At 42.8% G+C, this 127,918-nt stretch overlaps 1 non-coding gene and 2 pseudogenes across 1 annotated transcript; all 3 read left to right on the top strand.

Moving 5' to 3' along the window:
• The first annotated feature begins 6,426 nt into the window (after positions 1-6,426).
• LOC142436587 (E3 ubiquitin-protein ligase RBX1-like) lies at positions 6,427-6,774 on the top strand (annotated as a pseudogene).
• A 1,696-nt stretch (positions 6,775-8,470) lies between these two features.
• LOC142436586 (ninein-like protein) lies at positions 8,471-99,611 on the top strand (annotated as a pseudogene).
• Positions 36,983-37,114, top strand: LOC142436588 (small nucleolar RNA SNORA84). The gene has a single exon (XR_012782015.1). It is a non-coding gene; the product is annotated as a small nucleolar RNA SNORA84 (small nucleolar RNA).
• Positions 99,612-127,918: the final 28,307 nt, after the last annotated feature.

Here is a 127,918-nt window from a genome sequence, read left to right as displayed (position 1 = left end):
GCTCTGGTTCTAGAAAATCCCACAGAAATAATTTTACCAACCTGGGCCTTCAGCCCTCACGCCAAACTTAACACGTTTCTAATCCACACAGTGTTTACAGCTTTGGGTTCTCATCCCTCTCCTTCTTCCAAGAGACCAAGGAGAATGGAGTGTTTGAGCAATATCCAGGCCACATGACCATCTTTCTCAGTTCTTAACTCACCTTTTCCTCTCTCAAGCACAACTTTAATGTTTCCATGAGTGTCCGTGGCTATGATAAAGAATACGTGTTATGGGAGGTAATCAGGGCCTGCGTCTTCCATAAACCAGTTGCCAAAGACTCTTTACAGATAGGTAATGGTAGGCCCATATGTTTTACTTACCTATTGCTGCTTAGTGACTTTCAATCCCACTCGGTGTATTATTTGCTCATAATTTTGTAATTTGAGGAAGGTTTGGCTGGGGCAGCACATCTCCACTCCATGTGGCATTGGCCAAACCAGCTCAAGCAGCGAGACCCGGCAAGATGGGTTTGCTTTGGTTTATAGGTCTAGGGCCTGGGTTCTTGCTGTTGCGTTGGCTCCCCAAATTCCCTCCATGTGATCGTATCATGTGCTTGCCTTTAGCTTCCTCACAGCAGGGTGATTTTCAAGATAAATTTTTTTGTCAGGATAGTTGGGCTGTAGGCCCAGTGACAAAATCCCTTAAAGGGATTAAATTGAATGCACAATTTAATACGTGACTGCCAAATATCCCCCAGAGCACACAAGTTGAAACCACAAGACTTCTCCCTAGGAGAGGTTCCTTGTAGCTTTTGATTGTCTTCTAAGTCCCTTTTCCTTTTCCACAATAATGTCTGGGTTGCTTTATCAATCATCTTCTTTCTTTTTATGTAGCACTATCTCTGGCTGTTTAGTCCAAGCCAATGCAGTTCCTTCCCAAAGTTACTGGGTTTCCCTTGCACTGGATTACATGATGCATTCAATTTTATGAAAGCCATGTCCCCACATCTCTTTGAAATGGGTCCCTCTCTGTTTTAGGCTGCAGTTCAGCCTATTTAAGCTGTAGCACAGCCTTCTGGAGACTCTTAGAAAACCTTTTGTGTACACGAGACTGTCTACAAGGCACTGGATTACATTCTTTTGTGATCTTAGTACAGGGCATGAAAGCTATCTTCTTGATCTGATCCAACGCAGAAGCCCTGCTCATGCCATTCCTATTATGGGACATTATTTTTTGGCAAGAAAGACTTGGGGTTGAAAAATAGGTTTTGTTAGGCAGATAGGCAGGAATGAGATGTCCATTGACGCATGCCCAGGAGAACCAAGCATAGAACAAAAGCCTAGGTTTTCCCGCTGGTGGGTACGGATGGGCGTTAAACCTGCATCAGCCCACCTGGGCCAGGTGATTGCAATTCAGCCAATGGGATCGACCTGGGGTCATTCACCATGCCTCCCCCCGGGAATCCTTGAAAAGGCAGGAGCGAGGGGGAGAAAGGAAAAACTGGGGACAGGAACTGGGGAGGGAACTTGAGAAAGAACATGAGACAGGTGTTTTTTGGAGGAAAACTTAGGAGAGAGATCTTTGCGTGACCTCGAGCAGTCTCTGCCAGGCTACATGGTGGGGAGGAATCCTAGGGGTGGCGCGTAAAACCTGAAACTTCTTTTAACTTTCATTAAACTCACTTGGATCACGAGCCAGGCTTTGGCGTGAATTCTTTCTCATGCAGAGCCAAGAACTGAGCTGTAACTCTAGCCCGGAGAGAGATCTTACAGTTCATATTTAAGTCCAGCAAGTCCCTGCTCCTTCATAGTTCATATTTTCTGCTAAAAAAAAGCACACAACTAAACCCCAAACAGAAGTAACTTCTTTAGCTTTTCTTTACCCTTCTGTAGTTTATAATTATTTGTCTGTTGCCTCCATTGTTAATGACGCTGAGAGTTCAGATTCTAGATAAAGCAGAAGAATGTCACTGCCACCCAAAATAGTTGTTCTTAGTGTTAGTTGGTGCCCAATCAATCTCTGCCCATCCACTCACTTGCTGCCATTGAGTCAATTCTGACTCATGGCAGCAGAGTATACTTGCCCTGGTAGGTTTCTGAGACTATACATCTGTACAGTAGAAAGCTTCAGCTTTCTCTCTCAGAGCAGCTGGTAGGATTGAACTGCTGACCTTATGGCTAGCAGGACAATATGTTACCAGGGATCCTTTTCAAGACTGTGCCCTTTCAGAAACAGATCACCAGGCCTGCTTTCCTAGGAACCGGTGGGTGGGTTTGAAGCATCAACCTTTTGGTTAATATGCAAGTGCTTAACAAATGGGCTTTATCCTGGTTTGGAAAACCTAAGTCACTGGTCTTTTGCCTAAAGAGTCACTTTCAATGGCCCTGGCTTGTTTCATGGGAAGGGCCAGTTCAGGGGCTCCCGGACAGATGGTGGGGTAGGATCCTTATTTAGTAGGGCCATATTGGGTGGGGTGGCAGGGAAGTGTGTGTGTGCTGTATGTGTGTGTAATCTGCATCTTTAACAAATGCCCCCCCCACTCAAATGAGAAACACTGGCCCCAATTGTCCTCTGCCTCTCTTGTTGCTGCCTTTTTTGGGATTTTTCTGGCTTTTAGCAGCCCTGGAGGCCCCTCCTATCTAGGCAGGAAAAGGAGCCAATAAATAAGTTCACACTAAGGTGCTAGAGAGTGATAACAGCTAATCCCTTCCAAGGGCAATTGCTCTCAGAAAGAAAGAAAAAAAAGAGAGAGCGAGAGCTCAGGGGGTTGGGGGGAGCAATTTAACTCCAATGAATAGTGTCTCCTGGAAGAGTCCTACACTTTGTCGCTGCAATGGGAGTCATATATGAACATGTGTGTGTGTGAAACCCCTCGCATCAGTCTCTTCTTCTGCTTTTGTGTAAATTGGACTTTAAACACATTCTCTAGGAAGTGTTTGAATGCCTCTGTTTATGGAAGCTTCTTGACAGAAGGGGGATTTTTGTCTCTTTTGTTCAGTGAGAGAGCCCCAAGGTCTGGCATTTAATAAGTAAGTAGCAAGCTGGTTGAATGAATGAGTGAATGAGTGAGTGAGGTAAAGAAGCCTTCAGCAGCCTTCCAGGTCGAGACTGGCCCCCTCTGAAGCCTGGCTCTTGTCTACAGTGAGGTACACCTCTCCTCCTTCCCATTTCATGCTTCCCCGTGGTCTGCCTGGGATTGAGCTGAAAAATGATTTTTCATGCATGTCATCCTCATTATATCATTATCCCTCACAGCAAAGCTCTCTGACCACCCTGAAGACCTGTATTTAATGTGAGGAAAGGTGATTTAATGGAGTGGAGAGCGCAGCATAAAACAGAAAACCCTTTCAGAATAGCAGAGCAGGCTGTCCCTCCAAGGGGAAAGGGACAAAAAGGGAAAAGAAAAGAAAAATGGCGAGGGAGGGGGGGCAACTCTCACTCTCCTAATAGGTTGAAATAAGAAGTCATTTTGGTCAACTTCATCAGAAGACAAACCTGAAAGGGGCCCCTTGCCCTCCCCGCCAGCGCATAACTGACTTACCATGCATTTTACCGTGGAGCTGATTATGCGCTGAGTTGTGGCAGACGGGGAGAGTTTATTGACATATGGTCTCCCTTCACACCTTTTGTTAAAGCCAGACATCAGGGACTGAGCTGCAGGATATTAAAGGATTTGGAAGCGTTATCAAGGAATGGTACATATTTATCAAAACCAGGGTGATATTACAAAGCTGGGTTGCTGCTACACCTGGGTGTGTTATGTGATTAAAAATAATGACAATGCATCCTCTTGATGGATTTTGCAACTGGGCGAATACTGAGCAGGTCTGCTGGACCACCCTTGGTCGAGAATTCACACCTAACAACCCCTTTGGTCTCAGAAGAAAATTGTGGCTGCTAGCTCACACTTGGAATCCAGGTAGGGCAATGTTTAAGCACTTCACTGTTAACCGAAAGAGCAACAGTTGGAATTCACCAGCTATCCCGAGTGAGAAAGATGTGACCATGTGCTGCCACAAAGATTACAGCCTTGGAAACCTTCCGGGAGGTTCTTTCCTGGCCTACAGGTTTGCTCGAGTCAGAATTGACTTGACTTCCATGGCATTGAGCTGTTTTGAGTTTTGGATGGCTGAATTGGAGACTTCAGGATTGCAGGAAGATTTGAGAACAGCCTGAAATATGCAGGCGACCAGCCTTGCTTGCTGCAAGGGAAGAGGAGTTGAAGCACTTACTGATGAAGTTCAAAGATGATAGTCTTCAGTATGGATTACAACTCGAGGTTAAAAGAACAAGAATCCTCACCACTGAACCAATAAGCAACATGATAAACAGAGAAAAGATTTAAATGATGAAGCATTTCATCTTACTTGGACCCATCCACAACCAACGCTCATAGAAATATCTGTAAAGAAAGCCCACTGGGAGGACAGGGTTCCCCTAGGTAGGGGTCTGTGAACCAGCAGTGAAAGGAGTGAGAGGGCGAAGTGAGAATCATACAAGCAGAGAGAGAAGTGAAGAGAACAAAGAAAGAAAGAGGAAAAAGAGAATATAGAGAGAAGGGGGGAAAACCCCAATTGTGTTCACTAATATTGGCAGTGATGGTAAAGAGGGAGGAGAGAGAAGGAGGAGACCGAGAATAAATAGATAGCTGATCCCTAATTGCTTGACTGTGTGTCCAGAGGGGCTTAGACCCTGCGCCACAATGGCAGGTTGGTGTTACTTTCAATGCCGGGACCCAGTGGTGCTGAGCAGAATTGCTCTAGTTGACAAGATCACCTTAGAGCCCCAACTGAGTTTTCCTCAGCAGCGTGTTGTAGATGTTTGTCCCAGGTGCCCTGTGTGATGTACAGCACTCCCACGGTGGGCAGGCTGGAGTTCCTCCTGCTATTTGGGTTGATTTGCCCTAAGTGGAGGATAGTGACCTGGAAGCCAGTAGGGATATATGATAGGAGAGAGTGGGAGAGAAGAGGAGAAAGAGGGAAAAGGAAGAAAGGAAAAACCCAACACAAACCTGAGCTCTTTGAGACTGACTGCAGTGGCAAATATGGGATAGTGAATAGAGAGAGAAGAAATAGAGTAGTAGGTAAGGAGGTAACTGGGACTTGATCACCTGTCCTTGAGGCTGGAGGAGTTCCAACTCTTCCTCAAGGTAGCGGGGTGGTGTACTTGTTTGATGTAGGGTTCCACAGATGCTGTGTGGGTTTACTTCAAAGACAAGATCGCACCCGTGGCCAGGCGTCAGTTGAGTGCTGGAGTTCACTGGTGTACCTGCCTTGTGCTGTGTGTAGCTGAGGGGCTGGAGTGTTCCACCGCCCTGTCAAGGGCCCCAGGACAGGCAGGGCCTCCCCAGCTATGTGTAGAATCACTAAGAGGGAAGTTGGGCTTATTGTCCTATCTAGTCTACTGGTGCCTACTAGATCAATGGATTTTATTTTTTCTGTTATTTTATTTTATTACCCTGGCCAGCTAGAATAAAATCAAATTGAATTGTCTCCCAAAGTCTCTGGGCTGTACTTATGTGCTGTTTGAAGCTGACACTTGCTACAGCATGTCTTTGATATGCAAAAAGCCACCCAGCTCTTAGCTGAGTTCTGGCATTCCTTAGCTAGGTTTCTTCTTATGCTGATTTATGTTAAGCCCCCCAATCCCCCACTGCCCATGTGCTCCTTGGAGCTGAGCAACCAGACTTGGGTTTGAGTTTTAAACCAAAAATATATATTTGACTCTTTTGTTATTATTATGCTTGTGATGTACTCCGATTTGGGGGCTGTCAGGCTGACCCCCAGACGGGGAGATCCAGCTTATCAGGGGGGATGTTTCCTTCTCTGCCAATTGGAACTAAATTTGCTCCCTGGACTCCGACTATCTGCCTATTTTCTTCCACACCACAATCTATCTACCTGGGGTAAATACCTGTTTTTTCTTCTACTTTAAATTCTGGCTACCTGCCATTGCCGCTCCTGCATGGGGTTCTCGTGTTTGGGATTCTGTCCCCTTTAGGACTCAGCCCTGGAGAAATCACTGCTCCCAGCAAGGGCGCAGCTGGTACCCGTGGGCTCGCCAAAGCTAGAGCACTTTAAAGCATCCTTGGTTTGCTTTGTGAGTGGAAATCACATGCAAAAAAGGGGGTTTAGGAGAGACCCTAGTGCCCTGGTTTTAGTTTCAGGATTCCACCTGCCCATTTCCTTCACCTTACCTCCCAATTTTCTGGTCTGGCAGCAGGAGCTCTAGCTGAATGAGTCCTGTCGGGTCAACATTATTTTACTTCTCTCTTGGAGTTAATTACTTTCATTAAGTGCCCAGATGTCCTGAATTTTTAAGAACAACCCTGATCCCCTGCCTTTTTCTCTTTCCATTAAAGACCAGTATTAAATACATAATGTCAATATATTTTTATCATTACCCTTGGTAAATCTTTTCCTGTCAAACCAAGCCAGTAGACCGTGCGTTTCCAAAATGGCAGCAGTGATGGATGTGGATACCCGAGCAGCACCACCGGTGGTGCGAGCAAGAACCGCTTCGAAGTAAAAAAGTGGAATGCAGTAGCCCTCTGGGTCTGGGATATTGTGATTGATAACTGTGCCATCTGTAGGAACCACATGATGGATCTCTTTAGAGAATGACAAGATAACCAGGCATTTGCCACGTCAGAAGAGTGTACTGTTATCTGGGAGTCTAAGCATGCTTTTTATTTCCACTGCCTCTCTCTCTGACTCAAAACATGGCAGGTGTGTCCATTGAACAACAGAGTGGGAATTCCAAAAGTATGATGTGTTAGTCTGGGTAGACTAGAGAAACACATCCAAGGAGACTCATATGTGTGTAAGAGAGAACTTTATATCAAAGAGCAATTGTACATTAAGAAAACATCCCAGCCCAGTCCAGATCAAGTTCATAAGTCCAATGTTACCCCATACGTCAATACTAGCCCATAAATTCCTCTTTAGATTCACACAGCCATGCAATGATGCTGAATAATGGGATATCACAGGCCAGTGGCGGTAAGTCTTGTGGATCCAATAGTGGTGGAAGCATTAAGCGCTGGCATGGGCTCCACGTGCCTCCTCCAGCTCTGGGGCTCTGTCTCCTTCAGTGTAGCTCCATGTGGCTTGTCAGCAGTAAGATGAAGCAGAAAGAATGTGTCTGGCCTCCAGTGCACTATTTATTTCCTTCGGGCCTCTGAATGAGGTCATCAGGCTGTGACCTGGTTGACAGTATAGACTCCATCTCTTCGCAAGTTGACAGGAAGTTATGTAACTGCCACATATGGGCATTAGAAAAAATGAATTCTTCTATCAAGCTTAAATGTTTTATTATTCATTAAAAGACTTGCTAGAACCACGTCTTTGTTCCTTTGGCTTTTCAGTTTGTTGTGCTCATGCAACTGTATTATGTTCTGTGTCAAATAAAAGTCCAGTTGTGTTCTGAACAACAACAACAAAAAGAAAGCAAACCAGTGTCTCAATGTCAAAGCACCATTACCTGAACTCTTGGTATTCTCGTGTGTGTAGCAAAAGGAAAGCCACTGCTCAGACTCAAAAAAAAAAAAAGTACTTGGTGCAATAGCTTATGGTCCTTCCAAACCTGAGAGTTTGAGTCTCATAATATCACATACTGGGAAGCTGACACATTTATTTGTATTTTGATCACTCATTTGCTACTCTTGTTTCTTCCTGGCCTGTGTGGATATTATTTTTGTATTTCTTCTTCTTGGAGGTGGTAAGTTCCTAGGATGTTCATTTTCTTTTTAGTTGGCATTTAATACATATATCATTCCAAATTTCAATCACATTAAGTAGAATTGTACAATTGTTACCACAATCAGTTTCCAAGCATTCTTTTTCTATGGACTCCTTGACATCATCTCTTTTTTACCCCATATCTACCACTGTACTCCCTCCCCCCAAACTCCTTATCCTACATGCTCTCCCTCTAGGTTCATTGATCCTAGGTTTCAAGTACTGAAAAACAGAAACGCATATAACACAGCTTCAAGAAGGTGACCTCCATTGAATAACTCCTCTGAGATATACTCTAATATGAGCAAACAAAAACTGAAGAAAACAATATAAACTGAAAATTTTGGGAATCAGATCAGGTCCAGCCTGCATCAAAAGGGGTGGGTGTTGGGGGCGGGGCGGAGAACCTACTAACGAAGTTTTAACTGTTGAGGTCAGATTTATGCCTTTGGTTTTCTATCTCCTCTCTTCAAGCACCTTGTTTAGTGACCACTCTCCTCTCTTCCCTCAATTTTAGATAGGGGAGGTCTCTGGAGGCTTACTTCCTACGGAGTTCCACCAGTGGATCTTGGATTTCCACTATCTCCCATTGCCTGCTACACACAGGATTCTCGCAATTTAGGCTCTGATGCTTATCCCACCGTCAAGTTCGGATTATATGGATTCCATCCTAGGATGTTCTTCTGAGAACATTAGAAAGGCTTGTGAAAAAAGCATGTTTTTCTGGACAGCTTACTATTCTAAGGAAAATGCTGGCTGGCAGCAACTATAAAGGAAGGAATGATGTTGTGGAGCCAGCACTGAAGGAGCAAATGGAAATTCTCACAGGCAGGCGGTGCAGCAGTGGGCTGGGCTCTCGGAGCAGGATGTTGGCAGATGGTCTGTTCCGGTGGTGGGTTTGATGAGTCCAGGGAGAAATGTATTTTCTGTCACCAGCTTTCTTTTTCCCTCCCTGACAATGCCCTTCTTCTTACACACCCTGAAGGGGTCCTTGAATTAAAGAAGTCCTGTTTGTTTCATGACAGTCTTTTTGCTCTAGCTTATTTTAATATTGCCGGTAGACTTTTCTTTCTTCCCTTTTTAATGTGCACTGTTTTATTCTTGGGGTGTTTTTTTTTAGTATGTGTCCCAGTTATGAAGCCCAGAAGGGGCAGATGTATAGAGACAACAAATGATGTAATCGTTAAAGGGGATACAGGTGTGTCGAGGGGAATTGGGAAGCAAATCATGAATATGGGAGTGGGGAGATTGCACCAGAACTGATTGTGCTGATGTGTATACAACTCTTCTTTTAAACTATGACTGAACTATGAAAGTGTGTGCTAAGTGAATTATATCTCAATAAAACTATTGTGGGGGGGAGCCAGTTGCTGTCTATTGGATTGGGAGTCACGGTGGCCCACGGGTGTCAGACTGGACTGCGGTCCACAGGATCTCCGGTGGCAGGGGTTTCTGTTTGCATAGTCACTAAACTTTTCTTCTGAAACTCCTCTGGGTGGACTCAAATCTCCAGCCTTTTGGTAAATAGCCACGCACATAAATGATTTGTACCACCAAGGGATCCCTGTCTGGATACTAGAAAAAATCGATGCTTCCCCACTCACACAAACCCACTTTAGAGCCCTTCGTAGGGAGTCAGACGTGTTCTATCACGCACCCTTTGGGCAGCGCTTTACTCGTGGTCTCTCTCTCGGAAGGTATGGTTCTCCTGTCTACTTCTCCTTGAAGGGAGCTACTGACTTGGAAACTTTTCTCTCTTGCTTGGTATTTCCTATAAGCTGTAGTCACATTTCCTTAGAATTTCCCAAGCCATTCCTTATTGATACCTGTCATCCAATCATGCTTATTAACAATATCTTTTTACTTCAAAAGTCTCTTGTGGTATGATAGGTTATATCACCACCACACACACTGTCGGAAGCCCTGGATGTCACACGCACTCACTGCCATCGAGTGGATTTCAACTCATAGCGGCCCCATAAGACAGAGGAGAACGGCCCCTGTGGGTTTCCGAGAATGGAGTCGAAAGCCCCATCTTTGTCCTGTGTAGTTGTGCAAGTGTTTCTTACTGCTGTTTGCAGTCCAATTCATAACTCACCACACCAGCATAGTGCCATGCCTAATACGTTCACACATGAGAACTCGAACGTAACACCTTACTCCTATCTGCTGTGGTATCACTATTCTACCAGCAGTCAGATTTAACCAGATTCCTGCTCTGCATAACCCCAAGGTCAATGTCCGCAGAAAACAAGTGAGGTGGCGCATGACCCTATGAAGCAAGACTTCTGTGTAGGGAGACAAAAGACACATGTGCACCGTAATATGCATCTGGTTTTGTTGCCCCGTCCCTACCTCATGAAAGTCTCTTTGCCTTCTCTTCAACTGGCTCTGCTCTGAAGCCATGGCCTGTTCGATCAGGCTTCCATGCCACCCCAGTCCCCATTTCTTTTTCCTAGCTTCCACTTTCAATTTTCATGAGAATTCAGCATCAATTTCTTCTCTGGCTGAGAGGTCCCAGCTACTCTTTGTAGATATAGAGAAGAAAGGATTTCAAAAGGAAGCAGAGAGCTGTTAAAAGCCTCTTTCTGTCCCAGACTCACCAGACATGCTCTGAATTTCAGAGGTACCTGCCTGCCTGTATCCTGGCCCCACATCCACAGATCCCACGCACCACTCTCTCTTCCTCTGTTGGTGGCTAAGATGTACTCCGAGGACATTTAGGTTTGGAAGATGATCTTCAGCTTCCAGAGCCCTAGATTGTTAGACTACTGGAGAACCTACTGTTTGCATAAAAAGTTAGGGCTTCAGGTTTAGAGGGTTTGGGGGTGTTTTTTTTCCCCTCAGCCTTTTATTGCATAAACAAAAGCAAAAATAGACTCTGAAAACTTCAAGCAGTGCATAAAGTTGAGCCACTATTACTAGCCTTCAGACCCAATTCACACCTAACAGAGAAGCAGCTTCTTGTGTTCTTTTTAATGCTTTCTGATGGGTAAAAATGTTCATCCATGATAACGTAGACACATTCAAATCTCAGAGAGCTCATTTAAAGGGCTCCTCACCAAATTTCCCTCTTCCTTTCTCTCTCTCTCACAAGCTGTCCTACCGAAGCATGTGAGTGGTCCTAAGTGGTATGGTCGTCGGACCCTGCCTGAGTTGTGCTCACTGGAGACTGAAGTCAGGCATGCAGCAGATAAGCAAGGACAGAGCAGCCTGAGCAGCCAGCTCCACCGAGCAACATCTCTGCAAAGTGTGGAGGTGGGTCAGAATTTCCTTCTCCAACTTGAGTGCCTAATATCAGGTAAATATCTTAGTTCACATGGTTGTGAGAGAATGTAAGTAGAGAGAGTCTCATTCCCTGGAATTTTAAGTAGACAGGTGCTAGGGTTACCATTGGGGAATAAGATCTCATTTTAAATAAGATCTGGGTCTAGTTGTCTCCATGTGACCCTGGACAAAGAGTGCTCTCCTTCAGACATTGCACCAGCAGAAATGTTTTCATTTGTTTCTCACTCCTTTCTGACGCTAGTACTGTAGTGCTTCGAAACTGTAAGACAGGAAATACTTACTACTCCCCTGCCGCTTTGGGGGCTAGCTTCAGCTCCCTTCTCCCAGTTCATTAAGTTACTCACTTCAAGTACCTGGAGTGAATCCCAGACACCTGCTAAGGGCCAGGTCCTCACTGTACTCCATGTCAAGAAGCATATTCATGATGATGCATCACATGTCCTAAGTAAATCACATACTTGTTAGATCTGTATTCAAGGATTCCAGAATGTTACTGGTTCCTCCTTTATGTGCTGTCAGATTGAAAGACGAGACCATATCAAGAACCTATCTTTAGTAAGGTAACTTGGAGTCCTGAATTGATTTTAATCTTAAACATTTGTAAGGCAGGGGGAAACAAATAAGCACACGTTTAAATCCTAAATTTTCTTTCATGGATGCATGTGCTATGTTGGGCTACACCATAAACCCAGGACATTTGCTTTCTGTTCTCTTTACATTTGGATCTGAAGTATGGTGTGGGTTGAATTATCATTTCCTGGGCTAATGAGACTCTGTCTTCATCGGGGCTCTTCTGATTTTTGAGGCCTTTTTGGTACTCAAAACTGGGTATGGAAAGGGTATTTTTAGTTTTTCAGTGAGTGGAAGGCATTAGGGAAGTGGGACTGAATTTACTGGTGTTGCTCTGACTTGTCATTTAAATTCAAGGGTGTGAGAGCATTGGAGGGTCGGCCCTAGACCTCTGGTAGACAAGACACCTAAGCACTGTAGACCTCAGTTACCCCAGAGAGACAGTGGACAGGGTGTGAGCTGAAGGCGCTACCTTGTCCATTTGTCGCATGCTGGACTCCATCGGTAGCACGATGCTTCTTTCTTTCATCGCTTCCGTAGACTCTTCCTGTTGTCTGCTCTCAGCTTTCAGTCCTCAAGATTGCTCCTGCTTAGAATGCTGAGTCTTGGTCCAACCCAAACCCAAACCCACTACCATTTAACCTACTTGGGTTCTTAGCAACCCCATCGTCCTTAGTAGAACAGCTTCAAAGGGTCTCCAAGGCTGGTGCGTTCAAACCAACTGACTTCCAGTTAGTAGCCTTGTGCTCAAGCACTATGTCACCAGGACTCCACCGATTCCATATGTGGGTATTCACTTGGTCACTACATACACCATAAGATTTTGGCAGAATCAGATGCTTCTGGGTGTCCTCGTCTTTTCTCTTGGTGTAAGGTAACCAAGACAGTTGACTGCATGTGCCCACTTAAAGTGCTGATGACTTAGGGGGTAGGAACACCAAGTATGATTTCACAAAGTACGACATGCTCCCTATTGCCACTTCTGGCATTCTCATTTTCAATAAGGAATTTATGATCCACGTGCTGCTGGTGTACAGATAGCATGTCCACTTCAGTTACACAAAAGAGCTTTCCAGTGCTACATGTTTGTTTGGTGTTCTGCAACTGCTTTTGATATTCTCCAAGGGATTTATGTATCCTTTCCATTTTTCCACAGAGTTTCAAGTCAGATGAAGAACCTGATGGTGCCAAAGAGCCTCAGAATGAGTTATTTGAGGCACAAGGTAAAACCATGACCTCATGCTTGGTACTTTGAAAGATCCAGGACCTGGATTGTCAGAAGTGTTGCTGTGACAAGAATAGTTTCCTGGAGAGTGCAGTGTGGGTAATCTCCCTGGACAGCCTGTTCTCCGGATATACTTATATAGAGAGCGTTTCATCAAGAAAATAGCTCACACAGATGTAGAAGAAGGCAAATTCCAAGTTGAGCAAGTTCTAGGCCCATGATGCTGATGTTAGGGTGCAGGGTTATCATGACTGTCATAGCTTTGGGAGTTGATGGGCCCAAAAGGAGCTGAAAGACAAAGGTCTATGACTACAGAGGAAAATGAATTCAAGGTTGGCAGATCAAGCCTGTGGCTAAAGAGACGAATAAGTCCAAGCTTGGTAAGTCAGGTGACAAGCTACTGATAACTCCCAAGGACAGCAAGCAATACAGGAGACCACTGACTCAAGTCTTAACCTGTGTACAACTGAATCTGGGCTAACCCCATTTACATATTTATTATTTTAAAATAGTTTTATTGGAAGATACAAGGAGTTACCAAAAATGGATTTTTTTTCAAAGTTATGTATTTAAATTTTTTTACAAAACAACCATGTCACCGTCAAAGTACTCTCCATTACACTTCATACATTTGTCACACCTGTGATTCCATTCTTGGAAACATTTTTCAAACTCATCTGTTTGGAAGGCTGACAGTACCTCTCCAATTTTTTTCTTCATCTCTGCTTTTGTCTTCAAATCTCTGTTCTTTCATTTCCCTCTTCATTCAAAGAAACAAAAAGAAGTCACACAAAGTGAGGTCAGGTGAATAAGGTGTGTGGGGCAAAAGAGGCATGCTGGTTTTTACCAAAAACTGGCACACTGAGATGGCTGTGTGAGCAGGGGCATTGTCGTGGTGGCAGAACCAGTCCCCTGTCTGCCACAAATCAGACCATTTTCATCACACACTATTATGCAATCTTTTCGGATCCTCTAAATAGAAAGCTTGATTAACAGTCTTGCCTGGTGGAGCAAACTCCAAATGCATGATGAGTTGACGTTTTCGTTCATTCAGGAAGTTGACAAACATCCAGAATGAGGTTTGTCATCAATCAATATTTTACCTTTTTTGAAATGAGAAAAACACTTGAGTTTTTCCCATAGCACTGCCCTTGTAAGCTGTTTTCAACATCACAACAGTTTCTGCAGTGTTTTTCCTTGAGTAGGAAACAAAATTTCACCACTGCACACTGTTTTCTTAAATTGGCCATCTCAAAAAGCAAGGTTTCAAGCAAAACTGCTTTTATGAAAAAATTCACCGTGACCAGAGAAAACCTTCCCAGTGCCACGGGGTGCACTAACTCAGAGCAAGTTGCTCGATGCATACTTAGCAGGAAACATGGGTACTATGAAAGCTCCACTCTGCCCAGCGCAATTCTGGTCTGGGGTTGGTGGGGGGGGGTACTCCCTCATATTTCACCTATCATACAATTCAATTGTTCTATCCTATTAAGAACGTTTCTGCAGTTATCACCACAATGAATTTCAGCGCATTTTCTCATGAACTCGTTGTTAGTTCCTAATTTGCCACCAATCACTCCTACCATGCTCTACACAATTATCAAGCCGGTTACTACCTCTGTGAATCTACATAGCCTGGACTTTACATACAGAAAATCATTGAAAAGACAAACTGGAAAACAATGATTAGAACACAGAGAAAAACTTCATAGGAAAAAAAGCAAAATATTAAAAACTGAAACAACTTTAAAATGAGTCAAAAGGGAGATCAAATAGCAAGATATTAAAATGTAACCTAAGTACAACGGACTTAATCAACTTTGCAGTGTTCTGTCTCTAACAAGGCTCTTAATATCCCAGGACTTTGGTCCAAGAAGATTCCCCAGAGGCTTAATCCATCCAAGCGACCCTGCAATTGGATTTTTGGCTTTCACTGTCTTCCATAGCCTTCTGTAAACCACATGTCCAGAATTCAAGCTCTGATACTATTTTCTCCTGAGATTTGGATGTTATTTACAATCCTTGGATTATAAAGGCAGGTGTGTTTCCTCATGTGGGCTTAGTTGATGCTTCACTCACATAGCTACCTGTTTGAAGACGAGCTTTTAAAACCTCAGCCACTATTCTGTCTGATAGTCGGGCACCAACTGGTTTTTTTATCACATGCTGTTACAGCCCTCATATTAGCAGTGACCTCTTCATGAGGGCAAGCATTGAGCGGGGCCAGGCTAGGATGCATTGGGCTACAATTAAGTGCGAACCCCAAATCCATTCATATATCTATAGTTTATATGTCTCTGGTTAACTTCAGAGATTATTATGATTTTATGATAGAGAACTTTATAAATCATCCCCCTAGGGCATAAGGTAATGTCTTTTATTTAGCCAATTATATAGCATTTTAAAATGCTGAAGAAAAATTATTTAAGTATAGATAGGCTTCAGACTGTAAAATATGAATTAATGACATGTACATAACAAGACACTATTTATAAACAAGCAGTGGGATCAGTGATAAGACAAAATTTGCAGTAATTCACAGAAGCAGAATCATCCCTATCAGATGAATACATTTCATAAGAAAAAAGAAGGGCATTAAGTAGTAAATATATGGTAATCCCGGGCCACATTGAATGGGCATCATTAATAGAGCACCCTGAGAGCAAGAGAGCTGAACCACAGTCCAAAGACCACCAATTCCATAACCTTGGGATAGCAGTCATCTGCTTCTTCTCACACTAAGTCATATAAATATTAAGTCCAAGAAAGTCTGTCTGTTCCTTAAAACGGCTACAGGTGAGTGTGAACAGTTCGAGCAGTAGGACAGATGTGTGCCTTGAAAACACAGTTCAAGGTCCCAGTAGTCTACAGCGCATAGCCTGGTTCACCAAGGTCTGGATGGAAACTAGATGAATAGAAACCAAGTAGGAACATAATACCGGGCATTTTCTCCCATTGGATTCTTTACGAGTATTGTTCATTGTTTTTCTCCAGCCAGTTTAACCATTGATAGAAATGTAGTCGCCTTCTTCAAGACATACATTCCCCTGACCCCACCTCCCATCTTTTTTCTGTAACTGCCCTCAGGATTCTATCCTTTTTTTTCAAATTGGAGAATTTGGCTCTGATATTTCATGGTGGTTTTCTTTTAGCTTCTATCTCATTTTGGTTTTCTTAACTTTTTGAATAATTATGTACTCCTGTGTTGTTGGTCAAATTTTCTTTTATAGTTTGTCAAAACTATTTTCTTTGTATGTATTTTTGTTACTTCCTTTTCAGGGTTTTTAATGAGACATAGATTATTTCTCTTGATTCTTTTGTTGTTTTTTGGTGGTGGTTTTTCTTGTCAGTTATAGTCAGAGTGATCGTCTTTGAGCTCACTGATTTGATTTTCCTTTTCAGAAGGAAAATCTATTCCTCAAGTCATTTACTGTGTTGCCTAATTCTGTTATCTCATTGTTTATATTCTTAGATTCCCTTTGATTTAAGATTTCTTCTATTGTTTTCCTGAGTATTCCCTACATGTCTAAATCATTCTTCGGAATCCTGTTTCTTATAGTTCCAGGGCCTCTTTTTCAGAATTCTCTATTGGATCTGGGCAATTTCCATTTGTTTACATTTGTTTTTCTTGATGTTTTGGGTTTTCTGTGGTTGATTGCTGTTTCCTCAGAATCCTAGTAGTAGTGCCAGTGATATGAACACTTAGTTGGCTTTGTCTAGTGATGTGGGAGAGGTCTAATAGAAGGTGGAAAATATGGTGAAATGAAGGAAAGGGGAGAGAGATGAGTAAGTGGTGAAAGTGTGGGGGAAGATACAATAATGTTTTTAGCTTACCATTTTCCTAGACAGTTTAAATGGCGTCTTCTTGGCATTTGGTTTTTCCTACCATTTTAGCCTTATTCCCCACCTCAGGGACCCAATGTGGATGTTCTGCTAGCTGCTGAGTATTCCAGTTATGTAAATCTGACTTACACAAAATGGATTCTGGAACTGGTTCATTTGCTACAGGGTGGGTTTGGAGAGCCACCAGCCCACCTGAAGATGAACTTGAAGTAAGAGACTCCGTTACAATATTGACCTCCATGTGCCCCCACACCAAATGGTGGGTCACAGTGATGTTTTAGGCCTTCTAGAATTGGTCTCAGTTAGAGCCAGTGTCCAATAATCCCTAAAAAAATCTAATTATTTCTTTTCCCACAGTGAACACTCACTCTTGTAAAATGCTGATGATCCATTTGAGGAAGGCTGACAAAAAAATAACAGAAAATTTTGTCATTATAGTGGGGGTCCTTCCACAGGGAAACATAGCCCCTGCTCTTTTTAATGGGTTATGGGTCTGTAAACTATCTCACCTCAGGGAATGATTGAACAATTATGACTCTTCTAATCATTTGAGTTTCACTGCTGTTCACTTGACCCAGATTTTTTTTTCTGCTTAGACAGATCAAGTAAATATTCATTAGGTTTCCTATGTTTTTCACTCCCAAGGACTTCCTGCCTGAGTAGACAATACCATGAGTCCATGACAGTCAAGCTGTTCTGATTCCCACTTTGACTCAGCTGTCCATTACAGTAGCCACATCCACCTGTCTCTGTCAATTAAGTGCTGCCATTTGGCCCCTACTTCCCTGCAACCCAATCAGCCCAAGTGTAGTTAGGTGTCACTATTCCAATAAGTCCATTTCCACAGTGAAATGTGACTTACATAAAATAGCAATCTTCAGAGATGCTGGGACTACATTTGCAATTGGGCTCCCTCCTCTTGCAGTAAAGGTGTGAGTTCTACTCCATGTGCGTCTGTAGACCCATCCTGATTAATCCATTATAGCATGCCCAACTCCTTAATCTTGTGGATACCTTCTGCTACAATATACTTTGACTGGACTTGTCATTGAGCATGATTTATTTATGCCATCATACAACCCACGAATCAGCTTCACTGAATCAACCAAAAAGTGTCTTAGATTGAAACATTAAATTTATATTCTGCACTTAGTGGGCCCATATCAGTAAACTAAGACTGATCCAACTTTATGTTCTACACACCATTATTAGCCATTCTTATATCTATATTCTCTATGTTTCTGGAAATTCTTTTGGAGTATAGTGTACCTCTGCCTGGGTCACCATGTATATGTCATCTTTTAGAGCTTGCTGGAACATAAGTCTAGTCTTAGGTCTAGAAGCAATAATGGGTGGTGAATTCATTAACTGGAAACATTTATCAGTATCTTTTAAAGCATCTCCTCAAGCAAGGCTCCAGTAAATGCCCAGGATTCATATCAGCATGCACTATTGAGTTAATCTTTTCATGTGGTGGGAAGGGATAATAGTTTTTTTTACTGATCATGAATTAAGATGGAGCAATCTCTTCAGATGGAAACAATCTGCTCTTAGCTAAAGTAACATTATGGAAATTGGGGGCTCAATCCACCCGTCTTCTTAATTATCTGCCTGTATCTCCCCATCCCAAGGCGTAAGAGTCCGTTTTGTTCCCAATCAATATTCTCAATTTAACAGCATTTGAGGTTGAGAATTGAGTTGGCACTATAATTCATCATTCTTAGGATATTACTCTTGAGTTTATTTTTTCAGTAATATCACCTCTGTTACCACAAAAAGAAAACCTTTTTTTTAAAGAATAAATGTAAACTTTGAAGTCTTTTATGCATTTTTTGATCTTTGACTCTGAAGTCCTGAGTTCATGTCTTTCCTTCTACCAATTTATCTTTTGTAAGTAGGATAAATAATCAGCTTCTCCATACTGCTTACCCCGAAACAATTGCAGAAGAATATCAAACATGCTATCACTTAGAGCATCAATTTCCACCAATTCCTGATGTGCGGGTGGTGATACACTGCGTGCATCGAGTAGTGACTGTCAGACAGGGTAGAACTGCCCTCTGTGGATTTCTGAGACTAGTTATGGGAGTAGAAAGCTTCATCTTTCTCTTCCTGGTGGTTTTGAACTGCTGACACTGAGGTGAGCCCAATGCGTAACCACTACAGCACACCGCACACCACGATTTCACAGTGCCCTTTATACTCATGGGGGCAGTTATTAGTACCTTCAAACCTGATCAGACTTGGGAACCAATTGAGAAAATTGATCTGTACAACTTTGTTTCTCTAGAATCACTCTTGGAACCAAATGTTTTACACCGGGTTCTCCAGAGAAGCAAAAATTGTGGTGTGTGTGTGTGTGTGTGTGTACTGCTATACTGAACCCAGATCTGGATTCTCTCCTCTGGAACACCAGTTTCCTGTGAGCTCTTTTCCTATAGTTACACCAGAGTAGGGTTTTTGTGCTTGGTGAAGTATAGGGTAAACAGAAAAGATGACTCGCATTGAGATTAATTGACACAGTGGCTGTAAAATGAGTTTTAGGATGGTGCAGGACCAGGCAGTGTTTCCTTATGTTGTACAAAGTGTCACTATGAGTCAAAACTGACTTGATGACATTTAGCAATGTAATCTATATGTGTTTTTTATTTATTTTCTTTTTTAATGTCAGTGATTGTTTATTTATTTACTTATTTGTTTTAAAAGATCATTTTATTAGGGGCTCATACAACTCCAATCACAATCCATACATACATCAATTGTGTAAAGCACATTTGTACATTCAATGCCCTCATCATTCTCAAAACATTTGCTCTCCACCCAAGCCCCTGGCATCAGGTCCTCATTTTTAACCCTCTCTCCCCCCTCCCCCCTCCCTCATGAACCTTTGATAATTTATAAGTTATTATTTTCTCATATCTTGCTCTGTCCCACATCTCCCTACCCCCACTTTTCTGTTGTATGTCCCCCAGGGAGGAGGTCACATGTAGATCCTTGAAGTTCCCCCTTTCTAACCCACTCTCTCTCTATGCTCCCAGCAGCGCCACTCACACCACTGGTCCTGAGGGGATCATCTGCCCTGGATTCCCTGTGTTTCCAGTTCCCATCTGTACCAGTGTACCTCCTCTGGTCTAGTCAGGCTTGCAAGGTAGGATTCAGATCTTGACAGTGGGGTGGGGGGAGGAAGCATTTAGGAACTAGAGGAAAGTTGTATTTTTTCACGTTGCTACATCGCACCCTGACTGTTTCGTCTCCTCCCCAAGACCCTTCTTTAAGGGTATGTCCAGTGACCTACAAATGGGCTTTGGGTCTCCACTCCGCACTCCCCTGCTCATTCACTATGGTAAGATTTTTGTTCTGATAATGCCTTAAACCTGATCCCTTGAAACTTTGTAATCGCACAGGCTGGTGTGCTTCTTCCATGTGGGCTTTATTGCTTCTGAACCAGATGGCCGCTTGTTTACCTTCAAACCTTTTAGACCCCAGATGCTATATTTTTTGATAGCCAGGCACCATCAGCTTTCTTCACCACATTTGGTTGTTCACCCTTTTTGTCTTCAACGGTTGTGTCGGGAAGGTGAGCATCATAAAATGCCAATTTAAAAGAAGAAAGTATTCTTACATTGAGGGAGTACTTCAGTGGAGTCCCAATGTCCTTCTACTACCTTAATACTAAACCTATAAATACATGCATATAGATCTATTTCCCTAGTCTCATGTACAAATATATTTGCATATGTACATGTCTTTATCTAGACCTCTATGAAAACCCTTTGCCTCCCAGCTCTTTCCTCTATTTCCTTTGACTTCCCTCCTGTCCCACTCTCATGCTCAGTCCCCACCAGTGTTTCGGCAATTCCTCTTAGTCACATTACCCTTGATCATGCCCAACCAGGCCTCCTACACCCTCCTCACCAGCAATTTGGATCCCTTGTTGTTCCCTTGTCCCTGGGTTTGTTAACACCACTTCCTTACCTCCCCCTCTCCCATGTCCCACGGAACTATTGGTCCCGTTGTTTTCTCCTATTGTTCATCCAGCCTATCTTATTTAGACAGACCTGTGGAGATAATAACATGCACAAAAACAAGACAGAGCAAAACCAAGCAACAATATACAACAAAATAACAACATACTAATGAGAAAAAACAAAACACAACAAGAAAGAAAACTTGTAATTAGTTCAAGGATTGTTTGTTGGTCTTTAAAAGTGTTTTCCAGTCCAGTCTGTTGGGGCATCATGCCCTGGCCCCAAAGTCTACCTTCAGCATTCACTGGGGACCTCGCCGCTCTATTCCCTTGCTGTTCTGTTACACCCCTTAATTATTTTGCCTCGATGTGGTGGGATCCGATTGGGTGCAATACCCACACTGTGTCTCTGGTGTTGTCCTCTGTAGAGATATGGGTCAGTGAGGGACGTCATGTCTCATAGTGGGGCTGGCCATGTGATCCTCTCTGTCGACTGACTGCTCTAATTGGGAATATCAACCTCATGGCCTGGTGGTCCATGATGTGCTCTACTCTCTCCTCCTCCCCCTTCATATGCTCCCATATGCTCTGATCAGATATGTCCCTTTTCCAGAGCTGTAGATTCAGTGCTGTCCGTTGAAATAAATTCTTCTGAGGGGAGGGGCAGGTGTCCATTTGGTTGGTGTTGGGGCCAGCCCCCCAGACCTCTCCACTGATTCACTACTCCGCACCGGCATGTTGCATTCACATCTTGGAGCACCGGGTTGAAATCTGGTCCCTCTTTCCCTATGGAGACAAAAATAGTACCCTCCCATTGGGTGGGTTAGTGTCCTGTGCCCCCGCTACCCTTTTCTTTATTATTATTTTTTTTCTTACCCCACCTCCGTTTTAGTTGTGTACCATGTGTACCCCTGTGTTTGGTCTGGTCCCTGCCATATTATGTGGTCCTTGCCCCAGGAATGTTTGTATACCGTAGCTTTTTCCCTATGCCTCTTTTGCCTTTTTTTTTTAAAGATTACCTCAGCAGCCTTTGAAGTCTTTCCATATTTAAGTCAGTGCTATCTGAGGTCTGTTTTCTTTTTGCCCTCTGGGTGAGGTTGTTCTATGTGGTGGGCTCTTATTTATGCTTGGTGGGTGTTGTTCTTCTGCCCATACTGGGTTTGCAAGGATCTTTTGTAGGCTGGATATCTTCTAACGTATTCTTTGAGTTTTTCCTTGTCTGGGAAGACTCTTACTTCTCCATCTATATTGATAGATAATTTGACTGGGTAAGGTATTCTTGAGTTTGCATTGTTTTCCGTCAATTTTGGGAATATGTTATTCCACTCTCTCCTCTTCTTCATAGATTCTGCTGATAGGTCTGAGCATATTCTTATTTGGGAACCTTTGTATGTGATTGCTTGCTTGTTTTTCCCTAGCCGCACTCATGATTTTCTCCTTTTCCTCTAAATTGCATAATTTAATTCTTTTGTGCCTTGGTGACTTCTTCTTGTGATGCAGTCTTGCTGGGGTTCTTTCAGCCTCCTAAATGGTTGCCTGGTTCTCATTCACTAAGCTGGGGAAGCTTTCCTCCAAGAATTCTCTCACTATTGTTGCATATGACTTCTTTGTTGTCTTCCTCCGGTAAGCCAATAGTTCTCATGTTGTTCCGCTTCATAACATCAGACATCACTCTTAAGTTTTCTTCAACTTCTCTGATGATCTTATTAGATTTTTGTTTGCATTTGTTAAAGTCTGCCTGGCTGCCCTCCAAGTCACTGATGCAGTTCTCTGATTCCTCCAGTCGATTCTTGAGTTACGTGAGTCTGCTACTGGTTTTTGTTATCTCCTCCCTAAGTTCCTGTATTTCTCTTTTATTTATGGCTTTTACCTCTTCTATCATTTCATCCTTTTTCTGTATTGTTGCCCCATATCCTCTATGAATCCAAGTAGCATTCTGAAAATTCCTTTCTGTGACTGTTCAATGTCTCCTTCCTCTATGCATGTCATTATGTTCAGGCCATCTTCAGGCATTGCCTTTTGTTTTTCCCGTTGTTTCGTTGAGGTCGTTTGGGCTGATGGCTGTTTGCCTTGTGTTGGTTTAGATGAGCCAGGTGCCATTTTCCTGTGAGTTGTATAGCACTGGCTCTCTCTGGGAGACTTGCAGGAGAACTTCTTCGAACTGCCTATAGCTTATTTCACTATGGAATTAACCTACCACTTTATCCTCCTATAGCTTCCCTCTCAGGGAAGTGACCCAGAAGGCTGGTGGGTTGCCTGCTTCGGTGTTGCTGAGGTTGGGCAGAGGTTCCTACAACAGCTTGAAAGGTTGAGGAGTGTTGGCTGAGCTACCTTAGGACTCCAGGCACACATGTAGGAATTCCCCTGTTAGATGTTTTAGCAGAGTATCCCCTGGTGGAGGTTGGCAGGCCCTTTCCCAGCCTCCCTAGCTACACAGGGTGGAGTTCACCTAGCTGGGTGTGGCCCAGGCATACATGCCCTAGGCTAAGGGGAGTGGTCTGGAGAGACCAAGAAAGAGAAAGAGGAGGGAAAAAAATCAAGCCCGCTGAGCCTGTGGGGGGCAGGGGAGGGGAGGATATAGTGAAGACATGGAAACAAAGTAACAAATGTAGCTGAGTCCCGATCCCCCGCCAGTGGAGCTGCAAGGGTTTAGTCCCTGCTCTGAGGCGGCAGCAGCAAGCTGTGGCTGTGTTGAGAAAAGGCCCCTGTGCAGCCCTCCAAGACTGAGGGGGAACAGAGAGGAGCTGCAAGGGTCCAGTCCTTGCCCCGAGGTGGGTGGTGGCAAACTGTGGCTGTGTTGAGACCAAGCCGCTGTACAGGCTCCAAATGGTCCCAGGCTCCAGCAGAGACAGTGGCAGGGCCAAGGTCAAATCCAGCCGTCCTCCACTGAGGTAAGCCAAAAGCCCCCAGCCCCTCAAAACCATGTGGGTCTGAGCCTACTTATCATTATGATGCTCCTCCTGCATTCCAGCAGTGTTGAAATTCCCTCTAAGCAACTCTCCTGGGCTGAAATCTGCAGAGTTCCTCTGGTATGTATTACTCCATCACCATCTTGCCGGAAATCTCTGTTGTTGCTTTTTTTTTTTAATCTCCCCCCCTCCCCAATCTTCTCTTAGGAGCTAATGCAGACATCATACCATTTCATAGTTCAATCTCATTAAACAGCATTGTGGTATTGTGACCAAAATCCACTTCAGAGTCTTTTCTTCCTCCTTGATATCAGTTCCCCCTACTAATGCACCCCACCCACCACTTCCCCCACTGCACCCCCAGGAACCCTTATTCTAATTGTTGTTTCTCTAGCTTCATTTATCCTGTGTTTCATATACCAAAAAACATTGAAAAACACATAAAAAGCGCCAAGAAGGCTACCCACAATGACAAAATACAACAGATATAAAACCCAATATTAAAAAAAACCACAGAAAATATTAAAAACCAAATCAAGGTCAAATGTATCAAGTGGCAAAGTTTTAACCAATCAGGTCAGGTTTATCATTTTAATCTACAACAGTCATCTCTCCAATATTCTCTGTCTGATAACCAGCTTATTCTCATCTCTCAATTATGGTCAGAAGGAAATCACCAAAGGCTTATTTCCTATGTAGATCCTGCAAATATATTTTGGCCTTCTGATGTCATCCATTGCCTTCTACACACCAGAATCTCACAATATAAGCTCTGATAGTATTCCATCCTTAATATCTGGATTATATAATTTATAATCCTTAGGTCATAGATGTTGGTGTGCTTCTTCCATGTGGGCTTAGTTGACATATCACTTAAATTGCTGCTTATTTGAAAACAACCCTTTAAGAACCAGATGATGATAGCCTGGCACTATCTAATTTCTTCCCTGCACTTCGCTATGCAACCGTATCTTCTGTGTTTCATTTGTGAAGGTGAGTAATGAGTAGGGCCATGTCATCAGAAATAATTGTTCTTAGCCTGGAGCTAAAATTAAGTGCGAGCCCCAAATCCATTCCCAGATCTATGTTTTTAATTTGCCTCTGGCTCACCTTAGAGATATCCTTGTTAGTTTATGGTAGCAAATGATATCAATCTTCTCCATGGATCATAGGACCTTTTGTTTATAGTGTCATTAATTAAGCTATGGTACTAATTTTTTGAACACTAGTGAGAGAGGGAGATTAAATAAGGGTAGGCTAACTATATCTCAATATCTAGATTATTCATTTTTATAGAATAAATCCTTACCTGACTGGATGCTATTTACTTAAAGAAGTAGAGTTGGTTATCAGGCAAAACTTGCAATAATATTCACTGATAATGCCATTCAGGTCTGCCAGAATAAAACATATCTTAATACAGCAAGTAAGGCATTAAAGTATTAAGTCAATGTTGGTCTACCTACTGAGCTAGGTGTTTATATAAATGCATGTATGTGATCATGAGGTGTCAATAGGATCAGGTATCAGGCATCAAAGAACAAAATATCATATTGTGAATGAGGAGGAGGAGTGAGGAGGACCCAAAGCCCATATGTAGGCAACTGAACATCCCCTTACAGAATGGCCACAGGGAGGAGATGAGTCAGTCAGGGTGCAGTATAGCAATGATGAAACATGCAACTTTCCTCTAGTTCTTTAGGCTTCCCTCCCCCACCCCCATCATGATCCCTTGTACAAATCCAGCTAGACCAGAGGATGTACACTGGTACAGATAGAAACTGGAAACACTGGGAATCTAGGACAGATGAACTCCACAGGACCAATAATGAGAGTAGTGATACCAGGAGGGTAAGTGGAAGGTAGGGTAGAAAGGGGGAACTGATCTCAAGGTACATATAACCCCTTCCCTGGGGAGTGAACAACAGAAAAGTGGGTGGAAGAGACATTGGACAGTGTAACACATGACAAAATAATAATAATTTATAAATTATGAAGAGTTCTTGAGGGAGGATGGGTGGGGAGGGAGGGGACAAAATAAGCTGACACCAAGGGCTCAAGTAGAAAGCAAATGCTTTGAGAATAATGATGGCAACAAATGTATAAATGTGCATGACACAATGGATGCATGACACAATGGATTGTGATAAGAGTTGTACGAACCCCCAGTAAAATTATTTTTAAAAATTAAAATAAATGCAAGTATTTGATTGTATGTGTGTAATAAAACACATAGACACAAGTATGGATATTTCTTATATATAACCCAATAACTCATTATTAAGATTTGGGGTTTTCAGGGACAAGGGAATAACACATGATCTAAAATCGATGGTAAGGAGGCTGTAGAATGCCTGGTGGGTTGATCAAGTGCAATGTAGTCAAGAAGAATTACTGAAAGCCAAATGAAGGTCAAACATGATAGTGGGACAAGAGGAAAGTAAAAGGAAATAGAGGAAATAACTGAGGCAAAAGATATTTTAGATGCATAAATACAGGCATGTACATGTGTAAATATATTTATATATAACAATAGGGACATAGATCTATGTGCATATATTTATATGTTAAATAATAAGGTAGCAGACGGACATTACTCAACATGGCTCAAGTCCTCCCTCAATGCAAGAACACTTTGTTCTAATAACCTGGCATTCTGTGATGCTCAGCATCCCGACAACAATCGCTGAAGACAAAATGGGTGCATATGCTAATGTGGTGAAGAAAGCTGATGGTGCCCAGCTATTAAAATATATTAGTGCCTAGAGTCTTAAAGACTTGAAGATAAAAAAGCGGCCATCTAGCTGGGAAGCGACAAAAGTCCACATGGAAGAAGCACACCAGCCTGTGTGATCATGAGATGTAGACAGTATCAGGTATCCAGCATCAGAAAGGCCCAAACAAACAATCATATTGATTCAAACACTGGGGTAGGGATGGGAGACCCAAAGCCCATCTGTAGACAATTGGACATTCCCTCACCATAGATTCACAGGGAAGGAACAAGCCAGCAAGGGTGCAGTATAGCACTGATAAAACATGCAACATTCCTGTAGTTCTTTAATGCTTCCCTCCCCCAGCCCCACTATCATGACCCCAGTTCTACCTACAAATCTGGCTAGAACAATAATGAGAGTAGCGATACCAGGAGGGTTGGGGACAGTAGAGGGAGAAAGGGGGAACTGATCCAAATGATCAATGTAAACACACACACACACACACACACACACACACACACACCCTAGGGTGAGGAACAACAGAAATTAGTGAAGGGAGACAGCAGACAGTGTAAGATATGAAAATAGCAATAATTTATCATTTGTCAAGGGTTTATGAGGATAGGAGGGTGGAAGAGGGAGGGGGGAAAAAAAGGAGGATCTGATACCGAGGGCTCAAGTAGAAAGAAACTGTTTTCAAAAGGATGAAGACAACATATGTGCTAAAATGTGCTTGAACTAATGGTTGTATGGATTGTTGCAAGAGTTGTAAAAGCCCCCAATAGAATGATAAATAAATTTTAGATTTGAAGGATTAAAGCCATAGTCTTTTGGGACATCTCATTCATTCAGTATAATTTAGTTTATGAAGTTATGTTCTACTTTTTAGTTTGTTGAATTTTTTCTGGAGTTTCAAAAGCTTATGACTGGTCACCTAAGGTACAACTTAAAGTTCTACTTAAAGTGAACCAAAGAGTAAGATGGAAACTAAAGACCCGAAGAAGAATCCAATCCAAAAATCACATCCACATTTACCTGAGACCAGAACTAGATGGCTACCATTACCTAATTAGTTCCATTGTAGATGGCTCCTGATAATAAAACCATAAATTCCTATTATATAAAAACAATAAAAGATAGATCTGATCTGGAAGACTTAACATTATTGATATGAAATAATCTTTAAACCTTGAACCAAAACTCACCCTGAAGTCTCTTTATAGCTAAATAACACATTAGCCCCCAAACTAATAAATACCACCCATAAGTACTGTGTCTTTTTAAAGAGATCACCCATATGTGACCCTGATAGACATTGAAGCCAGATTTAAATGAGGATGTGGAACAAGGGATACCATTGCTGATGTCAGTGGATCTTGGCTGAAAGCAGAGTACACCAGAGGTTGCTTGTGTTTTATTCACTAGGCTAAACTATCTCATGTGTGAATCATAACAGTTTGGATAGCCATGAGAAGAATGGGAATTCCAGACCACTTCATTGTGCTCATGTAAAACTTGTGCATGGACCATGAGACAGTTGTGGGTACAAACAAGGATATCCTACTCAGTTTAAAATCAGGAAAGGTGTGCATCAGGGCTGTGTCCTCTCACCACACTTCTTCACTCTGTGTGCTGAGCACATCATCAGAAAAGCTGCATTTCATGAAGAAGAATGGCAATGATTAGAAAAACATAATAACAATTTGTGATGTGCAGATGACATGATCTTACTTGATGAAAATCAGGAGGACTTGAAGTAATTTCTGATGAAGATCGAGGATTAAAGCCTTTAGTATAGATTACATCCCAATATAAAATAGATCAAAATCCCCACAACTGGACCAATAGGTAACTTGATAAATCGAGTAGAGATTGAAGTTATCAAGGATTTCGCCTTGCTTGGATCTGCAATCAGTGCTCATGAAAGCAGCAGTCAGGAGATTAAATGATGCGATACATTAGATAAATATGCACAAGATCTCTTTAAACTGTTAAAAAGTAAGGATGTTACTTTGAGGACTAATATGTGCCTGACCCAAGCCATGATACCATTTTGACTGTATCATTTCAGTTCCCTCATGAACCTTTTCACTTCCCTTGCGTACACATGGAAATTGGATATTGAATAAGGAAGACTGAAGAATAATTTATGCATTTGAGCTATGGTGCTAGCAAAGGATATTGAAAGTACCACAAACTACAAAAAACAAATCTGTCTTGGAAGAAGTAGAGCAGGGAAGCTCATTAGAGGCAAGGATGCCAAGACTTCATCTTCTTTCCCTGTGCATGTTATCACGAGAGACCAGTAACTATGAAAAGAGGAAGCCCTCGGAAAGATGAATTGACACAGTGGCTGCAACAAGGGCCTTGAACATATGAACAATTGTGAGCATGGCACAGGGCCAGGCAGTGTTTCGTTGTGTTGTACTTAGGGTCACTATGAGTTGGAAATGACTCAGTAGCACTGAACAACAACTAAAATAAGTTTAGAGTCTTTCTACCTAATATATATATGTCCATCATGTCCTGTCGTGTATCTATCCATCCCTCTATCCAGTTGTTCCTCCTTAATTTAGAAAACCTTACTGGTGTTGGTACACTTCTCCTAAATTCTTCAAGTGGTACCACGTTTAACTATCTTCCCTTTATTTCAGGCCAACTTCAAGTCTGGAGCCCTCTGGAGCTCAGCAGCCCCTCCTTTCATACCCCTGAGATCCAAGCCCAGATAATCTGGGAAGAGCTTGGCGTTGGCAGCAGTGGTTTCCTCAGTATGCAAGAGCTGACTCTGGTCTGTCAAACCATTGGGCTACAAGACCTTGAGAAAGAGGTGAGAGAAAGCCTGAGACTGACCTGTCTCAACCACTTTTCTTTGAAATGTTTGGTCTGAAAACTCTCACCCTCTTTTAGACTATGATTCAGACATATCAATTTCTCATTAAAACTCTTGACTGGCTTCAAAACTCCTGTCAAAGAATATATCTCAGACCCCCCCCCCATTGTGATAAACTCTCACCACTGTAGGGCAGTTGTGCCAGGCACTCTTAGACACAGTCACTCAAGATCACCGTTCCCTGCCTGCCAGGCTGATTGTACTACGGCCAAGTAAGGCCTCTTTAGAACCTGTCTGTAGTCTCATCAGATGGGAATAGAGGTGGAGTGTTATATTGCAGTCCTCACTCTTCATTAAAGCGCTCTTGGCCTAGCTGCTGTTATCCTGTGACCCACTGGAGCCAGGCTGGTTTTTGTGGGTACATCTTCCACCAACATACTGCAAGTTCCCAGCCACAGCAGATAGGAAATAAGTTATTTATGGAGTTCAGGCAGTTTGAATGACTCAGCTACTGATTATGGAACTAAAACAGACATGGTAGTATAGATTTCCCTTGAGACTGATAAGGAAAAATATTTTGGAAATACAGCCAGTTGGGACCTAGACAATTTTGAATGTGGATGAAGATGAGCAAGCTGCCCTTGTTGAATGCTTGATCCAAAAGTTTGGAGAAGCAGGAGGCCCAATGGTGACATCTGGGTTGAGCTGCCTGTTTGTGGAACCTCTGCATCAAGCAAAACATGTGTTCTGATCCAGGTGTATGACTTTTGTTTAGGAAATGGAAGATTTGTTTAACAAATTGGATCAAGATGGAGATGGCAGAGTAAGTCTTGAGGAATTCCAGCTTAGCCTGTTCAGTCATAGACCCAATTCACTTCCGAAATCTTCTACTCCCATCGAACTGAGTGATCCTTGGACTCATTACCAGGTAAAATAGGACAAATAAATTATGAACCACATTAAGTATTATCTTTCTGATGACTGCAACCATAACCGTCAGCATCTTTCACAAACCTGTCCTCTCTGAGTCACCTGACTGTTGTCCAGGGGTTCAAGAGGGATAAGAAACAGAGATATGTGTTTGAGATTCTGGGGTCACACAGACCTCCATAACTGTATGTCCCTGGATGGCATGCTCATCTCTGAGCCTCATGCTCCTCATCTATAAAATGGGGCAATTGTGATGCCTGCCTCCCAGGTGTTGTTCTATAAGACCAAGTAGTGTCTGACATGACAGCTTCAGCCATTCTTAATTGTGGGATAGAGAACATTTCAGTAGGGAAATCCCTTTTCCCTCATACCATGATGCAGCAGGAGAGCAATGTCAAAGAGCATTCTGCAACATCTCCCTCGGGCAGCCCTTTTGATTTAGGTCCTGAGTCTGGATTCCTCCCTCCTATCCCTGGGTTTTATGTCTTGCAGAAGTACCAGGTCTCCGTGCAGCTTTAAACAGAACAGATTTAGGCAGTTTCCTTAAATCATAGCATTGCTCAGTGACTGCTGGGTTAGCACTTTCCGAACAGAAGAAATTCCTTCTCCCACCACAGAGCAGACTGCTCTAAGGAATTCTTGCTTTCTGCACAAGGATGTGGCTGACTCCCATGTTGTGTGGGAGGCAGAGTAAAACCAGTGTGATATTCTTCACCACTGAGTAGGTACTTCTGAGAGCATAAGTTTTTCATTCTAAAATCAACAAGAATGCAGGAAGAAGATATTCAAGAGCATTAAGGAGAGATTTCAGGCCATATAAGGTAAAAAAAAAAAATCAGAGTATGGCCCTTATATGTCACTGATTGGGTTAATTGGCAGATATGACTTCCTTGAAGCAGAAGCAGCCCCATGTTCCCTTTGTATTCATCTGAAGTATAGACTAATGTGGACACTGAACTAGGGATGGATGTGCGCATAGTTGGCATTAAAGAATCAAGATAGTGGCTATAGAGCCGTACCGCTTCTTGTGCCATGCACACCTTCCTGAACAGATGCTCTCTGGCCAGAGGTGTGAGTTTGTAAGGAGGAATCTTGGGGAAATGACCTAGGCAGGCAGGTATGTCTTCCAGGAGACACCCACATCAAGTGAAGTGTGATCCCTGTTTGTGGATTAAGATTTGAACATGGAAATGGGTTTCTCTTCTTTGTCAAGGATTTTCTCCAGGGTAAGTTGCACTGAGGCTAAGAACTAGGGAAGATACAGAAACAAGGGTAACTCATGTCCAAATGTGGAGACCTAGGTGTTGCTGGAAGCTAGTGTAGGATAAGGATCTCAAAGTGGCACCCCTGAGCCTGCAAGGGCAGGATCCCTAAGAGTTCTGTAACCTCGAATACCACTGAAGTATGGGTCCTATGGTAGTTACACAATCTGGTGTCAACTTGTGGAGGGGTAGAGTCTAGCCTATCAATCAGGTCATAGCTTGATGACCTCATTTGGACCCACCACGAAGATAAATAGCTCACTGGAGGCCAGATAGACACAGTCTCTGCATCGTCTTCCTTCGGACAAGTCACATGGAGCTAGGCTGATGAAAGCCAGAGCCTTAGAGCTGGAGGAGCCACGTGGAGACCCACACCAGCACTGAGATGCTTAGACTGCCACTGGATCCACAAGATATTTTACTCTCTGATCTTCCTGCATTCAGTATCATTGCATATGTTTTGTGAGTTTGAAGAGGACTTTATAGATTGATGTCAGACATATGTGCTAATATCAGACTTAGGGACTTGATTTGAACTAGGGTGGGATGTTTTTGTGATATTCAACTGCTCTTGTATATAGAGCTCTTTCTACACACAGATGGGTGTCTATGAATTTGTTTCTCTAGTCTACTCAGACTAACACATTATGGTCCCTTGGGAGTGGAGTACTAGATAAAAGAATCATAAAGATGGAGAGTGGATGTTTGTTTGATCTCTGCTTCATGATAGTGCTTCTTTGGCTAGCCAGAAGTCAGATATGGCCATGCAGTTTACTGGATAGTTTTCTGGAAAGAATATGGGAAGTTAAAGTTTGGATTCTTTTCATTGGTTGTAGTCTTTGGTTATTCTTGTGTGAAATGGTGAAAATGTGATTAATGTATATTTTGAGCTCAGGGGACAAAATCACCCCTTGAATTTCTCAGAGTTGCTTAGTGAAAATGGCTGACAGAAGGTCAAAATGGCTGAGAGAAAGCTGGCTGGAGGGGCAGGGAGCACTTCAGGCAAGACGGCAACTGAGTAACACATAGCAGAGGGACTCTGCAGAAATTAGCGCAGGAGAGTCACTAAGGGGGATGTTGTGCACTGCCTGGTTGCAGGAGGAGCGTCATAAAGATAAACAGGCAAATATCCACTCGGTTTTGAGGAGCTGGGGGCTTTGTCTTACCACAGTGAAGGCTGGCTAAGGTCTAACCTTAGCCCCACCACTGTCTCAGCCAGAGACGGGATCATCTGGAGCTGGCACAAAGGCTTTATCTTAACACAGCCACACTTCAACTCCGAATTGTGGAAGGGTTTAAACCCCTCCAGCCCCAGGGTCAGGGATGGGGTTAAGCTATATTGTTACTTTTGTTTCTCACTCTTCCTTCTTTCCCACTACAGTTTCAACAGGCTCTTCTTTTTTTTCCTCTCTCTTTCTCTTCCTTTTAATCTCACACACCACTGCCAACCTCCAGGCATCTCCTCTTATCCTAGGGCTTTTACTCAACAAAGAGGCTAGAGATCTTAATATTACAATTAGACAATTTGACCTGATAGATGTGCACAAAGCTATTCACCCAAATACAAAAGAATTTACATTCTTTTCAAGCCCACATGACACATATTCAAAGATAGAGGTGCTGGGGCATTAGATGAATCTGCATAAGTTTAAGCACATTGATATATGTACCTCTCTCTCTGACCACTGTGCCATAAGACTGGAAAACCAACAAAAGGAAGATGAAGAAAACAAGGACAAACAATTGGAAGATGATAACTCTCTTGCAAAAGGAGTGTGTGCTGGCCCAGATCAGAGATGAAATTAGGGAATTTCTGGAAATCAACAAGAATGAGCACATGATGTACCAAAACTTATGGGACACAGCAAAGGCAGTTATCAGAGGAAGTCTCATAGCAATACATGAACACATGAAAGAGGAAGAGAGACTTATGATTGATATGCTGGCACAAAATTTACAGCAACTAAAGCTGAGTCAACAGGACAAACCTATTAATAGATTAAGAAAATAAATAATAAAAATCATGGCTGAGATTCAGAAGAGGGAAAATAAGAAAACTATGGTAAAATTAGTGCTGCTAAAAGTTGTTTCTTTGAACAGATAAATAATTGACAGGTTTTTCTTTTCTAATTTGTCATTTGTTTTTTTGTTGTTGTTTTCTTTTGTTGCTTTGTTTTGGTCCGTCATGTTTTTGGTGCATATTATTATCTCTGTAGGTCTATCTAGATAAGATAGGCAGGATAAACCATCTGGAAGACAAAACGGGACATACAGTATTGCAGGGACATGGGTGAGGGACAGGTGGGGGAAAGGACATGTGTGTTAAAAGCCCAGGGACAAGTGAACAACAAGTGATCCAAAAATGATGGCAACGAATATGTAGGAGGCCTGGTAGGGCTTGATCAAGGGCAATGTAACCAAGAGGAATTACTGAAACCCAAATGAAGACTGAACATGATAGTGGGACAAGAGGGAAGGCAGAAATGATCACAATGATCTGCATATAACCCCCTACCTGGGGGACGTACAATAGACATGTGGGGGATGGGAGACATTGAACAGTGTAAGATATGAGAAAATAATAATAATTTATAAATAATACTTTATAAATTATCGTGAAGGCAGGAGTGTGGGGGAGGAAGGGAGAAAATGCTTAGCTGATACCAAGGGTTCAAGTAGAAAGAAAATATCTTGAGAATGATGATGATGGCAACAAATGTACAAATGTGCCCGACACAATGGATGTATGAATGGATTGTGATAAGAGTTGTATGAGCCCCAATGAAATTATTTTAAAAAATAAAAATAAATAATGAACCCTGGCTCTGGCTTGATGCTGTCAGAGGCCTAATGCCATATTTTCTATCAATAGAAGCGTTTAGATAATGAGTAAGATAACTAAATAAGCATCGAATTTGACTGTTTTACGAATAGAGCTTAGGATCTGATGCTACTCTGTTTATACTGATTTTTTTTCTGTTTATTATTATTGATATATGATTGATAGAAATGATTATTGGGAAATTTGAAAATAGAGAGCTTGTAAGCCCACTTGTTTCTCGTCATTAAAACTGGATTGTTAGATGGGTTTAGGACACACCCGCAAAGAAGGCTTTGAAAAAATAAGCTCTGAAAAGAAAAGTGTCTTCAGTGTTGAGGACATTTAAGGGTGAAGAGACTTGCCAAGGGCTGTTGACAGATTGACAGGGGGAAAAAAGGGAACTCTTTGGATATTTAAATTTTGAACTCGTGGTTTTGTCAGAAGCTGGGAAAAAATCTGGAACCATGAAGAAAACTACTCTCTGGGGCTGAATATTACAGGGAGCCTGTGGGCAGGCTGAACTGCTTGCTAGGCGACCACCCAGATCCACTTGTTGAGTGGAAGTGGGCGAAATGCAGCAATAAAGAGACTGATTGAGTCTGGCCACTGACACTCATGGACCTTGTTTCAGGAACGTGAAGAGAAAACGAGAGTGGGTTGACTGGTCTGAAATTCATGATCTAGCGCAAGGGGGCTAGGCTTGTTGAAAATTTGTGACAGTGCCCATGGTCTAGAAGCGAGGTGACCAATGGGCACCATGTGGACGCTGAGTGAAGCAGCCCACATTGAGTTGACCAGAATCCGACCAGATGAAGAGATGTTTGAGCCTGTGAAGTAGAGATATTGCTGCAGACTTCATGGATAGCCTGTCCTGATTTGACTTTACTATGGATGGGGAGTTCACAAGGTTCTAACTGGGATGAAGGTTCCTCAGAACACGGCTGATGTAAGTGGGCAGTATAGAAATTTTATACCTAAAATGGAGATGATAAAGGCATGAAGTGGTTGGCTACAAACTTTCATAGGTGCTGGAATATGTACATAGGATTATAGGTTTAAGTGTGTGTTCCTTAACTGCGATGCTTAGGCATAGAATATTGTTTTGTCACTTATATAATATGTTTAAATGAGGATGGCACATACTGAATGGTACACTTATTAGTTTTATCTTGTTAGTTACAGATATGATTTTATTATTTTTTTGTTAAGAATTATGTATGGGTAAAAAGTTGTGTAAAAGTGTCAACTTGACAAAGGTTGGTCTGTGGTAGTTACATATTCTGGTGTCAACTTGTTGAGGGGTGTTGTCTAGCATGTCAATCAGGTCACAGCTTGATAACCTCATTTAGGCGTGCCACTGAGATAAATAGCTTACTGGAGGCCAGATAGATACAGAGGCCAGATAGATACAGATAGGTGCTTCATCCTCCTCCGGACAAGCCACATGAAGCTAGACTGATGGCAGATAGAGCCATGGAGCCACATGGAGACTCATGCCAGCCCTGAGATGTTTATAATGCCACTGGATCCACAAGACTTTCCATCCACTGGCCTGTGATCTTCCTGCATTTGGCATATTGCATGTGTTTCGTGAGTCTGAGGAGGATTTTATAGATTGGGATTGGACATATGTGCTAATATTGGATTTATGGACTTAATCTGGACTTGGGGTGAAATTTTTTCTCAATATTCAATTGCTCTTGTGTATAAAGCTTTCTCTTAACACCTATGAGTGTCTATGAATTTGTTTTTCTAATCTACCCAGACTAACAGGTCTTTCAGCACAGCAACTTGACCCATTATCCTGCTGTCATAGCCATCTACTCTTCCTGTCACGTGTATTTCTACATACAGCACACACTTGTACACATATCCACACAGTTTGGACCCATCCACTGTATACATGTACACCCACTATATATACACACCTGATACATGTAGTCAATGCTACATGTATACACCCAAACTATAGATGCGTCTGTCATACACACACACACACACTTAACTATACACACACACTATATATGCACATGATACAAGGTGGTACCCTCCCAGAACTGGAATTGTGCTGGGCAGAGTAGACCTTTCATAATATGACTTTTTCTCCCTCTTTGAGAGCTCCGAGTTGCAGCGCCACCTGAGAAGGTTCTCTCTGGTCACAGTGAATTTTTTGTAAAAGCGGTTTCACTGGAACCTTGTTTTTCATGATGGCGAATTTAAGAGAACAGCATGCAGCTATGAAACTTTGTTTCCTCCTCAGGAAAAATGCCAAAGCAACTGTTGTGATGTTGAATACAGTTTAGAAAGACAGTGCTATGGGAAAAACTCTAAGTGTATGAGTAGTTTTCTCATTTCAAAAGAGGTGAAATGTTGATTGATGGCAAACCTCATTCTGGACGTCCATCATCTTATCGAACAGATAAAAATGTCGATTTGTAGTGCATTTGGAATTCGTTCCACCAGGTTAGACTGTTAGTCAAGCTTTCTATTAGAGGATCTGAAAAGATTTCGTAACAGTGTGCGGCAAAAACAGGCCTGATTTATGGCAGACAGGGGACTGGTTTTGCCACCATGATAATGCACCTGCTCACACAGCCATCTCAGTGTGCCAGGTTCTGGCAAAAAGCAGAATGTCTCTCTTGCCCCATGCACCTTACTCACCTGACCTTGCATTGTGTGACTTTTTTTTGTTTCCTCGAAGAAGAGGGACATGGAAGGATAACTATTTGAGGACATAGAAGAGTGAAGAAAAACACTAGGGAGGTGCTGTCAGCCATCCAAACAGATGAGTTTGAAAAATGTTTCCAAGAATTAAATTGCAGATTTTACAAATGTATCAAGTGTAATTGAGAGTACTTTGTAGGTGACAAGTTTGTTTTGTAAAAGAATTTAAATGCATGCCCCATGGTTGCTGGGCACTGTTGGGCAGATACAGCTTTCCAGCGATGGCAATGGGCCAGAGCGATCCTGGGATGCATGCATGGGGCTGTTCCTTTTCAGCAGCCTCCATAGCCCGGTCACTGGTACATGGAAAAAAATTAAATACATAGCTTTGAAAAAAATTCCAGGGTTTTTTTGAGGGGGTACCACCTACTATATGCACACAAATTGTAAGGCACACAAACTCATGCCCACCACACACACTGCTAGTGTACGTAAACATCATAAACACAGTGCCTACACATCCCTTCACTATACATTCTGTATGCATTCATGCACAGTATATTCATATACATGCACTCTCTACACACCCACACTAAATTCACTGCAGAGATATGAGTGTATACACAGTATATAATACCTTTGGGGCATAGAATGTCAAACTGAGGAGTGGGCGGATTCAGTCTTTCGTTTGTGGAGCACAAAGTCCTACCCCTCTCTTGATAGCTCTCACCTGAGAATTGCCCATTTGCACTGTCATTTTAGGGCAGAAACTGGAAGGAGGCCAGGGTGGTAGAGTCTCCTGTATTATTTCAAAGTAGAGTGTGCCATATCTTGTGTGTGTCTCCACAGTTTGGCTATAGAGTGTGATGTTTGACCATGTCATGTGGTATACCTGTTAGATAGATAGATAGATAGATAGATAGATAGATAGATAGATAGATAGATAGATAGATAGATAACCTACTTACTAACAGGTATACTAGCTCTGTACTGATGTCATATATATATATATATATATGACAGCAGGAGAATCAGGTGGACATGGTATAGGGGAAACCCATTCTGAGCCTCATATTTTCTAGAGTAAGTGGCTAGAGGGTTCATAGCAGTTCCAGATGCATTTGAGTATCAGGGACTCTCCATTGATAGCCATGGTGCCCTCTTCCACCTGCAAACAGAGTAAAATACCTGCTCTAGAGTGTTGTCCAGTTGGCACGCAGAGCACCCAGCGTAGCTTAGTAAGCTCGGTGAACAAGCTCCTTCATTAGAGAATTGGTGACTCAGTGAGTACAGGCAGAGGAGGTTTCTGCTCCCTTGAGCCTGACTCAGGAAGTGTACTGCTGGGAGAAGATGAGGGATGAAGGGTGGAGAGTATAGCTAGGACAAGCCTGGTGGTCATCAGAGAAGGGACCGGAAAGAGTCCAGGATGAGCCAGAAAGAGCAAGAGGAGCATGATTTAAGCTGTGGGGCTGGACTTGAAAGGGCTAAAAAATAGCTAGGTATCCTTCTATCTGGAGGCCAGCGAGCCGGTGTGTCAGAAAAGAGGAGTTAAGGGTGATTGAGCAAGGTATTGAGGGTCCCAGATCCAGATCCCAGCCAGCAAGGCAGTGAGGAGAGGGTAGCTGAAGAGCCATGAGCAGGTTGGAGCAAGGTGGTTTTTACTCTGAGGGAGGCAGGAGCACTGGATGCCTGGAGCAGAAATGTGATGACCTGAAGGCGTGGAGAACACTCATTCTTATTCCCAGGGATTCCTGACAACACATATTTACTGGAAAGGGCTCTGAGGTAGAAAAAATTTAAGGGAAATATTTCTTGCCCTTGTGGATTCATAGAATATCTGAACGTAGCAGGTCAGCTTTCCGCTTGAGAGACTTTACCATCATCGTAAGACTCCCCTAGCTTGCTTAGCTGAAAGCTGCTTGCTTCTGTATTCCCAGTAATGTGCAGTTTCACACACAGGGAAGCCCACTCTGCTTTTGGAGCCTCTTAGGAATTTCTCCATGATGGCAAGCCCCTCTTTAGGCTCTTCCTTTGTGAGGCCCTGTGTACCTTGTTCGTCATGCCAGAGAGATGCGGATAGTTCACGGGCTGCACTTACACACCCAACTCACACTCATCCTCACTGCCATTGACTCAGTGTGGACTCATAGCGACCATACAGGACACAGTAGGCCTGCCCTGGCAGTTTGCAAGCCTGTAGCTCTCTGTGGGAGTAGAAAGCCCTGTCTGCTGCCTTCTGGCTCCAGAGCAGTCATGGCTGCTTTGATGAATCACATCACTGTGCCCAGCCCTCTCACCTTTGCTAGAAAGTGAAGAGAGCGATAACTGGTGAGGTTGTTCTTGTTAGGCAGCGTGCAGGTTTGTGCAGTGGGGGACACGAGAAACAAGAGATTGGGCTGAACAGACGTGCGTGCTCACAGCACTTTCTTGGTCCCTGGTGTACAGACCACAGAGGAGAGCAGCTGCCACACGACCACTTCGTCCCTCGTGTCCATCTGCTCAGACCGGCACCTCTTCTCCGGCATCGATGACGGCACTGGGTTTGCATGCCCTGAGCAGGTGGTGGCTCTGTGGGCCCAGGAGGGCATTCAAAATGGCAAGGAGATTTTGCAGGTTTGGAAATGGATGGCCACAGCTGCTCCGCTGAGAATGGGCTGAGGGTGGGGTGGGAGCCCGAGAGGGTTACTGTGCTTGGCCTCTGCTCTCTGGCTTCCTTACTCCTGCTGCAACAGAGAATCCCAGACAGGGAAATTCTCGGGAAACTTTTCTTTTTGGCTATTAATATATAAAAATTTTAATTTTGAAAGAGCATAAATAAAATACAGAGAAAACAACAGTGATAAAAACACTCTGAAGGTAGGTTTTCATGTATTAGATACTTCCCCCTTTGCCATGCTAACCTTTCAGGCTTGTTGCTTGGACAAGGCAGCACTCCGACGGGCGTTGGAACAAGCACACTTTTGTGGTGGCATCAGAGTCAGAGAAGGTGCATGTATATAGTCAGCACTGACCACTACATAAGGGCATGCATTCTGCCAAGTCCTTTGATCAAAAAAGACCTAGGTGGGAACTGTGCCACTTGGCTCCACAGGCCAGCCTCGCATTCCTGGAAGCCATGGGGGTTTCCTGCCCATGCTCCTCCATTTCTTCTGCAACTGGCCCAGGAGACTAGCCTGGTGTAGCTCTTGCTCTTGGACTTAGTGTCACACTGTGCAGTAGTCAATTTAAAATAAATATAGCAAAGATTCATTTTTAAACATTCATTGTTTCATTCTGTATATGTGGGTGGTAAGATGCACATAACATCTCTTTTTAAGTTTATTTTTCAAAATTCTGAGAGAGAAGGAAGATTTCATTTTCTGTAATACTTTTGACCATGGCTCATGTCCTCTGATACATAATTTTTCTACCAATACAAATCATCAGTGTGTGTGTGTGTAGATAGATAAATAGATAGATAGATAGATAGATATTATGGAGATATGAAATATGTGTCAGGATTCTTTACATATATTACGTTAGGAGTCTCTCCCAGAATTCTTTTAGTTTGAAATGGTAAAAACTCAACTCCAAGTGGCATAAGAAAAAAGGAGAATGTAAAATAAAATAATAATTTATAAATTATTAAGGGTTCATGAGGAAGGGGGCAATGGGGAGGGAAGGGGAGGGAAAAAAGGAAAATGAGCTGATTCCAGGAACCCAAGCGGAAGGCGAATTTTGAGAATGACGAGGGCAACGAATGTATAAGGGTGCTTTACTCAATTGATGTATGTATGGATTGTGATAAGAGTTGTATGAGCCAAATAAAATGATTTTTTTTTTTAAGAAAGAATGTTAGTGGCTTACAGTGGTGGGCAGTTGGCAGAGTTAATTTAGCCACTGCTCTCTGTAAGTGCCTGTATCAGTACCCTTTCATCTCTAACTGCTTCCAAATTTTCCTTTGCTATCAAGTTAATTTCAACTCATCATGATGCTAGGGGGCAGAATGGACTTACCCCTTTGGGTTTCCAAGAATTTAAATCTTTATGGGAATAGATAGCCTCTACTTTATTCCTCAGGGAAATGGGGTGGTTCAAACTGTTGACCTTGAAGTTAACATCTTATTGCATTACCCACCACACCACCAGAGCTCCTTCCAGTGCCCTTAGCCTTGGGCAAAGTCTCCTCTCTATAGCTCCATACAGCCTTTATAATTATTGGGTTTAGGTGGGGGGAAGGGCCCCTCTCTTGCTATTAATCCCCATGAAGTACTATGCATGGAGTCATATTCTTCCTCATGTGTCCCTGGCTCAGGCACAGTGGGATCTCCTATTGACAGCCTAGGAGTTGGAGTGGGGGCGGCCCCAAGAGGAAAAGTCTCAGGCAAATGGGAGAGCCAAGGAAAATGGAGTCTGGAGTCAAATTGTTGAGAGACTTAAACTCATCTTGAATGTCCCTTGGGATTTATTTCTAGAGCCTCGAATTCAGTGTGGATGAGAAGGTGAACCTTCTGGATCTGGCCTGGGCTATCGACAACAAGCTCCTGATGGTCACTGGTGTCATTCAGCAAGCGGCCCTGGCCTCCTACCACCAGGAGCTGAGCTACCTCCAGTAAGAGGCTGGGAGAGGTTGTTTCAAGGCTAGGGGTGTGGTTTGTTCTCAGGGGTCCGGGACTGGCAAGGGTCTGGGCTGCTGCCTTGCCTGCCCCCACCACCCTCTATAGGCAACTTGTGATGGGACAAGGAAAAGGGTCTCTGGTGTAGGGAGAGACGCTTTGCCTCTTCCTAATAGGGCCTAATGAGCAAGGGGCCGCCTATGGTTATTCTTGCCACAGGTCTTGCATACTTGGTGAGAGGCTTAGAAAGCCAGATCTCAAAATCCTAACCTAATCCCCTTAATAATATCCCAAGCAGCTGAATCCAACTTAAAACTTATGTGACTGACATTTTTCTTGCTATTATGGAGGTGCAAATGTTCTCCAGACCAGCCCACGGGGCCCCCAGGCTTAAGCCAATTGACTGAAAGCGCACAAAAAAAAAATTGCTTCTTAGACCTTTTCACTGAGCACAACGTGGCAGTTGTCACCGTGTTCCATTACAACAGAGCTCTGCTTTCACTCAACGGGTTATTCATGTTGTTCTGCTAAATAGATTCACAGGGACAAAAGTTGATAGTATTTTATAGAAAGATAACTTTTCCAACAGTTTTGTTGGCATATAAGTCATGTATCATACAATTCAGTGGTTTAGACATATTTTAAAAGAATTGTGTAGGCGTCACCACAATGAGTTTTAGAATATTTTCTTCATTCTGGTACCCGTTATTATTAACTCCCCATAGCCCCCAGTCTCCCCTGCCACAACCGGAAGGAGCTATTAATCTAATTGCTGTTTCTATAGATCACCTATCCCGGATTTCATATACAGAAAATCCTACAAAACAAAATAAACACCAAAAAACCTCAATTCAAAAGCAAGTCGACAATAATATAAACCAAAACGAATAAAGTCATTTAATGTCAGGATACACCATTAGAGAACCATTCTTCAAAGACTCAAAGACAAGGCTAGCCCGCACTCAACACCATCATGTTGGCTGTTTTTTGTCGTTTATGCAGACCCAGAGTTTGAGGGCCCTGCAACGGTATGTGCTTCTGTGGGAAGCTGACAGAGTAGTAGCTACATTTGACAGTGTCTCCTTCCTGTGGGCAGGGGGCAAATGAAGCAAATGGTGCAGGAGCGAGACAAGGCAAGACAGGACCTGGAGAAGGCTGAGAAGAGGAACCTGGAGTTTGTGACAGAGATGGATGACTGCCACTCTGCCATGGAACAGCTCACGGAACGCAGGATCAAGTAGGTGCCACCGAGACAGCTTCTGGGTCAGAGCCTGGCACAGTAGCCCTCTAGAATCACAGCAGCTGTCCCCAATCTGGTCCCTACACCCTGGCCAGAGGGTGGGTGAAGGACAAATAGCTGCTACCCAAGTGGCAGTGCTATAGTTCTGGTTCATTGAAGGCCTTACTTGAGCCAGTAGAAACCAGAAAATGTGACTTTTTGTTTTGTACCATCAGTCAGGGGCCTCCAGAGTAACACGGTCAGTACGATAGATGGGTGTTCATATGGGTGGAAACATGGAGGGATACACGTGATTCATTTATTTTAGAAAACTGCCTCCTGGTTGTGAGGCTTGGCAATTCTAAAATCCATCGGTCAGATGGCAGGTTGGAGACTGTCTGCAGGATGGCTACGGTCTTAAAACATCCTTCTCCTTCCAGAAACCTTAACGTCTGCTCGGAAAACCTTCAACTTATTGCATAACCCCCCCCCCCCACACACACACACACACACACATCATGGATCATGACCTGTTTTACTGAGGACTGACAGGCTTAAATGCTAATCATATGTAATGCCCTCATAGCAATACTAAGCCAATATGTTAATAAGCAGTGGAGCCCCATGGCCTACCCAACGGCACACATGAAATTAGCTATCACAAGACTCCTTGAAAGATGAGGGTACAATAGAAGCATCAACTGAACTCTGGGTGGGGCTGGTGCAGTATGCACTGGCTTCTCATTCTATATGCCTATGGGCTGCAGACATTCGTCTCTACCCTACCTCTACTCTCTTTGCTCAGTCCGTTGGACCTGCCCTCAGCTCAAGGAAGACCTTTAACTATTGTTTGTGCTTGTGATGGGTGTTATGTAAGATATTTTTTGCAAACAGCTTCAGGAGTTCAGCAGGTAGCACTCAACACAGCGAAGGTACCCCAACACCTCAGTCTTACCTCTCATCATCCTTCATACTGAACAGTCTTAGGGGGAACTCTGTATGGTATGTTTGGTGATGGCTTCAAGGCCAGAGAAAAGGATGTAAGAAAACCTAGCCACATATATATCCACACTGCATCAGGGAGAAGGTTTTTTTCACCCCTATTGAGAGAAAAGTCTTGGCCAGAGGTGGCTAAACTCAGCTAGTGATTCACCTTCCTGAATCTTTTGTTTACTGAAGGTGCTCTGCTGGAAACAGCTGAGGCTACATGAAATGATCTTCTACATTTCTCTTTCTCTCATACTGGCTCATGCCAGAAGTCAGAACACTGGCTGCCTGCTCCCTGGTCTGTCTTCCTTCACTGGTGGGCAAGATGTCTGTGGGGCATGCCCTTTTAGAATCCTGCTTCCTTGCCCCTAGCCCCTTGCCCTTTGGGTAAGCTGAGTCCTTTGGTCTCCTCATCTCTAACCTGAGAATGGTAATGAGCCCTGTCTAGCATGGAGGGATGACCAACACAATATGTCGAGCTTCCTAATTCTGATGACTGTGCATAGGCCCAATCATGTGCCTCAGGAAACAGAGAGAGTGAGAGAGACGTCATAAATGATGCAGAGTCCTGGCGTGGTGAAAAGGTTGGCCCCTTGGCACCTTGCCTCTGTGTGGGGTCATGTTCTCCTGGAAGGACCAGCAGTGAATGTGGTGTCCAGTGTCTGGTCCCTGCCTTCAGAACACTCATACTTTCTATCAAACAGGCGGCTATAAAGCCTAAAACTGTCAGTAGATATACAATCTTCCAGAAGGCCAGGCCATGTGTGACACTGGGGAGGTAGTTTAAGGAGGTGTCCCAAAAGGTACCCTCAGTCTCTCCTTTGTGGGTATTGTAGACACCTGGAGCAGGGATACTGTGGACAATTGGCCCTGCTTCGCTCAGAGTTGGAGATGGAACAAGAGCTGCTCTGGCAGCAGACCAGCATGCAGAGGGCTAGGCTGGAGGAGGACCTTGAAGCCCTGCACAGGGAGGAAGCCTGCTTGCAAGAGAGGCTATCATTGGTGCTAAAGGTATGAGGGTGCTATACAAAGAAAATGCATGTGCACAAAGCTGGGAGTACATAAAGCTTGATTTTCTCCTCACAACTGTGTTCCCTGACAATTGCCCCAGCCAGCTCTAGGGTAGTATAGCTACTTCGTGGCTATTGCCTGCAGCTCTGAGCTGGTAGATAGGGGCCAGGGAAGGTCTGCAACAGCATCTGGCACGCCTGCATCCCCAGAGACCAGGAACATATTGTGGCTTTAGCAAAAAAAAAAAAAAAGCCAGGACCTGAAGCTCACCTAGCAGGAGCCCCACTGTATTTCCAGGAGCTGAGAGGTTCATGGGTGTGTGCCACCCAGTCCTTACCACAGCCGGCACTTGATCCCCAGGGATTACTTCTCAGGAGAGACAGGAAGGCCCTGAATCCCTGTCTTAGTTGTGAGGCCTCTGGGGAGAGGATGGCATAGCAGGTGAGAGGCAGAAGTAGCTGAGCTGACTGTCTCGGTGGACTTTCTTCCCAGTCCTTTTTGCACTCCAGCCTGCCTGCCTTCTCCGTTTTCATCTTGGCTCCTTTTTTCTCTCCCTTTCTACCTGTCCTCCCTCCCTTGATGTCTGTCTCCCTTACTCCAGCTCCTGGCTTTTCAACCCTGCGGAGCACTCAGCAGAGCCTTACCTCTTAGTTATACACTGTGTCTCAGAAGTAATTCCACATCCTTCTGATTTGTCATTGCAGCTTTCAAGTGTCTGTAAACACTGGACTTTTCCCTGACTGGATATATGGACTGCATTGATGTTATTTCAGATCTCTTATTTAGAAGTACACCCTGAAATCATTTGTCTCTAATCTTCTTTCCTAGCTTATTGCTGTTGAGCTCTTGAAGTGGGAGAAGTAGCGGCAGTGGGAAAGCACTGGGCACTTCAGTGTCTGCATGTCTGGCTTAGGAGCTGGTCTACTAAAGAAATGTTATGGGGGCCACCACGCACCTCCTCTGGCTACACACAGAAGAGGAGACTCTAACACCAACCCAATGCCAATTGGCACAGGGCAGAAGTTAAAGATGCCTCCCCCCACCATCTTTATGCTATTCTAACGCCAACCATCCCTAACCTTCCCATAACACTCTTCTTAGCTAGATTCGGTCATTTATTTCAGTGACCACATACAATTCACAGACAATATTCACAATTATCGAGTTAATCAGGGAAATGTTAATGATACAGGTCTTTTGTCTACAATACCATGCTGATAACCACCTCTTTCTCTGGTCCCAGGCCTCTCAGTTGCATAGTCCCTTGGCTTCTGCTTTGTTCCATGGGCCAGGAAGCCTACCACTCTGCCTCGTGGTCTCAGTGTTGCTCCTTGCTCTGTCTCATGTGCTCAGTGCCAGGGCTTCTGCTGCCTCCACGACTTACGGCATGGATCTCACATGTGCCCCACTGATGGCTCTTATTTCTTGATGGACACAGGATTCTCTCTCTCTGCTACTGAGATGCCGTGCAAGGGCATCACTGTCCGACCCATCTATGAGTGTTTCACATACCCGATTTGCCTAGTCCCACCCAATTATTTGATGAGTGTTACAAAGATATGGATAGAAGAGCCCTTTGGATCATTTCACTTCACCCCGGGCTACCTTTTGGCTCTTCTAGACATTGCTCCTTTAATACATGAAGAATTGCCTCCTGCCCACTGACATCTAGGATTTGTTTTCACAGTCGTGGTGACCCTGCTAACAGTCACTCGTACTTCAGTCATATCATCAAACCAGCATCTTCTCCTCGCCTCCTTTTACCTGAGCCCATGGTGAAAAGAGGACACTCTTCAATGGGGACTTTCCCTTGACTTGTTCTTTTTCTTTTCTTTTTCATATTGATACTAATACACCCATAAAAACTGGTAAACCAGCTACTTCATTACCACTCCCTATTTTAGATATCCCATTGCTAAATTGTCAATCCCTAACAACCAGTCCTCTGAGGAGACAAGCAAATTTTTGATCAGAAGAATCTTTATTTATGATTTAAACTTTGAGCATCTGTTTCCATAAATATAATCCAATCCAGGGAAAGCCATCAAATTAGAGCAATGTATGCCAGATCATAGTGTCAACATTTATCTTGTCATTCATTTGGGTTCTGGTCAACTCAGCCCTAGAATCCAAGGTAGATCAAATAGGTACCAGTATCAAGCTTGGGAGTTCACACACACCTCCCTGTACTTTAGATTAACTGGCCAATTCATATATTCTCATCAACCCTAACTCCCCATGGCCTAGGTCCTGATCATCAGCTTTATAATTCACAACTCATGAAATCTCCCAATGTCTTCCCCTCTTCACTCACATTTTCAAACTTCAGACCAGCCAGCCCCTCTCTCTCATCTCTAGCTTCTGGGGCCAGATCAGCAGGTGCCAATAGAACATGCCAAAATGCAGGCTGTGTCATCAGTGCGGCAGTTCCACCACTCCCACCCAAGTGGACCCAAGTGTCAGCACAGTGAGCGTACTAGGCTGCCGCCAGCTCCCTTAACTTCAGTCTGTCAGGAGCCATTCTCTGAGAGGAACACACTTCTCCCTGCTAAGATGACTCTAAAGGCAGGCAGCTCAAAATTCAAAAGGCCAAACCGATTTTTCTCCTACTCATTCTTTCAGTTGTTCTGGGTGGATCTGCATGTCTTTGCAAATAAGTGCAAAAGTACTGGTAGCAAAGGTTCTGGGTGAGGCTTCCATCCACACTGGTGAGAGCTTTCACTGCTCTCTCCAAACCAAACCAAACCAAACTCACTGCAGTTAAGTCAATTCTGACTCCCATTCAGCCTATAGGGCAGGGGGTAGAGCTGCCCTTGTGGGTTTCTAAGATTGTAACTCTTTACAGGAATAGAAAGCCACATCTTTCTCCCATGAAGTGTCTTGTGGTTTGAACTGCTGAACTTGCAGTTAGAAGCCCAGTGCGTAACTACTACACCAACAGGCCTCCAATACTCTACTTGGACTTAAAACAAAAACCCATTTCTTCAGGGAAAATTCCTAACTCCCCTTTTAACAAATCCAATAAGAATAGGCTGAATGTGAACATACAAGCTCTCTGTAATCATAAAACTGAGTATTTGTTTCTATCGCACATGATACCTATTTATAACACTAGTCAGGAGAAACCTCTATCCAACAGTCAGCTAAACACATAAACCCAAATACATCATCCTTTTAAAAACACTCAGTTCAATGTTCTTTTCTCCACCCAGATTATCCCATTCGTATGTCTACGGACTTGGGCCTCTGTTAGGGTACATCCAGGAAACCCTGGCCTTCTTATTAACTGTTTTGTTTAACCAGCCTGGTATTTCCTTCAGGCCACTCCAGAGCACTTTCACGCCCTTGACACCTCTTACATTTCTTTCAAGCACTGCCATTGTTTTAGGTAGGTACCATCATGTAGGTTTCGACCTTATGCATCTATGCCAGGTTCTGCAATATCCTCACAGTTTTTCCCGTTGAGCCTCCTGTTGCAGCCATGGTACCAATCGATCGCATCGAGAGCCTTCCTCTTTTTCACTGTCCCTTTGCTTTATCAGACATAATGTCTTCCCCAGGGGCTGGTCTTTCCTGACATGTCCAAAGTGTGCCCATCTTAGACTCTTAAGGTGCACTATAGCTGTATTTCTTCCAAGACAGATCATTTTGTCCTTTCAGCAGTCCATAGTAAGAATAACCAAAGGAATAATCTAAGAATCAAAATTTTCACTTCCCTTACCCTGACCTTTCTTTTGTAAAACCCCATGCTTTCATGAGCCTGGAGCCATTGCAGTTAATTCCACTCTTGACACCAACTGATGAAATGCCGTACGTCTGACCTCCTAGCTACACGAAGGGGGAGATTCCAATGCCACACCAGCCCAAGCTAATTGCCACAAGGCAGAATGCCTTGACCCTCTATCCTTTTTTTACCCTTATCTGATACCAACATCCCTCAGTTGGCACGCTACCTCTCTGTTGGGTTCAATAATGTATTGCAACGTCTTCAAAAAAACTTACAGGCAATGTTCATGGTTATAGAATTGCTTAAGGAAGCTAACCAGTTACAGAACGTTAAGGAAACAGGTTTTTTGGTCTGCATTGCCTCTTCTCACCCACGATGGTAGGCATCTCTTTCTTAGTGTTGCACCTCTGCCCTCTACCTCATGAGCTTAGCACTGCTCCTTTGCTTTGTCTTCTGTTCTCAGTGCCTTGGCCTCTGATACTTCTGGTGCCTCCACTACTTCAGGCAAGGATCTTACATGTGCTCACTCCTGGTGTTTCCATCTTGATTAACATGGAATGTTTCTGTCTGCAACTGTTATCATTCACTCTTATATACACAGTGCAATGGGAAAACCAACAAATTCCCTCAGTTAGCATTTCACATACCCTATTTGCTTGATATGGCCCCAAAATTTGGTGGGAGTTACAAAGACATGAATAGAAAAGCCATTCCAAGTAATTTCACTTCAACACAGCTGCCCTCACACCCTCCACCACTACAGGAACTCTTTCAAGGAAAAGCAGCTTGCCTCCCTGTAACACCTCTCCCTTATGGAAAGGTGAGAAACTTACCATTGCGTCATTGCTTGCGTTATATAGCTATTAAACCACTGGCCTGAATCTTTTAGGAAAACAGTCGATTGCAGAAGGAGATCTTTGAAGTTGTGGAAAAGTAGTCAGATTCAGAGAAGCTGGTGCTGAAACTGCAGAATGACCTTGAGTTTGTGCTGAAGGACAAGGCAAGTGCTTCTGCTTATTCTGAGTCTTTCAACTAGAATCATGGTCAGTAGTGTGGGCCATGTCTTGAAAATGATACTTGGGTGATAGAACTTTGGTTTTTTTCCTTACAAAAATCCTGTAATGGAGAGAAATCTATATAATATCTTTTTCTTTCCCCTTTTCATGACAAGTCACTGTGACCTAGTGCTACCCCGCGTAGTATGGCCTCTGTACTGATAAAGCCAGGACCCACTAATAGTACTTGGGATTAGCCAGAGAGGCCAAAGGAGCACTTAGAGCGTGGTGTCATCTACCCTAAGGACGTTGCTGGGAAGGGAGAAGTTGCACCAGAGACAAGGCAGAAGTGCATCCCAGCCACCACAGGCTCCGGGTCCTAAGAAAACGCTGTTGGTGGCAAGACCTTTTAAACAAGTTTGAAAGTAGGTAGACTGGATGCTTTTTTCTAGAGCTACTGGAAAGTAGAAGTTAGATTCCCAGAAGGAAAGTGAGGAGGTGGCCCCAGGAACCTGGCCCAAGAGGACCTGCCTTACCATTCTCTGTATTGTTGCTTTCTTTCTGGGTCTGACATCAGCTGGAACCAGATGGCACTGCACTCTTCTCTCAAGAACAGTTCATGGCGATCCTGAAGGAGTATGAATTCAAGTGCAGGGTATGTGCCAGGGAAGTTTGGGGGGCTGGGCCGGGGGGGTTCCCTCACCATCCTCAGCTCTACTGCACTCACTCTTTTGACTGCTGTGAGCAGTCACATATTAATCTTGTATTGGGTCTTACATGCCAGCATTTTGGTTGTTGGTACCCAAACCTTCACCTTTGCTCATTCCCATCCTCTTCCCCAACCATTTCTACACTGGGGCAGGGTCAAAGCTTATGGGGAACTTAGGGTTTTCTCTAAAAGCATGACCCTCTGGCTGCATCAGCAGGTCTCTAGACCTCTTGTGCAAAAAAGTCCAAAGAACTCTACTTCTTGTCTCATTGTACCTGCTAAGAGGGTGGTGTTCAACCATTAGAATGGACAGAACTGTAGGTGACCAGTGTCTGTGTAGCTCAACCTAGCTGATGGCTATGAGAGTGGCTGAGGTTTGAGCAGGCCATGTTCAGGCCCTCCTTTTGGAGGTTGAAAGAGGAGACCACTGAGAGTATCTTCTTGAAGAGACCGGGCTTCTACGTTTAGCCTTGATTCTGCTGAAAAGCCTCAAATTTGATGACGTCTACTTGCTGCGTGTGGAAGGTCAACTTGATATCTAAAAGTGGCCTCATGTTATAGCCACAAGAATGTCCCAAGAAACCAGGCCCAGTGCTCCAGACTTGACGGCTGCTATTCTTCTACTGTATATCTTTCTTTAAAAACAAAGTTGTTGTGTGGGTGTTTTTTAATCATTTTATTGGGGGCTCTTACAACTCTTGTTACAATCTATACATCAATTGTATCTGACATATCCGTACATATATTCTGTCTTTCTTTTATAGACATTTACTTTCCATGGAGCCCTTGGGATCAGCTCCTCTTTTTTTCTCTCCCTTCTCCTCCCCCAACCCCAACCCTCGTGGCCCCTTGATACATTGTAGATTGTTAATTATTTTCAAATCTTACTCCGACCGCCATCTCCCTTCCCTTCTAGTTTCTGTTGTTCTCCCCCCTGACTGGGGGTACGGGATTATATGCTATTCATTGCTATTGGTGTCTCCTCTCTCCCCACTTCGCCCCCCTTCCCCCTACCCTTTTGTTGTCTCTATTCCCATTCCTGTTCCTGGTTCCATGTGTCGTGAGTTTTATCTCTTGCCTATGCCTATGCGCATGCTCCCGTCTAGTCTAGATTGGGAAGCGGCACTGAGGTCGTGATAGCGGGGAGTGAGAAGCTGTTGAACTCATTGGAGTACAGTCCTTCATAGTACTGTGCAATTACCCTTTTGATTTTATTAGGGTTCATTGTAATGTCCCTTGTTTCATTCCTCATCCTTGCTATTGAAATTTGTTCCTTCCTTTCTTTGGTTAGGTTTTCCATGGTCTTTTGATTCTGTTAATCCTTTCAAAGAACCAGCTTTTAGCTGCATTTCTTTTTTCCATAATTTTCTTGTTTTCCCTTTCATGAATCTCAGCCCTTTTTATTTTTCTTTTGCAATTTGTAGGATTATTCTGCTGACTGCTCTAATTGGTGTAAGTTTTGTGTCAGCACATCAATCATACGTCTCTTTCTTTTTCATGTGCTTACATATTACTATCAGACTTTCTCTGATAGCGGCCTTTGCTGTCTCAAAGGTATTGGTAACTGTATTCTCATTGGTTTCTAGAAATTTTCTAATTTCATATCTTTCTGAGCCAGTAACCACTCCTTTTGCAAAAGAGAGTTATTTTTCTTACAATTTTTCCCTTGTTTTCTTCATCATCCTTCTGTCGATTTTCAGCCTTATGTTATAGTGGTCGGAGAGAGAAGTCGGTATGGTCTCTTTATGTTTGAATTTACACAGATTCAACTTATGTCCCAGCATGTGGTCTATCTTTGAGTATGTGCCATGGGGGGCTTAAAAAGAATATGAGGGTGTTTTTGCATTTTGGTGGAGCGTTCTGAAAATATCTATCAGGTCAAGTCATTTAATCATAATGTTTAGATCTGTTGCCTCCTTGTTAAGCTTCTTTCCTTGTGATCTTTCTCAGAGAATGGTGTATTAAGGTCACCTACTATAATTGTTAGCCTGTGATTTCTTTTATCATCTTTTGGAGTGTTTGATAAATTTTGTGGACGTCGCGTTGAACATGAATATATTTATTATGTTCACTGGTTCTTCATCTACTGTTCCCTTGAACATTATATAGTGCCCCTACCCCTTATGTCTTGTTATGGCTTGTACCTTGGGAACTATTTTTACAATCTGAGGTTAGGATTGCAACCTTTGCTTTTTTTTGAATGGCCGTTTTCTTGGTATATTTTTCTCCAGCCTTTGATTCTCAGCCTATTTTTGTCTGTAATCATAAGATGTGTATCCTATAGGTAGCAGCCCAAGGGGTTGTGTTTTCTAAGTCAGGCTGCTAACCTCTGCCTTTTATTGGCTGAGTTCTGTCCATTGTTATTCAGGGTTATTATATCCAGCTGTGGACTCTGTGATGTCATCTTGTACCTTTTGTGTTGAATGTTTTCCTACCTCCCTTTCTTATCAGTGTGTTGTCCATTTGTGTGTGGTTCATTCTGCCTTTCTTTGCCACTGTTATCTTGGGGGCTGTTTACTCTTTGTTTACATCTGGGTGGAGTTGTTTTATGTGGCAGTCTCTTGTTTTTGTTTGGTGAGTGATGTTTTTCTGCCCATACCGGTTTATAAGGATCTTTTGTAGGGCTAGTTTCTTTTATCGTAGTCTTTGAGTTTTTCCTGTCTGGGAAGACTCTAACTTCTCCATCTATCTTGATAATTTGGCTGGATAGAGTATTCTTGGGTTTGTGTTATTTTCTTCAATTTCTCCTCTTCACAGTGTCCGCTGATTGGTCTCAACAGACTCTTGTTTGAGTTCCTTTATAGGTAACTGTTTCTATTTTCCCTAGCTGCTCTTATGAGTCTGTCCTTTTCCTCTAAGTTGGATAGAATAGCTGTTATATGCCTTGGTGATTTCTTCTTGGGAATTCAGTCCAGCTGGTGTTATTTTGGCCTCCTGAATAGTTGCCTAGTTTTCATTTATTAATCTGGAGAAGTTTTCCCCTAAGAATTTCTACACTATTTATTATGCCATTGACTCTTTTGTTGTGCCTTGTTCAGGTAGTTCAATTATTCAGATGTTGTTCTTCATAGCATCAAACATGGCTCTCAGCTTTTCTTCAGTTTCTTTGATTATCTTGGCTAACTGCCTTTCCCATTTGCTGAAGTCTGCCTGTTTATCCTCTAGGCCACTGGTGCAATTCTCTGCCTCATCAAGTCTTTTGGAGAAGTCTGTGAATTCACTACTGGATTTGGTTATCTTGTCCCTGAGGTCTTTTATTTCCCTTTGGTGCGTGGCCTTTATCTCCTCTATCATTTCATCCTTTTTTTATATTGCTTCCCTCATATTCTGTATAACTCCAAGCAGAAATCCTGAAGATTGCTTTCTGTTTGCAGATCAATGTCTGCTTCTACTATACATGTCATTATGTTCAGGACTTCTGGCATTGCCTTTTGTTTCTCCTGTTTTTTCATTGAGGTTTTTGTGGCTGGTTGCTGTTTGTGTTGTGTTGTTTTAGAAGAGCCTGGTGCCATTTTTCAGAAAGTCAACAAGCACTGGTCTCCTACTTTGGAAAACTCATTGGAGTGCGTCATTGAACTGCCTGCAGCTAAATGTACTAGGTCAGGCTACCACTTTTTCCTCCTGTGGTTTTACTCCTTACCTAGCCAACCCGTATCCTGTTATTTAGAGGTTACGTTGGATGGTCCTCTCATGGGACTCTGGTTGGGTGATTGTGGACTGGGGAGGATGACACTGCACTGGATGATCTTACAGGAAGCCATGGTGGTGTGGCCCACAGCGGCTTGGAACACCTCAGGGGAAGTGCGGGGGTGCTTCCTGCAGCGGGATTGCCACATAGTGTTGATGGGTGTGCCCACTTTAGTGTAGAGCACTGCAGATAACAGACGGAATTGTTCTAGTAGCAAGATCTCCCATATAGGTCACACAGATGCTCCCACAGCAGTATGGCACACTGGAGAGGGCTCACACAGAGCTGTCTTAAGTTGTGTAAAGCACGGCAGCAAGTAGGAGGAAGTTCCCTCAGCCATGTGGGACCACAGAGGACGGGGAGGGGCCCAGGGACCCTCCCAGCCACATGGTGCACCGTGGAGGGTGGTTGGGATTTCCATCATCTGCTTACAGGGCTTTGGAGGGTTGATGGGAGTTCTCCTAGATGTTTTAAGGGGAGATTCCCCCATTTGAGGTGTGGCAGAAGACAGGCAAGATTTCCCCAGCTGCTTGTAAGGCTACAGAGGGCAAGTGGGCAGGAGCTGCCCCAGCTGAGTGGAGGATGGATGCAGTTGCTCTAGGTAAAGAGCAGTGACCTGGAGCCCAGCAGTGACATGTGAAAGGAAAGACAAGAAAGAAAAAAGACCAGGTGGTGGGTACCGAGGCCAATTAGACTGTGGAAGAAGGGAGAGAGAAATAACAGCCCCAGTCACCTGACTGTGGGGCTGGAGGGGTTTAAACCCTGCTGAAAGGCAGCAGTAAGCTGTGGTTGTGTTGAAGTTAAGCCTTTGTGCTGGCCAAGAGAGCTCAGATCCAGCCGAGACTGTGGCAGGGGAAAGGCTAAGCCATAGCCAACCTCTACAGTAGTAGCCCAAACCCCACAGCTCTTCAAGACCTAGTGTCTGCTCATCTTTAAGATGCTCTGCCTGTGACCCAGAAGAGTGATATTTCCCTCTCAGTGACTTTCCTCCACTGATTTCTGCAGAGTCCCTCTGGAATGCTACTGCATCACCATCTTGCCACACAGACCTATTCATCTTTTTCTTATTGAAGTGTTTCAATTACGTATATCATTGCCAAAATCTTTTTCCTAATCTGTAGATAACATTTTTACTTTTTTGATGAAGTTTTTGTTTTACTTTTCTTAAGTCCCAGACTTCAATTTTGTCTTCTGTTACGTGTGTATCCTTCATTAATATTTGACATTTTGTGTATCCCCTGCAATAGCACTCTTAAGTTTGTCCATGTTTTCTCATTGATTTTCTGGTATTTATTTTTAGATATTTGATCCATATTATATGTTTTTGTGGGGGTGTGGGGCATTAGTCTTATTTAATTATTCTGCAAGTCGAAATCCAATTTTTCCTGCACCATTTGTTAAAGAGACTCATCTTTATGTGGTTATTGTAAATGGTATTGATTCCTTGTTTTCTTTTCCGGAGTTATCTTTGTTAGTATGCAAGAATCCTGTTGATTATTATATGTCAATTTTGTTTCCTGCCATGTTGCCAAATCTTTTTATATTTTCTAGCAATATTTTTGTTGAGCCTTTGGTGCCTTCTATGTATAGAATCAGATCGTCTGCAAATAGTGACAGTTTTACTTCTTTGCCCATTTGGATTTTTGAAACTTCTTTTTGTGTCCTGATAGCTCTGGCTAACTTCCAGTACAATGTTGAATAAGAGTGTTAATAAGGAGCATTGTTGTGTAATTCCATCTGAAAGAGGAATGAGTGCTTTCAGTTTCTCCCTATTGAGTAAGATGCTGGCAGTTGGTTTTTCATATATGTCCCTGATTTCATTGAGAATTTCCCTTCGAATCCTATTTTTTAGTATTTGTATCTAGAATGGCTGTTAGATATTATCAAATACCTTTTCTAAATCAATTGAAATGCTCATGTGGTTGTTTTTCTTTTTTATATGGTAGATCACATTCATTATTTTTCTCATTTCAAACCATCTTTGCATCCCTGGAACCAATCTCACCTGCTGTGGTTCTTTTGCTTAGCTTTTTGATAGATTGTTGGATTCTGTTGGCCAGGATTTTGAGATTTTGCCCCTATATTCATAAGGGATATTGGTTTACAGTTTTGTTTTGTTTGAAATATTTATTTATGTTGACAAATAAATGAAATTTTGTCTTAAAGCATGGTGCAGCATGGGTAACAATGTTCACTCACGGTACTCACATGTGGGTGTATCTGCATGTGGGCGGACCCACCTAGAGACAGATAGAGGAGCGGTGTCTTTGTTCCTAAGAACATTGGTAACACAGAAAAATATGAGAAAAAAGACAAAAAGGATGGTAATAGAAATAAATTAATAAAAATATCTATTAAAGGCAACAAAAGAGAGACAATGGGAAGAAAACATAAAATTTAAATTTACAAGACATATTTTTGTTTTAAATTCTATACCATTGGCTAAATTAACTACACTATCAATAAAATTGCCTTATGCCCAAGGGGATGATTGATAATGTTCTCTAACAGAAAATAACAATTATATCTCTGAGGTGAACCAGAGCCAGATGAACCATAAATATGTGAATGGATTTTGAGCTTGCACTTAATTCTAGCCTCAATCTAAGTACAATTAGTTCTTATGAAATGGCCTTATTTGATGCTCGTCCTCATGAAGAAATCACTCAAGACATGAATGCTATAGGAAAGTGTAATGAAGAAACTAGATGGTGCCCACCTATCAGAAAAAAATAGCATCTGGGGTCTTAAAAGCTGGTCTTAAACAGCCATCTAAGTGAGGGATCAACTAAGTCCATGTGGAAGAAGCACACCAGCCTGTAACATCCTAGGATTTTAACTCATGAAATTCAAATCTGAAGGAGGGAATGATATCAGCTTCAATTATGAACACCTGGTTTTAAGGTTGTGGATAACATTTGCAAGCTCTGGGGAATCCTCTCTGACCAGAGCCATGGGATGTGAACAGCCCTGTTATCAGACAGATAGCATTGTAAAATTGGTTATTACAGATGTATTTAAGTTAAAATTTATACATCTCCCTTTTGACTCATTTTAAATATATTCCAGTTCTTTTAACCTCTGCTTTCTTTTCTAGAGCTTTTTTAATCTGTTTTCTTTGTTATTGTTGTTAGGCTTTTAAAAATACATTTTTCTGTATATGAAATCCAGGATAACTAAATCTATATAGACAATGGTTTTGGGGGCTGTGGCAGGGGAGGTTGGGGGAAATAACATGAATACAATAAAGAAAAAATGTTCTAAAATTGATTGTGGTGATAATGATTATTACAATTTATCTTAATATAATTGAGCTATTGTATGACATGTGAGTCATATGCCAATAAAAGTGTTTTTGTAAATGAATTAAAACAATTTTTCCAAGCTGTTCTCAGCCTGCTAATTGTTTCTGTCTTGGAAATTTCAACGACAATATGTTCCAGTGTTTTCTTTTGGGATCTGTGGTGTTTTGGGTTCTCTCTGCTTCCTGGAGAATTATTTTCTCCTCCTCTGTTCTGTTAAGGAAGTATTATTCCGGAATTTCTTATATGGATAGAATCCCACTTCATTCTTATGTTTTCTTCAGATTCTTTTGTTCTTTTAGCTGATTGTATCACTCATAAATTGGAGTTAAGAGATATGCCTTCAAACTCACCAATTCAGCTTTCCATTTCTTCAATTCTCTTACTCTGTTCTTCTAAATTGTTGCCTAATTCTCTTATCTTAATATTTTCTGCATTTCTTTTTAGAGGTTTTTGTTGAAGATATCTAGCTTTTCTATTCTGACCATTGTTCTCGCAAACTCTTTGTTGAAAGTACATGACAACATTTTTCTGAATTCAATTTATGATAGTTTCAGAGCCTGTTCTTTTTAAGAAAATTCCTTGAGATCTGAGTGTTGTTCATTTGTTAATCCTTCTTCTGATGAATCAGGAGTGACTGCTGCCACTGCAGCATCGTGGCCGGGTATTACGGTTGGGAGGGCTGCTAGATTTTGTGGGAGTCGATGACTTTGTTGAGTAGTGCCAGAAATGAATAATAGAAGAGGGACGGGGGAGGGAAAAAAGGCTTTGGGCAGTAAAAGGCTGTACTAAGAAAAGTTGGGAGGGGGAGGAACACTGTACTTGAGTGTATTCTTCCCTAAGGCCAAGAGCTTCTTAACATAGTCCGTCAAAGCACAGGCAATCTTCAGGAAAACCATCATGGTGCCAAGTTTGTCCTTGGGATAGCCTAGGCTGGTCCTTTGGGACCTATGCTCCGGGAACTGTGCAGGCCAGCTTGCTTGGAGAGCTGGAAGCCACATGGGACCTGCGTGCTTATTACACGTGAAGCTTTGGACCCTGCTCACAATGATAGTCTTTGAGGAGTGGAGCTGGGTTGCTGTAGCCAGCAGTGCAGAATGGAGCTACAGATGGGTAGCAGGAGACCACTGGGCGCCTCTTCAGTGGACCTGCTCTTTCCTTCCCTTCTCTGCTTGCTCCCACAGTCTCTGATATATGGAAGCCTCCTTTTACTTCACTTTCAAGCCATTGTCTGAGATCACAGGCCACCTGTCTTTTCTTAGGGCCTAGTCTATCCTGGTTGTTACATAAGGATCTACTTGTGTGTATGTGTTCAGTTGGACATGTTCTAGTCCCCTTTCTTTAATGTTTTTAAAAGTTTCTATAGAACTGGTGTCAGCACTTCTGAATTTTTTATGAAATATCCCAGTGAAGCCATCTTGCCATTGACTTTTCTTTTTATATATATTTTTGGTCTTTTTTGAAGGGGTGGAGCAGGGGGTTAATCACATTCTGAATTGCTTATTTCATAATTACTCTGCTTAAACCTATTTCTATTCATATTAGTTTAGGTATGTCGTATATTTTCAGGAATTTGTCCCATTCATCTGCACTTTCAAATCTGTTGCAGTTCTTTTTCATAGTGTTATGATTCTTTATTCAATGAATATGTTGTGTTGTCTCCAGATTCATTTCTTTGGATTATTTGCCCTCCCCCCCCCGCCCCCCCCAGTATATCCAGTAGTTTGTTTCAGTGATCCTTTTCAAAGAACCAACTTCTGGTTTGATTGATTTTTTTCTGTTGTTTAACTGTATTCTATTTCATTTCTTTCTCACTGGTATTTATTATTCATTTCAGCTAGTATCTTTGGCCTCTTGCTCTTCCTTTCCTTTTTGTTCAAGTTTTCATTTAAACAATTGATTTTCATCCATCTTTTTAAATATGGGCATGTATTGCTATGAATTTCCCTCTGAGAATGGTTTGTGCTGTGTCCCAAAGGATTTGGTATGTTGTGCTTTCCTTTATATTTGATACCAAGTATATTTTTATTTCACTTTTAATTTCTTACATAGAGAAATTGTTTTCTAGTCGTACAATATTTAATTTTGGTATAATAATAATTATTCATTTTTATTCTTCCTGTGATTGATTTCTTACTTCATACCATTATGGTCAGAAAGTATGCTTTGTATGATTTTAATGTTTTAAAACTTGAGATTTGTGGCCTAATCTGTAGTTGGTTCTGGAAAAATTATCCTGTGAAAATGTCTGCTGATGATGGATGGAGTGTTCTAAGTTAAATTGGCTTATGATTTTCTTTATGTTCTTAATGTCCTTATTGATTCACTTTTTAAATGTTCTGTCGAGAACTGAAATTGAAGGTTTCAAATCTACAAATATTAATAGCGGCACTGTAATTTTTTTTCTTTGATATTAGTGTTTGTGTCATGTTTTTGGACAGGTTAGGTGAATATATGCTAATAATCGTTGTATCTTCTTGAAGTATTAGCCCTTTTATTATGTAATAGCCTTTATCAGTATGACCACACTCCTTTTTTTGGGTGCTGGTTGCACGGAACATTTTTTCCATCCTTTATTTTCAGTCAGTTTGTGTCCTAATGTGAATGTGTGTTTTGTGTAGGTAACAAAAGATGAATCATGTTTTTTATCCAGTCTATCACTCTGCCTTTTGTGTCAATATTTTGGCTATTTACATTTTCTTCATTCTTTTAGCTAATTGGGTTTTGAGTTTCTTTTATCTGGTTTCTCTTTTTATCAATTTTCCTGTTAATTTTTGTATTTAGCATCTTTTGTTATGAGCTTTAATTCCTCTTTACATATTCTCTTAGTGGTTACTACAAATATTATACTATACAACATGCAATTACAGTAACATTTAGCATGCAATCAACAATGAATGTGAAATATTAAGTATTCCTGGTTTACTGTTCCCTCTCCTTTTTCTGTTGGTGAACCTCCAGTGACAGTAATGTACACCCTACATCCAGTAGTCGTAATATGTACTTATTTTCTGAGATCTCTGTCTGACTCCTTCCTCCCCCTTTGTGTACATTTGAGTGTTTGATTAATGTTCTTTCCTTTCCATTTAGAAAACTTCCTTAAGTACATGTAGGGCTGGTCTGGTATTGCCAAATTCCCAAGGCTTCTGGTTATTTGGGACTCTTCTTCCCTGTTTCAAAGAAATGCCTTGACTTAGTGCTTTTCTGTTGTTTCCTTTTTAATTAAAGTAGGGCGATGCCATCTATCGGTTGGCGTGTGTCACATATTGGTATAAGGAGCCCTGGTGGTGCAGATTGGTGTGATACTGCTAACCACAAGTCAGCAATTCACATCCATCTTTCTCTGTAGGGGAAAGATCAAGCTATTGCTCCCATAAACATGTACGCTCTCAGAACTCTAGGGTAAAAAAAGAAACCAAGAAACCATGGGGAGCAGTTTTACTCTTCCCATAGGGACACGAACAGTCAGAATCAACTTGAAGGCAGTGGGTTTTTACCTGTTGTTATGGAATTAAAGAATTTCCGATTTATTACCAAAGGTTTATAATTCATTACTGTGCTTAGATTTCTGGTGTTCAAATTGTGCCAGACAGGTCAACCTATCTGCTAAGTTTTTGCACTGCACCATCATTGTTTTGGTTGTTTTATTACGTGGTTCCTGAGATACTCCAGATTTACCTTGTACATTGCTGCCATTTACCCCAGAATCTGCCATTTCTCCAATGACTGCCGGTTCATTTGACAAGAGAATGATTCTTGAGGTCGATTAGGTTACCAGATGGGCTCATTGCTACAGGGATATCCTTGCTTGTTGGCTGAACTCAGTGTCTTACACTCATTCTACAGAAGGAGAAATAGCATGACCTTTCCCCCTGCGTAGCGCCCATTCTTTTCCAAATTTTAGCGTAAAGTTTCACTGTAATTTACAATGCATATTGCAAAGCACAACAACCATGCTTCTTCCCTTTGTCGCTGAATTTTCCTCCAATTTAGCTATCATTTTAACTTTCTTTCTCTTTCTCTCAGCTGGTAATCTTTGTTTTCTCGATGAGGCTGCCCTTGGCAAATATAAGATTTTAGTCAGATCGCTTTCAGTGGCAGTTTTTACTGCTATTGTGGACACTACAATGGATTTATCAAATGTTCTTTCTCTTTAAGCATCATTTCAGCTTTTTCTTTTTTTTCCCAACTGTCCATCTTGATTTTCCTGGTGAGGCTGCCTTTGATAAAAGGAAATATAAGATGGTAACCCGCTATCTTTGGTTTGATACTTTTTTCTGCTGTGTATTTTGCTGGACACCATAATGGCTTTCTGTGGCCTCTGTAAGAAACCCAGAGTCCTTTGTTCTTAATGCTGTGATAGACCTTAGTGGACTTGCTACTTCACAAGACTTTCCCCAGATTCCTTATCACCTTCAACATCCACAGCCACCCACTTAAGCAAGTGATAACTTAAAAACAGTAGTCTGACTTCCATCCTTCCAGAGAGCCACCAAGTAGACGTGCTAAGGCCCTGCTGCTCTAGCTCAGGCTCCACACATCTCTACCAGTTGTAATGGACTATGCTCCTAGGTTTTGTGTTAGTAAATCTCAAGACAGAGAGACTTCGACTCGTTGTATATCAGGCATCAGCTTTCTCACACTGCTGAGTGGTAGGGATGTGTCTAAAGGAGTCCTAGTGGTACTTAGTGGCTATGTTTGGGTGCTGTTAAAATCTAGGTCAGTCGTTCAAACCCATCAGCCAGTCTGTGGGAGCGAGATGAAGCCGTCTGTTCCTGTAAAGATTTTCCACCTCAAAAACCGAAAGAAGTAGTTCTCTGCCCTATATGGTCGTTGTGAGTCAGAATCAACTTGTTATCAGCAGTGGACATTTTCAGAATACCTATTTGGAATATAAGAAGAACCACACAAGAAGCAGGCCACCAGATAAATATGACTGTGGATGCTGCTTCCAAGATCCGTGCTGCCCAGTGGAAAGGGAAATGAGCTGCAAGTGCACACAGTTGACGCATCCCACTGCCGACTGCGAGGCTGGCAGTTTGAGTCCACCCACATTGAAAGGGATATTGAAAGAAAGACCTGGTGATCTACTTCTGAAAAATCACCATCAAAAACCCTGTGAAGCACAGTTCTACCCTGACACCCATGGGATTGGTAGTACTACTCAACCGGGTGCCTAGCAAGACACCATTCTTTGTGGGATTTTTCCTATTTTAATTACCATCCATTGCTTTTTATTTTTTTAATCATTTTACTGAGGGCTCGTACAACATTTATCACAATCCATACGTACATCCATTGTGTCAAGCACATTTGTACATTTCTTGCCATCATCATTCTCAAAATATTTCTTTCTGCTTGAGCCCTTGGTATCAGCTCCTCCTTTTTCCCCTCCCTCCTAACCCTTCTCCCTCATGAATCCTTGATAAATTTATAAATTATTATTATTTTGCCATGTCTTACACTGTCCAGCATCTTCCTTCACCCACATTTCTGTTGTCTGTCCCCCAGGGGGTGGTTATATGTAGATCCTTGTGATCAGTTCCTGCTTTCTACCCCTCCGTCCCTCCACCCTCCCTGTTTCGCCGCTCTCACCACTGGTCCTGAGAGGGTCATCTGTCCTGGATTGCCTCTGTTTCCAGTTCCTGTGTGTACCAGTATACATCCTTTGGTCTAGCTGGATTTGTAAGGTAGAATTGGGATGATGATAGTGGGGAGGAGGAAGCATTGAAACTAGAGTAAAGTTGTATGTTTCATCATTGCTACACAGCACCTTGACTTGCTCATCTCCTCCCTGCGACCCTTCTGTGAGGGGATCGCCACTTGCCTACAGATGGGCTTTGGATCCCCACTCTGCACTGCCCCTCATTCACAGTGATAATAATATTTTTGTTCTTTGATGCCTGATACCTGAACCCATCAACATCTCATGATCACACAGGGTAGTGTGCTTCTTCCATGTGGGATTTATTGCTTCTCAGCTAAATGGCCTCTTTATTTTTAAGCCATTAAGACCCTAGGTGCTATATCTTTTGATAGCCAGGCACTACCAGCTTTCTTCACCACATTTGCTTACGCACCTGTGCTGTCTTCAGCGATCGTGTTGGGAAGGTGAGCCTTATGGAATGCCAGTTTAATAGAACAAGTGTTCTTGCATTGAGGGAGTACTTGAGTAGAGGCCCAATGTCCATCTGCTACGTTAATACTATAAATATATGCACATAGATCGATTATTTCCCCATTGTCATATATAAATATGTTTGCATATGTACATGCCTGTATTTAGACCTCTATAAATGTCCTTTGCCTTCTAGTTCTTTCCTCTATTTCCTTTTACTTTTATCTTGTCCCACTATCATGCTCAGCCTTCATTTGGGTTTCAGTAATTCCTCTCAGTTACATTACCCTTGAACGAGCCCTACCAGGCCTTTTACACCCTCCTCATCACTGATTTTGGATCACTTGTTATTCCATTGTCCCTGGGATTTATTAACACCACTTCCTTTCCCCCACCTCTCCCTCTACTATGTCCCCTGGAACCTTCGGTCCTGTTGTTTTCTCCTCCAGATTGTTTATCCAGACTCTTTTATCTAGATAGACCTGCAGAGATAATACTATGCACAAACCAAGACAGAGCAAAACAAAGCAACAAACAAGAAAATAGTTCAAGGTCTATTGACATTTAGGAGTGTTTTCTGGTGGAGTCTGATGGAGTGCCACACCATGGCCCCAAAGTCTATTTTTGGTATTCCCTCGAGACGTCCTTGCTCTGCTCCCCTTGCTGTTCTGTTGCACGCCTTTAGTGTTTTGCCTCGGTGTGGTGGGGTCTGATCAGGCATAATTCCCTCACTGTGTATCCAGTGTTGTCCCCTATAGGGCTATGGGCCAGTGAGGGATGTCATGTCTCATAGTGGGGTTGACCATATGGCCCTCTCTAGCTATTGGCTGCTCTGAGCAGGGATATCATCTTCAAGTCTTGGTGGGTCAGGATGTGCTCCACTCTCTCTTCCTCCCCCCTCATTTGCTCCTGTGTGCTCTGATCAGACATGTCCCTCTCCCTGAGCTGTAGCTTCAGTGCTGCCCCTAAGGTAAATTCTTCAGGGGGCAGGGGTGGTTGTCCACATAGTTGGGATTGGGGCCTGTCTCTCAGACCCCTCTACTGGTTCCCTGCTTCATGCCAGTATGTTGCATTCACATCTTAGAGCACCGCTTTGTAGTCTGGTCCCTCTTTCCCTGAGAAGATATGAATAATACACTCCCCTTGGGGGAGTTAGTGCCCTGTTCCCCAACTACTCATTTGTTTTTGTTTTTTCTCTCTTTCCCCTTCCTTTTTAGTTGTCTACCATATGTATTCCTGGATTTGGTCTGGTCCCTGCCATACTCCCTGAACCTGAACCCAGGAATGTTTATATACAATAGTTTTTTCCCTAAGCCCGTTTTGCACTTTTTTTTTTTTAAGCTTTCCTCATCAGACTCATATAGTACTTCTCATTTTCTGCTTGGCTTACTTCGCTTAGTATAATTTCCTCCAATTCTTTCCAATGTGCTTCATGCATTCATCACTACTTTTTTTCTTATTTTTTTAATCATTTTATTGGGGGCTCATAGAATTCTTATCACAATATGTTCTTGATCCATTGTGTCAAGAACATATGTACATTTGTTGCCATCATCATCCTCAAAACATTTGCCTTCTATTTGAGCCCTTAATATCTGCTGCTTATTTTCCCCCTCCCTCCCCACTGTCCCCTACCTCATGAACCCTTCATCATTAATAAATTATGATTATTTTGTCATATACTACACTGTCCGATGTCTCCCACCGCCTTCTTCTCAACTGTCCCTCCCCCAGGGAGGAGACTATATGTAGATTCTTGTAATCAGTTCCCCCTATCCACCCCACATTCTCTCCATCCTCCAGGCATCGCCACTCTCACCACTGGTCCTGAATGAGTCATCTGTCCTGGATTCCCTGTGTTTCCAGTTGCTATCTGTACCAATGTACATCCTCTGGTCTAGCCAGATTTGTAAGGTAGAATTGGGATCATGATAGTGGAGGAGAGGAAGTATTTAAGAACTAGAGGAAAGTTATATGTTTCATCGCTGCTACCCTGCACTCTGACTGGTTCATCTCTTCCCCACAACCCTTCACTAAGGGGTGTCCGATTGGCTACCAATGGGCTTTGAGTCTCCACTCTGCACTCACCCACATTTTCAATGATATGATCTTTTGTTCCTTGATGCTTGAAACCTGATCCCTTCGACAGCTCGTGGTCACACAGGCTGGTGTGTTTCTTCCATGTGGGCTTTATTGCTTTTGAGCTAGATGGCCACTTGTTTATCTTAGAACCTTTAAGAACACAGACGCTATATCTTTTGATAGCTGGGCACCATCACTTTTCTTCACTACATTTGCTTACACACACGTTTGTCTTCATTGATCGTATCAGGGAGGTGGGCACCCATTGATATGATTTTTAGTTCTTTCATGTCTGATAACCAGTCCCTTCTGCACCTTGTGGTCAGACAGGCTGTGTGCTTCTTCCATGTTGGCTTTGATGCTTCTCAGCTAGATGGCCGCTTGTTTATCTTCAACGCTTTAAGATCCCAGACGCTTTGATAGCCACGTACCATCAGCCTTCTTCACCACATTTGCTTATGCACACATTTTTCTTCAGCAATCATGTCGGGAATGTATGCATCCTGGAATGCCAATTTAATAGAACAAAGTGTTCTTGCATTGAGTAAGTGGAGGCCTAATTGTTTTATTAGGAGTTCACACAACTCTTATCACAATTCATACATACATCAGTTGTGTAGAGCACATTTGTACATTCATTGCCCTCATCATTCTCAAAACATTTCCTCTCCACTTAAGCCCTTGGCATCAGGTCCTCATTTTGTCCCCTCCATCCCCGCTTCCCCCTCCCTCATGAACCCTGGATAATTTATAAATTATTATTTTGTCATATCTTGCCTTGTACGACATCTCCCTTCACCCACTTTTCTGTTGTCCACCCCCTAGTAACAAGGTCAAATGCAGATCATTGAAATCGATTCCTCCCTTCCAACCTACTCTCCCTCTACGCTTCTAGTAGTGCCACTCTCACCACTGGACCTGAAGAGATCATCCACCCTGGATTCCCTATGTTTCTGGTTCCTATCTGCACCAGTGTACATCCTCTGGTCTAGCCAGACTTGCAAGGTAGAAATCAGATCATGATAGTGCAGGAGGATGAAGCATTTAAGAACTAGAGGAAAGTTGTATTTTTCATTGTTGCTACATCACACCTTGACTGGCTCGCCTCCTCCCCTACACCCCTCTGCAAGGGGATTCCGGTGACTGACAAATGGGTTTTGGATCTCCAATCTGCACCCCGCCCCCCACCTCATTCACTATGGTAAGATTTTTTGTTCTGATGATGCCTGATACCTGATCCCTTCAACACCTTGTGATCGCACAGGATGGTGTGGTTCTTCCATGTGGGCTTTGTTGCTTCTGAGCTAAGTGGCTGCTTGTTTGCGTTTAAGACACCAGACGCTATACCTTTTGATATCCGGGCACCATCAGCTTTCTTTGCCACATTTGCTTATGCACCCATTTGTCTTCAGCGATCATATCATGGAGGCAAGCACAAAATGTTATGATTTTTTGTTCTTTGATGCCTGATAACTGATCCCTTTGGCACCTTGTGATCACACAAGCTGGTGTGCGTCTTCCATGTGGGCTTTGTTGCTTCAGAGCTAGATGACCACTTGTTTATCTTCAATCCTTTAAGACCCCAGACGTTATATCTTTTGATAGCCGGGCACCATCAGCTTTATTCACCACATTTGCTTATGCACCCGCTTTGTCTTCAGCAGTTGCGTTGAAAAGGTCAGCATCACAGAATGTCAATTTAATAGAAGAAAGTATTCTTGCATTAAGGAAGTACTTGAGTGGAGGCCCAATGTCCTTCTGCTACCTTAATACTAAACGTATAAATATATGCACATAGATCTATTTACCCATCCTCATATATAAATATATTTGCATATATACATGTCTTTATCTAAACCTCTATAAATGCCCTTTGTCTCCTAGCTCTTTCCTCTATTTCCCTTGACTTTCCTTCTGTCCCACTATCATGCTCAGTCCCGACCAGGGTTTCAGCAAATCCTCTTTGTTACATTACCCTTGATCATGCCCTACCAGGCCTCCCAGCCCCTCCTCACCACTGATTTAGATCACTTGTTCCCTTGTCCCTGGGTTTGTTAACACCACTACCTTTTCCCCCACCTCTCCTATGTCCCTCCTGAACTGTCGGTCCTGTTGTTTTATCCTCCAGATTGTTCATCCAGCCTATCTTATTTAGAAAGACCAGCGGAGATAATAACATGCACAAAAACAAGACATAAAAATACCAAGGAACAATATACAACCAACCAACAACAATAAATCAATGACAAAAAAAAGCACAAGAAAGAAAAGTTTGTAGTTAGTTCAAGGATTGTGTGTTGGCCTTTAGGAGTGTTTTCCAGTTCAATCAATTGGGGTACCACACCCTAGCCCCAAAGTCCACCTTCATCATTCCCTGAGGACCTCGCCGTTCCATTCCCTTGCTATTCTGTTGCACCCCCTTAGTGTTTTGCCTCGGTGTGGCGGGATCAGATCAGGCGTAGTTCCCACACTGTGTCTCCAGTGTTGTCCCCGGTAGAGCTATGGGTCAGTGAGGGGCGTCATGTCTCATAGTGGGGCTGGCCATGTGGTCCTCTCTGTGGACTGGCTGCTCTAATCGGGATAATCGTCCTCAAGACCTGGTGGGCCAGGATGTGCTCCACTTTCTCCTCCTCCCCCTTCATCATCACCCATGTGCTCCCATCAGATATGTCCCTCTCCTGGAGCTGCAGATTCAATGCCGTCTTTTGAAATAAGTTCTTCTGGTGGGAGGGCCAGGCGTCCTCTTAGTATTTGTCATCACTGCTTTTTAGTGATGTGTAGTACTCCATTGTATGTATATACCACTGTTTTTTAATCCAATCATTTGTTGGTGGAAATTTGGGTTGTTTCCAACTCCTTGCATTCGGATTTGTACCCTTGTGGAACTGCTGTTCAGGTCCTTTGCCCACCTCCTCGGTGGGCAATTAGTTTTTTTCTCTTTGGAAACTAGCAGAGTATTGTAGATTTTAGTAATAAGGCCTTTGTCTGATGTGTCAGGCTAAAGATGTTTTCCCAGTCCGTGGGCTCTCTTATTACTCTCTTGGTGAATTATTTTGATGTACACAGATGTTTTATCTTCAGTGTATCCCACATGTCAATTTGTGACTCATGTGCATTTGTGTCCTTCCCTGTTTCTGCTATCCCATGTATTCCCAGTGCCAAAATTCTCAGATTGGTCCCAGTTCCCTTATTGATGGACCTAATAGTTTGGAGTTTTACCTCAAGGTCTGTGATTTACCTTGAGTTTATTCTTGTGCATGGAGTCAGATAAGGGTCATGCTTCATTTTTCTGCAGGTAGATATCCATTTTTTCCAACACCGCTTGTTAAAGAGGGTACCTGCTTTTGATATTTTGGGGGCTTTATCAAAAGTGAGTTGTCTGTATGCTGATGATTTTATTTCTGGGTTTTCAGTTCTTTTCCAGTAGTCTAAGTATCTGTCATTATACCAATACCTCCCAGTTTTGACCATGATGGCATTATAATATGTGCTAAAGTCAGGTAAAGCAAGCCCTCCCACTGTGTCCTTCTTAGGGAGTCTCTGCTAATTCTGGGCTTCTTCCCTCTCCATATGAATTTGGTAATCAGTTTTTCCATTTCTTTCAAGAAAGATGAGGGTAATTCTCTCAGGATTGCATTAAAGTTATATAGTGCCTAGGAGAGAACTGACATCTTTACTATATTGAGTCTTCTGATCGACAAAAATGGGATATTCTCCCATTTGTTGAATCACTCTTGGTTTCTTGTAATAGTGTTCCATAGTTTTCCTCATATAAATCTTTTGTTCTTTTAGTCTGCTATTTCCCTAGATATTTTAATTTGTGCTTGGCTATTGTGATGGGTACCACCTTTTTGACCTCCTCTTCTGTTATTTTAGCTGATATGTATAGCAGTCCAGTGGACTTCTGTTTGTTGATCTTGTATCCTGCCACTCTGCCCCTTTTGGATCTTTTGGGATTTTCCATTTATAAAATCATGTCATCTACATATAACGATAGTTTTACCTCTTCCTTCCCCAGACGAATAACTTTGATGTCTCTCCTTTGCCTTATGCTGCGAGCTAAAACCTCCAGTACGATGTTAAATAAGAGTGGGGACAAGGGGCATCCTTGTCTGGACCCTTTTTCTGTGGAATTGTGTTCCTCTTTTCTGCATTGACTACCATGTTGGCTGTTGGTTCTTCATATATAGCTTGTATGGTCTTGAGGAATTGTCCTTCCATTCCTATCTCCTGACGTGTCTTAAAAAGGAATTGGTGTTGGATGTTGTCGAATGCTTTTTCCACATCTATCAATATTATCATGTGGTTCTTAGAGTTTTTCATGTCAATGTGGCACATGATACTAATGGTCTTTCGTATGTTGAACTATCCCTGGTATGAATCTTGCTTGGTCATGGTGAATTACCATATATACTCGTGTATAAGCTGAATTTTTCAGCACAAAAAATGTGCTGAAAAACTGGGGTTTAACTTATACGAGGTGTAATATCTCACAGGTGATTGTCGTTCCTCCGCTGTTCATTCAAAGCCCCACTGATACTTCAGGGCTTTGAATGTTTGTTACTCACATCTAACCAATCAGAGCCATCCTATGACGTGGAAGGCTCCAATTTGCAGAAGCACCCATAGTGATTCACTTACGCTGGCAGCTGAACTGGTCAGGATGTGTCCGTGGCTGCGCTCCGTCTCTCCCCTCTGGTCTCTGTGTTAATTCACATCCTGCATTTCCCACCCTAGGCTTATACTCAAGTCATCAGTTTTTCTAGTTTCCCAGGTAAAAACTAGGTACCTAGGCTTATACTCAGGTCGGCTTATATTCAAGTATATATGGTATTCGTTTTATATACATTTGTATTCTATTGGCAAGTATTTTGTTAACAATTTTTGCATCTGTGTTCATTAAGAATATTGGTCTGTAGTTCTCAATTCTTGTAGGATTCCTGCCCTGTTTGGGTATCATATTTATACTTGCTTCAAGAGGTTGCCGTCTTTTCTATGTTCTGGAAGATTTTGTGTAGGATTGGTGTCATTTCTTCCCTAAATGCTTGGTAGAATTGTCCTGTGAAGCCATCTGGTCCAGGGAATTTGGGGTTGGTAATCCCTTGATATCCTTGTCTATTTCTTCTATTGCTATGGGTCTATTGACATTCTTGATGTTCCTCTGGGAAATTCGAGGGAGGGATTGTTTTTCAAAATTTGACCATGTCTTCCAAGTTGTTGAATTCATTGGAATACAGTCCTTCGTAATACTCTTTAATTGTCATTTTGAATTCATTAGAGTCTGTTGTAATGTCCCCTCTTTCATCCCTCATTCTTGCTATTGAAATTTGTTCCCGTCTTTCTTTGGTTAGGTTTACCCACGATATGTTGATTCTGTTTATCTTTTCAAAGAACCAACTTTTAGCAGCATTAATTTTTTCCATAGTTTTCTTATTTTCCCTCTCCTAAATCTCAGCCCTGATTTTTATTATTTCTTTTCTTTTGCTATTAGCACGATTGTGCTGTTGACTCAGCCCTAGTTGCTGTAAATTTTGTGCCAGCATATCAATCATATGGCTTTCTTCCTTTCTCAGGTGTGCATGTATTGCTATGAAACTTCCTCTGATAACTGCCTTTGCTGTGTCCCATAAGCTTTGGTACGTCTTATTCTCATTCTCATTGGTTTCTAGAAATTTCCTAATTTCATCTATGATCTGAGCCAGTACACACTCCTTTTTCAGTAGAGAGTTATTCATCCTCCAATTGTTTGCCTTGTTTTATTCATCTTCCTTTTGCTGATTTCCAGCCTTATGGCACAGTGGTCAGTGAGAGAAGTCTATATGATATCAATGTGCTTAAATTTATGCAGATTTGACTTATGCCCCAGCATGTCGTCTATCTTCGAATATGTGCTATGTGGGCTTGAAAAGAATGTGAAATATTTTGTATTTTCATGAAAAGTTCTGTAAATATATATCAGGTCAAATTGACTAATTGTAGTGTTTAGATCTCTGGCCTCCTTGTTGAGTTTCTTTCCCTGTGATATTTCTTTCTCAGAGAGTGGTGTATTGAAGTCACCTACTATAATTGTTGAGGCTGTGACTTCCTTTTTCATATTTTGAAGCATTTGTTTGACGTATTCAGCAGGTCTGTCATTTGGGGAATATGTTTACAATGCTTAGTGGTTCTTTGCCTACTGTTCCCTTGAGCAATATATAGTGTTCCACATCTCTTTTTATGGTTTGCACTTTGAGGTCAGTTTTATCCAAGATTACGATTGCAACCCTTGGTTTTTTTTAATTGCTGTTTCTTTGGTATGTTTTTCTCCAGCATTTGATTCTCAGCCTAGTTTTGTTTGTAGTCTTGACATGTGTCTCCTGTTGGCAGCAGATTGATTAGTTGTATTTCTAAACTAGTCTAAACTAGTCTGCTAGCCTCAGTCTTTTAATGCCTGAGTTTAGTTCATAGATATTCAGGGGTATTATTTCCATCCGTGGACTCTGTGATGTCATCTTACACCTTTTGTGTTGGGTGTTTTCCCACCTCCCTTTCTTTTTAATGTAGTGTGTGTGTGTGTGTTTCATTCTTGACTTCTTTTCACCCTTAATCCAATGCTATCTTGGGGGCTGTTTTCTCTTTGTTTCCCTCTGGGTGAGGTTGTTCTCTGTGGCAGTCTCTTACTTATGCTTGGTGAGTGCTGTTCTTCTGCCTATACTGGATCGACAAGGATCCAGGCTGGGTTTCTTCTAATGTATTCTTTGAGTTTTTCCTTCTCTAAAAGACAATTACTGCTTCATCTATCTTGATCAATAATTTGGCTGTGTAGAGTATTCTTGGGTTTGCATTATTTTCCTTCAATTTTTGCAATGTTACTCAACAACTCTCTTCTCTTCTTCATAGTGTTCTCTGATACCCTGTTTCCCCGAAAATAAGACAGTGTCTTATATTAATTTTTGCTCCCAAAGATGCACTAGGTCTTATTTTCAGGGGATATCTTATTTTTCCATGGAGAAGAATGTGGTACACGTTTATTGTTTTATTAAAAGAGACCTCGTACTACCTGTCTGCTCTGACTGCGCTGCAGCCAATAGTGAGCTGCGTGGTGGTGCCCACCACTATGATCCAGAGTCCAGAGTTACGGTAGCTTCGGGGGTGCTGATTTTTGGGGAGGTCTTATTTTTGGGAGATGCCTTATATTTCAGCCCGAGGCAAAACTGTAAGTAGGTCTTATTTTGGGGGGATGTCTGACTTTTGGGGAAACATGATAGGTCTGAGCATATTCTTATTTGGGAAACTATGTGATTGCTTGTTTTTCCCTAGCTCTTCTCATGATTTTCTCCTTTTCCTCAAAGTTGGATAGTAAGTATGATGTGCCTTGATTTCTTCTTGGGTTTCAATCTGACTGGTGTTCTTTCAGCCTCCTGAATGGTTGCCAGGTTTTCATTCATTAAGCTCGGGAAGTTTTCCTCCAAGAATTTCCTCTCTGTTGCAGTTGACTTCTTTGTGGTGTCTTCCTCTGGTAATCCAATAATTCTAATGTTGTTCCACTTCATAGCATCAGACCTAGCTTTTAGGTTCTCTTCAGCTTCACTAATGATCTTATTAGATTTTTGTTCGCATTTAAAGTCTCCTTGGCTGTCCTCTAGGTCACTGGTGCAATTATCTGCCTCCTCCAGTCGATTCTCGAGGTCTGTGTGTCTGCTACTAGTTTTTGTTATCTCTTCCCTGATCTCTTGTATTTCCCTTTGGTGTATGGACTTAATCTCCTCTTTCATTTCATCTTTTTTCTGTATTGTTTTTCTCATATCCTGTATTACTGCAAGAAGTATTCTGAAAAATTCTTTATGTGGCAGATAAATATCTGCTTCTTCTATGCATGTCGTTCGGTTCAGGACATCTCTGCCATTGAAGTTTGTTTCTCATGTTTTTTTGTTGAGGTCATTGGGCCTGATTGCTGTTTGTTTTAGAGGAGCCAGGTGCCATTTTTCAGGGAGTCAAAGAGCACTGGCTCTCTCTGGGAGACTCGTAGGAAAGCTTCTTCGAACTGCTACAGCTAATTTCACTATGGAATTAGCCAACCACTTTGTCCTCCTGTGGCTTCACTCTTTCCCTAGTCAACAAGTTGGATGGGCCTCTCCGGAGATGCTGGTTGGGTTGTTGTGGATCCACGAGGATGGTGCTTTACTGGGTGATCTCACAAGAATCCATGATGGTGTGGCCCATGACGGCTTGGGTTGTCACAGGTGGCATGCAAAGTTGCCCGCTGCAACAGGAGTGTCACAGAAATCTGGTTGGTTGCCTGCTTTGGTATAGAGCACCGTGAATGGTGGGCGGAATTTCCCTGATCAGGTAGATCACTGCGTAGGTTAGGCAGAGTTTCCCACTGCTCCGTGGAAAGCTGGTGAGTGTTTGATAAGCTTTCTTAGTCTGTGAGGCACTACAGCAGGCGGGAGGAAGCTCCCTCAGTAACGTGGGCCCACAGAGGATGGATAGGAGCTCCCCAAGGCACACAGGCAGGATTTCCCCCAAAGAAGGGGTGCCGAATTTCTCCAGCCATGTCTTAAGCACTACAGAGGACCGGCAGGTGGGCTTTTCCAGGGAAGAAGTTGGGCAGGATATCCCCTGTTGGAGTGTGGGTGGGCTTTCCCAGCTTCCGGTTATGCTGCAGAGGGAGGAGCTCGCCCAGCAGGGTTGAGTGCAGGCATTAATGCCCTAGGCTAAGGGTAGTGGTCAGGATGTTGGCAGTGCTGTGTGAGAGAAAGGGGAAGAGAAAAAAGAGAAGGAAAAAAAAAACAGCCCACTGAGACAGGGGGATAGGGGGGAATAGAGAGAAGAGAGGGAAACTGAAGCATCAATATAAATGAACCTGATCCTTGACCATGGGGCTGGAGGGGTTTAATCCCTGCCCTGAGATGGTGTCAAACTGTGGCTGTGTTGAGATAAAGCCCCTGTGTTGCCTACAAATGATCCTGGCTCCAGCCAAGACAGTGGCCGGGCCAAGGTAAGGTGACCAGATTTTAACATTGGTATAGCGGGACACCACTGATAAAACTCATATCCTGGTGAAATTGCCACATGGCAGCCGAAAACCGTATATACCCTCACTTGTTGTGCATTCTTTCCAAAAATTGGGACTTTTTAAAAACACCATAGACACGAGAAAAAATGTTTAAAAAGCGGTACGTCTGGTCACCTTAGGCTAAGGTCAAACCCTAGCTGGCCTCCATTGTGGTAAGCCAAAAGACCCAGCTCCTTAAAACCTATTGGATCTCTGCCTACTTATCTTTCTGATGCTCCTTCTGCGACCTGGTGGTGTGGAATTTCCCTCTTAGTGACTCTCCTGCACAGATTTCTGTGGAGTTCCTCTGCTATGTGTTACTCAGTCGCCATCTTCCTGGAAGTCTCTACCATCCATTTCTTAACAGATTTTTGTGAGAACTTTTTTTTCTCTCCCACTTAAAATTAATATACTTTTCCCCTCAAGAGACTGTAATTTACCTTTGTAAATTACAGAAAAAGGGCTTCAAAAATTCATGGGAAATTCCTTTACCTTTTAATCCTATTTCCATGAGCTATTTGTGGCTCACTCATACATGTTATTCCAGTTACTATGGCTCCATAAGAAATTATCGCCAACACTTAATGGCCTAAAATAGCAATTAAATATGCTCATAGATTTTATATTTTGTGGGAAGGAACTCAGACATAGCATAACAAACATGTTTCTTCTCTGCCCTATGATGCCGGGGCCTCAGCTACACACCTTACTGGCTAGACCAGAAATGTCTGAAAGCTCGCTTACCATGTGGCTGCCTGATGGGCCAGTTTGGGCTTCTTCACAGTTCAATGTCTAGTGTCCCTCCAGAGTACGTTTCCTAAAGGAGAAACCAGGTAGAATCATACTCCTATAGTCCCTGGGAGCACTGCTGCCGTATTCATTAGGTCTGAAGAGTCCCAAGTCCCCCATCCCCAGGTGCACAAAAGGGAAAGTGACCACACACCTCACATTCCTTCACGAAGGGATCTAGGGTCCCTGAGTAAACCGCATGGAGTGCATAGCTGACCTCTGGCTACATCAAGGAGAAGAATCCTACGTAGCTCCATCAATCAAGGCCGATTGCCACAAAATAGAGATCAGACATGCCTCCACCCTCCATCATTCTTTACCCTTTTCTGATAGTAACTGTTTCTTCCACAGCATTCTACTTTTGTGCTGTGTTCTATAATCCATTGCACTGGTCGCACAGAGCTCACAGGCAATACTCACAATTAAGGGAGCTTTTTAGAGAACTTAATGGGTTACTACAAGCCAAGATCAGAAAACACTAAGGATACAGTCATTGGTCCACAGTATCATCTCGCCTCAATCAAGTCTTTCTCTAGTCCTTAGTCTCTGTGTTGCTCTTCAATTCTGTCCCGTGTCTCCTTGCCTCAGCCTCTGACTTTGCCTTGTTCTTTCAGTCTGTCCAGTAATTTCTGTTTCACAGCCTCTGGTTACTCTTGTCTTTAGACAGAGATCTCATTTGTTCTCCACTGGTAGTTCTTTGTCCCTTAAGTTCATGGGATTCCTCTCTGTTCCTATTCTAAGATAACACATCCCTATGGCCAGGGAAGTGGCAACGAAAATGAACCAGTCCACTCTGTTTTGTGTTAGACATGCCCTATTTGCAAAGTCCCACCTAATCATCAATGGGAATCACAAAGACCTATACAGAAGAGCCATGCCAAGAGACTTCACACCACGATAGTCCCACAGACAGGCGCTTCTTGCCTTCTTACCCTTAAATCTACAAGTGAGAGCTGTGTCTTGGGAGATTCGCCTCTAAACCCTGGCAACCAAGTGTGCTTTTTACAGTGCATTTCCTCAACTCCTGTGCAGACAGACCACTGCAGCCAGGTGCAGATTCAGGGCAGCCTCCCAGCATTGCCTGTCTGTCCTGCAGCCCCCACTCTATGTGCCTCATTGGGCCTCAGCCATCCATGTGGCCTTTCTGCTCTGCTGGGTGGCATTTTGTTTTAAGATGATGGCAACGCCTTGACAGTCAAAGCTGCAGAACCCTCTGGAGAAAGGACACCAGTGAGTTGCTTTTCTTGGCCATACCCCATCACTGTGGTGGACTTGCACACATTCCTGTTGAGTCAGGTGTTGGTGATCTGCATTTCTCCTCCACATTCACTTCACTTTAAAAAAAAATTTAGCCCCTGCTATGATTCTAGTGATAGAAGGCGATGTAGGATTTAAGAAAGCTGAATTATCCCTGTCATGTTTAACTCACTGCATAGTTGGAAACTTATAGTTTGAATGTTACATGTTTGCTGTCAGGAATTGAATTTCCTTTCCACTGGGCATCCTGCAGACCCTGCGGTGCTGCATTGCTCCTTGGGCCTTGCTGTGTAGCATGGGGATTGCAGGGCCATCTCTACTCTGCTTATAGGACCTGCAGGACCGCAATGATGAGTTGCAGGCTGCGCTGGAAGGCCTACAGACATGGATGCACAAGACACAGAGTAGCCCATCTAGTTTCCGGCCAGATGGATGCCTGCCCCCAGCAGATTGCTCCGAAGGTAGAGGATCTTCTTGGGGAAAGGGTGGAGTCCTTGTTCCAGCAAACTGGGCTATCTCTCAGACCTACCCGTAGTTTGTGTCATGGGCCACTTCCAAGCATCATAGGGTATATTGAGGCACAAACACCTGCCCCAGACACACTGGCACCACCCGGCTGAGTTCCTTGTAGCTGGGAATTTATGGAAGGGGATGGGGGCTTTATCAACTGTAATGAAATGGCAGCAGTTATGTGATCTCACAATGACCTCATCAGAGGCATGTCCATCACTCGTAGATGTTCCAAAGCCACCTCCAGAGTTGTGATTAAGATGAAGGGACTTGGTGGTGAGGTTTCAGCATAGGCTAGAGACAGAGAGAGTGAGGGTATGTGACAGTAAATAAAGGAGCTATATTTCCTTTGCCCAGGTCACAGACCAGTCTCTATACAGATTGTCCTCTGAGCTGTAAGCTGGTTGATGTGAAAACTCTTTTAATAAAAGAGATAAATTATATCTAAAACATATTAATGACTCCCTAATATTCAGAGAGAGCTTGAGATTTGTCCCCTTGAGTGTCAGAATTCGTCAGAATAGACCTGTGCCAGCGGCGCCTGCGCAGGACACAGGTCAAGCACTGGAAGCAGTTGGGACCTGTGTGCATAGGCGTGCATATCTGCTTAAAAGTAGATATCTCTGGCTTCAGGATCCTCTTAGTGCTGAGGTTTATGACAAATTCCACCTACAGTGTAGACTGTGTTTGATTAATCTCAGCTCCTTCAAAAGACAAGAACAAGGAGGTAACACAGCTGCCCTAGAGTTTTGTCATAGTCCTGTATAGCCAGGGGTTGGTTCTTGGATCAGTGCCCCCAACTGTGCATCAGCAGACACCGTGGCAAGTCTCTCAGCCCTGCTGCCAAAGCTCTGATACACAGTGGTTTTGTGTGCTAAGTTTTGGCCACTCCCTCACCCCAGGGAGATCTGTGGACACTGACAGGCCACTCCCTCACCCCAGGGAGATCTGTGGACACTGACCTGTGGATCTTTGGCAGTCGAGCATTTTGCATCCTCCTCCCTCCCAGTTTTGTAGTGCTCTAAAGCTATTTATTTAATAAAATGTAAATGAATTATAGCTAAAAGAGCCAACCTGGGAACCTTAAGTTTTCTCTGAATGTGGGTACAGCGTCTTTGGACCCCAACATAACCTGCTCACCTGCAAATGGCAGATTGGTGTCTTGAAATCCTGTGAGTCAACAGCCAAAGGCCATTAGACTCATTTGGGAAATGTGGGATGGAGCCTGACACAGCCAGCTGCACCACATCCAGAGATGCCAAGGGTGCTGTGACATCCATTTAAGGCATCCTACGTATTCTTCCACACAACAGACAGGTCAGCCATCCCCAGGGAAATGGACACTGTGTCCCCTCAACTACACAGAATTTATGGCCCTCAGCACGAACCACTGACCCAAAACCTGGGAGACAAGGCCCTGAAGTCTTGGGTCTGCTCGAGACTGGGGACTGCGGCACCAGATCACAGACCTAGGCTTCATGCCATCGCTAATGAAACCTAGCAGTTTCACAATGTGGCCTTTTTATGTACTGTCCTCCCATCCCTCTGATGGAAACCATTTTAGAAGCAGCACCAAGGCTCAGTTGACCCTTCCGATGTTTGTCTGCTGCTGAGAGAATAGTAAGAAGCTGGGTTGCAGTAAGCCTAGTGATGTGGACTGTCCAGCCTCACGGACCTCCTGTCAGCCCAGGTGACTGCGCAAGTTGACAGTTCTCAGTTTCCAAGGCAAAGTAATTCTTTCCAGAGGTTCTCATTCAGGTTTTTGTCTTGTCCCTTATGTCAAAGTTTGTCACCATTTTCAGGGTGACAATGAGAGTAGAGGATGACTTTGCCACGTCCCATCCTTGACACTGCAAAATGAAGACTGAGTCATGGCATAAATGCAATTCTGAGTCTCAGACCAGCTCTCTTCCAAGCCCTAGCAACACACGTAGTTCAAAGATGTGCCTTGTGTGCCTGGTGTGCGGAGTGGTGATTCAGGTCGGAAAGCGAGTCCTTGCAGTGCTCTCAAGCACCATTCCTCATTCCACACGTATGGAATGTGCCTGACTGCTTTATTTATTATTATTATTATTATTATTGTATTTTAAAATCATTTTGTTGGGACATCTTACAAGTATAACATTCCATAGTTAAATCACATCAAACAGTGTTGTACAGTTGCTACCACAATCCGTTTCAAAACATTTTCTTTTTCTTGAACTCCTTGATATCTGCTCCCCATTTATTCCCTCCTTTGCCCACCATACCCCGCCCCAGGAAACCTTACTTTATTTTTTTCCATATCTTGCACATCCAATATATCCACTCACATACAATTCTGTTGTTCGATCCCATTGAGTGGGGTTATTCAGTCATCAGTGCTCTCAGCTCCCTGTTATCTCCTCCCCCCTTCCCGTACCCTCAGGGAACCGTTACTCCATTTATTGTTTCTGAAGGGTTATCTATCTTAGCTTTCATGTATCAAATGATATTAAATATACGATGAACCTACATCAAATCTGATATGATTAAAGAGGCAAAACAAATAAAAACCATAATCATAAGGGGAGGGAATATTAAGGAACTAGAGGATAATTATGTAGTTCATCAGCGCTATACCACACCCTGGATTTATCATCCCTTCCTGTGTCCCTTCTGAGCGTGACTGTCCAATTACCAGAGGGGCTGTGATTTCTGGGTCTCTACTACATCCATGCCCCTTCACATCAATTTGGTTGCTTATCTTTTGAACTTCTGATACCATTTCTCCTCAACACCTCATGATCACACAGGCTGGTGTGCTTCCTTGTGGGCTGTTTCTTACCTGCTAGTTGGGCACTTATTTAACTGCAAAGCATCTAAGACCCCATATGCTATTAATAACCAGGCACCATCAGCTTTTTTCAACCACATTTGCTTATGCACCCATTTTGGCTTCAGCAATCATCTGACCAGTTTATCGAGCAACACACAGACTTACTGCCATCAAGTTGATGCCAACTCATAATGACCCTATAGGACATGGGAGACCTGCCCCTGTGGGTTTCTGAGACTGTAACTCTTGTTGGTGGTTTCAAACTGCTGACATTTCAGATCACAGTCCAATGCATAAACACCATGCCACCAGAGCTCCTACATATCCTGAAACCCAGCATTATTTGTGTGAGGAGGAGGAGGCCAATTTGAAGTCTTTAGCTAATAAACAGGCCATGAGGTGTGTCTGGCCACCTTCATACACAGTGAGGCTCATTCCCAGGCATCACACTGCCCAGAGGCATGTGTCACCAGGTCACCCCACTTCTTCCATCTCCCCACCTCCTCTATGATCCTGGCATCACCAGGGAATAAACTTGAAGTGAAGTACAAGGGGGCCTTACATTCATGGACAATTCCATTATCTTTTTCTTCCGTGTTCTGGAGGTTTTTTGAAGTCCCTTCACACGATATCACTGCCACTTTGTAGGAACTTGAAGGGTGTGATGGGCTGCAGGAGCCTCCTGAGCAATCTGTTCTGGTGAAAGTGTGAAATGGTTCTAAATGAGTGTTTCCTAACGTGGGCAATGCTGCCCCCTGGGGGGCACTGGAATAATCCGTGGGAGCTGCCAAAGCAAATAACCTACACCCTATCCTGGATTAGGGATGGGCTATTGTATAAAAGTTAATTGCCAGAGGGTTGCTGGGTAACTATTTTTCTGAAAATTGGACAGCTGACCAAATAAGTTTGAGATCCTTTATTCTACATGGATACAACATAGCAGATCACCAGTGATGCGTGCTGTTGTACGCCAGTGCGGCAGGACTCCACCATCACTGCCTTTCCCTTGAAAAAGCACATGTAGAATCTGTGCTTTGTTGTCCCTTGGGAATAGGAAAGCTGTAAGAAACCTGTAATGTCCTCACTGAGCTAAGCTGAGATTTCCTCTTCTTCGCAGGCTTTTTCACATGCGTTACAGCTCCTACTCCAGTGAGCCTCGAAACGGAACTCATGATGGAGCAGGTGAAAGAACGTTACCAAGATGTCAAGAGCCAGCTGGAGATGAAGGTAGGTGTGAGGGGTGCCCGAGGGGGAGCCTGGGGCTTCCTTTTGTGCACAGAGAGCCGTGCTTAGTGCTGACCCTTCTCCAGGCAGCTGCCTTGGATTTCTCTGGTTGGTGAGCGGGGGCACTAAGAAGACAGTTTGAGGGAAATACAAGAGAAATGACTGTCAGTGCCTGGCCCAAAGTCGCTGGGGGCTGGCATGCTGAGTGCAGCCCTGCCAACTGCTGTGTGGGAATTCACACCACCTACCTCATTCTTAGCATAACTTATCCTTGGCTTTGCCTCTCGTGGGATGCTGCATAGTTTCTCAGCCAGGATTACCCTGGCTGACAAGGTCTTCTCAGATGAAGTTAGCTCCTGCCTCTCCTTAGATGGTGACTAAGAGAATGTCCGCACACAGTTGCCATGTGCCGCGTTCTTTCTACTTTCAGGACTCAGAGAGCCAGCCACCCTGTTTCCACCGGGACCTCTGAGCCCCTGGGTGCAAGTTACTTACCTAAACGGAGCTTGCCAGCCAACGGCCAGACAATATCTTCTCCCACGGGAGGTTATCCAACTGGTCCAGACAAGGCTGTGCCTACATCTTGAGCACTGAGTCTTGGGGATGTCACCGCTGCCTTTTCATCCCTGACTTCTGCAGGCCTCAGCTCCTTGGCATGCCCGACAACCTTGCTGTTTCCATGTCATATTGTCAGGGGCTAATGTTTCTCTTTCCAGGTAAACTACAAGCAGGAAATTGAACTAATGAAGAAAAACTTTGAGAAGGAGAAAAGGGAAATGGAGCTTATGTTCAAAAGTGAAGTCAGCATGCTAGAGAGGCGCTCCATGCACAGTCTCAGGATGCCCTTTGCAGCCTGCAGGGGCAGCTGTGGGAGATAAGGAGTGGGGGCCCACATTGCCCCAAGGAGTTGGCCACCTTAGCTCAGTGGCCAGACGAGAAGCTACGCCTGAGACACCAGCACGGACTACCACAAATCAGGTCTGCTGCCCTGTTTTCTTCTGGGTCCTCCTTCAGTCTGAAGTTCTTCCCAAAAACCCACATTAGATATTTAATTCAGGAAATGACTCAACTGCAGTGCATGCTAAGTGGGTAGTTTTTCTCTGGCCACAGAGAGGAAGGTAGGAAAAAATAGGGCTTTGTATGAGTTGTTTTAACTTAAATTAGAAATATATATATTAAAACTTAAGTTATGAAGTAATTTAGTATGTAGACTACTTTTAACACATTCATATTTATTTTCTGCCTCAGACTTCTCTGTAGCAAAGGAACAAAGTAGCAAAGCATCTTCCTTATTTAATGTCATGTTCTAATTTTCCAGTGCACGCGGTAGTATGTGGGCAAATGGAGAAAAAGGCTAAAAGCTCCTTTGCAATAGGGAGGCCAGTTATCTGCGAAGGTAGCTTTTCAAAGCTGTCCTAAGCGAAAGGAGCCCTGCTGGGGCTTTGGGTTAGCATCAGGCTGCTAACTACAAGATTGGTGATTCCAACCTCCCAACTGCTTTGTGAGAGAAAAACAGACTTGCTCCTCCAAGAAGAGGGACCATCTGAGAGCCTCGGCAGCAGTTTGCTCCATCCTGCAGAGCATAGGAGTTAGAATCGGTTTCATGGCAGCGAGTTGCTGTGTCATCACAAAGAAAAGCAATGAAAGATTTCTTTGGAAAACTGAGCGTATCAAGTAGGTTTCACTTAGTGGAATGATAACTGGTTGCTGCCAGCCCATGCCTATTTATCATGACCTCACTCTCCCACAGAGAATCTTGGCCTTCGCCAACTTGGACACCAAGCGGGCTAGAGCCCTGCTGACCAGACCTGCAAAGCCTCCTTGGGAAGCATTCTTAGCTGGGAACATGGCTCGGGTTAGAAGTGGCACTACGATGACCACAGTGGATCAAGCCATCTCCCGTGTCCTGTGACCTGGGGAGGTTGATGATCCCAGAGCCAGTCTGCCTTTCTGTCATGGTGCAAGGAAATTGAGGCAGCTTAAGTATGGGCGGTAAAGAAAATCCTGGACTACTGAATTGTACCCTCTTCTGTACCCTGCCTTTCTGTTCCCCAAAAGATGACCACACAGTGGCCTCAGACCTGGGCGTTGCAATAACACATACTGCCCGCTAGGATGATCCAGAGCTTCCTCCTGAGAATTTTGCTTCATAGTATCTGAACCTGTGAACTGTCTGGTAAAGGGCGGGCTACTGTCCAGAACACCTTATAGACCATTGCCACTATTCCCAAGCCCTTTCAGGCTCTAAGAAGCAGCAAAGGGACATGTCTGGTCCCAGGAGTTTCCTTAACTGGCTGGAAGGCTGCTCCCACCCCCATTCCCACCCCATGTCATGATTGTGAGTCGAGCCATATTGCATGACTCTGATGAGCTGAGTTACTCTTGTTCTCCCAGGCTGACTGCTCTCAGCTGGGCCTCACTCCACCTCAGTGTTATTTTCCTGGGGCTTCTAAAGGCATCTTTCCTAGATGTTTAAAATACTTTTTAGAGTAATTTCGACTAAAGGTACTTTTTTTTTTTCACTAAACTTTAGGCCAGTACTGCCCAATACAGCTTTCTGTAGTGATAGACATATCTTGTGTTTGCCTGCCCATTACAGGAGCCACTGGCCACATGGGGTCACTGAAAGTGACTGATGTGACCAAGAATCTGAGCTTTGATTTTATTCCATTTTAATCCGTCTAAATGTAAATTTAGTCCCATTTGACAAGTCGTGTCTGCTGCATTATCAACTAGATCCTGTGCATGCACTCTCTGAGCACAGCTGGCACGAGTAGCGAGGAGTTGTGCACTTAGAACGTGCGCTTGGGCAGGCCTTTCTAACCCTGTGATACATGTGACATTCGTGTTTCTGAGCCAGGTCCATGTGAAAGTTTCTGTAGAAAGGGGGCAAAGGCTGAACTGAGCCAGAAACTCCTGTGGATGGAAGCAGCGCACTTGTTACAGCAATGGGACTGTAAAAAGAAAAAGATGCTTCAGAGGCAACTGCAGCTAGTGACAGACATGGGAGCCCAGCTGGACTTGGACAAGGGATAGAGAAGAGAGGCAGAAGGAGATGCTAGCCCAGTGCAAGAAGCAGCAACGCAAGTTGGGTGGGGGGTGGAGGGTGGAGGGTGGCAGGGAGGGCTGATGAGTAAAGAGCAAGCTAAAATTTGCAAAGTGTTTGCACTTGAAAAGTTAGAAACCACATATAGGAAGCAATTAAAAGGGCTTTCCCTGGAGGCAGAGGGGCTGAAAGCCTTCTTGAAGGAGGGAAAGGCAACTGCCTCCAGGCCTGCTGAGGTCCACAGAAGTCAGAAAGGAGACGGGACCAGCAGGGTCAGAACGTGGAGAGGCTGAGTTCCTGCGTATGCCAGGGAGGCATCTCACTGCAGATCCTGTCCAGAGCCCGGTCCCGAGAGCAGCCCCACAGCCCAGAGGACCCTCTGCATAGCTCACTATCAGGGCCATCCCATCTTGGTGAATGATATAGAGGTGGCTCCTGCTCCTTTAGAGACATGGGTGATCTATGCTATCCCCTAGAGGGGCAAGGCCCATGTTCCTGGAGAAACCCGTACCTTTGGCTAGCAGCCTTGCTGGTCAGAAGCAAAGATCATCTGAGCAGCAGGAGTCCAAAGCCACAGAGCAGCCCTTACTGGACATGGCTGGACACAAGCTGCCCCTCTAGGAGCCTCTGTGTCTTGGAAGGTGAGCATGGGGTAGGGACCACTAGGACAGGACAGCAGAAATTAGAAGATGCTGTACCGATAACAGAAGGTAGAAACTGTGCTGGAGAGAGAAAAGAATGACATGAAAACCAGGCTCCTACAGCTGGAAGATAAGCTTCTGGCTAGGGAGAAAGAAGCAGACTCGAGAGAGAATAACAGGTTTGCCCTCTATCCATTCTTAAACAAGTGGAACTGAGTCATCTCAGTCCCTGATGACTTGATTGCATAACCCCCTTTCCTCCTAGCAGGCTGGTAGACTCGGCACCAGGAGAATACCACGTAGCCCAGGTGTGCCCAAGCTTACAAGCCCAGTCTGGCCTGTACTCGGGCCGTGGTGTTGCTAGGTGCTGTGTGAATGCGAAAAGAGAAATTTTCCATACAGAAACCCCCAGAACTTCACCAAGAGGACTGCTGTGGCTTAGACTCAGGTTTTCACTATCTCTGTCGGCAGGAAATCTGTGCTTGTCTCACGGGGCCCACGAAAGACTGCCCTGAACCCCATTTCATTCCTTTGGGGTCTCTGAAGGTCTCTGCCTGCCAGCTCCAAGCACCTTCCTTTAGTCCCACTGTGTGTATTTATTGAAAGTGTCCTTGGCGCAGATCTACTGCTTCGTGAATTCTGTGAGAGCCCCAAGAACTGACTGGGACACTCGGATGTTGGCCGCAGAAGCCAATGCCTTCTAGAGAAAGCTGAGCTGAGAGGGAGTTCTTAATTCCACCAGCTGGGCAGGCTGCTTGAAAGGCCACAGGTGGAACTGGCCTTCTCGCTTGAGGACTTTGGCTGGCAAATGCTCTATCTCAAAAGCCTGGGATATAGGAAGGCCTTTCCCAATATTTTCCATAGATGGACCCATGTCCCTGAGTGGCTTAAAACAACACAGATTTAATATCTTACAGTTCTAGACGCTACAGGTCAGAAATAGGTTAAAATTTAGCTAATTTCTTGACAGCTTAGTTGCATGTTAGCTAGAACTGAGAGCTAAATTGTACTCTAATCGAGGTGTCATCAGGGTTGTGCCCCTTCCAAGGGGTTCTAAGGAGAACCCATGTACTTACTTTTTCCACCTTCTAGAAGCCACTCACATTTCTTGACTCGTGGCCTCTTCCACTTTTCAAAGCGTCCAATGGCTGGCTGAATCTAAGGCTGTGCCTCTTCTGCCTCTTTCATTTAAAAGGACCCTAGTCTGTACAATAGGCCCACTAGAATAGTCCAGAATAATCTCATTATCTCACAGTCAGCTGATCAGCAGACTTAATTTCATCTTCAACTGTAATTCCCCTTAGCCATGTAACATAATATTCACCATCGGGAATTAGAACATGAATAATGTTTTACCAACTGCCATCGAGTTAATTCTGACTCATATCCACCCCAAAGGGCAGAGTAAAACTGATCCCTAGGGTTTGTGAGGCTATAAATCTTGATAGAAGCAGAAAGCCCCATCGTTCTCCTTTAGAGCAGTGAGTGGGTGGGTCTTTTAGCTGCTGGCTTTCCAGTTAGCAACCTAGAGTGAAATGCAGATGAATACAATACCAACTGCACCACCATGGCTTCCCAGAACAGTCTTTAGGAGGTCATTAATCTGCCAACCACAGCAGTGATCTGGATGTTTTTTTATCTCTGATACATTCATGATCACATATCTTTGGTGTATTTAGGTGTGTATTTTTTAAAATATTCTAATGTTATATGCAATAAAAAAATGTACTGCTATGATTTTATAAGAAATTGATCAGATCGTTTTACCAGCACCCAAAACAAGAAATAGAACCCTCCTGGATTCCCCACACATAGCCAGTATCCTGACTTCTAACTCCTTAATTTTGCCTGTTTTTGCACTTTATATAAAAGAAGCATACCATCCATCCTTTCTTACCATATGTTGTTTGTGAGATTCTTCCATATTGTTGCTTAGAGCTATAGTTATTTCATTTGCACTTTATTTTTCATTCTCTTGCCTGCATTTTTCTACTGCTATGAAAGTTCTGGGTCAATGCAATATGTTTGTATGGAATGGAATTTTTTAGATTTTAAGATATAATAATGTTTACCTTTTTATTGACATAAGAAACAATGTGTCTTGTGCAAAACTCAACTACAACTCTTTTTTTTAATGAAGTTTTTATTGTGAATTAAGGTTTACAGAGCAGATCATACTTTAACACTCTGCAATTCATACATATTTTGATGCCATTCATTCATTCCAGTCCTCTTAATATGCCCTCCCTTAGTCCACGACTTCCCTGTTTTCTGTGTCCTTTTCTCCTCCTTTCCTAGCCTTCTGTCTTTGGGTGAATGCTCCCCATCTCATTTTAACGGTTGACTTTTCTAACACAGTAGTGAGTTGAAGTCCAGACCCAAGGGAGCACGGTCTTAGGGGCCCTACCAGACGCTGTCTGACCAGTAAGCCTGGTTTCTTTTAGGATTTTGATTGACAGGTTCTTCTTCTCTTTCCAGGACTCTCTAGTGTGATTTTATGCAGAGCTGGTGGTGGTGGCGCCAGGTATCACCCCGTTCTTCTGGGCCCAGGATTGTGGAGACCGGTGTTCTCACTGTCCCTTCGACTAAGTGTTTTCCCTGTGTCTGTTTAACTGCCACCCCGCTGCTCTGCCCTGGACAGGGAGAGATCAGTCCTTGCACCCTAGACGGCTGCTCAGAGACCTTTAAGACCGCTGCTACTTACCAGATTAGAATGTAGAGCACTGTCTTTGTGAACTATGATATGCTAATGGATCATTTTGTCCCCTGCAACTATTGTGATACCACTCCCCCAAAGCCCAGTACCTTATTCCTTCAGAGTATCTGCTTATATTTAAGAAGTTGTCATAATTTTGTCCTCTGTTCGCCCCACCACATTCATGGATATATTTGCAGTAAAAGTAAATATACAAATACTCTCTTTTAAACACACACACACACACACACACACACACACACACACACATATATATGTTTGTAAAAGTCTCCTATCTGTTCAGCCTGTGTGTATGTCCAAGTACTCACTTGTAGATTCCCCAATCCCCCACTGTTGTAGGACTTTGAATCTAACAGTGTTTGCGTCTGTAGTTTCTCACTCTTGCAAACTACCGGTGTACTCGCCTGCCTGCCTCCATCGTTTCTCCTGTGTGTTGCATTCCCCTCCGCCCAGGCTATCACTTGCCTGTGTTCTAGCCGCACCTCCCCCCCCCTCCTTTCCATCCTCTGCAACCATCAAAGAATGTTTTTATTTCCATAAGAAAACTTACAGTTGATTTTTATAGTGGTGGTCTCATACGATATCTGTCCTTTTTGTTTTTGACTAATTCCACTCGGCGTACTGTCCACCGTGTCCATCCCTCTGTGAGGGCTTTGCAGGTGCATCGTTATTCTTCGACGTTGCATAGCATTTCATTGTGTGTTTATTGCACCCAAGTTTGTTCATCCATTCTTCCACTGCAGGGCATTTAGATTGTTCCTGTTTTTTGCTATTGTGAATAATGCTATGATGAACATGGGTCTGTATCTATTTATTTGTGTCATAGTTTTTATTTCTCGAAGACACATACCAAGTAGAGGGATTGATGTGTCATGGTATTTCTCTTCCCAACTTTCTCAGGGTGCACCATACTGCCTGCCACAGTGGCTGCACCATTTCCCAGTTCCTCCGGCAGTGTATGAAAGTGCCAGTCTTTCCACACCCTCACCATCATTTGTTGTTATCTGTTGTTGTTTTTTTTAACCTTCCAGTTAATTTGGGGGGTGAGGTCGTATCTCATTTTGATGTGTATTTCTCTAATGGCTAATGATTAAGAGCATTTCTTCATATATTTTTGCCCCCCTGAATGTCTTCTTTGGTGAAGGATCTGTTCACATCCTTTGACCATTTTTTAAATTAGATTGCCTATCTCTTTCTGTTGAGATACTCAATTTTCTGTAAATTTTAGAGATGAGTCTCTTGTCCAGTATGTCATTGTCCAATATGAAATTCCACAGCCTTTAGCTTCTCTTTTGACTCTTGGTGGAATCTCTTGACACACACAATTGTCTACGTTTTCGGAGCCCCTAGTCATCCATTGTGTTCTGCTCTGAGTGTGTTCTCCATTACTTCTGTGAGGGCAGTTACATACTTGGCTTCACATAGTCTCTTAATTGTTCAGCAGATAGGATGAGCAATCTTCAGTGTATCTGCGCTCCAAGCAGCCAAAAGTAGAATTCCACCTCCACCTAACACAGTGTACACACCTAGAATCAGTCTGTTTCCCATACTAGAGCCAGAGTGACCATTTCAAATTTCATGTCCCATTTATTTGACAGCCCTACTCTAAACCCTTTGCTGCTTTTAAAGTTCCCATGACTTCTTTTTCTCTATTTTTCCCTTAGTGCCCCATGAGATCAAATGAAGTCAGATGAGACATATTTGTGCTTGATACTAGAACATAATGCATAAGATAAGCATTACTTAGATTGGGAAAATTAGAATCTAACAAGATGCCAGACAAAGACGTAGTTGGGGGGATAAATATCGACATGTGTTCAGGACAGAAAGTATGGGTTCAAAGCTCATTAGGGATTTTTTTGTTGGTAAAAATACTTGCCTGTCATAAATCACTTGTGTTGTCTTGGCAGAGATTCTTTAAGAATTGTTTGTCAGGAAATAATGTGGCCCAGGGTAGCCTTGGTCATGGAGTAGATAGTGACACCTGCCTTTCTCTGCTGAGGTATTCACTGTGCATCAGGCCGCTCCATAAATCAATATGTGTTTCTTCCTCAGTTTTTCCTTCCAGTGATGACCTTGGAGTATAGCAGGTGACAGTCTCACTAAAGAGGAAAATGTGTGCATATATTTTAAGCTCTGGTCATTCTTGTTTCTTAGATCCCTGCCGGGATTCACTAGCAGGGAATAGCTTTTGGAATGCCCCAAGGTCTCACATTCAGTATTACGCATTGATACCAACCATGGGCACATGGTTCCCAACTTACTTCTGATTGTCAATTGTGCTTGCAGAGCCGAGCTACAGAGGCTTTCTGAAGAAAACACATCGTTGACAAATGAATTGGGAAGGATTCGGCAAGAACTTAAAGTTGCAGAAAGAACAAATGATGTACAGAGGTAAAGGCTTGTCCAGGTTCAACTTAGGACCTTTGAGCTTGTGACCCAGTTTTCACATAGCAGAATGAGTGGTTTCCTCTCAGTAAAGTGAGTGTAGAAGTTACTGAGATAGAAAGTGGGGCGTATTCTCAAATCAACCTCACTTTCCAGAAAGCCAAGAGTGGATGAACCTAATTGGTCTCTGACCATGACATGACACATATGTAAAGGGCCCTGGCCTACCTCCACATGCAGGCAGCCCCTCTCATACCTGAATGCCTGGTCTCAGACGTAAAAGGTAGAACACGTATGTATGTGGCAGCATTGACCACCCCACAGTGAGCAGCTGCTACACCCATCCTTCTTACCTCTGCCATCGTGGCATACCACCTTATTCCCTGTATGAAAGTACTCCGCATCACACCTGATGGTGAGGACAGGTGGACATAGTTTAGTACAGTGAAATGATCCTAGGGCCTTCCTAGACAAATACAATATCTATGTTCATGACTCAGTAATAATTTCAGGTGGACTTTTCACCACGGTTTATATTTGTATGTAGATATCGGCATTAGGGGTAGGTCTGGGCCCTAGGACACTGAGGCAGGAACAAGGGACAGGGAGTGGAGTGCTAACACTGGTCAGTGAGTTTTCACTGCTGTAGCCATATCCAAGGGCAGTCTGCCTTTTGATTTTTCTTCCAAATAAGAAGTTCAAGATAAAGTCAACTCTGACCTGCTGCGAGCATGGAGCATAGTATATGGAGTAGCCATGACGGTCAGAATATGGATGGCAGGGGAAGGGACCAGCGGGGATTTGCATCATTACAGTTCTGAAATCCAGGAGGTCTTCCCTTGAAACCATTTTCTCCTAAGTGTACTACCAGACTCCATTCCCAGCAGATCGCAGTGAGGGTAAGATGGTTTGTGTTTGTGTTGCTGGGTGGCTAGTTCCATACTTTGCTAAATCCGTAGTAATTTGCTTGACTAAGGATTGCCACGGAGAATGCTCCTTTTGTACAATCTGGCAAAATCTTGCAAGCGAAAACTAAACCCACTCTCATTGAGTCTGTAGAGGGTTTCTAAGACTGAATCGTTAAGGGGTGTGGGAGGCTATACCATTGACCTTGGCAGTTACCAGCACAAACCAAGGTGACACCTGGCTTTGGTTTCACCCTCCCTGCTGAAAATTTTCATTTCCGCCTCAAAAAGAGTCACCTGACGAATCCCATCTGACCCTAGACCAAGGATGGGACCAGCCTTGTTCGCATGTAAAATGCATTGGAAAGGGGATTATTGGAGATGCAGTTAGTTTAAAATTTGGCACCTTGTCTTTTGATCTCTCTTAAGTTCCATTTTTAATTTGTTCCAGTTTTTAATACTTTCTGCTTTCTTTTCTAAATGTTCTTGTCTGTTTTACTTTGTTATTGTTAGTTGTTTCTGTTGTTTTTAAAGTATGTTTTCCTATAGATGAAGTCCAGAATAGGTGCATCTATACAGACCCTAACTGGATTACTGGTTCTTTGGGAGTTTCACACAGTTGGTTAGAAGGAAATGGAAAGCTAATAACGACGAGTACAAGAATGAAGAAAATGTTCCAAAACTGATTGTGGTGATGATTATACAATCTTGATATGATTGAACTATTGAATTGTATATATGTGAATTATGTATCAATAGAACTTTTTTAAAAATTAAAGAATCGCCTGAGAACTTTGCTAAAATATTGATTGTGATTCAGTATATTTAGGTCAAAAATTCAAATTATCAACAGGGGTTGGAACTGGAATGAATCGGTTTGAAGTCCTAAGGGTAAACTTTCCTAAATTCTTCTGGCTTTAGGAGCTTGGGATCAAGATTGAACCATCACCACTATTATCAATCATAGCAGTAGCAGTAGTGTAGAGGGATCTGGGCCGTAGAATATGAGGGGAGGTAGGGGTGGGCCTTTTTGTCCAAGCCATGGTGGACTGTTACTAGAAGAAGAAAACACATTAATTGGCAATGATATTGTTAATTTTGCTTTTTCAACAGGAAAGAAATTGATATTTTAAAGAAAGAGAAATATCAGGCCTGCCTTGAAATGGAAATGATCAACAGTCAGGTTTAGTATTACCACCTGATGTGAAGCTAATGAACTTTTCTTTCTCTCTTTCTTTAAAAACTATTTTCGAATATTATAGAGGACTTTGTTCCTCAACGATTTCAGAATGCAGTAACTACCTCCCTTGTCAAAAATCAGAAAGTTCGTGTGGATACATTACTGCCGTCAGGGACACCCCATTTTGGTGCTGCCAGCCATCCTGATAATTCTTAGAATCACATATGGCATTTATATCATGTCTTCTTGTCTCTTTCTCTCGGTCTATTCTTTATTTTGGAGACCATGGCACTTTTGAATATTACATGCAATTGTTTTGTTCCGTGTCTTGAAGTTTGGGTTTGTCTAGTCATTGATAATAATTAGATTGAGATGAGGCTTCTTTGGCAGAAGTACAAGAGTAAGAGTTGTGCAGTCATCAGCACCATCAATGTCAGAACTCTTCCTTCTTCCACTCATTGTTAGCTTCCCACTTCCCGCAACCTTCCTGCCATGCCCCTAGCCAACTATCACTCCAGTTACTGTCTCTAGAGATTTACATAGCCTGGATTTCATACACAGAAAATCACACAAAGCACAAACAATGACAAAGCAAAACAGAGAAAAACCTCAACCAAAAGAAAATATAAAATGTTAGAAACTGCCACCAGTTAGAACCTCCTTGGGAATTCAGCCAGTCTCAGCCAGAATCTTAACAGTGAGACACACTTTCACATAAACTAACAAGTACTAGCAGACCCCTTAAAATCCCCGTTTTTAATTTATCAGAAAACCACTATAACCAGAACACCACTTATAATTATTTCTGTCACCTAAATCCTACTCATGTATTCCTATCTCCTATTCCTTCTACCCAGTCAGCTCTATCATTTCTTCCTCATCTCAACAGAATACAATTTCCAGCCCCTATCTGAACTTTCTCCACTAACCCAAAGAGCAAGTCCTGTCCCTCCCTCCTCCACCTACTCACACACAATCCAGAACCTTACATACCATCTACAGTTGGATCACTATGCCATGCAAACAACAGTCAGCAGTAGTAACCACAAAAAATCAAGATAAACAAAAGTCAACAACTGAAGATTACGCAACTTCATTGGAATACACAGAAAGTGAAGACCTTAAATTACCAGAAAGAGAATACAGGTGAATGATGTTTGTGACCATACAAGAGATTTGGGGATCAATTCTGAAAAAAGGAAGAAAGTGTGATACTAAAAACCTCACACCCCAAAGAAACCGAGAAACAAAACAATGAGATAACAGAATTAAAAAACATTGTATGAGAACTGAGCAATACCGGTGTTCATTGCAGCACAGTTTACAATTGCAAGGAGTTGGAAACAACCCAAATTTCCATCAACAGATGAATGGATTAAAAACCTATGGTACAGATGTGCTTTACATAATTGATGTATGTATGGATTGTGCTAAGAGTTGTATGAGCCTCTAATAAAATGATTTAAATAAAAACTATGGTACATACATACACTGGAGTACTACACATCACTGAAAAGCAGTGATGAATGCATGAAGCACCTTGCCACATGGGAAAAACTGGAGAAAATGATGCTAAACAAAGTAAGCCAAGCACAAAACACAAATACAACATGAGTCCGCTGAGGTAAACTTAAAAAAAATGCAAAAGGGACATAAGGAAAAAGCTACTGTATACAAACATTCCTGGGGTGGTAGTATGGCAGGGGCCAGACCAAATCCAGGGATACATATGTTAGACAATTAAAAAGGTTGGGGGGGGGGAAGAAAATGAAATAAATGGGTAGCTGGGGAACAGGGAACTAACCCATCCAAAGGGAGGGTCTTGTTCATATCGTCGCCGGGAAAGAAGGACCAGACTTCTACCCCATGCTCCAAGATGTGAATGCAACATACTGGAATGAAGCAAGGAACCAGTAGAGAGGTCTGAGGGGTTGGCCCCAATCCCAACTACATGGACAGCAGCCCTTGCCCCCAGAAGAAAGTACTTCAGAGGATAGCATTGAAGCTACAGCTCCGAGAGAGGGACATGTCTGATCAGAGCAAATCGAAGCAAATGAAGGGGGAGGAAGAGAGACTGGAGCACATCCTGGCCCACCAAGCCTTAAGGACAATATCCCCACTAAGAACAGCCAATGCACAGAGAGGACCATATGGCTGGTCCCACTATGAGACAGGACATCCCCCACTGACCCATAGCCCTATAGGGGACAACACTGGAGACACAGTGTGGGAATTAGACCGATCTGACCCCACCACACTGAGGCAAAACATGAAGGGCATGCAACAGAACAGCAAGGGAAGCAGAGCAAGGAAGTCCCGAGGCATTATCAAAAATAGACTTTGGGTTCAGAGCATGGCACCCCATCAGGCTCAATCAGCAAACACTCGCAAATGTCAACAAACAGACCTTGAACTATTGACAGGCTTTTCTTTTTTTTGTCATTTGTTTTTTGGTGGTGTTGTTTTGTTTTCTTTTGTTGCTTTGTTTTGTTCTGTCTTGTTTTTGTGTATATTATTATCTCTGCAGGTCTATCTAGATAAAATAGGTGGGATAAACAATCTGGAGGAGAAAACAATGGGACTGACAGTTCCAGGGGGACATGAGAGAGGGGAAGGTTGGGGAAAAGAAGTGGTTAACAAACCAAGGGACAAGAGAACAACAAGTGATCCAAAATCAGTGGTGAGGAGCGTGTAAGAGGCCTGGTAGGGCTTGATCATGGGTAATGTAACCGAGAGGAATTACTGAAACCCTAATGAAGGCTGAACATGAACAAGAGCAAAGTAAAAGGAAATAGAGGAAAGAACTGCAAGGCACATAGCATTTATAGAGCTCTAAATATAGGCATGTACATATGTAAATATATTTATATATGATGATGGAGAAATAGAACTATGCATATATTTATAGGTTTAGTATTAAAGTAGCAGATGGACATTTGGCCCCTACTCAAGTACTCTCTCAATGTAAGAACACTTGTTCTATTAAACTGGCATTCCATGATGCTCACCTTCCAGACACAATCACTGAAGGCAAATGTGGTGAAGAAAGTCAATGGTGTCGGCTATCAAAAAATATAGCATCTAGAGTCTTAAAGGTTCGAAGGTAAACAAGTGGCCTTCTAGGCCAACCAAAGCCCACATGGAAGAAGCACACCAGCCTGTGTGATCATGAAGTGTCAAAGGGATCAGGTATCAGGCATCAAAGAACAAAAAATAATATCATTGTGAATGAGGGGAGTGCAGATTGGGGACCCAAAGCCCATCTGTAGGCAACTGGACACCCCCTTACAGAAGGGTCACGGGGAGGAGATGGGCCAGTCAGGGTGCAGTGTAGCAATGATGAACATACAACTTTCCTCTATTTCTTAAATGTTTCCTCCCCACCACTATCATGATCCCAATTCTATCTTACAAATCTGGCTAGACCGGAGGATGTACACTGGTACAGAGAGGAACTGAAAACACAGGGAATCCAGGATAGATGAACCCTTCAGGACCAGTGGTGGGAGTGGCAATACTGGGAGTGTGGATGGAAGGTGGGGGTAGAAAGAGAGAACCAATTACAATGATCTACATATAACCCCCTCCCTGGGGGATGTACAACTGAAAAGTGGGTGAAGAGAGACGTTGAACAGTGTAAGACATGACTAATAATAATTTATAAATTATTAAGTGTTCATGAGAAAGGGGGGCAGGGAGGGAGGGTAAAAAATGAGCTCATACCAAGGACTCAAGTAGAAAGCAATGTTTTGAGAATGATGAGGGCAACAAATGTACAAATGTGCTGACACAATGGATGTATGAATGGATTGTGATAAAAGTAGTATGAGCCCCCAATAAAATAATTACCCCCAAAAAAGAACTGAACAATAGAATGGAAGAAAATGAAAATTGAATCTATGAACTTGAAGACAACCATGCAGACTTCAGCAAATGAGAGAAACAAACAAAAGAGTAAAATAATCTGAAGTAAACCTGAGGATGATGTGAGAAACCATGAACAGAAGTAATGAATGTCTTGTTTGGAATACTGGAACAGGAAGAAACAAACAAATCTACATATAAATTAGTAAGAGAATTTGTGGAGGAAATTTTCCCCAGTACTATAAAGGAGGAGATAATAACCATTCAGGAGACAGAGAGAACTCCAAGGAGGTTAGACCCGGGGGGTGGGGGTAGGGGACATGTATAGGAGGGCATCAGGACATATGATAGTCAAAATATTCAACTTCAAGGAAAAGGAGAGAATCTTGAGAGCAGCTAGAGAGGGAAAAAGTCACCTTCAGAGGTAATCAGATTGGAATAAGCTCAGAGCTCTCAGCAGAAAATATGCAGGAAATAAGAAAATGGAGCAACATAGATCAAACTTTCAAAGTAAAAACCTGCCAACCAAAATCCTGTATCCAGCAAAGCGATATATCACATATAAAGAAGAAATAAAGGTATTCCCAAACAAGGAAATAGTTAGAGAATTCATAAAAACAAAACCAGCATTGCCGAAAACACTAACCATATCTCTATGGTCAGAAAATCAACAGCACAAAAACATTATGAGATCGCCACAGTCCGTGCTTCTTTCCAGAAGTCAACACACTAAAACAACACCCAAAACAGTAGATCTAGACGGGAAACAAGGACATGAATAGATTCCTCCCTCCCAAACACAGATAATACAATATGATAGTAACTCACCTGCATTTGGAATTAATACCAATGAAAATCAATGGGCTAAATACCCCAGTCAAAAGACAGAGTAGCAGACTGGATTAGGAAACAAGATCCATCAATCTGCTGCCTTCAAGAAACACACCTCAAACTCACAGACAAAAACAGACTGAGAGTCAAAAGATGGAGAAAAAATTACTAAACCAATGACAATGAAAGGAAGACCTCACACAAATAGAAAACTACAAGCCAATATCTCTCATGAACATAGATTCTCAACAAAATCCTGGCCAGTAGAATTCAACAACATATCAAAATAATAATAATACTTCATGCCCAAATGGGATTCATACCACCATATAAACAAAATATAGAAGAACCAGATGATCATATTGATGGATGTAGTAAAAGCATTTGACAATATCCAACACCCATTCCTAATAAAAACAATAATTAAATATAAGGAAATTCTTCAATATACTAAAGTCCATGTCTTAATATCCAACAGCCAGTATCATACTGGATGGAGAAAAGCTGAAATCATTGCAATTGAAAATGGGAACCAGACAAAGATGCCCATTATCCCCACTTTTATTCAGCATTGTGCTAGATCCTAGCCAGAATCAAAAGGCAACAAGAGATTAAGGGAGTGCAATTGGGCAAAGAGAAATTAAGCTCTAGTTATTTGCAGATGGTATGATTTTATAGAGAGAGAAAAACCCAAGGTCTCCACAAAACCCTGTTGGAAATAATTGGAGCTTGTTTCAAATAAGCACCCATCTAAGTGAGATGCCAGTAAACTCACCTGGAAGAAGCACACGATCATCGATGATCCAAGGATTATCAATTATATAAACCAGATCTGAAGAAGGGCGTGCTGTCAGAGCTGAAATTTGTGAAATTCTGGTGTTCACAAAGCTATGGCTGACAGTGGGAGCCCAAAATACATGTTCAGGTTCTCCACAGGGAATAAGCCTCCAGTGGCCCCCCTCTGACTATCACTGAGGGATAGGAATAACCTGGTTATCAGGCAGCTGGTATTGGAAAGACGATTATAGTAAATTAAAATGATAAATAGGGCTTGAATGGTTAAAATCTTGTTATTTGAGCTCCCTTTAGATACACTTTGACTTTTATCTAGTTTTTAATATTTTCTGGGTTTTGCTGTTGTTTTCTAGATTAGGTCTTATCTCTGCTGTATTTTGTTATTTTGGTACCTTTCTTGATTCTCTGTTATGTATCTTTCTGTGTTTGGGGGTTTATCAAACCCAGATTGGGTGAATCTGTAGAGGTAATAACTGGAGTAAGAGTTCTTGGGGTGTATTGATGGGGAGGAAAGAGGTAATGGGGAGCTGATATCACGTAGTATGAAAAGGAAGAAATTGATTATATGCAGTAATTGCACAACGCTGCTTGATCTGATAGAGCTATTGGTATGATGTCTGGATTATGCCCTAATAAAATGATCTGGGAAAAACATAAATTTTAAAAAATCAATTTTCATTTACATCAGGGCTATCACATTTTTAACAAAACTCAAGTGAATATTCCCAAATTAATTAAGTTTCCCCACAAGTTTACAGGAATGCTGCTGCTCCACATAACACAATACTTTTTAGCGTTTTAATGAAGGTCGGGAAGACCTCAAAGATGAATTCAAGGCAAGTCACCTCAGAAGGCTTTGGAGACTCTCTTTCTGGGTTTCAAAGGAATCCTCTTTATATTTTCTCAAGGATGATCACAGAGACTTCTCAGGAAGACATCTGAAGAGAATGGAAAGCTGCGCTGGGGAGGAGGAAGAAGGACAGGAAAATGTACCACGGCGTGTGTTCTGTTACGGCGCCATACCTGCTCCTCCTGGAGGGTAGCAAGGACTGTCTGACGAGCTCCTCATTGGGAACGACCCATCCACCTGACGCAGCCTTATCTGCCTTCCACACTGCTCTGTGTTCCCAAGCTCAGAGGACATTTAAAACGAACATGATTTGCATCCCTTGAACATGACAAAACTCCCATTTGACATGACATAAATTGAAGAGTGAGAATTCTTTGGGAAATGAATAGAAAGATGAAAACACTTCAGAAGCATATAGGCATAGATAAAGATATGACATGAAACAGTAGCTTCATATTTTGATAGTTTTGTTTAATTAAGGTTTCTTTTTTTAATCATTTTATTGGGGGCTCATACAACTTATCACATTCCATACATACATTCATTGTGTCAAGCACCTTCATACATATGTTTCCATAATCATTTTTAACAAGTTTCTATTATAAAATGCTTTTATACTTACCCTTGTGTGTGCGTATTAAACCTACAAGATAAAAATGATATGATTCTGCTCATTGCTGAACCATAGGTATTCACACCAACGTGGGAATACCTTGGAACTGTGGTTGATCTCTCCCCTGAAAACTAATTGTTGTGAGAAAAAAAGAAAGGCAATCCAACAAAAATGTAATTTGATTCTTTTAAATTGTAATTTATTGAAAGATGCTCCTGACCAGTGGTTGACAGTAACTGAAATCTCTATGGTGAAAAACTGAGAAATTTTCTAGCAACTGTTGGAACACACGGCCATTTGTGTATACACCAAGAGGACATCTGTCAGACACTCTAATTTCCTGGCCCAGTGGTACTGAGAATATCAACAACTTACTGCCAGATAGATTTGGATATCAGGGACAGGTCAGAGGTCCTTTTGAAGAGATTCATATGCTTTAAGTTTCTTCCTCCCCCCCCCCTCTTAACACGATGTTTTAAATAACTTAGATAAAAGTGGGAGGCCTTCAGAACAGTGGTTTGAATGTTCTTAATGGTCTAGATGTATTCTCACTTCTTCTCAGGAATAAAGCAGAGTTCTCAACTTCAGCATCATTGCTGTGTGAGACTGGATAAGTCTGTATAATGGCTGTCCTATACACTGTAGGATATTTAGTAGCATTACTACATGTCAGTAGCCACCCCTACCTACCCCAATTATGACCATGAAAAATGCCTCCAGATGTTGCCACGTCCCACAGTGAGACAAAATTACCCCTCATTAACCACTGAAAGGATCTGCTGGGGCTTCGTTTTTGTTTTCAATCATTGTTTTACCCTTTTTTGCTCTAGAGTCAGAAATACAAGGATCAGTTATCTCAGCTCAACCATAGGATCCTTCACCTGGGTGAGGAGGCCTTTGTCCACAAGGCTCAAAATGAGAAAAATCAAGTACCCGTTCAGTTGCTGACACTGAAGATGGATCGGGCTGGTCACCAGGTGAAAGAGCAGGTGAGTGGGCAGTGCAGAGTGGGAATATGAGAGCAACAACTTAAAGATATGGAGACATACACTGCCCCACACATAGCCAGGAAGCCTAGGGGAAAAGAACATGGAATATCATAGTTTTTTATAAATCTGCTTTATTTAGAAGAGTAGCATAAAGGAATTAAATCTTAAAAAGAGAGTAAATTCCTACAACCTTTCTGAAAAGACAAGTTGAAAATATAGATAGCAAGAGCCTCAAGAATCTCATTATAAGAAGTGAAACTTCACTGTTTGCAAATAATATGATTTTATATATTGAGAATCCTAAAGGGTCCACAAGAGACTAGCTGGAAGTCATAGAGGAGTTTAGTAGAGTAGCAGTATACAAGAGTAACAATTGACTTCTTCTATACCAGGGATGGGGGTACAGAAAAAGATACCAAGGAATCAGTATCCTTTGCAAAAGCTGAAATACCTGGGAATAAACTTAACCAAAAACCAAGACTTGTACAAAGAAAACTATAGAACATTACTATAAGAAGCCAACCGGGATCTACACAAATGGAAGCATATTCCGTGTTTGTGGATCAGAAGACTCAGTATTGTGAGAATGTTGATACTATCTAAAACAATCTACAAATAAAATGCATTGCCGATCCAAATTCTAACATCATTCTTCAAAGAAATGGAAACACTGATTATTAACTCCATATAAAAAGGGAAGAAACCCAGGATAAGCAAAGAACTCCCCAAGAAAAAGAACAAAGCAGGTGATCTCACATTACTTGACCCCAAAACCTACTTATACAGCCACAGTTGTCAAAACAGTCTGATACTGGTATACTGATACATGCTCCCTGTCACTAGCCACCCAGGAAATGCGAGTCAAAATGACCATAAGATCCCACCTAATGCCCATAACTAGCCCAATTAAAAAAAACCAGAATGTGAAAGGGAGGATAGGGCGGAGGTAGGGGGAGAAATGAGGAGCTGATGCCAAGGGCTCAAGTAGAAAGAAAATATTTTGAAAATGATGATGGCAACAAATGAACAAATGTGCTTGACACAATGGAAGGATTACAATAAGTTGTACAAGTCCCCAATAAAATGATTTTTCAAAAGAAACAGAACAACAAATGTTGGAGAGTGTGTGGTGAGATAGGAACTCTTATCCCCTGCTGGTGGACTGGTAAATATGTACAGGCACTCTGGAAGGCAGTATGGCGATACCTAAAACAGATGGCAACTGAACTACCATATGATCCAGCAATACCATTGCTGGTTTGTACCCCAAAGAAATAAGAAGCAGATCACGGACAGATGTTTCCCTCCCCTATGGTCATCACAGCAGAGTTCATAGTAGCAAAAAGCTGGTGGGTGGGCAGGAAGAAGCTGGAAACAGCCTACATTACCATCAGTACAAGAGTGGATAAAAACTCTGGTACATACATACAATGGAATAGATCCCTAAAAACAGCAATGAAACACCTCAAGTTGTAGAGGCATCTGGAAGATATTATGCTGAGTGAAGCTAGTCAAGCACAGAAGGATAAACACTGTGTGAGTCCACGATAATAGGAACATGCAGCAGAACGGGCACAAGTTCAAGTGTGCAGGCCATCCAGTCGTCTGGCTGGGGACCAGGCAGGCCGCTAAAGACCAGGCAGGCCACACATCATCTGCTCAAAGTAAGTATCATGTAGGTCACTTGGCCGAAGGTCACCTCATGAGAGCTGGAATCAGATGGATGGGGTGGGGTTGATGCTGGTCCCTGAGAGGTAGCCATGTGGATTTGGGGTGAGGTCTCCCAGAGAGGGAATCAGCCCTGTCAGAGGAATGGGGCTTACTGATGCGAGGGGCAGCACAGGAAAGAAGAAAGGCAATGGTCAAATTTGGGGGAACATAGGTGCATGCCTGTTGAGGGGAGAAGAGGGAGGGCTGACATTGTGGGGGGAGGGGTGTCCAGTGAGGTTGCTCTTGGGAGGACCTGATGCAGAGGGGTTAAGTGGAGAGCAAATGCTTTGAGAGTGATTAGGGCAAAGAATGTATGGATGTGCTTTATACAATTGATGTATGTATATGTATGGATTGTGATAAGAGTTGTATGAGCCCCTAATAAATTGTTTAAAAAATAATAATAAATTTTTTTAAAGTTGTATGAGCCCCTAATAAAATGATTTTTTAAAATACTCTAAAAAAAGAAACCAAACTTGACCAACAGCTACCATGGGTGAAGGGGAAAGATCTGTTGCTTTGGGAGCATTGAGTTTCTGTCACTGTGGTCGATAGTTTGAAAAAGGATAACAATGATAGTTGTACAACATGAAGAATATTATTGAGCCTCTTCTCGCTCTGAATTATACAACTAGAAGTTGTGCAATTGGAAAATATTTCTGTATATTTGTGCCACAGTTAGAAAAAAATAAGTACATGAATTACAATGAGTACAAGGAAGAAGAAAAAGGTTTTGAATTAAATATTGTAACAATTGGACAACTTTTCTTGATCTGATTGAATTGTATGACGTGGGTGAAATGCTAATACAACTGTTTTAAAAGATGTGATGCAAAACAATAATATGGATTATTCGGGAGAACATGATGCTGAGTGAAATTAGTCAATCACAAGAGACAGATATTGTATGAGACCACTACTGCAAACGGTTTTCATATTGAAAAATAAATAACGAGATAGAAAGAAACTCCATGTGGTTACAGATCAGATCAGGTTTTCTGGGATGTTAGAATTACAGAGTCAGATCATGACCAAGAAAGCCCCATGGAGCACTTCGACTCTGACAAATACATGTGTTGCCCTGAGTTAGAACTAACTCCACAGCATCAGTTTTCGTTATTAACTGCTGTCTCTTGTTCCCATTCAGGATGACGCTTAGGGTTGCCCGTAGGCATGCCCTGTACCCAAGATTAAAGTTTCATGCAGAATAATTTCACTGCCCTTAAAATTCTCTGCTCCACCTGTTTGTTCCTCTATTGTTCCTTGAACTCCTGCTAGTCGCTGACCTTGTTTCTGTCTCTTTAATTTTGCTTTATAATTGGAATCATGCATTATGTAGCTTTTTCAGACTGGTTTCTTGTACTTAATAAGTACTTAAGTTTCCTCCATATTTTTTTCATGGCTTGATGGCTCATTTATTTTTTTTGCTAGATAATATTTCCATGATACAGATATGCTCGTTTGTTTAGCCATTGACCTGTTGAAGGACCTCTTGATTACTTCCAGTTTGGGGCAATAATGAATAAAATTACGATAAATATTTGTATGCAGGCTTTTATGTGGATACAGATTTTCAACTCATTTGAGTAAATACCTAGGAACACAACTGCTAAAACATATGACAGGCCTTTGGAATAGTGGTTACATTACCAGATAAGTATTGGACTGCTGACAGCGAGATTGACAGTTCAAATCCACCAGATGATCCGAGGGAAAAAGATAAGCCTATCTATTCCCATAAAGAAATCCTGTCAGAAACTCTATAGAGGGACGCTGTGAGTCAAATTGGCTTGATGGCATTGTTTTTGTTTTTTTGTAAGCCTATGTAAGAAACTGCCACTGTCGGATTCCTATGCAAAACACTACGCCCTGCGCCACACCTATACTCCTGACAGAGCTTGTTAGCATCCCATGTTCAGACAGAGGCTCGTAGCTAGTAACTTGTAGATGTGTACATTTCGCCCAAATACCATTTTAAATGTCTTGAAGTTAGTTCTTTTAAAACATAATTTTTTGATTGGTAACCTCCTTTTGTCAGGAAATACATGAAAAACAACTTAATACCACAGAAAAGCAAGTGGATAAAGTGGAAATGATCTTAAAGAATATGGAAATGCTTCTACAAGAAAAAGTAGATGAGCAGAAGGACCAGGTGAGTGATAAGTTCTTGTCATTTCCTCACAAACATCTTATATCTGCACACTTCTACCTCCTGGGTATTCACACAGCTGGTGTAGTAAGAGACTGTCTGGTCACAGACTCCGAGAGGCCATGTTCATTAGTTACCCCTCAGACTGAGCCTCAGTCAACACCTTATACTTGAACATGAAGTAATTTTCCACAGGATTCATAATTAATAGCAGTCAATAAAAGATTCTATTATATATATAAAACTAGCTTGTTTATTGTACTTATTTTCTTTTGGGTATCATTTTAAGGTTTCTTTTTTGAGATGGCCACATAACCTCAGGAAGGTTATGGATTTATTCATGCATCCTTCATTCAGCACATTGCCTACTGAGCACCTACTGTGTAGGAAAGCATTTTTCTAGGTAGACCTGAGATAAATAAGCCCTCATGGAACTTAAATTCTAGAGCTGATGAGAGCTAATAATAAGATTGTAGTTGGCCAAGGGCTTTGAAGAAAACACATTTTCCTGGACTGTAGAGTCAGGGTGTTAGGGGAGACTATACTGCACAGATAAGGTATCTGAGCAGCCCCTTAATCATGACCTAACATATATGAGTGGGTAAAAAAGAAAAACAGGAAAACTCCACTCTGTGGAGCTTTCATAGGATGCATTGTTCCTACTAGCTGAGCATCGAGCAACTTGTTCTGAGTTAGTGCACCCAGCGGCGTCACCTGGGAAGGTTCTCTGGTCACAGTGAATTTTTTCATAAAAGCAGTTTTGCTCACACCTTGTTTTTTGTGATGGCTCATTTAAGAGAACTGCGTGTGGCTGTGAAAGTTTGCTTTCTGCTCCAGAAAAATGTCACAGAAACTGTTGTGATGTTGAATACAACTTACAAGGATAGCACTCTGAAAAAAACTCAAGTGTACCAGTAGTTTTCTTATTTCCAAAAAGGTAAAATGTCGATCGATAACAAACCTTATTCTGGATGTCCATCAACTTTCCAAACAGACAAAAATGTCCAAAAAATTCATCCACTTTTGCTTGAAGACCAATGATGGACCATTAAAAAGATGGGGAAGTTATCGACTATCTTGGAGCTTAGTTCAGTGAAGTTTAACAGAAGATTTGTGACAGGCCACCAAGAAGGAGTGTCAACTGGAAACAAGTCATTCTTGGAAAGAACAACTCTGAAGTGATCCAGACTTTTCTCAAGGTCATTACTGGTGACAAGCAAACTTCAGTCAAGCCAGGGGAAGACACCGTCATCACCTTGCCCAAGAAAAACTCGTCAAGTGAAATTAAAGATCAAGATTATGCTCATTTGATTTTTTTGATGTCCATAATATAGTGCATTTAGAGTTCCTTCCACTAGGTCAGACTGTTAATCAAACTTTCTATTTAGAGGTTTTGAAAATATTGTGTAACAATGTGCAACAAAAAAGACCTGATTTGTGGCAGATGGGGGACTGGTTTTACCATCATGACAATGCAACTGCTCACATGCCATCTCAGTGTGCCAATTTTTGACAAGAAACAGCATGCCTCTCTTGTCCCATGCACCTTACCTGACTTCACTCCATGCAACTTCTTTGTGTTTCCACCAATGCAGAGGAACATGAAAGGACAGCTAGTTGATGATATAGAAGAGATGAAGCAAAAAAATGAGAGAGGTGCTGTCAGCCGTCCAAACAGCTGAATTTAAAGAAAAAAAAAACAATGTTTCCAAGAATGGAAGCGCAGAATTGACAAATGTATTAGGTGTAATGGAGAGTACTTTGAAGGTGATAAGGTTGTTTTGTAAAAAAATTTAAATACAAAGCTTTGAAACAAAATTCCAGGTTTTCGGGGTACCCCATCGTATACCTCAAGTAGAAAACAGATTAGCATTGGGGGAAGCATGTTGCTCACTGGTGGAATATCACATGTGTTGTACTTGAGAATCCTTCCTGACAGGTGCTAAATACCGGTAACATTTCCTGATCACCAGACAGCCATAAATAGGCACCCACACACTTACACTTCCCTGTTCGTGGTTGTGGGAAAATAGTCTCGGCCCTGTAAAAGGTTTTGCTCTACCGAGTGCCAGGCACCATGCCTGTCACTGTTCTACTGTTCCTTTACTTCCTCCTGTCCCTCCCCTACTCCTCTTAAGTCCCCTTTCTCCTCTTCTTTCCATCCTGCCTTGCTCTTTTTTATTCCCCCACTCACTGGGAGCCCTCCTTGCCATAAGTATGTAAGCCCATTGTAAAGAAGCCTGGCCCTCTGGCCTAGCCCTCAGCCCTCCTCTCTGCTCTTTAAATGCCCTTCAAAGACTCTGTGCTCACAACCCTGCTTCTCTCCCTTCCATGCTCCTCTCATGGCTCAGCCACTGTTCGTCCCCCCTGCCTGGGTCTACACCTAATTCGCAGCACAGCTTTCAGAATGGATATAGACTCCAAGCACTCGTACCCCACTGATCTCACTCTGGTCCACACCCCCTCACTTTATGCCCTCTCTCTGGCCTTCCTGGTTCTGCCTTGCATACCGGCCTTGATTTCTTCTTAGCACAGGCGCTGCAATACCTCTGAGATCTCAGCTCGCCGCGCCTCACACCTTCCCATCTTCTTCAAAGTAAAAGTCAACCTTGTCACGGTGTCCTTTAAGGCTCTCTTAGATTTAGTGTCCACTCCTGCCCTGACTTCCTGTCTATGTTTCCTCAGGAGCACACACCTTCAGCTATGGTGGCTGCCTGCTGCTACCTAGTCACCCGAGGCCCTGACCAGCTGCAAGGTCTTTGTAATCTCTCTTCTTGCTACCTGGTGTTCACATAGCCCCTAGATTCCTAAACTTACTTGGCCTACCACCCCTTTTTACAGGAAAAAAAATCACTCATTGTCCACCTGACCATTAAAATCTTTTGTACTATTGCCCCTAATTCAGGATACGGTTTGGGTGTCTGCTTGTGTAGCGCCCCTGGATGCTTTGAGGCCCAGACATCGTCACTGGACTGTTTCACTGCTACCCAACGGGCAGTACTGCCCCCTTTGGGAAAAACTGGGATAGTCTCTGGACTCTCATTTTACTCAGAACTCCGTTCACATGTCATCTTACAGGAACAGCCTCGGGGTTTCTGTAGACAAGCAAAACCAGTAAAACATGTATGTAAATATATTGAGAAAATTGTACTTCGTGACTCACACACATGGGGGGGTTAGCACGTCCCATATCCATGGGTCCAGTGGCAACTTGGAGACCTCTGCTGGTTCATGGGGTAGCAGAGGAACAGATGTCTGCAGGTTTATGAACTAGAACTGCAGGCCAGGCGTTAAGCAAAAACATAACAAAGAATCGAGACGGCTAACCACGATGACAAAATACAACAGAAATAAACCCCCATAGTTTTAACTGTTCGAGATTTTAGCTATTCAAGTCAGAGTTATCATTTTAATTTCCTATAGTCATCTTCAGTACTCTCATCTGGTAACCAGGTTCTTCCCATTCCTCAGTTTCATCGGAAAATCACTGGAGACTTATTCGCTGAGTAGCTCCTGCAAATGTATTTTGGCCTTCCGCTCTCATCCATTCCCTTCTGAAAACCAGAATCTCGCCTGCTAAGCTTTGATACTATTCCCTTCTTCCGATTTGGATTATATAATTTACAATCCATGGATAACAGATGTTGGTGTGCTTCTTCCATGTGGATTAGTTGACATCTCACTTAGATGGCTGCTTGTTTGGAAACAAGCCTTTAAGATCCCAGATGCTGTTCTGTCTGATTAGTGGGGCACCATCTAATTTCTTCACCAATGCTACCCTTAAGGGACCTGATCTCATTCAAGAACTTTTTGAAGCCCCCTTGTATTCTTGACCTTGATAGCTAAAGGTACACTGCTTCTGACAGGTATCAAGAAAAAGACATTGATTAAAGCAATAGCTATGTGCTGTCTTCCAGGAAATGTACTAATGTGCTCAAGCAGTGAAACCACATCTGGATTAGCAGTTACAATCAGAGCCACCACTGGTTAAGTTTATATCAATTCACTGTCACTCTCTTAAGATCCTTTTTTTTTTTTTTTTGCACAAGACAGATAGGTAAGTTGAATGAGATTGTGGTGGAAATCATCCCCCTCCATTCTTCAAGTCTTTATGGTGACATTAATCTCTGCAGGTTCTCCAGCAATGTAATACTGCTTTTGGTCTAATATTTCTTTGAGGAAAGTTCTAATGGCTTCCACTTGGCCTTTCTTACTGTAATAACCCTTTCTCCATGTGTCAGGGATCCAAAATTCTGCCAATTGCATATTCTGGACCTGGAGAGATTATTACAGGATTATTTCAGAGACCACTGTACCCACTGTTGGATAGGCATGAGCTGACATTTGGGCCTCCTAGAATGAGTGTCAGTTTAGTGCCATAGGGATCCTTTGAGAAATATTAACTATCTATATTCTGACAGTGTAGTGGATTTCTACCTCAGAGGATTCATAGGAGTTGTGGGCCTATACACTTGCTCATCTTGGAATTGATAGAGCCCTCTAAGCATCCCCTGCATGTGTGGGTATGTCCATCTTGATAAATCTACTCTAACATTCCAATTTACTTCAGCTTTTAGATCCCTTTTCCAGTATATAAAAGCAATTCAACTTCATTCAGTATAGGCCACTTCATAGTCCTCATTGTCGTTCCGCAACAATGTAACTACTAGGTACTTTTCTGACGCCGTGAGCTGAAACATCGAATGAAGACTTGCCACTTGGCAGGCTCATAGCACTACACTCAGACTGACACAGTTCCCACACCTAATCCCGAGGCCTTTGTTTCTCCTTGTGTTCAGTAGGAAAAGCAAGCAGACTCTGTCTGGAGTATGCCATACCTCCTCCTGGGCCACACTTTATGCCTCAAAGAAGTCGTGTCACGGGACAGTGGACTTCACACTAGTTATTGCTCTAAAAGCAAAAAGTGCATCTTGCAAAGCATTTGCCTCATACAAAGATTCCTGGGACACAGCTGTGGGACTATGGTCAGATGAGGATAAGAGGGCTGATTTTACTCTCGAAGGTGATTCAGGCAAAGAAGGTGGGTTAATCCCTTCAGATGGGGGCAGGAGGCTGGTCCTTCTGAAAATAAAAAAAGGTAATTCAACAATAAGGGCTCCATGTCCCTAGCTTGATCCTTTTATTGTCCACATTTTCCCATCTCAATTTTCAGGATCTCACATCTTCCCCGTCAAACCTTTCAACATAAGGGATTCAGTTGATGGTGTAATTAACTATTCTTCAGCTAGGACTCAGGAATGATGGTGGTGTGTGGGTTACAAACTGGACTGTTAGCTAAAGGTCAGCGATTTTAAAAGCACCAGCCACGCCCCAGGTAAAAGATGAAGTTTGTGCTCCGATAAATATTTATAGCCCCCAGAGCCCTCGAGGACATTCGATTTTGGCTTGTGCAGTCACTGTGCATTGCAGCCAACTCAGTGGTAGTGAGGATAAGACTCTGGATGGGTTTTCAGCAATCTCAACACTGCTACAAGAAATAAGACTTTATTTCAAGACCCAAATAGCAACTTTCAGGTCCTTTATGTACTGCTTGAGCCAGGACTTTGAAGCTCTGGACTCATCATTTTCTCTTTCCGCGTTGTGTATCTGAAAGCTGAACCAGCCAGCTTCACTATGCTTGTGGGTGTAACAAAAATGTTGAAAGATAATAATGAAATAGTAGTCACTCACAGCATTGTCTCTCACAGATGTTTGATCTAATGGTGGGGATATTATGCTTGTCTTTATTGCCACCTCATGCCATGGATAACTATGCCTCTTTACTATTGGAAGTGGAGCAATTAGTACTTTTAAATCCAGCCAGACTTGAGAATAAGTTCAGAAAGCATGCTGTAGTGGAGTTAACAAACCCAGGGACAAGAGAACAACAAGTGCTCCAAAATCAGTGACGAGGATGGTGTAAGAGGCCTAGTAGGGCTTGATCAAGGACAATGTAACTGAGCGGAATTACTGAAACTCAAATGAAGGCTGAGCATGATAGTGGGACAAGAGAAAAGTAAATGGAAATAGAGGAAAGAACTACAAGGCAAAGGGCATTTATAGAGGTCTAAGTACAGGTGTGTACATATGTAAATATATTTATATATGATGATGGGGAAATAGATCTATGTGCATATAGTTATAGATTTAGTATTAAGGTAGCAGATGGACATTGGGCCTCCACTCAAGTACTCCCTCAATGTCAGAACACTTTGTTCTATTAAGCTGGTATTCCATGAAGCTCACCTTCCTGACATGATCGCTGAAGACAAATGGGTACATAAGCAAATGTGGTGAAGAAAGCTGATGGTGCCCAGCTATCAAAAGATATAGCATCTGGGGTCTTAAAGGCTTGAAGGTAAACAATTGGCCATCTAGCTCAGAAGCAACAAAACCCACATAGAAAAAGCACAACAACCTGTGTGATCATGAGGTGTCGAAGGGATCAGATATCAGACATCAAAGAACAAAAAATCCTATCATGGTGAATTAGGGGAAGTGCAGAGTAGGGACACAAAGCCCATCTTTAGGCAACTGGAGATCCCCTCACAGAAGGATCATGGGGAGGAGACAAGCCAGTCAGGGTGCAGTGTAGCAATGATGAAACATACAACTTTCCTCTAGTTCTTAAATGCTTCCTCTCCCTCCCCCGCCATCATGATCCCAATGCTACCTTACAAATCTGGCCAGAGGATGTAGACTGATACAGATAGGAAATGGAAACACAGGGAATCCAGGATGGATGAACTCCTCAGGACGAGTGGTGATACCGGGAGTGTCAAGGGAATGTAGAATAGAAAGGGGGAACCAGTCACAAGGATTTACATAAAACCCCCTCCCTGGGGGACAGACAACAGAAAAGTGGGTGAAGGAAGATGTCGGACAGTGTAAGACATGACAAAATAACAATTTATAAATTATCAAAGGTTCATAAGAGAGGGGGACTGGGGAGAGGGGGGAAACAAGGAACTGATGCCAAGGGCTCAAGTAGAAAGCAAATGTTTGAGAATGATGATGGCAACAGATGTACAAATGTGCTTGACACAATGGATGATTGTGTGGATTGTGATAAGAGATGTAAGAGTTCCCAAGGAAAGTATATAACTAAAAAAGAAAGAAAGCATTCTGTGTTGGGCCGGGTTGACTAGAGAAACAAATCCAGAGATACTCATATATGTATAAGAAAAAGTTTTATCTCAAGAAGTAATTATGGATCAATAAAACATTCCATCCCAGTCCAGCTCTTCAGTCTATAAGTCGCTCTTCAGACTCATTAAGTCACATGCAATGATGCAGAATGCAGGACAATCACAGGCCAGTGGGTGTAGTTATGTGGATCCAACTGACCGTATCGTAGTGCTTGCAGCAGCCAGGAAAGTGAAGGCACAGAGAGTGGGGGAGGTGCCCAGGACCCTGCTTATGAGAAAGTCTTGCCCACAGAGAGTCACCATCAGGGTGTGACCTGATTGACAGACTAAACTCTACCCTTACACTTTCATATATCTTCAAGTTGACATGAAATGATGTAACTACCACTTATTCTTTGAGTTTTGTTCTTCTAGAATCACTCTTGGTGCCAAATAGCTAAGTCTGAGTTCTCGAGAGGGGTGCATCAATGAGATGCACACATACATACATATAAAGAGATTTGCTGCATGGTAGGGGTTTATGCAGTTGTAGAGGTTGGCAAGTCCCAAACCTACCGTATGTGTCCAGTGGAAGCTAAGGATTTCTGATGACTTGTGGGGTTGTAGGACTGGTGAATCCACGACCTGCTGGTTAGGCTGGAGACTTCTTCAGGTTTATAACACAGGAACTGCAGATCAGGCAACTAGAGTGCAGGTCAAGAAAGAGAGCAAACTTTGCCACAACTTCCACTTCGATAAAGGAAGCTGGCCACACTCCCGAGGCAATTTCCCTTTCAAATGATTGGCTGTTCATATCAGATCACAAAAATGAAAGTTGATTCCATTATGAAAAAGCACCTGTCAGACTGATAAGAATCATAGTCTAGTCAAATTGAGGTTTACATTAGTCGTTACAGTTCCCTCAACCAACTAGCTGCACCCCTCTTGCTCCTTGCTTGGTTTTCTCAGCACTTCCCCCATATGGCATACTAAGTTTGGTTCTCATTAGCATATGTGGCGCACAGCCCAGAGACTCCGTTCACCACTGCTTCGCTAGTGCTAGAGCAAGACCTGGCATGTGGGCGCTTACTGACTATGTTCTACAAGTGAAATTTGGTGTTGACTGGACCCCATGCTGGGATTCTTGTGCCCTTGTATTTTGAATGAGGTCATTGCTAGTGTTTCCTGTCATTCACATCTGTGAAACCGTATGGGTTTGGCAGAAAGCTCAGACCCAGGAAACAGCAGTGGGGGTCAGGGCCACAGTGATTCCTAGGGCAAGGGGCAGTAAAGAACCAAAAATTGTTGTCATTCTTTGCAATTCATTATTGTATCGTACAATAGCCTTTCTGAGAACTGTTGATTTGTGACTCTTGGGTCTTCCAGTTAAACTGATTCCCACAATTTCCCGTAAATTTTCTCCAGTACATAATTCATCACACCCTCAGTTGGAGGTCTCACTTCAGGGTAACAAGAAGTGTCATACACGCAATAATTTTGTTATATCCTTAAGAACCTAAAGTTATCATTTCAACGACCGTGGAATGAACAGGGTCGGGAGCATGTACCCCTTCCCTGCACTCACAGTAATGGGTGGCTCTCTTCCCTCTCTAGTTTGAAAACAGCGTGATGTCCAATTTGCTGCTCAAGGAGCTTTATGTGGAGAACGCACACCTGCTAAAAGCCCTCCAGGTTACTGAAGAGAAACAAAGAGGAGCTGAGAAAAACAGCCTCATCTTGGAAGAAAAACTCAGAGCTCTCAACAAATTAATCAGTAAAATTTCTCCGGCATCCCTCTGTGTGTAAAGACTGCTTGCTTTCTTGGAATTCATTCTGAAAAGGAAATCTTAAAACCTGAGCCACTGTGATGCCTTAATCACTTGCAGGTTATTGGCCATGGTCCTCAGAAACAGGGCGACTGTGGTGTCTGGCTCGTTCCAGCAGCATCTGCTCTGTGCCAGATCCTGGGAACATACACGTGTTGGACAAGAGCACATTTTTATAAAACTCCCAATTTTACCACTGGGAAAACATGATGGAAACACTTGGTCAGGCCTGACAGAGAAAGTGGGTTAAGATAATGCAGTTCCAATACTGCGTTTTCGACTTAAGCTCTCATTGCCATCGAGTCAATTACAATTCGTAGTGACTTTGGCTTCAAAGATTAAAATGTAAAGTAGGGCTCTAGACAGCTTTATCATATTTTTCCTTTTAAATTTCATTTATGTTTTCTTAAGCAGACACACAACAAAACATACATCACTTCAGCAGTTTTTAATGTATACAGTTTGCTGATACGGATTATATTCCTCCGGTCTGTAGCCATTTTCAGCTTTTTTGAGTTGTTGCTCATCTGTTAGCATAAATTCACTCCCCTTAGAGTTCCAGGGGAGTCCAGGTGGCATGGTGATGACAGCGCTGGGCTGCTAGCCACAAAAGCAGCACTTTAAATCCAACAGACTTGGGAGAAAGACATGGCTGTCTGCTCCCATGAAGAGTTGCGGTCTCAGAAACGCACAGGGGCAGGTCTACTCGGTCCTGTAAGGTCATTGTGAATCAGAATTGATTTCATGGCAGTGTGGTTGGCTTTGTTTTTTTGTTTAAAGTCCCAGGCAAATACTTCAAGTTGTTTTCCATTTTATTCCACATACATAGTTGTTAAAAGATCATCAAGCTCAAAGCAGACTTTTTTTTTACTAGTTAAGCCAAACTATTACTTGGTTTCAAGAAGACATTATGGTACATTTCTGGTTTAAGGCAATAGTTTTAGGAGGTCAGCCACCCTCCATGCCTCCAGAAAGTTGGGAATTGTGAGAATTTTCTATTCTTGTCTGTATTTTTGCCCCATTTTGTTCAGGATCCTTCTCTGAACTCTTTGATCAAAATGCTCAGCAGTGGTAGCCAGGCACCATGCAGTTCATTTGGACTCGTGACAAAGGAGGGCATTGTTTATGGAGGCAGCTAATTAGCCATGCATTCCAGAATCCTACTCTATTCGATTCTGTTGTTCCACATGAATCGACACCAACTGTGCCTGACAACTGAAGGAGGAGGTAGAACAGAAGCACCAAACATGTTAATAAGCCAAATAATGGTATGTCCCATGAAACCATTACCCTGAACCTAAGAGCTTTACTGTCTGGTTATTCAGCTCTGTCCTCTGTTACACTTCCCAATGGCTGCTGAGTGCAGACTTTCCAGAAGGGCTTCCCTCTGTAAGCAGAGTGTCCTCTAGACAATAAAGGAGAGGACTCTTGTTCGTTTGGAACCACTTTACCACATGTAAATATTGGTACTGTGGTTACACCTGTAGGCTTGTATTTATTGTACATTAATCTTTTTTTCATTGGAGTGTTTTTGCACTGGGAATTGAACTATATGTTAAAAAAAGATAAAAATATAGTTTTATACCAAAATTGATGGTCATTTGTTTATCTGAATGTACTACTGTAATGTGAAATGAGTCACTGTATTTGCAGTTTTTCAATTAAAAAATATCTATATTTCAATTTTGTCCTTTGTTCTTCAATTATAAAATATCTCAAATAATTAGAAAATACAGTTTTAGGAGAAAACCCATATACCCATCAACTAGATACATTTAATATAATATTTTGAAATTTTTCTTTTTAAAAGATATAAAATATTTTAGATAGAGGTGAAGGTCGTATTCTATTGATTGCAACCTTTTACTCGTCCTAAAGGCACGCACTATCCCAAAGATGGTAAGTAAGTCTCCTGGTCTCTTTGTACATTTATTATATATGCATTATATAGTCTTGATTAGTGTCCACTCTTTTACTTTTGCATGTATCCATTGCAACGGCTAAACAGAAACTCACAGACAAAATGCGTGATGAAAGAATTTAATAACTCAATAAGTTATAGTGCCAAGAGAAATGCTCAGGGTAGGTGTTTAACAGGACACATTACAGAGTTTCAGGTATGCTAATAAACACCCGAAGTGGCATACAACTCTGCTATGAGCCTCAACCCAAAGACATTCAGCTCAGGCTCTGGTCAAACCCAGGTCAGCAAACCCAGGTCTCCGAATTAAGTGCCCAGACTGAAGGACCAGGAAAACGTCAGTCTTCACAACCTAGAAATTGAAAACATTGTTCGGCACCCAGCTACCATGACCAAGTGTTATGAAAAGGATCACAACAGAAGGTTCTGTCTAGAGTGGGGGAGAAGTTAAGAACATAACCCTAAAGGATGCCAGGTTTACTGATCGAACAGAGATAGGCAGGACCTCCAAGATTTGCACTCTTCCCCTGCAGATCGGGAACTGAACTCAAATGGTACATTGACGGTATTGCTGCAATTATTGGGTTGAATCAGAATGCATATGAATTGTGGTAAATGATGTAAAAATATCACCTGATCTTTTGAGGGCAGGCCAGGTATGAGTGATAGGCTTTTTCACTGGGGTCAAGGAGGGGAGCCAAGCCCTTCTTTCAAAAGATATTTTTAATTAAAAGTTTCTTTTTTCATATAACACTGTTTAGGAATGAATAAAATGTAGCACAAAACCTGTCTCTTTCAGCCCTGCCATGTTCCCAAACATGCTCCGCAGTGTTCCCCTTGCTCATATGATAAATATGATTATATCTATCCATACTTGTTTTATGAAAAATGCTTACACTGTACAAGTTGTAAAGCGGTCCTTCAAAAATTAAGGACTGTAAAAATTGTCCTTCAAAAAAAAGTTAAGTATTCTAAGATAAAAGCTGAGCGTTCATAGCTATTAGACTCCCATACAAGAAAACTTAAAGCCAGTCCTCCAACGTGAGAAATGTGAAGGAATGATACTAGAAAGTCACTCAAAGTTGAACACAAAAGGGAAAATGATGAGAACAAATGTACAAATGTGCTTGAAAATTGATATATTTATGGATTATACAAGTTATACAAGCCCCCAATAAAACTATTTTTTAAGTTGTACGAGCCCCCCAAAAACTGATTTAATAAAAAAGAAAGAGCTAGATCTGGAAATGGTGGAATGTCACCTGGCTTATATTCTTTTCTTATTTTTTGTACAATGACTATATTCCTTTCTCTCTTTTTTAATCATTTTACCACAATCCATATCTACACCCATTGTGTCAAGCACATGTGTACATTTATTTCCATCATCATTCTCAAAATACTTTCTTTCTACTTGAGGCCTTGGTATCAGCTCCTCATTTTTCCCCTCCCTCCCCACCCCCTTCCCTCATGAACCCTTGACAATTTATAAATTACTATTATTTTGTTATGTCTTACACTGTCCAACATCTCCTTTCACCCACTTTTCTGTTGCCTGTTCCTCAGGGAGGGGCTTATATTGTAGATCCTTGTAATCAGTTCCTCCATTCTATCCCACCTTTCCTCCACCCTTGAATTATCGCCACTCTCACCACTAGTCCTGAGGGGTTCATCTGTCCTGGATCCCCTGTGTTTCTTTCTGTACCCGTGTACATCCTCTGGTCTAGCCAGATTTTAAGATAGAATTGGGATCATGATAGTGGTGGGGAGGAAATATTTAAGAACTAGAGGAAAGTTGACTCATCCTTCCCTGTGGTCCCTCTGTGGGGAGATTGTTCCACTATCTACAGATGAGCTTTGGATCTCTGCTCCAGCCCTCTCGTTTTTATTTGTTACGTGTCTGCTGATGCCCAGTTCCTATGACTCCTCATGATCGCACCAGCGATGTGCTTCTTCCATGTGGACTTGTTGCTTCACTGCTGAATGGCAGCTTGTGTGACATCAAGCCTTTTAGACCCCAGACACTATATCTTTTAATAACCGGGCACCATTTGCCCTCTTCACCACATTTGTTTATGCACCTATTTTGTCTTCAGCGATTGTGTCAGGAGGGTAAACATCTCATGCTGCTGACTGGTTAGAACAAAACTTTCTCTTTTTTAAAAAATTTATGTATTGGGGCTCATGCAATTCTTATCACAATCCACACATACATCAATTGTGTAAAGCACACTTATACATTCATTGCCCTCATCATTCTCAAACTTCGCATTCCGCTTTGGTTCCTGGAATAAGCTCCTCATTTTCCTTTTTTCTCTCCCTCTCCCTCCCCGCTCCCCTCTCCCTCATGAACCCTTGATAATTTATAAATTATTATTTTATCTTATCTTACACTGCCAGGCATCTCCCTTCACCCACTTTCCTGTTGCCCATTCCCCAGAGAGGAGGTTATATATAGATCCCCGTGATTGGTTTCCCCTTTCTACCCCTCCTTCCCTCCCGGTATCACCACTCTCACTGTTGGTCCTGAGGGGGTTCATCTGTCCTAGATTCCCTGTTTCCAAATCCCAACTGTACCGCTGTGCATCCTCTGGTCTAACCAGGTTTGCAAGGTAGAAGTGGGATCATGATAGTTGGGGGGAGAAAGTGTTTAAGAACTAGAGGAAAGTTGTGAGTTTCGTTATTGCTACACTGAAGCCTGAGTGACTCATCTCCCCACTACCGCTCTGCAATGGATGTCCAGTTGTCTACAGATGGGCATTGGGTCCCCATAGAACAAAGTGTTCTTGAATGGAAGGAGGATATGAGTGGATGCCCAAAGTCCATCCCCTACCTCAGGGTATTGCCATATAAATATGTGTATATGGGCCAATACCTCTATTTTTGTAGATTAATGTATTTACATATGCACACCACTATGTTTATACCTCTATCCATTGCTTTGCTTCCTTGGTCCTTCCTCTGTTGCCTTTTACCGTCCTCATGTCCCACTGCCACTTTCCCCTTATTTCTGCCTCTTGGTAACCCCCTTAGCTAGTCTGCTGTTGCTCCAACATTACCACCACCCCCACCTTGGATCCCTATATCCTCATTACTGGCTCTGACACCCCAGTTGTTCCCCTGTCCATGGCGCAGCCTGCTCAGCACCCCCTTCCTCCACCACTCTGACCTCCCAGGTCTCCCTGGAACCGTTGGTCCCAATGCTCTCACCTCAAGCAGGCCTCCCATACCTATCCTATATAGGTAGGTACACCGACTATGACATAGCCCAAAATGATTTTTTAAAATAAAAATAGTAAATCAATAAGAAAAAATTTTTAAAAAGAGAAAAGAACTATACAAAAATCCTGGGTCTCTTCGCTGGCCTTCAAGACTGTCCAGGAGCTGCCTCTCCCAGCCTGGAGTGCATGTAGACCCTACTATGAAGCACCAAACCATGAGGACAGCATGGTCACATGGAAGGATGCATGAAGAGAGAGAGCTACAGGCTAGGGAGAGGAGCCAGCATGCCACACCCACACAGAGGCAGGCCAGGAGAGAGGAAGAGAAAGAGAGCGGGACTAGACCCCACGCTGGCACGCCAGGCTCGGAGGATGGCGTCCCTGGGGGAAGCTAATGGGACACAGAGGGAACTGGACAACTGACAACAGCTGGTGGCATGCTGTCCCCTTGCTGGAGCAGACTGCGACAAAGTATATTTCTTGATCACAATTGAATGTAAACAGAATTTGGTAACACAATGAAACTGAAATACACAATTATATGGAAATTAAACCATTATACAAACAACCAGTGAATATTTAGAGTCAAATGAAAATGAAGATACAACACACGAAAACATTTGAGACTCTGAAACTGTTAGGGTGGGGGAAGGGAAGTATACTTATTACCAATTAAGTGAAGGTTTACAGAGAAGTTCATCAGTTTTACATCGAAAAATTCATACACATTGATTTTGCACATCCACTCCAATACCTTCCATGTGCCATCCTACTTCCCCACTGGGCTTTCTCTTACCATCACTCCTTCTTTAGTAACCCTCTGGACTTTTTCATTGGGTAAATGCTGCCCTTTGGGTTTTAAGCTGTTGATGGTTTTAAAAAAGGTCATTTCAGTTCCACGCCTAGAGGACATTGGTTATATTCTTGGGGTATGCTACTAGACTCCATTCAACCAGTAAACCCAGTCTGTTTTATGATCATGAGTTCTGTTCCTCATTTTACCCCCATTCCATTGAGGACCTTCTAATGTGATTGTGTTCAGAGTAATAGGTAGCGGGAGTCAGGCACCATTTAGGTTTTCCAAGCTCAAGATTATAGAGACTAATGTTTGGGTTGTTCATCATTCTATTGTAATAATTGTATTCAACATGTCTTTTGACTTCACTCTTGTTTCCTCCGAGTGCAGAGAGACCAATAGTTACTACTGGCTGCTCATGCACAGTTTTTCTTATTTAAGTCACTTTTTTAAAAAACAAAAATTTCAAAAGAGGACCTGATGCAAGGGGCTTAAGTGGAGAGCAAATGCCTTGAGAATGATTGGGGCAGGGAATGTATGGATGTGCTTTATACAATTGATGTATGTATATGTATGGATTGTGGTAAGAGTTGTTTGAGTCCCTAATAAAATGTAAAAGAAGAAAAGAGAAAAAAATGATTAGGGCAAAGACTGTACAGATGTGCTTTATACAATTGATGTATGTATATGTATGAACTGTGAAGAGAATTGTATCAGCCCCAATAAATTGTTAAAAAAATAAATTTAAAAAAATTCCTTTTATTTTTTTTGTACTGTCCGACGTCTCCCTTCACCAACTTTTCTGTTCTGTTTTAATGTAATTTTTATCATTAAACTGTGAGTCTAATGGTAACAAAATAGAACGTGTGTGTGTCTGTGTTAAAATAGTCATTAAAGAATAGAATTCAGAGACAGAGAATTTTTTTAAGTTTTTAAAAATATTTTCTATTGTTACTTAGCTGAAGGTTTATAGAGCAGACATCAGTTTTACATTAAATAACTCGTTAAATCTACCATTGTCTTTTCATTTCCAATATTTTTTGCCAATCTCTTGTTTTATATTGTCTTCCCTTCACAAAAATAACACCTGTCTACCCTCTAGCTTCCACAGACAGAGAACTTATTGTTGACAAAGGCCTAAAAAACATTAAATGGGAAGCAGACACCTCTTCAATAAATGCTATTGGAAATACTGGCTATCCACTTGCAGAAGAACAAAAAAAGACCACTGCCTCACCCATGCACATAAACAAAATCAAGATGGATCAAATTCCTAAATGTAAAACCCAAAGCTCTCAGGATCAGAAAACTGGGACAAAACTAGGAACCCTAGTGCAGTAGATGGGCTATCAGAAATAACAAAGCTGACACAATCCATAGAAAACAAAATAGTGGGACATATTAAAAAATAAAAAACTTGCATACATTAAAAGACTTCATTGAAAGAGTAAAAAGACCCATAGACTGGGAAAAGATATTTAGTAATGACATAACAAAGGACTAATTACTAAAATCTACAGAATTTACAAGGTGGCAAGAAAAACAAACTAGTAGCCCTATGAAAAAGTGGGCAAAGGACCGGAGCAGATGATTCACAAAGGATGATACGCGAATAACTAATAAACATATGAGTAAGTTCTCTCAGTCATTAGCTATCCAGGAAATGCAAGTCAAAGCAACCATGAGATACCACCTAACACCCATAACTGTAGCCCAGTTAAAGTAAAAAAGCTGAGAACAGCAAATGTTGGAGAGTGTGTGGTGATATAGGAACTCTTATCCTCTGCTGGTGGACTTATAATATGTACAGACACTCAGGAAGGCAGTATGGCGATACCTAGAACAGATGGCAACTGAACTACCATATGATCCAGCAATACCATTACTGAACATATACCCCAAAGAAATAAAAAACATCATAAGCAGACATTTGCTCCCCCATGTTCATCACAGCACAGCTCACAATTGCTAGAAGCGGCCTCCATTCCCAACAATGGATAAAAAACCTCTGGTACATAAACATGATGAGTACTGCGCATGCCTGAAGAACAGCAATGAGACCCCTCACGTCGTGGAGGGCTCTGGAAGACATGCTGAGGGAAGCGAGTGAAGCACGAAAGGACAAGCACTGTGTGAGTCCAGAGCAGCAGGAACAAGCAGCAGAAGGGGCGCAAGCTCAAGCGTGCAGGCCATGCAGTCGTCTGGCTGGGGTCAGACAGGCCGCTAACGAGCTGGACCAGTGCCAATGACCTCCACTCATCTGCTCCTGGTGAGTATAGTGTAGGTCACTTGGCCGGAGGTCACCTCACGACAGCTGGGATCAAATGGAGGGTGCGAGGGGGTAGTGGCTGTTCGCTGAATAGTAGCCATTTAGATCTGTGGTGAGGTCTCCCAGAGAGGGAGGTAGCCCCGTCGGAGGAATGGGGTTTACTGATGAGAGGTGCCGCACAGGAGATGAAAGGGAATGGTCAAATTTGGGGGTACATAGGTGCATGCCTGTTGAAGGGAGGGGAGGGAGAGCTAACCTCCAGGTGGAGGACAAAAGACTGAGGATGCTCTTGGCAACAATAAATGGGAGGTGTCTTCAGTGGCATGCAATGGGTGGGCAGAACTGGTGTAGGGCATCTGGGGGGGGGGGTATCCCAGGAAAGCAGACCAGGTGCCATAAAATGCTGGGACACCAAATCCTGGATCTTTGGGGTGTATGCATGCTCCAGAGGCTACATCAGTGAGCCCCATATGGGAATCCCACTGGGTGAACTAGACTCTACCTCAGACACACTTGTAACATGAGGACTTAAGCTGGAAATACATGGTGCCTGAGGAAGCAGAAAACAGCTGTACCAAGAGTGGTGTACTGATGGTTGGTGGACAAATAAGGTCATGTTATATCAACCCCCTTTATGCTAGGTTAAGATATCTATTATTCTGGAAATCTTGTGACAGCCCCTCTACTGTGTGTTGCATGTGCTTGGGTATATTAAGGTGTGTCTCAGGGGTGCAGCACCATGGGGGTCACTTTCTTGAAGCTGTTATTTGTTTCTGCTTTTTAGTAAATGAGACCCAGAGACTTTGAGAAAGAAAATATAACAATAGTTTGTGGGGGGGCGAGGATAAAGAGGGTCGGGGGAAGTAAGAGGGAGATGATGTCAAGTAGTCTAGGAGGGAAATGTATGTGTGGAGACTGATTGTGGCAGCAATTTTACAATTCTGTTTGAGGTGATTGAACTATGGAATAATATGACATTTGTATTAACTCCTAAGTTAGCAAATTTTTTAAAAAGCATAGATTCAGGAATGGTTTGGGGGCTCACACTTAAAAAGAATTATCATGGCCCTGCTCAGTACTCACCTTCATGAAATGATCACTGAAGATAAAGGTACTACAGCGAAGTGTCGCAAAAAAGTAGATAGTAGCACTCCCTCAATGTATGAATACTTTCTTTTATTAAATTGGCACTCTGTGATGCTCACCTTCCCGACACAACTGCTGAAGCCAAAGCGGGTGAACAAGTAAATGTGAAGAAAGCTGATGGTGCCCGGCTATCAAAAGAGATAGTGTCTGGGGTCTTAAAGGCTTGAAGATATACAAGCGGCCATCTAGCTCAGAAGCAACAAAGCCCACATGGAAGAACACACCAGCCTGTGTGATTGCATGGTCCCGAAGGGAACAGATATCAAAGAACAAAAAATCAAATCATATGCTGCACACCTCCATGATACAATCACTGAAGACAAACAGGTGCATAAGCAAATGTGGCGAAGAAAGCTGATGGTGCCCGACTATCGAAAGAGATAGTGTCTGGGGTCTTAAAGGCTTGAAGGTGAACAAGCGGCCATCTAGCTCAGAAGCAATAAAGGCCACATGGAAGAAGCACACCAGCCTGTGCAATCACGAGGTGCCAAAGGGACCAGGTATAAGGCATCATGCAATATATATATATATATATACACACACACACACACACACACACACCATAGTGAATGAAGGGGGAAGTGCAGAGTGGAGACCCAAAGCCAATTTGTCGGCCACTGGAGATCCCCTCATAGAGGGGTTTAGGAGAGGAGATGGGTCAGTCAGGGTGCGATGTAGTACCGATGAAGAACACAGCTTTCCCCCAGATCCTGGATGCTTCTTCCCGCCACCTACCATGATCCGAATTCTACCTTGCAGGACTGGATAGGGCAGAGGTTGTACACTGGTGCATATGGGAGCTGGAGGCACAGGGAATCCAGGGTGGATGATACCTTCAGGACCAGGGGTGTGAGGGCCGATGCTGGGAGAGTGGAGGGTGAGTGGGTTGGAAAGGGGGAACTGATTACAAGGATCCACATGTGACCTCCTCCCTGGGAGATGGACGGCAGAGAAGGGGGGGTGCGGTAGACTCTTGATAGGGCAAGATATGACAAAATAACAATCTATAAATTATCAAGGGCTCATGAGGGAGGGAGGAGCGGGGATGGAGGGGGGAAAAAAGAGGACCTGATGCAGAGGGCTTCAGTGGAGAGCAAATGCTTTGAAAATGATTAGGGCAAATAATGTATAGATGTGCTTTATACAATTGATGTATGTATATGTATGGGTTGTGATAAGAGTTGTATGAACCCCTAATAAAATGTTTTTTTTAAAAGTACTAAATCTAAAAAAAAAGAGTGGCTGAATTACAACACTAACTGAACCCTCTACTTAGAATGATTTCTGATGTTAACAGGAGAGCATGGATTGGGACTAAATGGGAACCTGAAAGTTACGGTGGAGAGGACTGTGCTACGCTGAGTTTTCTAGAGAAATAAATCAAACTACACTCAAATAACTTTATAGCAAAAATAAATTTACATCAGGAAGCCCAGCCCAGTTCAACTCAAGTCCATGGGTCAGATGCTAGATGAAGTCCCCTTTAGACTCACCCAGCTTCCAGCCAATGAAGCAAAGGCAAAGCAGGAATCGGGAAAATCACAGGCCAGTAGGGGCAAGAGCATCTGGATGTAAGGTCAGCAGGAAGAGGGCAGGGCACTGCAGCTCCTATGATCAGCAGGCCGGCTCGGCCATGAATCCTAGAGATGCAGAATCAAGGTAAGCAGGATGGAGGGAGAGGGAAGGAAAGTTGTCCATGGCATCTCTCTAAATTGGGCACCTCCTCCAAGGAGAGGGCCTTATTGAGATTGAACTCTACCCATACTTTCACACAGATGCATCAAACTGATATAAAATCGAACCATCATAGGGACACATGGAAAGATTATTCTCAGAAATATCAGAACATGGATCTTTGACATGCCATTGAGTTACTTCAGCCAACAACACTACCACTCACATCTGAAGAGTTTAATCCGTCATTAGTAAAGCCATTGTCCCCTCCACCTGCACTTGAGCTTAGCCCAACTTTCCCTGCTGATAGGGAACCTCGAGTTGTATCTGGAGCATTCCCTGCAGCAGATGCCTTGCAAGATAATGCTGACACTTGCTGGGAAACACCTTCGACACTAATGCCTGCTTCGACACTGCCTCTAAACTTGTCTCAGTAATCCCAAAGGTGACCTCCAAATATTGATCCAGAAAGAGCTGTGCTATCCTCTTAAAGGACTGCTAGCATTTTCTAGTATGTACAGGCAGAGACCCGAGGAATGTGTGCGGGAGTGAGATGATGATGCAAGGAGCGAACGGTTGCATCACTCTGAATGTGTTGACGTGGACCAACTAAGCACTGATCCTTCAGTCAGTGTTTCAGCACCAGACGTTAGGACAGAATCTAATAGTTTATCTGTTTGGTTTACTGAAGCAAAGCTTCTGCAGTGGCTTAGAGCAAGTTAAGTTGAAGTACCAGACCTAGCTTGGTATACTTTAGAGGATTAAGGGAATGGGCGTGTTTCAGGGCAGACCCATAGACTCACAAATGGAATGCACTGAGGACACACCTTTTCTCTCAGTGGGAAACAAATTTCTGAAGGGATCTTAAGTATCTCTAAAGACTGCTGTGATTGATATTTTATTTTGAGCCAGTTTTGACAGTGGAAAATACCCTAATTAAGACGTTTGCACATAACATGGCTGATTGGGTCCCATGGTAGTAGGCGGTAAGCAGTAGCATTTAACAGAGACAAGGTGGGTGTGGTTGCCAAATGGTTAGCAGAGTCAAAGTAGTAACAGAATAGCCTGATTTGTATGGCATTGGATACCTAAGCAGAGTGTCCCTAGGAGTGAAATAAATGAGAAACCTACCAAATCTATCATTGATCTGTACAAGTTGAAAAATTCTAGGCCAGTTGAATAGCAGTCTAATTCAAATAGCCAGATATAGAGTCGCAAATGCTCGATCAATTCCCAAAAATTGAGCCAGTTCACAAACCCTTCATTTACGGGGAAGCCAGGTCCCTTTGAGGAAGGCACCCACTACACTAATAAAAAAAATGCATAGTTAGCCTTTCTCCCAGGCCTGCCCAGTGGAAACTGCGCCTTTTATAAGTGACAATTCATTGGAGAAAGGAAATAATCAGACGTTGGGGATGGTTACTGGACATTGGCTCCAAACTGACATTAATCTAAGTGACCCTAAATTTTAAGGTCCCACAATCAGACTAGGAGCATATAAAGGTCAAGTTATAATGGAGTCTTAGCTCAGGTTGATCTCACAGGGGATCCAGTATGAGCCCAAACCTATCCTATAGTAATTTCCCTGTTCTAGAACACATAAATGGAATAGACAGACTCACTGACTGCCAGTACCCCATATGGCTACCTGACTCTAGAACATGGACTACTATGGCAGGGGCAGGAGTGGAAGCTAGTAAAGCTACCTCTACTTAGGAAAATGGTAAAGCCAACGCAATTATGTTTTCCTGGAGGGATTGCAAAGATCAGGGTGCAAAGATTGCACCATCAAGGAATTGAAGAATATAGGGCTGGAGACCATTACTTCCGAACTGAGCTGTTGTCTATGGGGGGGACTAGCAAACTCTAGACCTATGTGGTTTGTAAGGGTCCAGGTATAAGCTGTGCTTACACACACACAAGCACCAGCAGCGGTTAAGCCAGTTTTTAGTGTGGGGTTTTTTAATCACTTTATTAGGGGCTCTTACATCTCTTTTATAACAATCCATACATCAGTGGAGTCAAGCATATTTGTACATATGTTGCCATCATCATTTTCAAAACATTTTCTTTCTACTTGAGCCCTTGATATCAGCTCCTTTTTTCCCTCCCTCACCCACCCTCCCACCCTCAAGACCCTTGATAAATTATTATCGTTTTCCTATCTTACACCATCTTCTGTCTCCCTTCACCCACATTGCTGTTGTTTGTCCCCCTCAGGGTGTGGGGGTTATGTCTACATCATCATTGTAATCAATTCTCTGTTTCTCCCCCTTCTCCCCCTACATTCCCCCTAAGTGGCCTACGCTGATAGTATTGCTACTCCCATTACTGTTCCTGATGTGTTTATCTGTCCTGGATCCCGTGTGACAAGAGCTCTTATCTGTACCATCTGGTCTAGCTAGATTTGTAAGCTAGAACTGGGATTTGTAAAGTAGAAGTGGGGTCATGATAGGTGGGTGGGGTGGGGTGCGGGAAGCACTAAAGAACTAAAGAAATGTGTGTCTCGTTGGTGCTGTACTGCACTCTGGCTGACTTGTCCCTCCTGTGAGGGATGTCCAATTGTCTACAGATGGGCTTTGAGTCTCCATCCGACTCCCTTCATTCACATCATATGATGGTTTGGGGTCTCCTGATGTCTGATACTGTTAGATTCCTCAGGTGGAAATACCTGGGTCATTGGCTTCCCATGAGAATGAATTCACACCGAAGCCTGGTTTGTGATCCAAGTGAATTTTTATAAAGGATAGAAGTGTAAAGGTGAAACTGAGGTACAGGGAGGAAGACAGACATAACTGACAGGACAAGGAAAGCAGAAACAGAAATAGCTTTATTAGGTGGGGCAGTAGGGCGGCTCCTGCGGCTCCCTGCCGAGGTTTCGTGACCTAGGCGGACAGGTCAGGGAAGTCCCATTCAGCAGCTGGGGACGAGGGTTTTTACAGGGGTAGTGAGGAATGTATGGCAATTAGCATATGGGGTCTGGAGACCTGGAGAATTGCTTGTCATCTTCTTGCAATTCTGACTTTTCAGGGCCCTCCACTGGGAGGCGTGGTTGACAGTACTGGTTGACTCCATTGACTCAATTAAGCTCACCTGGCCTAGATTGAGGTCCTCCCAAGAGTACTAGCTTCGTCTCAACTGCCTGAATTTATTCATGCCATCCAGCCTGGAGCAGCTTCCCACAGTCTGTAAGGGTGGAGGGAGGCCTTGGCAGGTAGAGGTAGAGGTTTCTGCCTCTAGCTCCCTAACACTTTCTGATCCCATCTACACCTTGTGATCACACAGGCTGGGCAACAATTTTATTAAAGCATAGATAGAATCATTTCCAAAGAAAGTATGTGAGTCCTTCTGGCATGGTGAAAAGGATACCTTAAGCATAGATAAAATATGCTTTGCTCCCGGAATGTAGTGGGGGCCCCTTTCACAAATTAAGAAGGGTCATTCATTGTCTAGGGGAAGACTCCTAGTTTCTAAAAGACAGTTTTAAAGGGGAGGAGTTTGCCACTCCACAGATGTACAATTAGCTTTCTAATTAGTTATTTAGACCACCCTTGAGGCTCTTTAAATTGCAATCTCAGCTTTTGTCTCTGGATCAGTGTGCTGTCAGATTTATCTCCAGCAGCACTGCTGTGTGAGGACATTCATTAGGGCCTAGCTTCAAGGTTGACCTGCTTACTAACCTGTTCTCACAAGGTCTTCTGTTAATTCCCATATTGCAGGCAGAAAATGCCTCTTCTGTCCCTGTCAATTTGGTCAGTGCAAAAAACAGATGGATCTTTGAGAATGGCAGGGGGTGCCTGGAAACTTATCCAGGTGGTGACTCCAATTGCAGCTGCTGTCCCAGAAATGGTTTTATTGCTTGAGTAGATTAATATCTCTTCTAGTATCTGATAGCAGCTACTAATTGGGCAAATGTGTTTTTCTCAATTCCAGTTTTAAAGGAGCAGCACAAGCAGTTTGCCTTTAGCTGTTGTGGCAGTTAGATGTTATGTCAACGTGACCCTGTGGGAAACTGTAGCACTAGTCCCACCTATCAAACAGGTTACAGCCTGATGACTCCTCCTAGGGGATATGAACTTTCAAATAAGAAAGACAATGAGAGCAGCAAGAGGAGATAAGCAACACCAGAGAGGGGATTGAGGGTCAGCTGGGAGGAGGAGGATGACCAAGCAGCACACACTGCAGAGAACAGCGCAAAAGAGTTACTGAAAGGGATAGCACTTCCAGACCACAGGATTGTCACCATAAAGATAGGTAGACACAAATAGAGTACAACGAGAGAGCAGAAACACCAGCCAATTAGAACCGCTTAGGGCATCTCCTCGGCCACCTGAGGGGAGATTCCCGGGTCTTTGAATTGGGAAGCTAGCTGAGGGGGTGGGGAGTACGTGCCAGTGGGGTGTGATGGAGCAAAAGGATCATAATTCGAAGTGACCAGACTGGGACCAGGGAAAATAAAAATATAAAT

Source organism: Tenrec ecaudatus, unplaced genomic scaffold, assembly GCF_050624435.1.
Source record: "Tenrec ecaudatus isolate mTenEca1 unplaced genomic scaffold, mTenEca1.hap1 Scaffold_426, whole genome shotgun sequence".
In the NCBI taxonomy this organism is placed as follows: Eukaryota; Metazoa; Chordata; class Mammalia; order Afrosoricida; family Tenrecidae; genus Tenrec; species Tenrec ecaudatus.
Note: the sequence above shows the minus strand (reverse complement) of the source record. Positions and strands in the feature narration are given on the sequence as shown.